At 41.1% G+C, this 112832-nt stretch overlaps 2 protein-coding genes across 5 annotated transcripts; one reads left to right on the forward strand and one right to left on the reverse strand.

The window, feature by feature from the left end:
* Positions 1-11719: 11719 nt before the first annotated feature.
* On the reverse strand, positions 11720-57768 carry rpap3 (RNA polymerase II associated protein 3). Its single transcript, XM_052030454.1, has 16 exons — positions 57459-57768; positions 55819-55959; positions 53734-53832; positions 51658-51785; positions 47958-48079; positions 47711-47781; positions 40120-40245; positions 39539-39666; positions 38672-38793; positions 37101-37171; positions 35309-35413; positions 21653-21846; positions 20593-20794; positions 18992-19089; positions 14118-14218; positions 11720-12431 (listed from the first exon to the last, which is right to left on the reverse strand). The coding sequence occupies exons 1-16, from the start codon at positions 57618-57620 to the stop codon at positions 12346-12348; spliced, it is 1956 nt and encodes a 651-aa protein (XP_051886414.1). The 5' UTR covers positions 57621-57768; the 3' UTR covers positions 11720-12345.
* A 418-nt stretch (positions 57769-58186) lies between these two features.
* On the forward strand, positions 58187-81199 carry atp23 (ATP23 metallopeptidase and ATP synthase assembly factor homolog). 4 transcript variants are annotated; one of them, XM_052030778.1, is made up of 8 exons: positions 58187-58461; positions 60655-60771; positions 65556-65601; positions 66833-66914; positions 71386-71523; positions 73748-73831; positions 76410-76632; positions 78223-81199. In XM_052030778.1, exons 1-7 carry the CDS (start codon positions 58383-58385, stop codon positions 76611-76613), a joined length of 750 nt encoding a protein of 249 aa, XP_051886738.1. In that variant the 5' UTR covers positions 58187-58382; the 3' UTR covers positions 76614-76632; positions 78223-81199. The 4 variants fall into 4 exon arrangements, with proteins under 4 accessions (XP_051886738.1, XP_051886737.1, XP_051886736.1 ...); XM_052030777.1 differs by having other exon boundaries at positions 58188-58461; positions 78220-81199; XM_052030776.1 differs by lacking the exon at positions 78223-81199 and having other exon boundaries at positions 58188-58461; positions 76410-76685.
* Positions 81200-112832: the final 31633 nt, after the last annotated feature.

Here is a 112832-nt window from a genome sequence, read left to right on the forward strand (position 1 = left end):
CTGTAGCTGTGACACTTTATACTGTTATTGTTTTTACCTGTACTACCTCAATGCACTCTGTACTAACTCAATGTAACTACACTGTGTAATGAATTGACCTGTACGATCGGTATGCAAGACAAGTTTTTCACTGTACCTCGGTACAAGTGACAATAATAAACCAATACCAATACCAATACCAAAGAATGCCTGTGCATTCACTTGACCTTGAGTACATTACGGAATTTCACACTGCAGTGAGAAACGACGGTGGTCTGGAACACTTGCTGTGTGTACTGGAACCAGCTGGCAGTTCTCCCTGGACCACGGGCTGGTATTCAGTCCAATGGTTAGTAGACCTTAGTACACTTAGGAATGTGTGAGTACATGGCTTAAGGTTCCCAAAGGATCTTACAAATTTAGGGAATTGTGAATGCAACATTATAAATGTCACTTACTGTAATTACAAAAAAAACGAATTATTCTCACTTAACTTTCAATGACTGAAACTTTGCTCACATGTTATTTTCTTGTGCCATCTGTCACAGCTGTATAACATAGCTTTGCTCCAACAATGATGACTGATACACACACTGGAGAGGTTTTAAATACCAATCAAAAACAATACAAACCTTACAGAATCAATGATTTAAGCCACTTCTGAGTAATTTTCATCAAACATGTTGCGAAACTTATGTTTTCAAGGATTGTATTTACCTAGCTGAGCTTTCAAAAGCTGATATTACCATCTTTTCAGATTAGTCTTCTTAAGTTTTTTTTACCACACCAAGGAAAGCCATGGTTATTTGCATGACCACTGCCCTTAGACCTCCAAGCAATGAAGAGTATTGGGGTGTAATGTTTTGTTACTCCTGCTAAAACTGAACACAATTCCTTGGTTGTCAGGCAGTGGTCACGGCTTAGTTGGTCCCAATGAGTCTGAAGGTTCAGGGTTCATAATCCCATGTCAGTAATTTAAATATAAAAATCTAAGTTGGCACTCTGGTGCAGCGCTGATGAAGTGTTGATTTATTGGCGTTGCTGACTTTTATATGTGATGTTAAACTGAGGCCTTGTCTACTTTATCAAGTGGCTGTAAAAGATCCATGGCACTGAGTTATCCTAGTGTCCTGGCTAATATTTACCCCTCAACAGTTGTCAGGTCTGTATTACCTTGCTGCTGTAGGAGATTGCTATGTACAAATTGGCTCTTGTATTTCCTGCATTGTGCGGTGCTGCATGAAGCTACTTTTCATTGGCATTTATACCCTGGGTATTATGCCTATGTCAACAAACTTGAAATTGAACTTGTAACAGTGACTATACTGCAAAAGTGGTAGTGCAGCACTATGGGTTGTGATATTTTGTCATGATAACGTGCTATATAATGACAATTCTTTGTTTTTCTTTGCACGCAGTGGGGATGTATGTTTGGGAACGTTCCTCTGAAGCATATGTCTTCTGTAGTTTAGGAAACAACTGTGCTGAGTTCAGTCAATAACTTCATCCAACAGAACTGAGTGTGAACTCCACTCACAGACACACAGTCGACCAGTTTGGGCGGGTGGAAAATTCTCTGTTTTCTGAATGGATGGGTTTCAAGTTCCAGTACTGAGCCAAGCCAGCTGGTTAATAATGAGTGACCAATGTGTCTGGCTAGAGAAGGGAAAGGGCATTAGCAGTGTGATGTATACAGTCTGAGAACGCATGGGACAATTTCACTTTAGAATTGATAGAATTTGCAATGAGTTTCATCCGCTCTCCCAATCTGCGTCTGCTTCAAAACGTTAGAGAAATCAGAACAATTCAAACTGACTTCGTACTCAATGCACCAAGGAAGTTACAAGACAGAGGCAGGCATTAATATGAGTTCATAACAGCACTGAAGGACGAGCCAATTGCGTCAAATGAAGTAATTTATTTCAACCATATTTACATACTCATTTGCATGGAACTTATGCTGCTTCTGATCTCAAAGTAATGAACTCTATAATCTATCTTAATTTGCCTTTGATTACCCAATTCATCAGAAATTGTTATCAGCTGGCACAACTATGCAAGTTTCAACGAAATTGAAAGTCATTTCCCAAACAGATTAACCTTTAATGTCCAAACCATGTACTTAAAGAAATCTGTAGCCACAGATATGAAGCAAATCTGGTATTTAATGGACCCCAACGTTTTAAGGATGAGGCAATGTAGGTGTAGAATTCAATTGCAAGGTGTTGACTTAAAGTCAGAATTACTATTGGAGAGTTCTTGGACTCTCAGTTGGCTCCCTCTCCTCAGCACGTTGAGCTTCTCTGTGCTTCCACATTAACTGTTCCCTTCACTAAGAGAACACGTACGTAGAAGTCACAACCGAAAACCTCCCTCCAACAGACGGACAATCCAATTCTAACCATTAATGCCTGAAGCCTCATACTGTGCAGTTCAGTGAGGACTTGTGACCAAGTCTCAAAAAATATATCTCTGTCAGATTTAGACATAGAATTTATTAAGCTGAATTACAATCCATTTTCTTCAGAAGGCAGAAAACTAATCAATATTCTAATATTCTGTGTGGGTAATGTCAGAGACAGGATGAACGGTAGTCCATGATGTAAAGGTGCTCCTACATACTTTAAGATATGGAGTTCCAGGATTTAGAACTGGGGGCATTGAATCTTTATCAGTTAACAACTGTATTGAAGATGTTTCGTAAAAGCTGGTTTCATTTCCAGAAGCAAGATGTATCATGAGGGTCTATGCCAAGATGCAAAAAAACATTTGTAGTCAGCATCCATGAGGAGAATGCATATGTTAACATTAAGAAGCATACCATGCAGAGTATAAAAGGTATTTCCATGGAATCAGAAACAGAGGAGTTAGTTAGAGCTGGGGAGAAACAAAGCTCTTGAAATTGATGTACACTACAAGGTATGCTATAGGGTTGCTCCCTGGTGTGGCAATGTTCATTTAATTGTGGGCCTCCTTTATAAACTTCCAGAGAGATCAAGGCCCTTGGGCAATTTAGAAGAAAGTAAACACAGTGTCTGAGACTTGAGGCCAGGTACAGATGATCAAAGCTGTGAGAGGACAGGCAGAGTCCAGAGGTGATAGGGATGGTGGTGAGACACCAGAGATCAATATCTCATGGGGGTTGAGGTGGAGATTGGGGCTTTGTTTGGGGGTAGTTGCAGTGGTTCTGGGCAGTTGAATGGAATTTTGGAAGTCAGGGACTGAGCGAATTGGGAATCAGAACTTGGAGAAGTTTTGGGGAACAGGTGAGACAATGACGATATTGGTATTGGTTTATTATTGTCATTTGTACAAAGGTACAGTGAAAAACTTGTCTTGCATACCATTAATACAGATCAATTCATTACACAGAGCATTGAGGTAGTACAAGGGAAAACAGTAACAGAATGCAAAGTAAAGTATTACAATTGTAGAGAAAGTGCAGCGCAAGCAGACAATAAGGTGCAGGGCCATAACGAGGTAGATTGTGAGGTTAAGAGTCCATCCTTTCCGTACTAGGGGATTGTTCAATAGTCTTATAACAGTGGGAGTGAAGCTGTCCTTGAGCCTGATGGTACGTGCTTTCGGGCTTTTTGCATTTTCTGCCCAAAGGGAGGGGGGAGGAGTGAGAATGTCCGAGGCGGGTGTAGTCTTTGAATATGTTGGCTGCTTTACCGAGGGAGCGAGACATTCATTGTGCCCTCTAACAGATATGTAGTCTTACAAAGCACCAATGCCACTCACTCTCCCTCTTTAGACAGTCCGCCCATGAAGAATCAGATGCAAAAGGGGAAATCTCAGCTGGAAGTGCCCATTCAAATGTCTTCAGAGGCAAGTTGGCCCAGGAGTGGTTGTAATCACATTCCACTCAACCGATGCATATATAAAGAAACAGAATAAGATAAGATTTCTTTATTAGCCACATGTACATCGAAACACACAGTGAAATGTATCTTTTGTGTAGAGTGTTCTGGGGGCAGCCCGCAAGTGTTGCCATGCTTCCGGTGCCAACATAGCATGCCCCCAGAACTTCCTAACCCGTACGTCTTTGGAATGTGGGAGGAAACTGGAGCACCTGGAGAAAACCCACGCAGACACGGGGAGAACGTAAAAACAGACAGTGTCCGGAATTGAACCCGGGTCGCTGGCACTGTACTAGCGTTATGCTAACCGCTACACTACCATGCCTGTATGCCTCTGTATTTCTAGGTCAAGATGTTCATCCATTAGAGACAAAATAGGGAGAAATCATAAATGTAAAGCTCCAAAAATATCTTTGTGATGGATAGAATCTCTAATGAAATCAAAAATGAATTAACTGTCAAGGAAAGGAATCAAATGACAAAATGCAAAATAAGATGGAAAATCTGGGTAATCTTCACACAGCTTCATCTCATTTTCCGGTCTAACAAAGTTCATTGCAAGCTTCAGACACAGTATTATATCTTTCCCCATCATACTCTTCAATCCTATATTGGAAAGAAAATTTACAGTTCCAAGTTCTTTCCATCTTATACCTATCAAATGGTCTTTACATTACATTAACCATGAACAGTAATTAGACAGATAAGAGCTGCTGCATTTGCACCAAAGAAGTTTATATTCTCATTCATATTTTGGGATCTTGGCATTGCTACCAAGGTCTGCATTTATTACCCATTCCTAATTCCCACTGAGAAGGTGGTATTAAGTTGCCTTCTTGACTCTCCACAGTGCTTCTGCTGAAGGTCCTCCTCCCACATTGCTGATGTGGGAGGAGTTCCGGGAATTCTAGGATTTAGAACCAGTGGCAATGGAGGAATGGTGATAAATTTCCAAGTCAGAATTGTGTGCAACCTGGAAAGGGAAATTCAGGTGGTGGTGTTCTCATGTGCCTGGTGGTAGGGACCATATGCTTAGTAGGTGCTGTAGAAATAGTCTGGGTGCAACATCTTCTGACCTCTATAAAATGCCATTTCGGATGGCATAGAAGTCACCAATCAAAAATAAATTAATAGGATTGCACTCCTTTTAAACTGATAATAATCTTCAAATTATCAGTTAAAGAGGAAAGATTTCAAAAGAAGTTAACATCTTGTTCTGGATGTTGATTATGCACTGCAACTTTCCCAGTCCTGCTAGTCGTGGGAAGCCTCAAGGTTACACTCAGATACAGCAACAACACCCAGACTTAGACATCATACTAAGTTGTACACTGCCAACTCCTCTAACAGGCCAACGAAGATATAATTCTCCATTACAATGCTATGGTGCCACCCTGTGGCATTTAGAATTCCTCAAAAGAAGCTAAGAATCAGCCCACGATCAAAATATGAGGCAAGGCTAACCAAGAACTTCATTGTGTGCTATATATAGTCAGGAGATAAGATTCTTTTGTATTTTATCAACCTTATTATTCTGAATCATGTGCAATGAAGAACATATTTGCACAGTGGTGCATCTAGTAGAGCCTCTGCCTCACAGCACCAGAGACCCAGGTTCAATCCTGACCTCTGATGCTATGTGAAGTTTGCATATTCTCCAAAATTCCAAAGTTTATTTATTATTGTCACATGTACCAAGGTACAGTGAAAAATTTTGTTTTGCACGTCATCCATACAGATCATTTCATCACATCAGTGCATCAAGGTAGCACAAGGGAAAAGCAATAACAGAATACTGAATGAAGTGCTACAGTTACAGAGAAAGTGCAGTGCAGGCAGACAATAAGGTGCAAAGCCATGACAAGGTAAATTGTGAGGCCAAGAGTCCATCTTATCATACAAGGGGACTGTTCAGTAGTCTTATAACAGCGGGATAGAAGCTGTCCTTGGGCCTGGTGATACGTGCTTTCAGGCTTTTGTATTTTCTGCCCGATAGGATGGGGGAGAAGACAGAATGTCTGGGGTGGGTGAGGATTGCATGGACTTCCTCTAGTTGTCTCCCACATCCCAAGACACATGGCTTGGTAGGTTAATTGACCACTGTAAATTGACCCTTGTGTGTGGGTAAGTGGTAGAATCTGGGGGGAATTGAGAATGTCAGAAGGATAAAATTGGCATTAATGTAGGATTAGTGTACACGTGTGGCTGGTGATCAGCATGGCCTTGATGGGCTGAAGGGCATGTCCATGCTGTATCTCTCTCAATGACTCAAAGTACCGCAGAACCTCATCAAAATAAACAATAAGGAAAAGGTGGGAAAGCAGGGATAGAAAAGAAGGGTGACTTTACTCATCACCTTATCAAGAGTGAAGATTGTTGAAATAAAGGAAGGCTTCACAGTAGCTGTGTGTCTGAGTTATTGAGGGAAAAGAGGAAAAAAGGACATTTGGATGATGCTTAATTTCAACATGGTAAGGATGTGGAGAGCAGGGAAACTGAAGGAATAAAATGGGCAGCAGATAGAGGGGTGTGGAACATAACACTTCAGACAAAATCTGATATATACAAAAGGGTTTTAGATTATGGCAGTGGAAATTCTGACAAGTTTACTAATGTATTGAAGTATTGCTCCAGAAAAATCGGTGTTGTCTACATGAATTTCCATTATTGTGACCTGTTTAAGTTCAGCAGCAGAGAGCAGTAAGAACAAATTAGATAACAAGGCTTCTAGATTTGGAGAAATAGCATCTAATGTTAACTGGTTTTGAAGAGAATTTCACAAATCACATTGAAAGCTTCCAGTAAATACTCAGGGATATGGCAAAGGATTCATCTTAGCCCAAAAGCCATGGCCAGCACTATGATTTTGGCTGGCCCAAAGCTTTCAAAGAGAGCAGTGAGTTAAAAGCAACTTCTGTAATAGTTAAGGGCCCCAGTAGGAAGTATGATAGCACAAGTTACGATGAATGTAAAGGTAAATGTGAATGTAAAGATGTCAGAAAATATTAATACATACAATGTTCTGAAATAGATGGAATGTTGCCATTGCCTAAGATTGAGCTTCCTTTGAAGATAAAGATCTAGACTGGGAAAAGGGATCCCAGTAATCAATATACACCAACTAGGAGTTCCTACTTGCTTAACATAGTGTTTTTGGCAATTGAATGACAATTGTTGAAGCCTGCACAACACTAATCCTCCCTCAGCAATGGAACACTATGGACCACCTCTTACACTATCATGCACTTATCTCTGATTGTGTTTTTTTTGCACTGTCTTGTTTTGCAGTTTTTTCTTCATCGTATTGTATAATGTATAATTTATGTTCCATGTGTTGTCTGTACCTAAGTCCCTGTAATGCTGCTGCAAGCAAGTTTTTCATTGTGCTCATGACAATAGATTCGGCTTGATTTGACTTGAAGCTCATGTCAACTTGACTTGACCTTACAACTCTTACTTCTGTCCCACCATTACTCAACAATCTATTCTCAAAAAAAGATTGGCATTTAGATCAGTACCTGTCACATCCTCAAACTGCCTTAAATGCAACATTACCATCCTAATCCATCCCCACATTTCCTGCAACTCTACGTTTAAATCCTCTCCATCTGGCTTACTCCCCCAACACATCAAAGCAGCTCTTATTGAACTCAGTAAGAGAGGCAAACCATCCCTTCTTAACCTAACTGCAGTCTTTGATAAAGTTGACTACATCATCCTGGTCCAATTCGTGTTCATCGTTAATGAATGAATTAATAATATGTTTATGAAAGCAAAACAATAATTGAAAAGAGAACTAATGTTGCAATCTTAAAATTTATGCTGTTGATGAACCACAACAATTAGTGAACCACAATTAAGGTAAGTGGTCCATTAGCATATTTTGCCCTCAAAAAGCACAGAGGAAAACACCCCAAGCCACTCTTCACATAAGACAACTTGTTTGAGCAAATTGTGAATGAGAAAGCATGTATAGCACACTCCATGAAAAGTAACGCTTGCTCTTCATTAATATTAAATTGCCAGTATAAATACAAAATGAGGAACGGACTTGCCTCTCAAATAAAGTGGAGCAAGACTTCCTTGGAGGATAAAGCCATCAGTATTTGCCATCAGGATGAGTTCAAATGCAAACTGCTATTGAATTTCCTTTGCACTGTGCAAGGTGAGGATGGGATTTGGTGAGGGGACTGGGACATATTTGCAGTCCCTATGCATCTTTTAAACCTTTCTGTCCTCACTGAGTAGTTACAGGACTTGATCGTTCTACTTCAACTTATCAACATCAAGCTGTGTGTACACTTTTCATCTGGGCAGGATATTTCAGGCATTAATGAGTTTTAATTTCCTTTGCAATTTCCCCAAAGAGTTGCAGCAAAAAATCAGGGCATGATCTGGTGACAAACCTGGGAAATATCTTGATGTATTATTCATCATGAGCTCCATTGTAAAAATTTAACTGGCTGCAAAATGAAAAAGCAAATTACTGATTCATCCCTTGGAAGTCAGGAAAGATTGGCCTAGCTATAGTGATGAGAGCATGCTGATGCCCTGATGAAGTGGAGTCACATGATAATAAATCACCATGGTGTCACTTGATAAGGCAACTTTAAAAATTAGCTTTCTTCCCCCAATCGCCTGCACATCTGAGTGGTATTCAAAAAAAGGGAACAAAGTGTTTCCTGTTCAAATTTTGACAATTAAGGAATGCTGGCAAAGGCAGAGTTGAATGTAGACAGTACAAAAATCCACAGTACAAATGGGGAAAGGTACACCTGTAAAGAGTGCTCGTAGTTATATAATATAGCATTCGAAGTACTGCACACCAAGATACGTTACCACTTTTGATAACAAAACAGCTATACAAGCTGATTTTATTGAGGTCATTTCAATTCTGCCAACTTAAAGAGGCTACTGAATCAGCATGTCTGATACAGAAGTCACCTTATTCTAGTTTAACCTCAGTTCACCCAATGCTGCTTCAAGTTCAGGAAGGATGTTGTGGATTAGCAGTAGAGTCCTTTCGAATACATTGATTGCAATCATCACAATCATGATGTTCCATTCAGCATTTACACATTTTGTATGTACAACCACGGGGCAGCTGTGCAGACGAGTTCTGTAACCAACATTTGTAATGTAAACGGAACACATGACCTCAAACCAATGAGGACTGCAGAGAATTTGGGAATAATAGAGGCTCCAGAGGTTCTTATTGTGTGGATACAGAGTGACCAATCTCATAGCTAATTTCTTTGAATATTGGCAACACTGGTGTGGGGTGTGGGGGGAAGAATGTAGCTGGGTGATGGGTTCATTTTTGATTTCTTTGCCTCTTGAAGCCATTTAATAATGCAGTGAATTTAGGTAGTAGAGTAGATTACATGCCAAGTAGAACTAAGCAGCTGGAAGGCAGAATACTCATGACCATCTGCAACCAACCAAACTTCCACAGACAACAATCAGCCAGAAGAACTCAGCAGGTCAAGCAGTATCTGTGGGAGGAAAGGAATTGTCAACATTTCGGGTCGAAACTCTGCAGATGCTGCTTGACCTGCTGAGTTCTTCCAGCAGATTGTTTGTCGCTCCAGATTCCAGCAACTGCAGTCTCTTGTCTCTCCAAACTTCCATAGATATTGCACACCTTTCCCAAGGTACAAGATGTTGCCGATGTCCTGCAGATCTGGAACAAAGATGCCCTTCTTTGATATCCTTATAGCAGGAATGTCCCTGGCCAGGACCACCAAGACTGAAGCTCTTTCATTAAGCCTGCAAATTTTCACTTCCGTAACATCAGCAGAGTCAGCTCACCTGCTGGGAAAACCATACTTAAACCTTTGGTGCACTCCTGGTCAGCCCCCACTTTCTACCCTCTTTAAACCAAGTTTCTCATCTGCTGGCCATTTCCTAGGTCCAATCCCACTTCACTCTTGCCCAGTGATCACCAACCTACACTGGTTCCCTGTTAAACAACAGCTCAATTTCAAATCTCTTCTTAGACTCACCAGTATCCCCACAGTTTTATACAGCACACAACCAGAGATATCAGTATTTCTCTGATGGTAGCCTTGAGCATTGCTGAACAGAATCACTACATGGGAAGATGCCTTCAGCTACCAAGGACCCAAGCTCTAAAATTCCCTTTTTTGATCACTTCATCTGTTTCTCATTTCTTATGCACCTTCAAAACTAATTTTGACCAACCTGTTTTGGTTAGCTGCCTTTCACAGACTGAAGCTTGCATTGATTTTGTCTTTGATAGCACTCCTGTGAAGTGCTTTGAGGCACTGTTGCCAAGTTACAGGAGAAATATACATGAAGGTAGTTCAGTGAGGAACTGGAACCCAGACAAAACTTTGAATCTCTTCAGTTACTGCTTTAGCTTGCCAGCACCACTCCTGTCTTCAGGATGACCAGGACATTTCCCCACCAGCCTCCTGGACAGCGATCCCTTACTTGGCAGCTGTTTGGAAACTACCATGGAGAACTGGGCCAGGACCTTAAGACACTCCTCAGGTAAGGGATTTGGGGAAGGCAGGGCTGCAGTTACTCATCTGGCCAAAGGAGCCCAACTCCTTCCTTGGTTATTCCCTACTTACCATATTCAACATATGGTAGTGAAAGCCATGGCTCAGTTGCTAACACTCTCACCTGAGTCAGAAGACTGTGGGTTGAAGTCTCCTTGCAGAGACCAAAACACATCATCCAAACTGATGTTCCAGTATTAAGTATAGCATTATCAGAAAGTACTTTTGTTTGAGATGTCAGGATACATCTCAGCCAGAGATAAAATGGTACATTTTGAAGGCAAGGTTTATCCTTAATGGCCTTGTCAATACTTAACCCTCAAATCAATATTTCCAATTCAAAATAATCTGTGCATTACCACAAGAGCTATTTGCAAGAGCTTGTGTGCACAAATTGGCTGCCACATTCTTTACAACAGTGGCTTTACATTAAACTATTCCAATGGCTGCAAAACATGTTGGCATATCCTGAAAGAAATATGAATGCAAGTTTCTCGTATTGGTGTTGAGTCTTTAAACTGATTGGTTAAAGGGAAACATTTGTCTGTAAACATCTACTTACATTGGCAGACTGAGCAATCCTTCAGAAATCTCAATTAATCACAATACAAAATCCAATTCCTGATAACACTGCTTCCAAAATATATTCTCTTCTGGTTTTAGTATCTTTCAGGAATACTTAAGCATCTCGAGTGACAAAGAGAAATGCTTTGCTACGTAGATAAGCAATTCTAACACACAGCACATTAGTGCTGTTTATTACTCCCTAATCAGAGTGCTTTTAATTCTATCCAACTTGGTGAACCATACTATACTTGGCTATCTCCACAAAACTGCTGGGCAAAATGCTTGGTCAACAGAAGCTAGGTAGTTTTTCCTTTTATTTGCTTGGAACTACTCATTCAGTAGGTGGTTATTTTCTTTTTCACAAAAGTTTGAAATATTAGTCTCAAAGCTTCTGCTTTAGAAATATTACAGTTTATTCATTCAGGGTTTTTTAACATATTCTGTACTACCAGCAGCCAATCCTTGTTGGATCCTGACTTCCATGACTTTGTTATATTTAATATCAAAAGATTTCCTTTTAATATTGTATGAATGTTCATAATCATCTTGTGGAAAATTTGACAAAGCCATTATTGTATTTTGTCCTGGGGTATTCTTCCAACCTCTGCAGTCAGTTCTAGGAATCGAGAGATAATTCTACCATTGTGCCATCCATTTACTGAACTAAATGGCTTATATTATTACTGTACAGAATTGTTAATAAGTAACTTTTAATCATTTCAACTCTTTAATGACTGCAATGTGGAGCAAAGGCAATTACGAAGTAGAAAAGAGACCATGCATAAAGTACAAATAGAAATTTTTAATGTTTGTACATTTTAACTAAAGTTCAGGCTAACTAAATAACAGAGTTCATGACAAATTTCAGATTGATAATTTGTTGTATTTAAAATTTTACTTGGATCAAAAAATTGACAAGAGACTTGATAAATACTAGACAAAAATTCTTGGCCTACTTTATTAACAACATATTTAAATAAATCTTTCAAACACCTCGAAAAACGATGCGAGAACACACAAACAGAAAAATAAATCAAGTTTGGATTTAATTTGCCAAAGAAAGACTAAATCAAGTAAAATTGTGGGTGAAAGTTTTCTTACAGCAAAAAGTGACTCCTCAGCTCATGCACCCTATAATCCTACCATGAAGTCTCTCAAGTACCATAGTACTCCCCTTGGATAACGTTCCTCAGTCTCAGCCGAACTAGACATATGGCAAAAATTCCAAAAACCCACCTCCCAACGAATGCTCGGTGCCAGCATCTTTAGCAATATCAACCAAGAAGTGAGACTGACCATGTAAGAAATATTGCATACATACATGGGATAACATTGTTAAAGTAGATGTTAATGGGGGAAATAATGTACAAAAAGACAGTTCAGTAAATGTGGCTAAATCAAATAATCTTTCAAACACTGTATCTGCTCTTCAATGCTGTAAGCGATGCTTCTTCAACACCAGATTTCTGTAGATGATCAAATAGTTCTTTTACAACTAGGAAAACAACAAAGAAAATTAATCTTTGTTTTACAACGACAGTCATTAAACTTTTCTGCAACTCACGTCTAACAGCAATAACAAAATAATGCAGCATATGAACCAATGATAAATGTTAATCATAGAGAACATTTATAAAGTGCTTTCTATTCAACCAGCATATCTCATGACACATGGATTTTTAGACGTGGGCACTACTAGCAAGACCAGCATTTACTCTTGCCCTGGAGACGAAACACAAGTGAACTAGCTGAATTCCACTCAATTAGCTAGGGACCCATGGTTTCAGAATCATTTACAAATATATAGATATAATTCAGATTCTCTTCTTCACTAGTAAAGCTGCCTGTTTTTCTGTATTCAAGTTTAACTGAGATAGCTTAAAATAGGCCAGCAAAAGTTCCACCAGATATCACACGTGACTTATACAGCATCGTGTTTTGATTCAATGAAATTTCTATCAAAGCCTTTGACTTATCAACCTATCACTGTGATAATGAAGCTCCAGGAAGTAGTTTGAAATTATTGATAGTGTGAAAAGGTAGAACAGAGCAAGTAATAACTTGGCACAATGCAGAATCAAGAAGGGGGGGGGGGGGGGGGAGGGAGGTGGGGTGGAGGGAAATCAAAGGAATTGTCCCTGCATCTTTCCCAGTTCAGATATTAGGATTTCTTCCAATGTTTAGAGAACAAAGACATTTAGGACTTTACTTGTGCACAACTAACTACTTTAGATCAGTTGTGTAGACAAGTTGTAGCACAGAATACACCTGGTTGCGACTCACATTATCACAATGAGGGTGCTTTACACATGGCACTGAAAGAGATGGCTATTTTTGGACAGCACTGGTGACAATGCCTGCCTTTTCATAAAATTACAAATTTTACAAGGTGTTCAGTGGACTATTTTATTTTAAAAGCTAACATCGCACCATTCTGGATCCATGCATCATAAGCCATTTTTTTGTCTGTTCCACATCCATAATCCAAAATAAAACAATTGTGCTCTTTAAATTTAAGGAAGTGGCCCACATAAAATAACTATTACCTAGGTGGACAAAATCAAAGTTATTTTCTTGTTTTAACAAGCCTTCTATTTTTAAGGACAGAAAATGATCTTTTACAATAGCCCACCCCAAGCTTACGTTAATATTATACTTGGGAGAGATTCAGAAACTGGATGGCTGCAGGGATAACACCAAGTATGTCAGAAAATTATCAAAGGAGATGGAAAGAACTGTAGCTCTTGCAGCAGTGAAATGTAAATGCATCTATGTTACCATTTACTAGTAAATCAAATAAATCACAATGACTTCTCCTCAAAGTGCACAGAATGCTGGAAACACTTAGCAGGAAGAATCTATGGAAAGGGAAACGGTTAACACCTCAGGTTGAAGACCTTCTGAGAAAGAGGAAAAAACAAGTTAGTTTTAAACTGGAGAGAGGGTGATGGTGCAAGGGACAAAGGGAACATCCCTGATAGGGCAAGGCCAGTGCTGCCAAGGTGAGTCAGTGATTTACGGCATCATCTGGTTCGTAGATTAATGACGGCAATTAAAGAGAAAACAAAGGAACGTGTAAAAACTGACTGATGAGTGTTTTGAGCAATTCTGCTTTTATTTCAGGTGCCTACTATCGGTAATTTCTTGCTACTCAAACTGCAGTCGGCTAATTATAACTTACCTTTTCGTTCAGGATCTGACATGAACATCACTGCCATATCAAATCGCTTTACATTTGATAAGTTCTTCAGGACATCTAAAATTAGGGAAGGTTCTTCAAACCTAGAAAATGCAATACAATCACTGATTACTTTAAAACTTATCTGTAGTAACATTTGTGTTCTAAATTTACAAAGCAATCTAAAATGTCATTAGAATAGCAACAGAATCAAAATTATTTTGGGCAGTTGCAGGATTTATTTAGTATGTTGTAAAAGATATTGTTGCACCCACAATAAATTTGCATTCAATGCCCCTGTAAGTGATTACAAAGTTTCCATTCCCATCGTTCGAGTCTTCAGGAGCCATGAGTGGGGTTCTGTGTGGCGAGGTCATATCTTGTTTTAAAAGCCATTAATATTTTTCAGTTTTTATTTTTAGTTCAGTATGGAGTGATTTTGCAGTTATTTTCAGAGTTTGCCAAAATTGAGTATTTCCAGTTTATTTATTAGTTTATCAAAAAAAAATTGCACCTATAGGTGATGACATAATAATACCTGAAAAGTCATCCATTCCACCTGTTTTTTTAAAATCTATTCCAGGTTTTTTCTGTCATCCAACCCCATTACCCAAAGATATCCAGTCACTGACTAAGTGACTTGACTACATGTCACAAACAAGGTCTTGCACACAATAGCAGCATTTGAACCTACATCTGACATTTTTCCATCACCCCATGTAATTTAATCTCTCCTGCCTTCCACCCTATCAGACACTCCTCAAATAAAAATAGAGAATGTGGGAGATAGTCAGCAGGTCAGTTAGCATCTGCAGAGGAAACAAGTTAATGCTCCAGATCAATAACCTTCCAGGTGGCATTTCAGTTTTCCAGCATCTGCAGTTTCTTTTTGCTTTCAAGACTCTTCCTTGTTCGTTGTGGGCCGAAGGGCCTGAATTGTGCTGTAGGTTTTCTATGTTTCTATCTCCGCCTTCTCGCTTTCCTGTCTATGTACTTGCTGACAACCAGCAACATTCCTAGCTTCCAGTTCAAATGGAAGTTCACTGACCCAAAACATGAACTGCTTTTCTAAAAGTGTTTCATGACCTGGAGTACTTCCAGTATATTTTTGTTTCAGATTTTGGAAAGCTGTAAAAATAACAGGGTTGTTGTCATGGGAGACTTCAATTTCCCTAATATTGATTGGCAATTCCTTAGTGCTAAAGGTTTAGATGGAGCAGAGTTTGTTAGGTGTCCCCAGGAAGGATTCCTGACACAGTTTGTGGACAGGCCGACTAGAGGAGAGGTCATATTGGATCTAGTATTAGGCAATGAACCTGGTCAGGTGACAGACCCTCTTGGTGGGCGAGCATTTCGGAGATAGTGACCACAACTCCCTGATCTTTCGCATAGCCATGGACAGGGATAGGAGCAGACGATATGGGAAAGTTTTTAATTGGGGGAGGGCTAATTACCACAGTATTAGGCAGGATCTTGGGAGCGTAAATTGGTAACAGATGTTCTGAGGGAAATGTACAGAAAAAATGTGGAGGCTGTTTAGGGAACACTTGCATGGGGTTCTGGATAGGTTTGTCCCACTGAGACAGGGAAAGGATGGTAGGGTAAAGAACCATGGTTGATCAGAAAGGTGAAATATTTAGCCCAGAGGAAGGAGGAAGCATACTTAAGCTTAAGGAAGCAAAAATCAGGCAGGGCTCTTGAGAATTATAAGGTAGCCAGGAAGGAGCTTAAGAAGGGACTTAGGAGAGCTAGAAAGGGACATGAGAAGGCCTTGGTAAGTAGAATTAAGGAAAACCCCAAGGCATTCTACATGTATGTGAGGAACAGGAGGATGACTAGAGTGAGGGTAGGACTGCTCAAGGATAAAGGGGGAAACATATCTGCCTGGAGGTGGAGGAGGTAGGGGTGGTCCTTAATGAATACTTTGCTTCAGTTTTCACCAGGGAGAGGGACTTTGATGAATGTGAAGTCAGCGTAGAACAGGCTAATGTGCTGGAGCATCTTGAGGTTAAGAAAGAGGTAGCGTTGGAGCTCCTAAGAAACATTAGGATAGATAAGTTCCTGGGACTGGGCGGGATATACCCCAGGTTACTACGGGAGGCGAGGGAAGAGATTGCTGGGAGGCTGACGATGATATTTGCATCCTCCCTGGCCACAGGAGTGGTACCAGTGGATTGGAAGATGGCTAATATTGTTCCCTTGTTCAAGAAAGGTAATAGGGATAATCTTAGGAATTATAGACCAATGAGTTTTACGTCAGTGGTGGGCAAGCTATTGGAGAAGATTCTTATGGACAGGACTTATGAGCATTGAGAAGCATAGTCTTATTAGGGATAGTCAGCATGGCTTTGTGAGGGGCATGAGTTTTTCAAGGAGGTGACAAAACAAATAGATGGTGGATATGGTGTATAGGAACTTTAGTAAAGCATTTAACAAAGTTCCGCATGGTAGGCTCATCCAGAAAGTCATGAGGCATGGGATCCATGGAGACTTGGCTGCACAGATTCGGAAATGGCTTGCCCACAGAAGGCAGAGGGTGGTAGTAGGTGGGGAATATTCTGCCTGGAGGTCAGTGACTCGTGGTGTTCCACAGGGATCTGTTCTGGGACCCCTGCTCTTTGTGATTTTTATAAATGACTTGGATGAGGAAGTGGACAGATGGGTTTGTAAGTTTGCGGATGTCACGAAGGTTGGAGGGGTTATGGATAGTGTAGAAGGTCGTTGTAGGTTATAGCAGGATATAGACAGGATGCAGAATTGGGTGGAGAAGTGGCAGATGGAGTTCAATCTGGATAAGTGTGCAGTGATACGCTTTGGAAGACCGAACTTAAAGGTAGAGTACAGGGTTAATGGCAGGATTCTCAACAGTGTGCAGGAACAGAGGGATCTTGGGGTCCAAGTCCATAGATCCCTCAACACTGCCACGCAAGTTGACAGGGTCGTTAAGGCAGCTTATGGTGTGTTGGCCTTCATTAGTCGGGGGATTGAGTTCAAGAGCCGCAAGGTAATGCTGCGGCTCTATAAAACTCTGGTTAGACCACACTTGGAGTATTGTATTCAGTTCTGGTCAACTCATTATGGGAAGGATGTGGAAGCTTTAGATAAACAGATGTCCTCTGGTATTGGCTAAGGTCAGAGGAGGAACATTCAGGGGAGACATCAGAGGCCTCTTTACACAGAGAGTGGTGGGTGCCTGGAACGCACAGTCGGGGGTGGTTGTCGAGGCTGATACAATAGGGACCTTTAAAAGGCTCTTAGGTAGAGACATGGAAGAAGGAAAAATGGAGGGATATGGGCTGTGCAGGGGGAAGGGTTAGATTGATCATGCAGGAGGTGTTCATATAGTTCGGCACAACATCGTGGGCCGAAGGGCCCGTACTGTGCTGTACTATGTTCTAGATTTCCAACATTCATAGTACTTTACTTTTGCTGTGGCCTCTGTTTTGATAATGGCCAAAGCCATTTTATTAAAGGCAGCTGGATAAAGCAAGTGTCCCTTTTGAAGTACTGACAAAAATGAAGTTTAAAAAAAAATGTTGATGTCATACCTTCATGCCTGAAATGCTGCTTACAATTTACCAGTCAAAATGGCTCACTGTTTTTAAGTCATCCAAATAACCACAGCATACCATTAACATCAACATTCTCCTTTCACTATTAAAACTACTCTTCCTCACTACCTCAACTATCAATCTTTACAAAGAATTAACGTTTATCTGGAGTGGGTATTTGTAGTATTTCCGGTAGTGTAGCAGTTAGCGTAACGCTATTACAGCAGCAGTGACCCGGGTTCAATTCCGGCCGCTGTCTGTAAGGAGTACGTTCTCCGTGTCTGCGTGGGTTTCCTCTGGGTGTTCTGGTTTCCTCCCACATTCCAAAGACGTACAGGTTAAGAAGTTGTGGGCATGCTACGTTGCCGCTGGAAGCGTGGCGACAGTTATGGGCTGCCCCCAGAACACTCGACGCAAAAGATGCATTTCACTGTGTGTTTCCATGTACATGTGACTAATAAATATATCTTATTTTACCAATAAAATGCCAATTGGTATAAAACTGCTGCATCCTAACTACCTAACCAGCACCCCATATAATCTGGTGAAAAGCATCCAATTACAGGTAATGACCAAATGCTCGCAAGACTCTGAAGTTAAAAATAAGGGACAACACGTAGTGCTAGGTTTTGTATGTTTCCCGATGATTCCATGGCAAGAATTCCAATAGCTGGACTGTATACTTCAGGAATGAAGGATCTACTGACAAGCTTATTTTGAATTCAGCAGATAACTAGGAGCAAACTGTATGTGGGTTCTCAAAATGCTTTATTGATTTAGCCCCTGCAAATTAATCATTAGTTGAAAAGTTTTACCTCAAAACCACTGAGAGAATGTTTCTTCTCACGAGGAGATTGGAAAGGTTAAACTCAATTTCTTTTTCCTGAATATGCTGTGTGATCTGCTGAGTGTTTCCAGTATGAATAAGTATAGGCCCAAGAAGCACTAATACTGTTTACTCCAGAGCTCATGAAAATTTTAGATTACCTCAAACTTAAGGCCTTGAAATCATGTAAATATTTGGGAGCCACAAGAGAGCACTGGATAAACTTGCATTTATTTAATGTCACTAATGAAGCAAATACTGCAAGAAGTGCTTCAAATGGATTTTCTACAAGTGAAGTGTTACGAGGCATGGCCAAAAACTTGGTAAAAGGAGTGGCATTCAACAAGAATCACAGTGAGATAACATTGCAACACGTGGGAAAGGAAAACATTTGGATGATTTGCGCTTTACCTGGAAAATCTTGCTTTCATTTATCATCATCATTCACACTTTGCTGCACTATTCAGACAGGGTGGAATTTAAAGCTAAATATTGCTTACCTGATGTACAAATCATGAAGGATCCTTAAAATGTGATTCATAATGTCAGGTTCCAAAGACTTTTGAAACAGTTGTGGATAAGAGGAGGGCTCAATTTGCTGTTCAAAAGGCACAATAATATAACCAAAATCAGAACAATTCACTGAACGGGTGAATATTTGCATCAGTCTAAAGTTAATTCTACTGGAAGTTGCTGAATGTTAAAGGTACCTACTGGCATTATAAAGAAATCTGACAACTTTATCTGAAGTTCAGTCTTATGGACAAGGTAGTCTAACATTTAATTCTAAATCCCTTGACAAGGAGGGGAAGGAACCTGTGAACTTGTTTGATTGTTGTTCAATAACCGCTTCTGGAAGTGCACATGGTGCACACTAAGGGAAATTTGGGTTGGGCTATAATTGCATCAACCACTTTCTCTTCCCTCCATGTACTCCAGATAATTGTGGCCAACACCCACATTCCAAACTTCTGAGTTGCCTAGATATACAAAACATACAAAATAAATTTACATGTAGACAATGGCCTGTTGATATAATAATAAGGGATAATTATTTTTGTAAGGACCCAGTGAATTTGGAAAGCAGAGAAATAAACTGAAATTTATGGATTATTCATTCAGGAAAGATTAGGGGTTAGTTCCTTCAACCTACTCAAATTAACTCACCTAAGAAATCATTACGGAGAGCTTGAGTAGATTAGTTGGCCACTGTAAATTGTCCTTAGTGTGTAGGTCAGTGGCAGACTCTTGGGGGGAGGGGGAAGCTGATGGGAATGTGGGGAGAATAAAATGGTATTGGCATATGATTAGAGAAGGGTGCTTGCTAGCTGGCATGGACTCAGTGGGTTGAAAGGCCTATTTCCATGCTCTTTCACTGTGAATTCTATAAGCTTTCAAACTCAATTAAATGAGAGTTTGCTGTATTTGTCAACCAAAACTGATACTGGATTCACAATTTCTAATGAAGGTTTCAACCATGCTAACTCAAAAGCAGCAAATTTCCAATGATAAGAATTAGTTTAAATGTGTATTTAAATACGTGCAACCTGCAGGTCAATGTTACTGTCCATTGACAATATTAGTTTTATGTGGCAGCCCTAAATTTATACATTTTGCAGGGGAAAGGAAACTAAACAAGCACTTTAAAGATCAGCATACCTTGCCACTTACATTGTCTTAACAAGCTGAAGCAGCAGACTTTCTTACCCAGATAGCAACCATATCCATTCCAACTGCCACATTCACATTCTCCTGCAGTTTTTCTGCACCTCCTAACATTTTGTTCCAAATTTTGAATCAAACCTGTTAGATAAATTAGCTTCAGCAGCTGCTTGTGGTTATGTACTCTAAAAAAACTCAAATTAAAAGATAATTTGCTTTATGCTTCAGGTACAAATTCCAAATAATTGTGCTCTGCTGATCATAAAATGAAATTATAATCCTGTAATTTTGACATAATATCACTTGGTTATAGTTGGTCTCCCCTGACATTGATCAGTTTTCCAAATCTAGCTAAGTTTCTTTCTATAATTACCGTCGGAAAACATTTTACTATACAAAGAAGTTTCACAAACATGGACTAAGCACTACTAATGCTTACCTTTAAATACTTATGGACCATCTCTGGATAATTTTTCAACTTGCGGAGGTCTGCTTCGAGCTGAAAGGAGTTGGCAGGGGCTAGAGGAATAGTTACATTATGTGGAAGCAAAGAGGCTTCAGGTTTCTTCACCTGGGCCGAGTTCACTGCAGCAACAGCTTCACCTTTATCTGGCTGCTTGTCTGGCGCACCTGAATGTCCACTGAAAAACGACAGTTTTCAAGTTAATCTATTTGGAAAGGAATACAATTTATTCAATATACATAAACAATTAAAAAACGTTGTACAAAGTTTCATATCTGTCAATTTAGTTTTTTTTAAATATATACTTTTCCAGCAGAACATTAAAATGGCAATGAAACTTAAAACCACTCAAAAGGTCAGGTCAGAAATTCCATCAATGTGTCTACGTAGGAATACTTGTGATTTGGTTTACACAATCATCAGGATAGTGAATGAAAGAAAGCACGTCCCCAAGAGGCAGAAATTTAAATACAAGGTTTAAGGTGTTGCTTCAAACGTCAGTCTAGATTACATGCTCGAATATCTTTATTGGGACTTGAACTCACTCAGGGATTTCTGACTGAGACAGTGGAGCTACCAGTAAACTGATTGCTTTGCACAATATTCCCAGAGTCACACTTGTTGGCTGGAACTCTACATTCAGATTTGAGTTTTAACAAAATAACCTGCTTCATCTCTCTGAAACTTCAGTGGTAAGTGCACTGAACCATGTAGGCCAAGATTACGACTTCTCGTTCATTGTTAATGGGCTGATTTCATCAGCGTTGCAGATGCAGTGCGTACAGTATGAGAGCTCTGCATCTACAAGTCGAAAATGGGGAGAAAAGTAACCACAAGAGCTCTCACAACCCCAGGATTTTTACAGATATCAACAAGTACAAAATATTGTTCAGTACCAATAGTTAGCAAAACAAATACTTCTTAGCACTCATTCAGGGTTGTTAACAAAGACCACTTGAATTAGGAACTGGAAAGAAGACACCAGCAGCTTTGTTAGAATAGCCTCAGAAGCTTTGTTACAATAAACACAACATACCTCCCGCTAGAAATTAATGGAGAGCCCTCACATTCTTCAATTTTAAGGATTTTGGCACTGGGTGCTTCAGGAGCTAGTAATGCAGATGTTTGCTTTACAGGAAGATCAGAAGAACAAGATACTGCAGCTGGCGTGTCCTTAACATTACTCATTTTATCCCCAACTTCTTCAATTGCAATCCTGATAAGAGGTTTCTTGAAGGGAATAAAAATATTTAAAGGCAGATTAATTGTATGATATTACGGTTAAATTCAGGCAGTAAATTCAACCTAAACAGTGAAAATAATTTTCCCCACAATCTGCAAAAAAAAAAATTCATTTAACAAAGTGGATACTGGATGCTTCAGTCACTACCAGAAAGTCCCATCCTTTGTCAGGATAAATTACATAATTACATTTCATGAAGTTATAATACAGTAATTACAATCATCCAACCACTAACCCAAATATATCCTTGACGAATTTCTAAAGTCTCTTCTTGTATTATCCAAACGTAGATTCTAAAATATCATTGCACTGTCTGCGAACTGCCATGAAAATAGTTTTTGTAAGCCCCAAACTGCACCCTCTTCACTTGCTAATTTAGTGGATACTTGTAAAGAAGCTGCTGGGAGACCAAGAGTGAAAATGGAAAAGGCCATTTTCCAGTTTCCCTCATTTGCCTCTGGAAACGTTGCCGACACCAATGTCAATACCTCAACAGTGTAAGCAAATTACAATTTGCACATCACTCTGAAACAGACTTTCGGGTTCCACAGAGGAAAACAGGCAGATTAGTTCCTCAGTGAATAGCACCTTCAGCTGAATCGGAAGATTATGGGTTCATTTGACTATAAAAAAATCTAGGCTGACATTCCACTCTAACGATGTGGGAGTGCCACACAAATGGAAGTGAAATCTTTTGAAAGAAGCTTTATACCAAGGCCTGGTCTGTGTTCTCATGTGGACATTAAGAATTCCATAGGAGATTTCTGTAGTGCACCAGGGGAGTAAACCTAAATGACGTGACATTATATACTGTATCTCTTAGTATTAAAACAAAATTATCAACTACATTCAAATTATAATTTATGGGAGCATTCTGCACTTGCTATATCACAAAAGTGATTACACTTGAAAAGAACTGCGCTAGATGTAAAATAATTTGGGATGCTTTGACGAGCAAGACTTTATACAAGGACAACTCCTTTTTCAAAGCCTGGGTCTATGACTTACATAAATTTAAGAGGCTTGGAACATACCAAAAATGCACATAGTGATAGAATCAGGACTAAAGAGCATTCATCTGTAGTACAGAAAACTGGGCACAAATTAAATTGGTGGTGGGGCTTTTGGCACTGAAAATAACTTCAACATATAGCAAATACAGAAAAATAATTAGGGTTAAAGAACTACATAGCACTATTTATAAGCATATATTTAAATACTCAATTAATTTTGCTCCTATGGTACAAACATTTGAGATATTTGGTAAAACAAAAGTGTTAATATCAGGAAAGGAAGGAAGAAAGGAAACGGATGATTTCACAATCTCAGGACACTGCAAGGAGCTTTATACTTAATCGAATATTTTTAAAATTTAGTAATCTGGCACGTCACCAGTTAATTTGTTACATTTTGTTCCCATAAAGAGCAAAGGGGACGAGTCCTAGATGCTGTTTGAGAGACAGATGTTGGCTAGGAAGCCAGAGCTATACTGTTCCCCTTAGAAGAATTGTGGGATCTTTTATGGCACCCGAGATGGCAAGTGGTGTTTTGGTTTAATGTCCCACCTGAAAAACAGCATTTCTATAGCAATGCACAAGTATATGCACTGGAGGCCAAAACCTACAACCTATTGACTCAGAGCAAGTGCCCACATTAACTTTTTTAGTTTAACTGCATATTTAACTGACAGGTCTGCTAAACGGGTCAATTATTACTAATAAATAACTGGAGAATAGTGATATCAGGATCTGTGTCCTGTGATATTCAATGTTTGACAACCAATGACAACTCTCAACCTCCATCACTTGCCAAAAGCTGCAAAATTAAAGCAGGCTGTTGGCAGCAAGGAATGCAATTGTTCAGTACCACAAGCCCTGGCCAGACAAAATGAGCTGGATTGTTTTGATCTTCAATTAAATTGTGCAGTGTTTGCATTTCTAACATGGATGTCAGAAATGAGCTGGAGACCAGCTGTCACAACGTCTGACCCCCTGCTCTGCTGCTGCAATGGGCTGGCATATTTATTGTGACCCCATGAATAGGGGCAATTTTTTAAGGGTACGAAGTGCAGACAGTTAGCTTGCTTGTCTTATTTTACATAAATAGTAGAAATTCATAAAACACCAAGGGTTTAAGTTTATTGCTTTAAAAAATTTTTAAATCTATTTGAAGCAACACACAAAGGTGCTGTAGGAACTCTGTGGGTCAGGCAGCATCTATGAAGAGAAATGGACAGTCAACGTTTCGGGTCGAGACCCTTCATCTGGACTGAGTCTCTTGTGTCTCCATTAGATCTATTTGAACAGTTTTTAAACATCTCTGATCAGAAGGCCATCAAGGCAGAATGCCGGCAAGCCTCAGGGATCCACCACCCAAGGTTAAATCGTTGCCCGTCCCACTTCAGCCAGACGTCAGTTTTGTCAGCCAAGCCTCCAGGACAACTGGACCCAAAGGGATGCAAAAAACACAGCTACAGGAACAGGACAGGAGTTATGGGTGAGCGCAAGCCATGGGTTGGATTGAATCACCAACTAGCATAGCCAAGCATAAAAGTGCTATTATCAGATGTTGGTTATGTATTTTTCAGATGTTTTGGAGGGGATGTGTCCCTGTATTAGGGCTTGCCATCCCTCAGCAGCAATAGGCTTCAGATGTGCAGGGTTCAAGTCAACTATCACAGCTTGCCCTTTATAAATGTCAGCCGAATTTCGACAATTGCGCACAGTACAGCTAGAAAGAAAAATTAATTTCTTAACTCTTTCCTACTATTACCAAAATGTTATCACAGCAGTATTATAACTGCAGATTAGAACAAGAAAACAGGATCTAGAATCATGTGCACATTTGCAATGACATCTATATTAAACTGCATTTACCAGCAGTAATGAGAAATGCTGTTAGTTGGCCTTTCTTCCCCCATTAACTACACTTGGAGGTTAGTGAAATGGATATTTTATAACAAATATTAAAAAGGACCTTGAGGTTTTGATTTCAGTAAGTTGGGTGCAAAGTGGTTCTAATTTAAGGTAATTTAAATACAGGAAGTAGGTTGCACTCTTACGAGAGGGAAATGCAATTTGATTTCATGGACTCCATTTTATCTGCTAACATAAAGATCAATGTTTTATGCCTTTTATACTGAAAGCAGCCACATAGCAAGGTGAAAGGCACTATTTTGACAAAAGAACTGTGTGATTCCAATTACTTCAGTGACGGAGAAGCTCTGTAAAAACCTTTGACCTCACAACACAGAGAGGCCGATACAATATCCACTAATACACTGATTTATACTATGCCAAACTCTGCTGCTGCAGCTCTACTGGTCCTGGGTACATACCGGAGAAATCCCTGGATGTCATTCACTGACAATCCAGTAGGTATTCCCAGCTGCACTTTATAGGTGTCATAGGAGAGCAAATAACTTGCTCTGTACTGAATTCAGTCTTACAAGTGGGAACTTCCAATATTGTACTAAATCGGCAATGCTCGTCGGTGGCCTGGAGTTCAATAGGGAAAGATGCAGTGTCAGGAGGAGCATCAGAGCAGTTAAAATGACCATGAACTCAGCAGAGGTGGAGAGAATGAGCTGCTGAGCTCCTGAATGGCTGACAGGAAAAAGTGAAATGTGAGAGACTGATCTTTGGAAATGATAGCTGGAGGGAGAGATTGAATTTGAAAATTGGAGGGGAAAAGCAGTCATCAGGCATCTTTTAGGGATGTAGTAGTGTATTCGAATTAGACAAATACTTTCATGGAAAACATCCAAGGAAAAAGGGATGTAGTAGTGTATTCGAATTAGACAAATACTTTCATGGAAAACATCCAAGGAAAAATTGTTCAAGTCATCATCTGCTGAGTAGTGAAAAAAGGTTTAGGTTACTGAACTGAACTGAAATGAAATTACTGAAACATAAGTGTGTAGTTGAAAAAAAATTAGAAGTCTAATATTCAAACATTTTCTCAAAAATGCACCATTAGTGGGTCCTGAGAAGCAGAAACAACACTGTATGCAAGTTTGCTGTTTGGATCCCTAGCATGAAATCAGCCTATTAAAAGAACAATAAAGACCATTTTTACATATCGTTCTCGTGCAACTGATAGCAAGGGCGGACCTTGGAATAATCAGAAATTCAAGTATTTTCAGAGACACAAGAAATTCTGCAGATGCTGGAATCTGGAGCCATACACAAAAAGTGCTGGAGGAACTCAGCAGGTCAGGCTGCATCTATGGAGGGAAATAAACAGTCCGACGTTTCGGGCCGAGACCCTTCATCAGGACTGGTATTCAAGTATTTTCAAATTAGACACAAAATTGGCTGAAAGCAGCAAGGTGGGATTGGGTGTGGTGGGGGAAGGAAGAATTTTTTTAAAATCAGAAATAAAAGCTTGCTGGAAACTAATTAAATTACTACTTTGCATTGTAACACATGTTAATTTATGCATGAAATTTTCTCTATTTGCAGTGAAGCCTTTAGTTCAAGGCCTTAAACAAAAAGCTGCCAAGGTAAAGGTATAACTTGAAGGCCAATTTAAAGAATCTTCTGATAGTAGGCATATTTTCCCCACATTGAATTGGAATAATAGTGCTATGAAGCAAAGCCTATTTTATGTTTAAAAATTACTGATAGCAAATTCCAAATGTAAACCTTCATGCTGATTTGTAAGCAACCTACAAATGTCAGAAAGTAATGCAGTCACTGCAGCATCGCAGATAGTTTGGGCTGCCTACCCGATGTGATCAGTTTATTATGGCAAAAATGAACATTAAAAGACAGAAATAAAGCAATCATTTAATTTACATTTCAGTCTATGTTCAATCACAAACACTTTCATCTCTCATTTTTGTTGGTGTTAACTCATTTTTGCAGTGCCTTAATCAAATACTGATGCCTTTTTAAAAAAAAATTAAATGAACCATCATTCATGCTGCCCAAGGCATAGCCCTTTGTGGGTGAAAAATTTAAATCAACTCTTAACTAGTTTCCTTTTTTTTGTGTTTAAACCTTTGAGGCACTCCTGTAATCTAACAGTTCTGAGTTAGCACATCACCTTTCACTTTCAAGAAGCTACCTTCAAAAGCAATGTAGACTGATAGGTGAGTCTTTCTTCTGTTACGGACTCAGTGAAAGTCCCTTTAAGATAGAGAGTGTGTGTGTATGTGTGTGTGGGGCGTGCTTACGTCAATAGAAGATAAAGGACGTAATGACGTTGTTGAAGTCAGAAGAAGAAGAAAGAGAGAGAGAGAAGGGAGAGAGACACCAGCCTGCTTGTTTTCTCTATCGATGGATGAGAAACAATAACTGTGTTTGCCACTGAAATCCATGTATGGAAGTTGGAAGTAATCCGGTGGAGTTCACTTTGTTGCTGACCTGTAGAAGGAAACAGGTATTTGTATGTGGACGACCACGGTTCGGATGCTTTTCGGGGTGAGGAAGTCACTACCGAGTAAACACTGAAGTGTCTTTTGGGTTCCATCGTGGAACATTTGGATTTCGTATGTACTCTCTCTATGTTTTTCTACATCTACATCTTATCTTCAGACAACGGTGGTTGTTGAAGAAGCCCTTGCTCATGTTTCACCTTATGGCTTGCGGAACTGAACTTTAAGAACCATTCAGGAACTGGGAGTTTTGGACTTTGTCACACACACACACGACGAGTTTAGTTTTGGGGTTAACGTTCGAGGTTTAACATTCTTGAATTCTAACATACTAACATTTTTACTTTTATTTTACGTATTATCATAAGTAGTGATTAATAAAATAGTTTTTAACACTGAATCATGCTCAGTGTGTTTCTTTTGTTGCTGGTTCATGACAAAATTGGGGGCTCGTCCGGGATAGTTCCCAAGGTTAATGAGTGTCGTCTGGGATTGTACCCCAGATTGACGAGATTTGTTCGGGATTCAATCCAAAGATTTTGAGGGAGGTCTGATAAATTCTTTTTAATTGGCTTGTGTGTGTGGAAACCAGCAGCGATGGATATTAAGGCATTTTTGGAGTCACCAACCCAAAAGGGATTGGAGATGGCGAAAAAGGATGATCTGATAAAGATTGCTACAAGGCTAAACCTTACAGAAGTAAAGCAGTCTATGAGAAAGGCAGATATTCAGAGACTGATAGCTGGCCATTATGTGGAAAAGAAGGTGTTTGAGAAGGAAGTGTTAAAACAGTTTCCTGGCAGTGAAATAGCAATTTCTGAGGCACAGGTGCAGCTGGCAAAGATAGAGGCTGAACGAGAACAAACCCAGTTAAAGATAGAAGCTGAACGAGAGCAAACCCAGTTAAAGATAGAAGCTGAACGCGAGCAAACCCAGTTAAAGATAGAAGCTGAACGCGAGGAAAAGAGATTAGAGGCCGAACAAAAGAAATTAGAGACTGAACAAAAGCTAACTCAGATGAAGATAGAGGCTGATCTAGCAATGAAGCAGATGGAATTGAAGAGGATGGAGCTGGATAGTGAGGAGAAGGAGAAACAGAGGCAGCATGAGTTACAAATGAAGCGTAGGAGTTCGGAATCTGATTCTGATGATGGTTTTTCAGCCAGCAGGGAGGTTCGATTAGTCCCTCCGTTTGAAGAAGATCAGGTTGATCAGTATTTCCAACATTTTGAAAAGGTTGCTGTGAGTTCAAACTGGCCAAGGAAAGGATGGGCTCTTATGGTACAGAGTGTGATTAAAGGTAAAGCTCAAAAAGCTTATTCTGCTTTGTCTGTTGAGGATGCAGCTGATTATACCAAGGTAAAACAAGCTATTTTGAAGGCCTATGAATTGGTCCCTGAGGCTTATAGACAAAAATTCAGAGACTTGAGGAAATCTGCAGATCAGACTTATATGGAATTTGCCAATGGAAAGAGAATATGTTTTGAACGATGGTGCCTGGCTAAAAATGTAGATGGGGATTACGATAAATTGACAGAATTGATACTGGTGGAAGACTTTAAAAGATGTGTTCCAGCTGAATTAACAACATATTTAAATGAAAAGGCAGTGGAAACTTTACAAGAAACTGCTAGGTTGGCAGATGATTATGCTTTAACCCATAAATCCAAATGGGGACAACCTAAAACCTTTCAAAAGAGTTACAAAGACAATCCAGGTAAACCGGAGATTAAATTGGGAGGTAATCAAAAAGGAAAAGATGAAAAGAAGCCAGGGCTGGAGAAACCTGTTGAGCGTACTTGTTATTACTGTAGGAAACCTGGCCACGTGATATCTAATTGTGCCCTTTTGAAGAAAAAGAAGGAAGCTGGGCCCAATGCTTGCTTTCAGGCAATTAAAAATCAAAAAGGTTTAGGAGATGCTGTTAAAGATCAGTCCTTGCAAGAGGGAAAAGCGGAAAAGTTGGAGGAGGTGAGAAAGGAATTCCGTTCGTATGTATCAGAGGGTTTTGTTTCACTGAATGATGAGTCACCCCAGGTGCCAGTGAAAATTCTTAGAGATACTGGGGCTAGTCAATCTCTCTTGCTGGACAGTGTTTTAAATTTTGATGAAGAAAGTGACACTGGTGAAGTAAATCTAGTACGAGGCGTTACAGGTGAGACCATGTCTGTCCCTTTTCACAGGGTGATTTTAAAGTCAAAGTTCGTAGAAGGACCAGTCGAGATAGGGATAAGACCTAGTTTGCCAGTGGAAGGAGTTTCTTTGTTATTGGGAAATGACCTTGCAAATGGAGAAAGTGATCCTGTGGTACGGTTAACAACCAAACCAAGGATTGATGAGTCTGAGGATGATTCAGATGTTTACCCATCATGTGCGGTGACTCGAGCTAGAGCTAAAGAATTAGCCAAGACAGACAGTCCGGTGCAGTCTGATGTAGTTCCTTGTGACAGTCCTAAACAGGAAGAAAATTTTGATGCCTTATCTGAGACTTTTCTGTCTTCACTGGAGGATCAACATCCTTACAGTGAGCTTGAATTTAAAGATTTGTCTTTGTCGAGGAAGGATTTTATGGTGGAACAGACAAAGGACCCTGAGTTGACAGAATTGAAAGAAAAAGCACTCTCATGTGAGGAGATTGAAAAGGTGCCAACTGGATACTATGTCAAAAATGGAGTGTTAATGAGGAAATGGAGACCTCCTCATGTTCCTGTTACTGAGGAACGGGAAGTTATTCATCAGGTTGTTGTTCCAAAAGTTTATAGGGATGAGATTTTAAACCTGGCCCACAGTATGCCTTTGGGTGGTCATTTTGGTGTGAATAAAACTGTAGGGAAGATCTTGAAACAATTCTATTGGCCTGGTTTGAGAAAAGATGTGGTGATGTTTTGTCGAACCTGCCACACATGTCAGATGGTAGGTAAACCAAATCAAAAACCCCCTGTGGCTCCTTTGAAACCAATTCCTGCTTTTGGTGAACCCTTTTCGAAGGTGATTGTGGACTGTGTTGGCCCATTACCAAAGTCTAAGACTGGAAATCAGTATTTGTTAACCATCATGTGTGCCACTTCTAGATTTCCAGAGGCAATACCCCTTAGAAATATTAAGGCCAAGACGGTGTCAAAGGCTCTTGTAAAATTTTTTACCTTGTTTGGTTTGCCAAAAGAAATCCAATCTGATCAAGGTAGTAATTTTATGTCAAAAATTTTTCAACAAATAGTCTATGAGCTGGGAGCAAAGCAGATTGTATCACCTGCATATCACCCAGAATCTCAAGGAGCTCTGGAGAGATTTCATTCTACTCTCAAAAATATGCTGAAGACTTATTGCTTTGAAAACACAAAGGATTGGGACGAAGGTATCCATTTACTTTTGTTTGCCGTTAGAGAATCGATCCAGGAGTCAATCGGATTTAGTCCGTTTGAGCTTGTGTTTGGACATAGGGTGAGAGGACCTTTGGATTTGTTAAGAGAGCAATGGGTTAATGAGGAAGTTCACTTGAGTCTGTTGGACTATGTCCAAAAATTTAAAACTCGGTTGGAGAGAGTCTGCCAGCTAGCGAGAGAGAATCTGAAAACAAGCCAGATAAGAATGAAGACATATTTTGATAGACGTGCTCGGCCTAGGACATTCGCAGTGGGGCAAAAGGTATTGGTATTTTTCCCTAGCCAAAATAATCCCTTGCAAGCTCGTTTTTCTGGACCCTATGTTATTGAATCTCGAGTGACTGATCTAACATATATAATCAAAACACCAGATAGACGCAAGAAAACACAACTCTGTCATGTAAACATGCTAAAACCTTATTATGAGAGGGATTCAGTTGTGGCTTTGGTGGATGGTGAAAAGGTTGTTTCTAGAATGCCTGATGTTGATGTTGAGGAAGGCCAATTTAGACCAAATATTGTTCCATCGAAACTGAAAAACCAAAATATCCTGGAGAACCTTGAAACGAAGTTGGACCATTTACAAGTTTCACAAAAACAACAGATGAGAGAATTAATTTTAAAATTTAAAAATCTGTTCCCAGATGTTCCAAACAGAACATCGATAATTACCCATGATGTTGATGTTGGGGATGCAAAACCAATCAAACAACACCCATATCGAATGAATGTGGAAAAAAGTAAACTTGTTGATCAGGAAATCAAATACATGTTGGAAAATGATATTATTAGACATTCTACTTCAAATTGGAGTTCGCCCTGTGTTATTGTACCTAAACCTGATGGAACTGTTAGATTTTGCACAGATTACAGGAAAGTGAATGCTGTAACAAAGTCAGATGCTTACCCTATTCCTAGGGTGGATGATTGCATAGACAGAGTGGGAAAGGCAAAATTTCTTACAAAGATTGACCTATTAAAAGGATACTGGTGTGTTCCATTAACAGATAGAGGAAGGGAGATTTCAGCCTTTGTAACCCCTTCTGGATTGTATGAATACAATGTTTTGCCATTTGGAATGAAAAATGCTCCGGCAACATTTCAAAGAATGATTAATTCAGTGATTCATGGGTTAAAACATACAGATGCCTACATTGACGACTTAGTGACTGGGAATGATACTTGGGAAGATCACATCTCTGCGTTAGAAAGGTTGTTTGAAAGACTTTCCAAGGCTAACCTTACAGTTAACTTGGCTAAAAGTGAATTTGGCCATGCCACTGTGACGTATCTTGGTTATGTTGTAGGTCAAGGCAAGCAAGCTCCTGTTCAGGCAAAAGTTCAAGCAATATCTGAGTTCCCTATTCCCACAGGTACGAGGACTGTTAGAAGATTTTTGGGAATGGTTGGATATTATCGAAAATTTTGTAAAAATTTTGCTGATATTGCTCTTCCCCTAACTAATCTTCAGAAGAAGGGAGTAAAGTTTGTTTGGACAGATTCTTGTCAAGAAGCATTTGAGAAGCTGAAAGCCATTTTATGCTACCATCCTGTGCTCAGAACACCTGACTTTGAAAAGCCATTTTCATTAGCAGTAGATGCCAGTGATGAAGCTGCAGGAGCTGTGTTGTTGCAGAAGGGTGACCTTGATGATATTGACCATCCTGTAGCTTACTTTTCAAAGAAATTTAATGAGCATCAAAAGAATTATTCCACCATAGAGAAAGAATTACTGTCGCTTGTTTTAGCCTTGCAACATTTCAGTGTATATGTTTGCACCGCTCAGAAACCATTGACTGTGTATACAGATCATAACCCATTGGTGTTTCTGAGCCGAGTCAAAAACAAGAACAGAAGGCTGTTAAACTGGAGTTTAATTTTGCAAGAGTTTGATCTCATGATAACTCACATTAAAGGCAAAGATAATGTGATTGCTGATTGTCTTTCCCGATGTTAAATGGGAAACATGTATCTGTACTAATCTGATAGTCTGTAGTTGTGTAGCATGATAATTATTAACATTACTAACTATGCGCGGTTAAAATTTTCTTGGGAAAATTTTTTTTTTAGGTGGGAGGTGTTACGGACTCAGTGAAAGTCCCTTTAAGATAGAGAGTGTGTGTGTATGTGTGTGTGGGGCGTGCTTACGTCAATAGAAGATAAAGGACGTAATGACGTTGTTGAAGTCAGAAGAAGAAGAAAGAGAGAGAGAGAAGGGAGAGAGACACCAGCCTGCTTGTTTTCTCTATCGATGGATGAGAAACAATAACTGTGTTTGCCACTGAAATCCATGTATGGAAGTTGGAAGTAATCCGGTGGAGTTCACTTTGTTGCTGACCTGTAGAAGGAAACAGGTATTTGTATGTGGACGACCACGGTTCGGATGCTTTTCGGGGTGAGGAAGTCACTACCGAGTAAACACTGAAGTGTCTTTTGGGTTCCATCGTGGAACATTTGGATTTCGTATGTACTCTCTCTATGTTTTTCTACATCTACATCTTATCTTCAGACAACGGTGGTTGTTGAAGAAGCCCTTGCTCATGTTTCACCTTATGGCTTGCGGAACTGAACTTTAAGAACCATTCAGGAACTGGGAGTTTTGGACTTTGTCACACACACACACGACGAGTTTAGTTTTGGGGTTAACGTTCGAGGTTTAACATTCTTGAATTCTAACATACTAACATTTTTACTTTTATTTTACATATTATCATAAGTAGTGATTAATAAAATAGTTTTTAACACTGAATCATGCTCAGTGTGTTTCTTTTGTTGCTGGTTCATGACACTTCCCACTGCTGAACTTAAAACATGAAAATAACTGATGCTGGTTCATCTCTGTGGGTGTAAATGCACAGAGCGAAGCAGACCAGAATTCAATATATTTGACATATTGATTTCCTGGTCCTTGTTTAGTTCAGGTCGCGGGAAGAAGTTTTTAAAGAGTAAAATCATTGAAAGCAATTTCTGTCTAACATTGTTGAAAACTGGTTTCTTATTCTGGGGAAAAAGTCACAGACATCAAATTTTTAAGTAATGTGACAAATATTTATTAATGGGCTGTTGTGTATTCTAGAAATTCACCACCACCCTCAATGATCCAGCATTGCCTTTGGTCAACAACTCAAAGCTGGTATAAAATCAGTCTCCAAAGTAGCACTGATCCCTGCAGTCTTATGTGCTCCTGAGACCTGGACTACCTGTGGCATGCATCTCAAGGCAATGGAAAAGCACCATCAATGCCATCACTCCAAAATCTTCCAGATTCACTGGAAGGATGTGAACCAACATCCACATCCTTTCCCTGGCCAACATTCCCAGGATTCTGATCCTAGTTGTCTACACCACTCTGGCCATGGGATGCCCTTTCTTTACACTAGACTTCCCAAACACATACTCTATCATGGGAGGCAGTTAACAAGCAGACTGTGCAACATCCCCATTGACTCCAGGGAATCTCAGGGCCCGCGAGCACAAAGTGGAGAAGGAGAGTTCTGGATAGTAATGAGAGCCTCGAGCCCAGGCATCAGGTGTGCAAAGGATGTAAGCAGCAAAGGAGTGGATCATTTTGCAAACTACCCACCTGACTGTCCTGTCAGGCACCCCCTGTCCCATCCACAGAACAGTCTGTGATTCTCACACCAGCCTCACCAGTCACAAAACCAGAATGGCAGCAAGCCACCCAAAATACTGAGAGACTAATGCCTACTGGTTGAAAATTTGGCATTTTTTTATTTTTGATAATGCCATTCAGAAGTTAAAACATTAAATGGCTACTATTTTCATGAAACCTAATAGAAATTGGAATCCAAAATACAAAACTGTAATGGGTTTGAAAAGGAGTCAGGCACACCTAGTTTAAAGCATTGCTGTGAGTAACCTTGTTATAACTGTGCAATGTGTAGATTTGTGTCTAACAATATCAAAAAGATTTCCTATTAAGTAAAAATAGAAAGAAACTTAGAAATATGTTATGATCTTGATTCTGTATATTTTTATGAAAAATGATAGCAAATGTTGGAATGAGAAGTGTAATATAAGAATTGATTGCACAAAATAAAATTAACACTGTCAAACAACTATGACAACTTAAAAGAAATTTGCATTACTGTAAAAGAAATGCTGGAGGAACTCAGTGGGTCAGGCAGCACCTGTGCAGGGAAATGGACAGTCGACATTTCGGGTTGAGACCCTTCATCTGGACTGCATTACATTATCGCAACAGAGATCAGAAGTACTATTCACCTAATAACACAATTTTACAGTGAAAGACATTTTTCAATTTTCTTTCCTCAAATTATTATTTTAGAAATAATCCAAGAAAGGTTGCTGACAAGACAAAAATTATCAAAAGTAGACATTAAGCATTACCCTGCTTTATTGCCTTTACTTGCTATTATATTTCAACAGAGCTTTTCTGTTGTATAGGCAAGGAAGGAAACTTTCAGAATACAGTACTGCCTAACATTTTTCAAAAAGTCATCTAATAATAATTATTAACAAAATGTTCAGTAACTTTAAATTGATATTCTGGAAGTGTGGATCCTTCATATTCCTCATTTACAAAACCAGAAAAGCATTGAAGATAATTCAACATGGGATTATACTGATACACCCTAGTTGGTCCAGTTATTCTCAATTTCTACATATATAAACTACAATCACCTTAGATAATTCAAAACTTACTCTAGATCTTAGATGAGGTGGCTTATCAATTGCTTTGACTAGCCTTGGAGCAGCCCCTTTCTCTCCTGAAGATTTCTGAAGTGTGTCCCCTTGCAAAGCCAATTCCTTGAAAAAAAAATTGAAATTCATTTTATAAATTGGATGTAAACACCTAACCATCTGACATTTTTTGCTGCAGGCCTATGATTTATCGAATTTATTAAATTGTATTTCAAAACCTGCCCAACCATCTAGTTTGCTGGCCCAGAGTCATCATCATTAGATGATGCCAGAATTCTAAATTTTTTCTAATATATAATTCTGTCTCCCACCTCAACTTTGTGCACGTATAAACAATTCTGCAAAACAAACTTAAATACAAAACTATTCTTACCATTACAATATCAATTTACAACAACTGTCGACAATGAACTCTAAAGAAACTAGGTTGACTGTGCGCTTTTAAACTATTTCCAAAAAGCTTGATGCAGTGTCAGCCCTCAGAGCTTGAAAGCTGTCACTTACTTACTACTAATTTTTCTCCCATTTCCTACCAATTAAGTATCTTCTAAAATCATAGAAAAAATGATAATATTTCTTTTCAACAGAGCAGACAACCATTCAGCCCATCGAGTTCCATGCCAGCTCGCAAAACAATCCCATTCCTCCAAAAGCCACAGGTGCTATGATAAAGGTAGCTCAGCAGTTTTTCTTCACCATCCAATGCTAATGTCCTTCTTACATAAGGCAGTCATTTACATAGCAGCTCCAAAAGAACTATCCAATTAATCCCCGCCCTTTGGTCTTTCTCAAAAGCTCTGAGAAAATTTGTACCTTCAACTATCCATTGCCTTTTAAATGTTACTACTGAATCTGCTTCCATTGCTCTTTATGACAGAGTGTTCCAAATCACAGCAACCATTGCGTAAAAGAAAATATTCCTCACTTCACCTCTGGCTGTATCCTCTAGTTATCAATTGTTGACAATTTCTCACTCAAATCTATTCAGAGTTTTCATAACACCCTTATTAACATTATATCTTCACCTATACTGATAGCATAGAGCATAAAACAGTACAGCACAGGAACAGGCCCTTCAGCCCACGATGTTGCGCCAAACTAATTAAACTAGTAACTTAATGCCGAACTAAACTAATCCCTTCTGCCCACACAATGTCCATATCCCTCCATTCTCTGCACACTCATGTGCCTATCTAAGAGCCTCTTAAACACCGCTATCGTATTTGCCTCCACTACCTCCCCGGTAGTGCATTCCAGGCACCCACCACTCTGTGTAAAAAGACTTGCCCCGCACATCTTCTTTGAACTTACCCCCTCTCGCCTTAAATGCATGCCTTCTAGTATTAGACACTTTGACCCTGGGAAAAAGATATCAGCTGTCTACTCTGTCTATGCCTCTCATAATGTTATAAACTTCTATCAGGTCTCCCCTCAAGCTCTGTCACTCCAGAGAAAACAACCCAGATTTATCCAACCTCTCCTTATAGCACTTGCCCTCTAATCCAGGCAACTGGTAAACTTCTAAACATAACTTGAACATATTGCCGCTGGTGGTCCCATTGAAGGGACTCCCAGGGAACTACTTTTCAATATACTGAGAACATAGGCAGGAATATATACTTTTTCTCCCAAAAACACAAGCTCTACTATAATCTGCAAGTCAAATAGCTTTAAATTCCCCATTATTCTTTGCTCTTTGCACAATTTCAGCTGGTTGTTTCCAAAATACAATTATTACATGATTTAATTCTAAGTTCACTTAACACAAGTAATACAATATCTTCATGTTTACCTTATTTATTTTTCCAAGTTCAGTTAAAGCTTGCTTGTTTCCTGGTTCCAGCCTCAGGACCATTTCAAAATCTGACAAAATAATTAAAATGCAATTAAAAACTGTCTATGTTATCAATCTCAAATGAAGCATTTGTGCCACAGAAGTCCCAAGGCAATGACCATCACCGAGAGGATAAACACCTACCCTTGACATTCAACAGCATTAACATTGTTGAGACACCTGCCATCAATATCCTGGGTATCACCAAAGATCAGAAATTTAACTGGATCAGCCACATAAATACTGTGGCTACAAGAGCAGGTCAGAGGCTGGGTATCCTGCAGTGAGTGACTCATCTCCCAACACCAAGGACTTTCCACGACTGACAAGGTACCAATCAGGAGTACATTCCACTGACCTGGATTTGTCCAGAAGCAACACTCTTAAATCTCAACATCTCCCAGAACAAAGGAGTCCTCTTGATTGGCACCCGTCAACCACCCTAAATGTTCATGAGTTCATCACCGCCTTCTCAGGGGCACTTAGGACTGGGCAATAAATGCTGGTCTTGCCAGCAACACCCACATCTTGAAAATATACAAAATAAAAGGTTAAATAGTCCTTCAATGTTTAGGTTAGTGAAGAAATTATTAAGAGTATAAAGCAATTATTTGCATATTTTGTTATATTATAGGTGGCCATTTGGCCCATCAAATCTATGCTGGCTCTCAGAGCAATCTCTTCCCTTACTTCTCTGTAACCTATTCTCTCTCACGCACACTAACACCAAACTTGTGTTATAAACTGAACATCTGCCATTATGTCTCAAGAGGCAAACGGGATTGCACTACTTTTGATAAATAGCAGCATCTTAACAATCACCAAGATAAATGGGCCAAATGGTCAAAGCAACTGACAAAACCGGTAATGGTGACAAAGCGTGGATAGGCCAGGGCACTGAGCTACCCCTAAAACTGGAAAATGTCATTCGACTGTTGGTCCAGTAAACGTCAGCAACTGATCCAGCAAATCTGAACAGAAGTTATAAGTATTAATTGTCAAATCATGCGAGTGATTTGTCACTTTTCACATGTGCACACCTGGGTAGCTTTGCTGAATAAAATCCAAGCTTGAACCCAAATTGACTAAAAGTTGATGACATTCACACGCAAGAACTCAATGATAATTAACTGGGACAGGCGACCTCCATGTTACGGACGTTCGGGTAATAAAAATTTGCCCTTATAGAATTCACAAATCACTACCAAAAAAATCTGGGATATAGAGTTAAAATTTGCTCTTACAAAATTTATGTGAAAAAAATAAATAAACACCATCCCTTGATGCATGCCCAGATGACATGGCTTCATGCTACAGAAAACTGTGATACAGTCTGTTGTCTAGGAACACAACACACCCGTGACGCATGGGTCTCCTGTTATAAGTTCAGAGGATCCAACACACTCCGCTCATTAGCCTTCAATATAAAATACAACAGTAATCCCTTTTGATTTCTGTTCAAAATAAAAGATCCAAGAACAACTTCTTTAAAAAAAAAATCTGTTGTGCAAGCTCTAAACCAATCTCACCTTCTTTTGCTTCCTTTAACTTCCCAAGGCACAAACGGGCAGTTCCTCTTCGTGCAAATGCTTTCGAATAAGTATTATCCAACAAGATTGCTTGGCTACAGTCAGCTTCTGCCTCTGCAAACCTAAAATTTTATTAACTGGCTCAAAAGTGTCATTAACAATTGGTTCTGAAAGAACACATTTTCATTAGTGCTGCCTTAGTATTTCATGAGTAATTCAAATATTTTATTTCAATTTTTATCTATTTATGAATTAATAATCTCTCCACCTATTGCCAGGTTTTAAGAAGCTGAATATTAATTACAATAGATTTGAACCAAATGAGCATCCCAAATAAAATTTAGTACCAATGATACCTAAAAATAGGACGTTAATCTGCAAACTATAGTTCACCGCAATACACAACTAAAAAGCTGCATGTTTTTTTGACTGAAGTCAGTCTTGTTTGGCCAAGGATTCCAAAGTGTATGTCAGTGCCCATTTAACTTAACACATTTGTTTCTACAACTTTCCTCAATCCAATTGCAACCTAAAGAAAACAAAATAATCTCAGACATACACTGATGTGTGTGCATTTGTCATAAATCATCCCAAGAATAAACCTTGTAAATTTGATTAGATTACAAAAGTATCAAACTTAGGAAACCTTTGCCTGAATGGTTGCTACTTCAATAGTTATACTTAAAACTCATATCGATTTCGAAATACTTTTAAATTAAAATATTTAATTTACTATTACTACCAATTTCATTTGATTACAGAGTACTAAGGGAATATTAAATTATGGACATTTATCATGATAAATTTAATTTGATACTTATTTTTACTAAATTAAAATATATTTTGCATCTCTAAAACAAAACTTACTTTTCAAGCTTGAGAAAAGCCATGGCCCGATTAGCTGGTAAAAGTGCATTGGTGCCATCTGCTGTCATCCCTCTGGTGTAGCATTCAATTGCTTCTAAATACTTGCCTTGTTTAAAGTAATCATTGCCCTGTAATGAAACCATTGACATTTTTGACTTAAATGATAAGACCAGTACCCAGCAGTGGATATGAATAGAATATACACCAGATCAAAAATTCACAACTCTAAACATGCTGTTAAATGTCATCTTTTGTACTGGGGATCTCTACAATTTCAATTACCACATGCCACAGGTGGAGGGCACACCCGTGCTAATAATTTGGATAGAATCTATGCATGCATTCAGATTGCTGAGTTGGAATTACATAGCACACTCTTAGTATTTCAGATTGGTGTCTACCTAAAGCGGGTACAATTAATGCATTTCTTCCGATACAACATATTCAACAGCATGAATCAACACTTTATGTTAAACCAGGGATCAAACTGGATAATCCAGGTATTTTAGTTGCCTGACCAGTTGAACCCAGCCATTCTGAAAGGCATTTTAAAACTTTCTCATCTTTGGTCATTAACATACCAAGTCTTTCTCAAAAATGGCTTGTTGCTTTGCTTGTGCTTCAGTCACTTTCTTTTCTTCACTGGCATCCATTTTTTCATTGTTTGACTGATTCTCATCTTTATTAGACTGCTTTGGTGCTAAAGCCTAGCAAGAAAGACAAGTACATTAATTAAAATGCATGAAGGGGCCCATCAGGCAAGTTTACTCATGTTCTAGAACACTTGTGCTTGTTTCATATATCAGTGAGTCTGCCCTTGTACTTATTTTGTATAGCAAATCCAGTTTGTACATTCCCAAAGATCATCACATTTTCCTGTGCTTTAGGTAACATGAGTAATTAGAACCATTCTTCAATTTTAAGCAGGCTGACAGGGATGCATCCCAGGGATGCACAGGGATAACAAAGTACTTTGATAGTACTCAGAATATCATTATAAGGATTCCCTGAGAAATGTCTAGGCTACCAAGCAATGTTCTGACACAAGAGAGACTGCAGATGCTGTAACGTGGTGCAAAAAATAACTACTGGAGGAATTCAGTGGGTCAATTGTCTTCCAACAGTTGCCACAAAGTTTTCATTCCTTTCAGAGCTTACATTTGCTCCGGTGTCAGATCTACCTCAGTGGCTGTGAACAGCAAGAAAAAGGCTAAGAGCAAGATTCTTCAATCGATCAGATTGAAGAATCTTCATAGAATCAAAATCAGGAACAAGAAAATACAATTCAGATTTAGATCTTGTACCAATAGCAAAATAACAAACAGATGATGCAGTTGGGATTAATAACACACATTTGCCTTTTTAAGCTCAATGCTGTCTCTCATTCCCACAGAAAGAATTTTTCAGGGCCAGGAAGATTATTCATTAGTTATCATTTTTCACACAATCAAAAATTCAGCATGTATTTCTGAATGCACCAACCCTAATTTTTCCTCGAGCCCTTAGTTCAGAGCTAGCAGGGAAGTACCTCAAATTCATGCCATGCATTCACTTCAGCGCAGAGCTCTGTGACAAGGACTGCAACAACACCCTATGTAGAAGGTGTCACGAACCAGCAACAAAAGAAACACACTGAGCATGATTCAGTGTTAAAAACTATTTTATTAATCACTACTTATGATAATACGTAAAATAAAAGTAAAAATGTTAGTATGTTAGAATTCAAAAATGTTAAACCTCGAACGTTAACCCCAAAACTAAACTCGTCGTGTGTGTGTGTGGCAAAGTCCAAAACTCCCAGTTCAGGAATGGTTCTTAAAGTTCAGTTCCGCAAGCCATAAGGTGAAACATGAGCAAGGGCTTCTTCAACAACCACCGTTGTCTGAAGATAAGACGTAGACATAGAGAAACATAGAGAGAGTAAATACGAAATCCAAATGTTCCACGATGGAACCCCAGCGACACTTCAGTGTTTACTCGGTAGTGACTTCCTCACCCCGAAAAGCATCCGAATCATGGTCGTCCACACACACAAATACCTGTTTCCTTCTACAGGTCAGCAACAAAGTGAACTCCACCAGATTACTTCCAACTTCCATAAATGGATTTCAGTGGCAGACACAGTTATTGTTTCTCATCCATCGATAGAGAAAACTAGCAGGCTGGTGTCTCTCTCCCTTCTCTCTCTCTTTCTCCTTCTTCTAACTTCTTCAACAACGTCATTACGTCCTTTATCTTCAATTGACGTTAAGCACGCCCCCCACACACACACTCTCTATCTTAAAAGGACTTCCACTGAGTCCGTAACACCTCCCACCTAAAAAAAAATTTCCCAAGAAAAATTTAACCGCGTATACAGTTAGTAATGTTAATAATTATCATGCTACACAACTACAGACTATCAGATTAGTACAGATACATGTTTCCCATTTAACATCGGGAAAGATAATCAGCAATCACATTATCTTTGCCTTTAATGTGAGTTATCATGAGATCAAACTCTTGCAAAATTAAACTCCAGTTTAACAGCCTTCTGTTCTTGTTTTTGACTCGGCTCAGAAACACCAATGGGTTATGATCTGTATACACAGTCAATGGTTTCTGAGCGGCGCAAACATATACACTGAAATGTTGCAAGGCTAAAACAAGCAACAGTAATTCTTTCTCTATGGTGGAATAATTCTTTTGATGCTCATTAAATTTCTTTGAAAAGTAAGCTACAGGATGGTCAATATCATCAAGGTCACCCTTCTGCAACAACACAGCTCCTGCAGCTTCATCACTGGCATCTACTGCTAATGAAAATGGCTTTTCAAAGTCAGGTGTTTTGAGCACAGGATGGTAGCATAAAATGGCTTTCAGCTTCTCAAATGCTTCTTGACAAGAATCTGTCCAAACAAACTTTACTCCCTTCTTCAGAAGATTAGTTAGGGGAAGAGCAATATCAGCAAAATTTTTACAAAATTTTCGATAATATCCAACCATTCCCAAAAATCTTCTAACAGTCCTCGTACCTGTGGGAATAGGGAACTCAGATATTGCTTGAACTTTTGCCTGAACAGAAGCTTGCTTGCCTTGACCTACAACATAACCAAGATACGTCACAGTGGCATGGCCAAATTCACTTTTAGCCAAGTTAACTGTAAGGTTAGCCTTGGAAAGTCTTTCAAACAACCTTTCTAACGCAGATATGTGATCTTCCCAAGTATCATTCCCAGTCACTAAGTCGTCAATGTAGGCATCTGTATGTTTTAACCCATGAATCACTGAATTAATCATTCTTTGAAATGTTGCCGGAGCATTTTTCATTCCAAATGGCAAAACATTGTAACCCCTTCTGGATTGTATGAATACAAAGGCTGAAATCTCCCTTCCTCTATCTGTTAATGGAACACACCAATACCCTTTTAATAGGTCAATCTTTGTAAGAAATTTTGCCTTTCCCACTCTATCTATGCAATCATCCACCCTAGGAATAGGGTAAGCTTCTGACTTTGTTACAGCATTCACTTTCCTGTAATCTGTGCAAAATCTAACAGTTCCATCAGGTTTAGGTACAATAACACAGGGTGAACTCCAATTTGAAGTAGAATGTCTAATAATATCATTTTCCAACATGTATTTGATCTCCTGATCAACAAGTTTACTTTTTTCCACATTCATCCGATATGGGTGTTGTTTGATTGGTTTTGCATCCCCAACATCAACATCATGGGTAATTATCGATGTTCTGTTTGGAACATCTGGGAACAGATTTTTAAATTTTAAAATTAATTCTCTCATCTGTTGTTTTTGTGAAACTTTTAAATGGTCCAACTTCGTTTCAAGGTTCTCCATGATATTTTGGTTCTTTTAGTTTTGATGGAACAATATTTGGTCTAAATTGGCCTTCCTCAACATCAACATCAGGCATTCTAGAAACAACGTTTACATCATCCACCAAGACCACAACTGAATCCCTCTCATAATAAGGTTTTAGCATGCTTACATGACAGAGTTGTGTTTTCTTGCGTCTATCTGGTGTTTTGTTTATATATGTTAAATCAGTCACTCGAGATTCAATAACATAGGGTCCAGAAAAACGAGATTGCAAGGGATTATTTTGGCTAGGGAAAAATACCAACACCTTTTGCCCCACTGCAAATGTCCTAGGCCGAGCACGTCTATCAAAATATGTCTTCATTCTTATCTGGCTAGTTTTCAAATTCTCGCTCGCTAGCTGGCAGACTCTCTCCAACCGAGTTTTAAATTTTTGGACATAGTCCAACATACTCAAGTGCACTTCTTCAATCCCCTCACATGAGAGTGCTTTTTCTTTCAATTCTGTCAACTCAGGGTCCTTTGTCTGTTCCACCTTAAAATCCTTCCTCGACAAAGACAAATCTTTAAATTCAGGCTCACTATAAGGATGTTGATCCTCCAGTGAAGACAGAAAAGTCTCAGATAAGGCATCATAATTTTCTTCCTGTTTAGGACGGTCACAAGGAACCACATCAGACTGCACCGGACTGTCTGTCTTGGCTAATTCTTTAGCTCTAGCTCGAGTCACCGCACATGATGGGTAAACATCTGGATCATTCTCAGACTCATCAATCCTTGGTTTGGTCGTTAACCGTACCACAGGAACAATTTCTCCATCTGCAAGGTCATTTCCCAATAACAAAGAAACTCCTTCCACTGGCAACCTAGGTCTTATCCCTATCTCGACAGGTCCTTCTACGAACTTTGACTTTAAAATCACCCTGTGTAAAGGGACAGATATGGTGTCATCTGTAACGCCTCGTACTAGATTTACCTCACCAGTGTCACTTTCTTCACCAAAATTTAAAACACTGTCCAGCAAGAGAGATTGGCAAGCCCCAGTATCTCTAAGAATTTTCACTGGCACCTGGGGTGACTCATCATTCAGTGAAACAAAACCCTCTGATACATAAGAACGGAATTCCTTTCTCACCTCCTCCAACTTTTCCGCTTTTACCTCTTGCAAGGACTGATCTTTAACAGCATCTCCTAAACCTTTTTGATTTTTAATTGCCTGAAAGCAAGCATTGGGCACAGCTTCCTTCCTTTTCTTCAAAAGGGCACAATTAGATATCACATGGCCAGGTTTCTTACAGTAATAACAAGTACGCTCAACAGGTTTCTCCAGCCCTGGCTTCTTTTCATCCTTTTTGATTACCTCCCAATTTAATCTCCGGTTTACCTGGATTGTCCTTGTAACTCTTTTGAAAGGTTTTAGGTTGTCCCCATTTGGAATTATGGGTTAAAGCATAATCATCTGCCAACCTAGCAGTTTCTTGTAAAGTTTCCACTCCCTTTTCATTTAAATATGTTGTTAATTCAGCTGGAACACATCTTTTAAAGTCCCCCACTAATATCAATTCTTTCAATTTATCAAAATCCCCATCTACATTTTTAGCCATGTACCATCGTTCAAAACATATTCTCTTTCCATTGGCAAATTCCATATGTCTGATCTGCAGATTTCCTCAAGTCTCTGAATTTTTGTCTATAAGCTTCAGGTACCAATTCATAGGCCTTCAATATAACTTGTTTTACCTTGGTATAATCAGCTGCATCCTCAGCAGACAAAGCAGAATAATCACACTCTGTACCATAAGAGCCCATCCTTCCTTTGGCCAGTTTGAACTCACAGCAACCTTTTCAAAATGTTGGAAATACTGATCAACCTGATCTTCCTCAAAAGGAGGGACTAATCGAACCTCCCTGCTGGCTGAAAAACCATCATCAGAACCAGATTCCAAACTCTTACGCTTCATTTGTAACTCATGCTGCCTCTGTTTCTCCTTCTCCTCACTAACCAGCTCCATCCTCTTCAATTCCATCTGCTTCATTGCTAGATCAGCCTCTATCTTCATCTGTTATCTCTCGTTCAGCCTCTAATTTCTTTTGTTCGGCCTCTAATCTCTCTCGTTCAGCCTCTATCTTTGCCAGCTGCACCTGTGCCTCAGAAATTGCTATTTCACTGCCAGGAAACTGTTTTAACACTTCCTTCTCAAACACCTTCTTTTCCACATAATGGCCAGCTATCAGTCTCTGAATATCTGCCTTTCTCATAGACTGCTTTACTTCTGTAAGGTTTAGCTTTGTAGCAATCTTTATCAGATCATCCTTTTTCGCCATCTCCAATCCCTGTAGGGTTGGTGACTCCAAAAATGCCTTAATATCCATTGCTGCTGGTTTCCACACACACAAGCCAATTAAAAAGAATTTATCAGACCTCCCTCAAAAATCTTTGGATTGAATCCCGAACAAATCTCGTCAATCTGGGGAACGATCCCAGACGACACTCGTTAATCTTTGGATTGGATCCCGGACGAATCTCGTTAACCTTGGGAACTATCCTGGACGAGCCCCCAATTTTGTCACGAACCAGCAACAAAAGAAACACACTGAGCATGATTCAGTGTTAAAAACTATTTTATTAATCACTACTTATGATAATACGTAAAATAAAAGTAAAAATGTTAGTATGTTAGAATTCAAAAATGTTAAACCTCGAACGTTAACCCCAAAACTAAACTCGTCGTGTGTGTGTGTGTGGCAAAGTCCAAAACTCCCAGTTCAGGAATGGTTCTTAAAGTTCAGTTCCGCAAGCCATAAGGTGAAACATGAGCAAGGGCTTCTTCAACAACCACCGTTGTCTGAAGATAAGACGTAGACATAGAGAAACATAGAGAGAGTAAATACGAAATCCAAATGTTCCACGATGGAACCCCAGCGACACTTCAGTGTTTACTCGGTAGTGACTTCCTCACCCCGAAAAGCATCCGAATCGTGGTCGTCCACACACACAAATACCTGTTTCCTTCTACAGGTCAGCAATAAAGTGAACTCCACCAGATTACTTCCAACTTCCATAAATGGATTTCAGTGGCAGACACAGTTATTGTTTCTCATCCATCGATAGAGAAAACTAGCAGGCTGGTGTCTCTCTCCCTTCTCTCTCTCTCTCCTTCTTCTAACTTCTTCAACAACGTCATTACGTCCTTTATCTTCTATTGACGTAAGCACGCCCCACACACACACACACACACACACACACACACACACACACACTCTCTATCTTAAAAGGACTTCCACTGAGTCCGTAACAAAGGACAAGATAAGTTCTCAATTTCCATTGTAAATTGTAAACTGTGTAAATTGAGAAGTTGCTGTCCAACTGGCTCAATTGAACAGCAAAAGACATTAGCCTCATCATTCTTAAATGAAAAACAATGCCCACTGTTAATTAAAAAAGTAGAAATTTCAAAATGGGTCAGAAATGCTTCTAAAAGTACCCAAGGACAGTTGAGAACATTGGGCCCATATATACTACAATGGTAATCACCTCTCATCTTCCATTGCCAGAGCCACTGTAACAGTGAATTAATTCCTCATATTCCACAGCCATTGGTGGCTCAGATTCACTTGAAAATGTTTTCTTTTGCTGAGATGATAGCAACACTGGTCAGATTTCAACTTTCAACATGGATGAGAATAGCAAACATTCTTCATGAATGAATGAATAGCTTGGTTGACACTAATTAATTTTTAAAAACACATACGCAGTAGACCACAAGATACAGGAACAGAATTAGGCCATTCAGCCTGTCAAGTCATAGAACATAGAAAAACTACAGCACAATTCAGGCCCTTCGGCCCACAAAGCTGTGCTGAACATGTCCCTACCCTAGAAATTACTAGGCTTACCCATTCCCCTCTATTTTACTCAGCTCCACCATTCAATCGTGGCTGTTTTTTATTCCATCCCCATTCTCCCGCTTTCTCCCTGTAACCCTTATCCCTTTACCATTCAAGAACCTATCAATCTCTGCCTTAAATACACCCAATGACTTTGCCGGCACACCCTTCTGTGGCAATGAATTCCACAGGTTTACCACCCTCTGGCTGAAGAAATTCCTCATCTCAGGTTTTTAAGGAATGTTCCTTTATTCTGAGGCTATGCCCTTGGATCCTAGACACTCCTAGTGATGGAAATATCCTCTCCAAGTCCACTCTATCCAGGCCTTTTAGTACCTGGTAGGTTTCAATGAGATCTCCCCTCATTCTTCTGAACTCCATTGAGCACAGGCCAGAGACTTCAAATGCTCCTCAGAAGAATCCTTTTTAAAATTATGTACAGTTTTTGAAGGTTTCATATTTTACCTCATTTACTTTTCTGAGTTCATTGGAAGCTTCAAAGTTTTCTGCATCCAAGCTCAGCACCATTTCAAAATCTGAAGCATTGGGAAGAAAATAAATAACTAATCAATAGAAACATAAAAATACAATAAAGATTTGCATCTGTTTAAATTCAAATCTATTAATTTTGGACTAATTAATTTTAGATTAAATGCTAATAATACTTTATAGACAGCAATTTCAATTGTTCAACAAACTTAAAATTACTAACCTTCTTTTGCACCCTGCAAGTTATTCAGTTTAAAACGAGCAGCACCTCTTCGAAGGTAGGCTTTCAAGAAGGACTTGTCTAGTGCAATTGCCAAATTACAGTCCGATTCTGCTACAGCATACCTATATGGGAAACAAACTAGTTAACACAATAAGTCATTCACAATATATATTTTTATTCAAAGGGTTAACAAAGATGTGGTGTACAGCTCCAGAATGTTTCCACAATAAATTCATTACAGAGCAAAAGTAAGATGAACTGAGTGGGCACAGAATTATCATGGACAGTGTCACAGATGTAGAAAGGGAGGATGTCCTGGAGGGATCATCTACTGAGTCAGTGTGGGAGGAAGCCAGAAACAGGAAGGGAGCGATCACTCTATTGGGAGTATTCTACAGAACCCCACTGCCTGCACCCCCGCCCCCCCCCCCCCCCCCCCCCCCCAAATAGCAGCAGAGATGCTGAGGAGCAGATCGAGAGGCAGATTTTGAAGAGGTGCAAAAATAACAGGGTTGTCATCATGGGTGATTTCAACTTCTCTAATATTGATTGGCACCTCCTTGGTGTAAAGGGGATAGATGGGACAGAGTTTGTTCGGTGTGTCCAGGAAGGATTCCTGACACAGTGTGTGGACAGGCCGACTAGAGAAGAGACCATTCTGGACCTGGTACAAGGCAATGAGCCTGATCAGGTTTTGGGTCTCTCTGTGAGAGAGCATTTTGCAGATAGTGATCATAACTCCTTGACCTTTACCATAGCCTTGGAGAGGGATAGGAGCAGATGATATGGGAAAGTATTTAACTGGGAGAGGGGGAATTATGATGCTATTAGGCAGGAACTTGGAAGTGCACAGTGGAAGTGTGGAGGTTTAAGGAACACTTGCATGGGGCTCTGGATAGGTTTGTCCCATTGAGGCAGGGTAAGGATGGTAAAGTGAAGGAACCGTGGTTGACAAGAGATGTAGAACATCTTGTCAAGAGGAAGAAAGAAGCTTACCCAAGGTCTAGAAAGCATGGATCAGACAGAGTTACGAGGTAGCCAAGAGGGAGCTTAAGAATGGATTTAGGAGAGCTAGAAGGGGGCATGAGAAGTCCTTGGCAATTAGGATCAAGGCATTCTACACATATGCAAAGAATAGGAGGATGACTAGAGTGAGGGTAGGACTGATCAGGGATACAAGAGGAAACGTGTGCCTGGAGTTGGAAGAGGTAGGGGAGGTCCTAAATGAATACTTTGCTTCGGTATTCACCGAAGAGAGAGACCTTGACATTTGTGAAGATGGTGTACGACAGGCTGATACGCTCGGGCATGTCGACATGAGGAAAGAGGATGTGCTGGAACTTTTGAAAAACATTAGGATAGATAAGTCACCGGGACTGGACGGGATATATCCAAGGTTATTACAGAAAGCGAGGGAAGAGATTGCTGCACCTTTGACGATGATATTTACAACCTCACTGGCCACAGGAATAGTGCGAGATGGTTGTAGGGTGGCAAATGTTGTTTCTTTGTTTAAGAAAGGGAGTAGAATATTTCTGGGAATTACAGACCAATTAGTCTTACTTCAGTGGTGAACAAATTACTGGAGAAGATTCTTAGAGACAGGATTTATGGGCATTTGGAGAAGCATAGGCTGATTAGGGACAGTCAGCATGGCTTTGTGAGGGGCAGCTCGTGCCTCACGAGCCTGATTGAATTCATTGAGGATGTGATAAAGCACATTGATGAAGGTAGAGCAGTGGACGTGGTGTACATGGATTTTAGTAAGGTGTTTGATAAGGTTCCTCATGGAAGGCTCATTCAGATGGCATGGGATCCAGGGAAATTTGGCTGTGTGGATTCAGAATTGGCTCGCTCATAGAAGACAGTGGGTGGTGGTAGATGGAGCACATTCTGCCTGGAGGTTGGTGACCAGTGGCGTTCTGCAGGGATCTGTTCTGGGACCCCTACTCTTTGTGATTTTCTTATAAGTGATGGGATGAGGATGTGGAAGGGTGGGTTAGTAAGTTTGCTGATGATACAAAGGTTGGTGGTGTTGTGGCTAGTGTAGAAGGTTGCTGTAGATTACAACAGGATATTGATAGAATGCAGACCTGGGCTGAGAAGTGGCAGATGGAGTTCAACCCAGAAAAGTGTGAAGTGATACACTTTGGGAGATCGAATTTGAAGGCAGAATACAAGATTAATGGCAGGACTCTTAGCGCTGTGGAGGAACAGAGGGATCTTGGGGTCCACATCCATAGATCCCTCAAGGCTGCCGCACAGATCGATAGGGTTGTTAAGAAGGCATATGGTGTGTTGGCCTTCATTAGTCGGGGTATTGAGTTCAAGAGCCACGAGGTAATGCTGCAGCTCTATAAAACTCTGGTTAGACCACACTTGGAGTATTGTGTTCAGTTCTGGTCGCTTCATTATAGGAAGGATGTGGAAGCTTTAGAGAGGGTGCAGAGGAGATTTACCACGATGTTGCCTGGATTGGTGAGCATGTCTTATGAGGATAGGTTGAGTGAGCTTTTCTCTTTGGAGAGGAGGAGGATGAGAGGTGACTTGACAGAGGTGCACAAGATGATAAGAGGCATAGATCAAGTGGACAGTCAGAGACTTTTTCCCGGGGTGACAATGGCTAACACGAGGGTGATTGGAGGAAGGTATAAGGGGGATGTCAGGGGTAAGTTTTTTTTTTAAACACGGTGATGGGAATGTGGAACGCACTGCTGGCAGAGGTTGTGGGGGCAGTTACATTAGGGACATTTAAGAGACTCTTAGATAGCCACATGAATGATAGAGAAATGGAGGGCTATGTGGGAGGGAAGGGTTAGATAGATCTTAGAGCAGGGTAAAATGTCGGCACAACATTGTGGGCCAAAGGGTCTGTGGTGTGATGTTCTATAACCAATTAAACAATGGCTTTTAGTGTAATAAAAATTCTTTAAAATGTCTTAAGTGAAAAATCAACAAGAATTGCAGGGAATGTGGCAGACATTTTCTAATTCTTTGGTTTCCCAAACACACAGTCGTACTTGACAAGGAAGCAGGCCAAGAAGTTATCAACATGCACTAAAGCAGTGTAGAAAAATGGCAAGTCTTAAAGACTGCAGAAAGTTTTAGTCCGTATGGTGCTGACAATCGAGAAGCAAAAATCTGTATGGTGCTGACTAAAGAGGCAAGAATGATGACTGCATACTGACACAGAGGAGGACATAATATTTGAGGCAAGAATATGGATTGATTTATGGGGTAAAAATTTTACATTTGTGGTTAGGAATGGGGATCAAATAGAGTTAGCAAATCCAAAAGTGAAGGAAACTGGAATTATTCAGGGAAAGACCAGAGCTGGACAGCGAAAGCTAAAAACAAAAGTCTAGATGGAAGTTTCACAGAAACCAGCCAAGGATACAAGCAGGCTTTTAACATTAATTTTTGAGTGATAAGGATTTCAGCACTAGGGTTCAATGCATATTTTCTTTCACCACAATGAAAAGTTAAACTGTATAGTTTGCAGAGACGTGTATACACTGGAAAAACACCAGAGGAAAATATACTGCAAATGTACCTTGTATTCAAACCAGTTTTGAACTAATATAACCCGAGTTGCACTTTAGCCCAACAAGAAACCATTTTTAAATTGGAGAATAAAAGTGCAAAACACTATCAGAAGTGACCAATCCTTTTTAAAGGAATATCTTCTTGCTATACTTACTTTTTCATCTTTATGAAAGTTGCTGCACGATTTGTAGGGAATACTGGATTATATGGATCCATTGTCATGGCTCTGGTGTAACATTCCATTGCTTCATCGTATTTTCCCTCTTTGAAGTAATTATTGCCCTGGCATGAATAAAAACAAGTATACCCATCAGGTCCCAATGCCCTTACTCTGACAAACAGAGCCTTGATCCAAAGATGCAAAAGTACAGGATAATTATAATGAGACCAGAGATCAAATTGCCATAAGTAAGAATAGAAATATTTATTTTAGATACCAAGAAACATAAAGTTACCTTAACTTGCAATTCTTAGCTAAAACTTTCTGGTGCCATGAAGAACTATATGGACATAATAGAAAACATTCTGGAGATAACACTTTAAAGCAAAATGCAGGCAAAACATGTTGGTTTATTTAAAATGTTTTCCAAATATTCCTAACAACATATTGCATGATGCCTCAGCAAAATAGATATTGTAATTGAGAGTCTCCATTAAAATGTGCTTAACAGTGACAATCATAATCCACAATACATTTAAAAAAAGGTGAGAAATTTGAAGATTCTACTGCCATGGGTGAAATTACGATTGTTACAGATGATTTATTTAACATAATAGAACAGCAATACATCCTGACCAGTATTTAATCAACTAACAATAATACAAAAACAGATTCTAATTGTTATTATCACATTGCTGTTTCAGTCTATGTACAAATTGACTGCTGTGTTTACTACATTACAGCATTGACTATACTTTGACGAAACATACTTAATTGACTATAAACTGTTTTGGGTCATAAAAGGCACTAAACAAACTAACTTTTCTTTAGCACTTTACATAATGGCACCTTATTGATCACTGAGTAATCCAAATTAAAACTGTTGTTCAAAGTATTTTGAGATGCTCAGCCTTTCTTGTTGACAAGAAACTGGAGAGAACTCCATAACAACTCTTAGTTGATGCAGCGCCCACTACAAGCAACACAGAAAGAATCAATCCTAAACTTCTCCTGCCAGCGGCCCCTCACGAGTGCAATCATATCCTACAGAAAGTATTAAAGGTCACCTTCTGTTGGAAGTCAATCTAGCAGATTGACTAAATGGGGGAAAAAGCCTATTGATCTGTTTAATAGATCGATCTCTGGCCTTGGTTCAGTTGTGGCAGTGTTATCTCAACCTCAAGTCCCGTCCAAATACTTTCTCTCGGCTAGAGGAGGGTTGACTTTCAGCAACACCACCTTTCAAATGACATATTAAACACAAGACTCCGTGCACTTTCCCAGCTGGATATGTGGCACAAATCTGAAGAATTCTCCCTGGTGTCTACATTATTGTTTATTCCGAATCAAAACAATTACCTGCTTTTTTTTGTTGTTGGTTACACAGTTTTGCTGTGGTCAAATTAGCTGCCTCATTTCCCACTTTGCAACTGTGATTATATTTCTAAAGAACCTGACTAGCCGTGAAACATTGGGATATCCTGAGATTGGAAAAAAGGCTATATGTAAATAAAGTTATTTCTTTTCCTCCATTTTTCAAGCTGGCTTGTCTGGAATAAGTAATTGTCCTGCAAAAAATCCTATTGAGAACCCTACCAGCATCCAAACTTCTAAAGAATGTTTACCAAGTGACTGAAGATAGACCTGCCAAGGAATAAGGGGCAAGTTGGGGTTCAGAGAGTCCCTCAAGAAATACTACCAAAAAGGAGAGCAAGTTGGGAATGAGGAAGCAGATAATGTAATAATTCCTGCCTATTTTTCTAGCCTGTCCTCTCTATGACCCCACTGCTTAATTGGTTGTCTCAAAATTGTTTTGTTAATAATACATTATTTTATGTTATATAAATTGTCTACTTGCAAGTGGTTTTGTTAACATTAAACTGCAGAGAAGTAGTTTTAAAAATGAATGAGCTGTGTTGAGCCCATGAAAAGACCAACCTATGTTGATTTACAATCCTGTTCACAAACTTCAGACTATTACAACCAAGTATTACTTTAAATCATTCAACCAGCAAATTTCACAACTCTCTTTGGATATTCCCGGTTGGTTGAGAGATGTTTGTAACATACCTTTTCTTTCTCAGCAAGAGCTTTCTCTGCATCTATTTCCTCTTCTGTATCGGGCTCTGGAGTGCTGTCATTTTTATCCAGATCTTGCAGTACTTTGTCCTAATGCAAAAGATGAAATGCAAGATTAATATAGTCTCCAATAGTGAGTAATATTTGTACCTGAAGTTTTAACTTAAAAACTGAAATTGGCAAATATTAATCATCTTTTAGCAAGATGAATATCAGTAATGGTAATAGACCGTCACAAAATTCCCCCTGGTTCACAATTGTCCTTTAGAGAAAGAATTCTGTCATCTTTACATAGTCTTACATATGCAACTCCAACATTATAGTTGATTTACAACCTTCTGAAATGGACCACTAAGCCACTCAGTAGTAATGGGGAGTACATGCTGGCCTTGCTTTCAACACCCATTGTTACGGGCTCGGTGAATCTCCCTTTAAGATAGAGCTAGGTGTGTGTGTGTGTGTGTGTGTGTGTGTGTGTGTGTGTGTGTGTGTGTGTGTGTGTGTGTGTGTGTGTGTGTGTGTGTGTGTGTGTGTGTGTGTGTGTGTGTGTGTGTGTGTGTGTGTGTGTGTGTGTGTGTGGCGTGCTTATGTCAACAGAAGATAAAGGACGTAATGATATTGTTGAAGAAGTCAGTCAGAGAAGAGAGAGAGAGAGAGAGAGAAAAAAAAAAAGGGAGAGACACACCAGCCTGCTAGCTTTCTCTATTGATGGATGAGCAACAATAACTGTATCTGTTACTACAATCCACATATGGAAATTGGGAGTAATCCGGTGGAGTTCACTTTGTTGCTGACCTGTAGAGGGAAACAGGTATTTGTGTGGACGACCACAATTTGGATGCTTTTCGGGGTGAGGAAGTCACTACCGAGTAAACACTGAGGTGTCGTTTGGGTTCCAGCGTGGAACATTTGGATTTTGTAATTACTCTCTCTATGTTCTCTACATCTACGTCTTATCTTCAGACAACGGTGGTTGTTGAAGAAGCCTTTGCTCATGTTTCACCTTATGGCTTGCTGAACTGAACTTTAAGAACCATTCCTGGACTTGGAGTTTGGGACTTTGCCACATACACACGACGAGTTTAGTTTTGGGGTTAATGTTCAAGGTTTAACATTTTTACTTCTAACATTTTTACTTTTATTTTTCTTATTATCATAAATAATTATTAATAAAGTTTTTTAACACTGAATCATGACTCAGTGTGTTTCTTTTGTTGCTGGTTCATAACACCATAAATGAATTAAAAATTAATCACCATATGGTTTTAGAATGGAATTCAGTAGTTTATTGGAATTAAGTTTTAGGGGCACTGTAGCGGCTAGCTACACACCACGAAATGAAGACACAGAGTCGCTGGTTTCGAAATCAGAGGTCGAATGCAGACCCGGGGCGTGGTGCGCCTTCAATAGCCGAAAACTTCCCGTGCTACAGTTCCCGTGCTGACGGAACGCGCGGGTCGCCTGACCTTCCTGCGTGCAGGCTTTCCCAGCCCAACGCTGGGGAAGAAGGAGGGCCCCGCACCATCTTGGATTGGGGCCTCCGACGACGTCGCGATCCGGTTCGATGCCGGTGCAGTGAGTCGCTACAGCACTATAATTGGAAGAGATGGAAAATGGGGTGGAGATGGTGGGTGGAAACAAGGTCACATTACAGTCTGTGGAGAGCTATTTTAGGGAAGGCATCATAACAAATATAGATTTTAGAGTGCATAGTACTCATCTGTTATTCACTCCCTCAACACAACTGGCAGGTACAAAACACAAAGACCCTGAACACCAATTTACTTCACAACATATATCGAGGTAATACTCCAAAGCACCTGAAGGATCCAGCAAACATACAAGAGTTATGGTCTGAACAGTTTCAGTATTGGAAAAAATTCAGCCTGTTATTTTTAAACCTATAACTGTGATTTAAAGATACTGGTTTAAAGAAAGGTCCAAGTTACTTGTTACTTTCATATTCCATACCATGCTAGTTTTACAGCCTGAACCAACCTAAAAAATGTTGCCACAAAACCTGAGGCAATAACTTAAATTATGCTAAAATGTGTCAAATACACAATGAATACTTACCACATCAAATTTTTCCCAAGATTTATAATCATAAGATTTTATTCTAGTAGCTTTCTTTTCTTCATTCTTCCTATTGTTCTGAGAGACAGGCTTTTTATTTGTTTTTTTCTTGTAATCTTGATTTCTTACAGGTGGCAAAGCCTGTAAATTTTCAAAAGAACAATGACCCACTTTCAACTAAGTCATTACATGTCCTATTGCACTCACCATACTTTACCATATTTTGACCATAACTAGTTTAATATTTATTTTGTTTTAAACAAGAATATTAATTAAAAACTAAAGCAGTCTTAAAGCTTTCAGAGTGCAAATATTTCCTTCTGCCCTAGGAGGCGATTCAGCATATCAGATCTATGCTGGCTCTCACAGCATCCCCATCAATCCCATTCCACCACTGATTTCCCTATTCTCTTTCACATACTTATCAACTCACCAGTGATTTTCCTGCCACGCATCTACAGTAGCGGCAATTTTCAGTGGCCAATTAACCTGCTGGTACGTTTTGGTATGTGGGAGGAAACCCCATGCAGAGAAAACGTGCAAACTCCACATAGACATTAGCCAAGGTCAGGATTGAACCTGTGGTGCTGCGGTACTGCTCCAGCAACAACTGCTACGTGACTGCACGGTAGTGTAGCGGTTTCTGTAACGCCATTACAGCGCCAGCAACCTGGGTTCAATTCCGGCCACTGTCTGTAAGGAGTTTGTACGTTCTCCCCGTGTCTGCATTGGTCTCCTCCGGGTGCTCCGGTTTCCTCCCACGGTCCAAAGACGTACGGGTTAGCTATGCTATGTTGGCACTGGAAGTGTGGCGACACTTGCGGGATGCCCCCAGAACACCCTACATAAAAGATGCATTTCACTGTGTGTTTCGATATACATGTGACTAATAAAGATCTTAATCTACTGTTAAACTAGATTTGTGCCACACACTCCCCCACCACCCCCCCCCCGGATCTGTTCCCCCACCCCCAGTGTCCCCACACACTCCTCCACACCCTCCCCGGATCTGTCCCCCCACCCCCAGTGTTCTCCCCCCACCCACGTATTTTCCCCCCACTCCCGGTCCCCCCACCCCCCGGTGCCCAGCCTCACACTCCCCCACCCCACTGGATCTGTTCCCCCACACCTCAGTGTTCCCCCCTCCACACCCCCAGTGTTCTCCACCCCCCAATGTTTTCCCCCACCCCATCCCTCCCCCGGTGTTCTTACCCCCCCCATCTCGGTGTTCCCCCCCGCCCCCGGTGTTCTCCCAAACCCCATCCCACCCCCGGTGTTCCCCCCCCCGCCCCCGGTGTTCTCCCCAACCCCATCCCACCCCCGGTGTTCCCCTCCCATCCCGGTGTACCCCGTCCCCCGTGTTCCCCACCCCCGGTGTCCCCCCCCCCCCGACCATCCCGGTGTTCCCTGTCCCCTGTGTTCCCCACCTCTGGTATTCCCCCAACCCCATCCCGGCGTCCCCCCCCCCCCCGGTGTTCCCCCCACCCCCATCCCGGCGTCCCCCCCCCCCCGGTGTTCCCCCCACCCCCATCCCGGCGTCCCCCCCCCGGTGTTCCCCCCACCCCCATCCCGGCGTTCCCCACCCCCGGTGTTCCCCGCCCCCACCCCCGGTGTTCTCCCCACGTTCCCACCCCCCGCACCGGGTCCGCCGCCGGCACCGCGCCGCTCTGTCGCCGGAGATCCTCGTCTTTCTTCTTGATGTCCTTCTCCCAGCCGTCCAGCTCCCGCATGAAGTCGCGCAGCTCCTCGGCCTGGTGCCGCACCTGCAGCTGCAGCTCCACCGACTTGTTGAGGCTCGACATGGCGAGAGGCCCGGTCCGTCCGCCCGTCACCGGGACGCCTCACCACGGCGCCATGACACCCACCTCCCGGCCTGCACCGCGCCGCACCGGCGTTACGTCAGGACAAGAGGCGCCACTTTGGTGCAGGAGGAGTCTGGTGGCCAGACCCCTCCCGCCGCCGCCGCCGCCGCCACCCCCCACCCCCGGGCCTCCCCCTCCCCACCCGCCGGGCTCCATCCCCCCGCCTCGCCTCACCTCACCCTCCCGCAGACCCCCCGCACCGCTGGGCCTCTCCCTCCCCCCCGTCTCTCCCCCTCCCGCAGACCCCTCCCCCTCCCCCCCGTCTCTCCCCCTCCCGCAGACCCCCCGCACCACCTCTCCCCCTTCACCCACTTCTCCCGCAGACCCCCCGCACCGCCGGGCCTCTCCCTCCCGCAGACCCCTCCCCGCCGGGCTTCATCCCCTCGCACGCCTCTCTCTGCCGGGCTTCATCCCCCCCCCCCCGCAGAAACCCTCTCCCCCCCCCCGCAGAAACCCTCCCCCCCCGCAGAAACCCTCCCCGCCGGGCTTCATCCCCTCGCACGCCTCTCTCTGCCGGGCTTCATCCCCCCGCCGAAACCCTCCCCGCCGGGCTTCATCCCCCCGCAGAAACCCTCTCCGCCGGGCTTCCTCCTCCCGCAGAAACCCTCCCCGCCGGGCTTCCTCCTCAAATTTTGTTTAACAATATATTGACCTTGGTTTTGTAATCACTAGTGAAGTAATGACTGAGAATGAATGTGGTAGATGATGTGGCAATCACTGGGCAGTTTTGGCCTGGATGGTATTTATCTTCTTGAGGATTGTTGGAGCTGCCCTCATCCAGGCAAGTGGAGAGTATTGTATCTTGGCATGTACCTTCTAAATGGTTGATAAACGTCAGGGTGCGAGTCGTGCACGGCAGGATACCCAACCTTTTTGTGACTGGTCCAGTTGCATTTCTGGTCAGTGGTGATGCCCAGTATATTGATGGATGTGGCTAAGGTAATGCAATTAAATATCTAAGTTAGATGGTTAAGCTCTCCCTTATTGGAGATGGTCATTGCTGAGCATGAATATTACTTGCCATTTATCAGCTCACGTTATCTAGGTCCTACTCTGTAGAGGCTGAAGAGTTGCAAATGGAATTGAACATTGTGCAGTCATCAGCGTACATCCCCACTTCTAACTTTATGATGAAAGGCAGGTCCTTGAAGCAGTTGAAGATAGTTTGGGTTTAGGACACCGTCCTGAGGAACTGCTGCAATGGTATTTGGGGGTGGGATAATTGACTTCCAACAACCACTAACAATTTCCTTTGCATGAGGTATGACTCCAACCACAGGAGTATTTTCCCTTTGATGCTCATGACTTAAGGTGCCAGACTCGGTCAAATGCTATCTTGACGTCAGGAGCAGTCACTCTCACTCTTCCAGCTCTGGAATTCAGATTGTTGGTCCATGTTTGGGCCAAGTCTGTGATGAGGTCTGGAATGAATTGGTTTTAGCAAAACCCACACTGGGTGTTGGAGAGTAGGTGCTGCTTGAGAGCACTGTTGATGACAGTTTCCATCACTTTGCTGATGATTGAATGTAGCCTAATCTGATTTGCCCTTCTCTTTGTGAATAGAGCAGAGCTGGGCAATTTTCCACATTTTCGGTATACACCATCATAACTATACTTGAACAGCTTGTCCCTATGCATAGCTAGTCCTGGAGCATATGTCTGGGATATTTTGTGGTTCCATAGCCTTTGCAGCTTCTAGTGTTCCAAATCATTTCTGGGCATCACATGGAATTAATCAAATTGACTGAACACTGGCTTCTGTGACGCAAGAACACAAGATAGGAGCGATCGGGGTTCGATTCCTGTCGCTGTCTGTAAGGAGTTTGTACGTTCTCCCGTGTCTGCGTGGGTTTCCTCCAGGTGCTCCGGTTTCCTCCCACATTGCAAAGACGTACGGGTAGGTTAATTTGGGTTTAAAATGGGCGGTGTGGACTCATTGGGCCGAAAGGGCCTGTTACCACACTGTAAATAAAATTTTAAAATATAATTTAAAAAAAGTAGGCCACCAGGCCTCTCGAGCTTGCTCTACCATTCAATATGATTATGGCTGATCTACGCTGGCTTCAACCCAACTCCTCTACCAGTGCCCCATAACCCTCAATTCCTCAATCTTTCAAATATTCGTCGCTCTCCACCTTAATGATCTGGCCTCCACCACCCTAAGAGACAGAGAATTTCCAGAGATACAACGGGAAAATCTGCCATTACATTTTTGTACACATCAGAATAAGATTTATTATTGCTGACTTAAATAACATGAAATTAAGTTCCTCCAAAACGCTGAAAAATATACAGTGTCAAAAAGTACCTTTTTCAGCAGTGGAGGAATTTATACACTAGCCATTTCTAGCGACAAAGTGTGCCGTATGACACCTTTCAAAAATGCTTCTTCACTACTGCTCATCGGCAGATAGAAATTGACGCAAAACAAAAAAACCCAACAAGATGCTGGAGGAACTCAGCAGGCCAGGCAGCATCCATGGAGGAAAGCAGGCGGTCAACGTTTCGGGTCAGGACCCTTCTTCAGGACTTTATTTCTCTAGAAATTGACACAGGCTTCTTGGGCTCTTTCTTTGCGACATAAATTAATGACTGATGTAACATTGCAGCTATATCTCTGCAGAGGATCGATCATCAGTTGATAATGCCGAAAAATAAATAACAAAAGAAAAAAAATTCGGAAAGCGAGCGCTCCGATGACGGGGGGAGAGGCTTCAACTTCCGCCCATCCCGGCGGAAGGCGTCATCCAGAAACCGCTCTATCTTGCCTGAGCGGCTGACGGAAGAGAGCCGCTCTCCTGAATACGCAAGCGCATTGGACAAACTCCAATTTCAAACTAAGCTCTTTTAGAAAGAAAGTATTTTAAAATATATCACACTAGCGCGGGTTTGTTATAACAAATAAAGGGATGAGTATTGGAATTGTTTTTATAAATACTTGGACCAGTTTGACCTCTTACCCCTTCCATTGCAGCGCAGTGTTTGACCTCCAGGGACAGCCCGGGAGCTCCAGGTCCCGTCTCCGTCCACAGCACCGGAGCTCGATGGAGAAAGGCCGGCAGCAGGAACAGGAGGAGGATTACGGCTACAGGTTATTCCCCGAGCGCAAAAGTGGGAAAGAGAAGAAGGGCCTATTAGGGGAAAGCCTCTTCACCTTCAACCACAAGTGTCAGCTGATGCTGAAGGTGGCTCTAGACACGAGTGAGTGAGTCAGTGGGGGAGAGGAGGGGGAGAGGAGGGGTGAGTGGGGGAGAGGAGGGGTGAGTGGGGGAGAGGAGGGGGGAGTGGGGGAGAGGAGGGGGGAGAGGAGGGGGGAGTGGGGGAGAGGAGGGGGGAGTGGGGGAGAGGAGGGGTGAGGAGGGGGGAGAAGAGGGGGGAGTGGGGGAGAGGAGGGGGGAGTGGGGGAGAGGAGGGGGGAGAGGAGGGGTGAGTGGGGGAGAGGAGGGGGGAGAGGAGGGGGGAGTGGGGGAGAGGAGGGGGGAGAGGAGGGGGGAGTGGGGGAGAGGAGGGGGGAGTGGGGGAGAGGAGGGGTGAGTGGGGGAGAGGAGGGGGGAGTGGGGGTGAGTGGGGGAGAGGAGGGGGGAGTGGGGGAGAGGAGGGGGGAGTGGGGGAGAGGAGGGGGGAGAGGAGGGGTGAGTGGGAGAGAGGAGGGGGGAGTGGGGGGGAGAGGAGGGGTGAGTGGGGGAGAGGAGGGGTGAGTGGGGGAGAGGAGGGGGGAGTGGGGGGGAGAGGAGGGGTGAGTGGGGGAGAGGAGGGGGGAGTGGGGGGGGAGGGGTGGGTGGGGGGAGTGGGGGAGGGGTGGGGGGAGTGGGGGAGAGGAGGGGGGAGGGGTGGGGGGAGTGGGGGAGAGGAGGGGGGAGGGGTGGGGGGAGTGGGGGAGAGGAGGGGGGAGGGGTGGGGGGAGTGGGGGAGAGGAGGGGTGGGGGGAGTGGGGGAGAGGAGGGGGAGTGGGGGGGAGGGGTGGGTGGGGGGAGAGGAGGGGGAGTGGGGGGGAGGGGTGGGTGGGGGGAGAGGAGGGGGGAGTGGGGGGGAGGGGTGGGTGGGGGGGAGGAGGGGTGGGAGGGGGGAGTGGGGGGGAGGGGTGGGTGGGGGGGAGGAGGGGTGGGAGGGGGGAGTGGAGGGAGTGGGGGAGGGGGTGGGGGGGAGTGGGGGGAGGAGGGGTGGGTGAGGGGGGAGTGGGGGAGGAGGGGTGGGTGGGGGGGAGTGGGGGGAGGGAGTGGGGGAGGAGGGGTGGGTGAGGGGGGAGTGGGGGAGGAGGGGTGGGTGGGGGGGAGTGGGGGGGAGGGAGTGGGGGAGGAGGGGTGGGTGGTGGATGGGGGGAGTGGAGGGGTGGTGGGGGAGTGGAGGGAGTGGGGGAGGACGGGTGGGTGGGGGAGTGGAGGGAGTGGGGGAGGACGGGTGGGTGGGGGAGTGGAGGGAGTGGGGGAGGAGGGGTGGGTGGGGGAGAGTGGGAGTTGGGAGGTGGAGTGGGGGAGGAGGAGTGGGGCAGGGGGGAGGAGGGGAGTGGAGGGGGGAAGGGAGGAGAGGAGGGGAGTGGAGGGAGGAGGGGAGTGGTGTGCAGGAAAGTGAGGGGAGTGGGGAATGGTAGGAATGGGAATAAGGAGGGGGGAGGATCAGAATCAGTAACTTATTGTCATATACACCAGGGTGCAATGAAATCCCTTGCTTGTGTGAAGCTCACAGAGTAAATAGTATACACAGTAATAGTGAATAGGACAATAAATTACAGCGATGAGTGCAAAAATAACAGAATGGTGCAAAGATATTAGTGCAAAAAGAAATGATGAAGTGACAATAATGGAGTAACCGCGTGATGAAGTGGAAGTAAAAGGCAACTGAGGAAAAGGGAGGGAGAATGGGAGGTTTGGGGAAGGAGAATATTAAATAACCAAAAGGTATTGGGGCAAATTAAGAAGGAAGATCTAGTGGAGGTACGAATAGGAAAAACTGAATCTTTACCAGCAGCCACAGTCTGGGGGGGGAAAAAAGTTGTGATTTTGAACTGAAATTGTGATAGTTATTGAGTCTTGGAAGACATAAATTTCTTAAATTAAGGTACTGTTTTCAGATTACTTTGACTCGATATGCTTCATTGAAACAGCTTTGAAACAGGTTGAACTACATTTCAATGGTTTTTTTCAAACTATAACATGTTTAAACTTAGAAAAAATTAGGAGTGGTACTGTTGATCCTTAAATTTGAGGAAGTTTGGAATCCATTTATTCAATATTTCCATACGATATGAACAGACCTTTTTCAAATCCCCTTCAATAACCTTTGAATATAGAGGAGCGGAGCTGATGACGTAAGAGTGTTTTTTTTGTCCCTTTTCAATAACTTTCCAATTTAGAGGAATGGAATTGACAACATAATATTGCTCTGTTTCTATTGAGAAATTTCAGTACAGTCTTTTTTTCTTTTTTTTGTCTTTTTTAATTTTTCTTTTTAGTTTGGTTTGATATATAATGTCTATAATTCTTATCGATTTGGGGATTTTTTCTTTTCTTTTATATACATAAGAGAAAGGAAAGAAAAAGATTTATATTATATTCATTTACTAAGAGATTGTGGGATCTACATTTTTTTTATATTTTATTCTTTATGATTATCTATGCCTTGATTGTTCTCCTGATCTCTTTGTATTACATGTACAAATGTCGCTGTTATATATTAATCTGTATTAATTTGGAAACTAATAAAAAGATTGAAAAAGAAAGAAAAGAATGTTTTTTTAATCGAAGATATATCAGTCCAGTTTTTTTTTTGAAGTTTTTGGTTTGCTTTTGTTTAATATTATACTTTTTATTTGATTTGGGGGGGTTTTCTCTTCATATAATTAAACTTTTTTCCCATCATGTACACTTAGCAAGAGGGCAGGAGGTCTAGATTACATATTTTACTCCTTGTGAGTATATATGTTAACTGTTATTATAGTTATCCTGATCTCTTTGCATCATATGTATAATCATTAATGTTACGTACATCAATTGAATTCATTTGAAATTCAATAAAAAGATTGAAAAAGAAAGAAAAGGGTTAAATACAAAGAATGGTGTGGGAAGTTAAAATGATGGACAGCTGGTTGCCTGAGGTCACACTTGAAAACACAATGGAGGTGTTCACAAATTTCTGCATTTGACTACCAGTAGAGACTGAATCACGAGGAGTCTTAAACCAATAACTCTTACTACTAACTCTTATACTGAACTAGTTACTCTCAATAATGGTTTCTGATCTTGGTACCAATCCACAGTAATCCTAATCTTAACCACTATGCCCAAATCATTGACTCCAAGTCCGAATCCTAAAACTTGCCATCAAATCGTACACTGTGAACAGTTATAACGTTCTCATTTATGCAGGCCAAATGTGTTGTCAGCATTCACCCTGTATTTTCAACAAAAAAAACTTTTCAAGAAATCATAATTTATTCTGAAAGTAACTCATCTGGATCCTGTTTTATTACTTCAGGTTTAAATAGATTGTAATGCAATCTGTGGAGAAACACCTTGTACTAATTACTAAACACGGTAATTAGAAGTCAAATTAATGTCTTTCATTACATTTGCATGATGACTAACTCCCCTTGGTTATCTTAAATGGTCTATAAGATCATTGTTAACAAGTTCTATTTTATAATGTTAAATTGATCACTATTTTATTAGAATTATTTTGTAGTGCAGTAATGTTGGTCTGCACGTGATCAAACAATCTGTGTTTGAGGCTGTTGCCATAGCGAGGAATAGAATGCGAGGAGGGCACCATAGTTTTCTGTAAAATATTGCATCATTAATGCTTTGCCCTCAAGTAGCAAAGTTCATGGGACCTTTGTTTAAAAGCCTATTCAAGTGGCCTTGTACAATGCAGCCTTTTGCAGTGCCACATTATTGCCATTTTTGGAAAATATGAATTATCTGCTTTGATGTGCTGATGTTATGGTAACAAATAATGTGAAGGAACAGCCATCTATGTGATCTTACCCACTCTCGACACCTATAAATACTCTAATTGCTCCTTGGCTGCATTTGCATGTAGCATAGGAAGTATTCTGGAGATGCCATCTTCGAGGACTCGTTTCTTAATCTCTCCTCACTCAAAATTTGACTGTGGAACCTCGTCACTTTTTATACCAATGTGATTAAGACCAATATGGACCATAAGCTCTTGCTGTTCACCCTCCCTCTCGCATCATACCGTCTTGGGATCACATCTATAACCATAGAGGGCAAGTCTTGGCTGCTTCCATAACTTCCCAATCATGGCTTTGAATTTTCTCCTACTCCATGTACTATTGAGCCATCCATAGCTATGGCTACACTTCGCAGGAGAACCTGAACTGACTACTGGTTAGAGAGCAAGATGTCCTTGGAGTGGAGGAGGAGCAATGGGTGATCTCATGAAATACCAAATTGCCTTTTTTATGGTCTTTCTGGCAGTCACCAATTTCCTCTTTGCTGCATTCTCTTGAGTTTGAGGTAGCTATCTGCTGAAATGTGGGATCTGCATAATACTCAGCCTCGTGGACCAGAGTAACGTCAGATGATGCTCAAACTAGAAAATCTATCACTCTCAATATTGAAATTTTTTAATTAATTTTTCTGCCAGAACCCACTTTGAGGAGTTGTAAAGAGTTATATTTCTCTACCACCGAGGTTCTGAAGTATTGTTTTCTCATAACATTTTTGATTGGCCAAGCTCCAATTTTAAGGTAGAGCAATGGGCCCAGCTGTTTTTTAAAAAAAAATTGAGCATTTGCAAACATTTGTACTTTTCAGAATTGGCTGAATGTTTAATCAATTTGCATTTTAAGTCTCTGATTTCAAGTTCATTGTTATTTTGAACACATTTTTGACATCTGTAATTTTTTTTTTGCAGGCCCTTTTGCAAAATTACTTATGGATGCCATGAAAAGTTCAGGATGGTAAGTTTAACAAGTTGATTTTTAGCAGCCATCAAACTCTTGTCCAAATACATACAAAAATTTGCTTCAACCAACTTTACTGATTACTTTTATTCCGATGCATTTAATATACAAAAAGTTCAGAATTGCAGAGGAAAGTTTAACTGTAAAGTGAATAGCATAACAGAACCAAATGGAAACTAGGGTACACATTAGCAGAAGTACTTGAATAACATTTGTTAACTCCTAATTACACAGGTGGATTCCTTATCCTTCCCCCACCCAACTAAAGGGAGACTGCTGTGTATTCATCGCTTTGTGTCTGGTTAGCTGACTTCAATAGGCATTTAGGAACATTTTAAAATGCAAAATGGATGACTGCAATGTTTGTTTTATGGCTAAGATGAGATATCTTTATTAGTTACACGTACATTGAAACACAGTGAAATGCATCTTTTGGGGGCAGCCTGCAAGCGTCACCATGTTTCCGGCGCCAACATAGCAGACCCACAGCTTCCTAACTCAGAGCACCCAGAGGAAAGCCACCCAGACACTGGGAGAACATACAACATTTCTATCCTCTTCTTAGCACTTATGGCCAATATTTGCAGTGTACTCAATGTCTGCATAAACGGTTGTTGCTGATTTTCTTATTCAGATAAGAAGGTCAAGGAACCTTCAGCCCAAACCACTAACTCAGCTTCTCTTCCCAGAAATGTTTCTTGACCTGCGAAGTGTTTGCGGAATTTTCAGTTTTAATTTCAGATTTCCAGCATCTGCAGTTTATTTTTTTATTTTCTATCATTATATTTGTTTACTTTAGGCAGGAATGATAGATGGTGTAAGAAAAAGAGTGATTATAGGACACGGTAGTGTAGCGGTTAGCGTAATGCTTTACAGCGCCAATGACCTGGGTTCAATTCCAGCCACTCTCTGTAAGGAGTTTGTACGTTCTCCCCGTGTCTACGTGGGTTTCCTCCGGGTGCTCCGGTTTCGTCCCACATTCCAAAGACATACAGGTTAGGAAGTTGTGGGCATGCTATGTTGGCGCCGGAAGCATGCCGACACTTGTGGGCTGCCCCCAGAACACTCTACGCAAAAGATGCATTTCACTGTGTGTTTAAATGTACGTGTGACTAATAAAGATCTTATCTAAGTAAAGAAAAGATAGAGATTTGCAGTCATAGTGTTATATTTTATATGACTATAGCAAAAGCAGCCAAATGATATCTACAATATTCTTTGTCTTCAGCACAGTTAATAAGGATCGTCACTTTTCCTGTGAAGACTGTGATGGAACAGTCAGCGGAGGTTTTGATGCTGAAATATCACAGGTGAGTAATATACCGAGAATGAGCACAGGAGGGAGCCATTTGGTCTATTGTCCTTGTGTTGGTTCCTTGAAGTTAATCCCACTACTCTGCTCTTTCCTTGTTGCTTTATAAATATATTCCCCTTGAAGTATTTATCAAATTCCCTTTTGAAATTCACTATTAAATCAATTTTCAGTGCTGATTTAGGTAGTACATTTCAGACTTTCACAATTTGGTGCGTATTAAAATGAAAAGTTTTCTCATTGTGCCTGGGTTCTTTGGCATATTATCAAAGTTAGTTCTCTGGTTTCTAACCCTGTCACTGAAGGCAGTTTCTCTTTATTTAAATATTTTTTAAAAAGTTTGAGATTTTGAACATCTGTCAGATTTGTTCATTACCTTCTTTGCTCTGCAAAGAACAACTCCAACTTTTGTGCTCTTTCCACATAACACATTACTGGTACCATTCCAGTAAATGAATCGGTGGTTAACTTTCAGACTAGTAACCCAGAGATCAGGACTATCAACCCAGAGAACTGAGTTCAAAATCCCACCATAGCAGGTATTTTTAAAAAGAACATTCATCAGTAATAATGACTATGAAATCACTGGATTGTCATAAAATTCACCTGGTTTATTAATGTTCCTTGATTGAGGAACCTGCCATCTCCATCTGGTCTGATTTTACATGTGATTCCAGATCCACAGCAATATGGTTGACTCCTAAATATTCTCTGAGGTGCCCTAGCAATCCAGGAGCAATCAGGGCCGGGCAATAAGTGCTGGCTCTGTCAGTGATGCCCACATCCAGAAAAATAATACATTTCTTCTGCTGAATCATTTCTTAAGCCTTGCTATCCTCTTAAAAGGAAAATGATGACATATATTTGAAATATATTTAAATGCTGTGAAAAATGTAGATGAACTTAAAAATGTGTAACAGGAGTGGAAAATTGTTGAGAGGCTGCTATCCCAATTCAATCATCTTTTGTATTTTGATCAATCATTTGATGTGACATGCAGTGAACCAACCAAACTTGGTGCCACTTAGGTTACAGTTATGCACACCAGAAAATACTTTGAAGCATTATGGTTTAACTTAGTTGCAATGTAGTTAATAAACACCTGGCAATCTGTGAAATATATATCCTGTAAATAGTTAAGACAAAAATTTATTTTAAAATGGGCAGGATAGGGTAGACCCTTTATCTTCGCAGTGTATAATAGCATCTTGTCTGACAACCTTCTCTCAAGTACTGTTTATAATTATGTTTCTAAACATGGTTGTGTGGAATCTGGACAGTTGCTCAGAATGGCCCCTTAATTAGCATAATATTGTCAATCCCTTGTTGTAAACACTGGACTGTGGATATTCTTCAGTGTATGATTTCTGATAAATTGATCAAGCATTTTAAGGGAAAATCACTGACCCAACAGCATGGATAGCAAGGTTTGGACTTCTATGTTTAAGTATTCATGTAAAGACATTGCAGATGGATTCACAGTGCAATGACGGCATATGCCAACAGTTCTGCTGTTGTTAAAACTGCTGAAGTTGGACGAGGAATGAGTTGGATAAATTGGATGCAATTCACCTACTGCTGAAACAGGTCTAAGTGGATGCCATCTCCCTGGCCCTACAGTCGTCTCTGGAGCACCTGGACAGTAAAAACACCTACATTAGATTATTGTTTATTGACTACGGCTCAGCGTTCAATACTATAATGCCAAGCAAACTCATCACCAAACTTCGAGACCTAGGACTCAACACCTGCTTTTGCGACTAGATCCTTGACTTCCTGACCACAACCAGTAAGGATCAGCAGCAACACCTCCGGCATGATTATTCTCAACACTGGTGCCGCACAAGGCTGCATCCTCAGCCCTCTACTCTACTCCCTATACACTCATGACTGCGTGGCCAGATTCTGCTCTAACTCCATCTACAAGTTTGCAGATGATATCACTATAGTGGGCCGTATCTCAAATAACGATGAGTTGGAGTACAGGAAGGAGATGGTAACTTGATGTCATGACAACTACCTTTCCCCCAATGTCAGCAAAACAAAAGAGCTGATCATTGACTTCAGGAAGGAGGTGTGCACATGCACCTGTCTACATCAGTGGTGCTGAGATCAAGAGGGTTGAGAGCTTCAAGTTCCTTGGAGTGAACATCACCAATAGCCTGTCCAGGTACAACTACGTAGACGCCACAGCCAAGAAAGCTCACCAGCAGCTCTACTTCCTCAGCAGGCTAAAGAAATTTGGCATGTCCCCTTTGACCTTCACCAATTTTTTATTGAGGCACTATAGAAAGCATTCTATCTGGATGCATCACGGCTTGGTATGGCAACTGCCCTGCCCGTGACCGCAAGAAACTGCAGAGAGTTGTGGACACAGCCCAGCGCATCGCAGGATAGCACCCTCCATGGACTCTGTTTACACTTCCGGCTGCATCGGTAAAGCAGCCAACATAATCAAAGACCTCACTCACCTCGGACATTCTCTCTTCTCCCCTCTCCCATCAGGCAAAAGATATAAAAGCCTGAAAGTACATACCACCAGGCTCAAGGACAGCTTCTATCCCACTGTTTTAAGACTATTGAACAGTTTCCTCGTACGATAATATGAACTCTTGACCTCACAATCTGCCTCATTATGACCTTGCACCTTATTACCTACTTGCACTGCACTTTGTCTGTAGCTGTTACACTTTATTCTACATTCTGTTATTGTTTTACCTTGTGCTACTTCAATGCACTGTGTAATGAATTGATCTGTATGAACGGTATGTAAGACAAGTTTTTCACTGTACTTCAGTACGTGTGACAATAATAATCCAATTCCAGTAACTGGACTTCATATAGAATTGAAGCACATCAAAGCAATAATAAATCATCCTGTCACTCAGATAAAGATTTAATTTTATTTCCTTTGCATAAAATTGCAAAATCATGGAGTACATTACATGGAATTGACTTTACCTGCTTCATAATGTTACTAGTTCATTATTTTTATAAACCATCCAGACTTAAATTCCCATTTTATTTCACTTCACACCACCTTTACTATCTTACAGACTAACTCAACTGATTTCCCAGATCCTGGGTTTTTTTTTCCTGTGAGCCTGGGGGGAATTGGTTGCTTTTGACATTTTTAACAGCACAAAATGTGCCCTAAGCAAAAACACAGCATTTTTTTCTCATTTCCAGACCAATGCAATTCCGACTTAAAATAAATGTCAAATTTAAATAAACTGAGGAAAGAAATAACACCAGAACAAAGAATTTTTCTGTATTGAGAAGTGGATCTTGAAATTAATGTGGTTGGCTATTGGAATATGCTAATTAATGCCACCATTATAAAAGCAAAGGAATTTTGTATGAATGTAATGAACTTGCAGTCATTTCAAGCCAAAGTAAATGGGTGTGGAATCACTATTAATAGCACTAAATTTCTTTTGAATGTAGTGGCAGATTTTCAATATTTAAAATTTTTACAGGAAAATTGCAATAATTAAAAACAAAATGTTCTATTTTTTGAGGCGGGTGGTAGCCTCCATCTTGTGCGTCGGTAAAGAATGGCAGCAGGTGTGGTAGGCTGCTTTGTTGAAAGAGTTGTTTTGCTTTAAATGCCGTTCAAGGAAGGAAACGTCATCTACCTGGTTTGGTTAATATGTGATTCCACATTTATGTAATCAGGTTCACTCTTAATTTCACTGTAAAATGGCTGAGCAAACATCTCAGTTCCAGTACCCCATTATAGGAATATGTGATGAGTGCTGACTTGGCTGCTAATACCTACATCCGAGAAAAATCATTGTGTTATACTTATCACATTTTAAAAATACTAAAGGTGTTTCCTTGCATAGTGCTTTTAAAGTCTTGATTTTTTATATCCCATGTATTATAGGAAAATTTTGTACATGTTATATTCTGGTTGCCCCATTACAGGAAGGATGTGGAGGTTTTGGAAAGGGTACAGAATACTGCCTGGCTTAGAGGGCATGAGCTATAAGGAGAGGTTGAACAAACTTGGGTTGTTCTCTCTGGAGTGTCGGAGGCTGAGGGCAGACCTGATAGAAGTTTATAAAATTGTGAGAGGCATAGATGGGGTGGACAGTCAGAAACCTTCTCTCAGGGTAGAATTGTCAAATACTAAAGAACATGCATTTAAGGTGAGAGGGAAAAAGTTTAAAGGAGATGTGTGGGGCATGTTTTTTTCGCAGAGAGTGGTAGGTGCCTGGAACGGGCAGCCAGGGATAGTGGTGGAAGCAGATGCAATAGTGGTGTTTAAGAGACTTTTGGACACATGAATACGCACGGAATGGAAGGATATGGATCACATACAGACAGAAGAGATTTAGTTTAATTTGGCAATGTGTTCAGCGCCGAAGGACCTGTTCCTGTGCTCTACTATTCTATATAAGTAGCTAAGATATCCAACTATTTCCCAGTACTGGTGTTGATGTCATATCTTTGTGTTTTTTTAGATCGTCTTATGCCAGAATAATATCCACCAGCAACAGCACATGAACCGGGTGGTGACCCATGAATTAATCCATACGTTTGATCACTGTCGTGCTCATGTAGATTGGTTCCACAATATAAAACACCTGGCCTGCTCAGAGGTAAGATATAACTTGGGGAAGGTCAAAATCTCCAGGTCTCTACAGGCAGTGCCCGGAGATTCCGTTCCTGAGAACTGTTCCTAATCTGAACTATTCGTGGGTCAGAGATGAACAGAAGTGGCTGTGACAGGAGAGTGAGCAGGTACAGGAAGAGGGGCCACCAACCGACCTCAGTGAGTGAGCGAGTCTGATCAACACTCTCGGCTCGGCTCTGCTCGACCCAGTTCCCAATTGTTGCGGAGGGGGGTTGTGGGGAGAAAAAGCATGTGGAAATGCCCCGTTCCCACCCAGCAGAAGATGCCTGCAGCCAGCAAATCCATCCCAAACACTCGTTCACGTGTACAGGCTGTCCATTAATCGGGCACTTGTAACCTGGGGAAGACCTGTATTATGAAAGGTAACTCCATGTTCCTGGATTTATCTGAATATCGGTTTCCTTATTTTTGAAATACATAATGAACGGGAGTGTTTTGCAATGAGTAACACAACTGTGAAATGGCAGTGATTCTAGGGATATTGGCTATGGAATGTACTGTGACATCTCTGGTGTTGGTGTTAGCTGGCCTTCTTTAGAACTGAGAAAATGGAGATGTCCATTTTCCCTTGCTGCCAAAATTTGCTATTGATGGCCAAAAATTGGTGTATATTCAGCCAGAGAGGTAATAAGCTCAGAAAACATACTTTTCCTAGGACAGTTATTGTTCAATGCTCTGTGCATACTTGGATGAATGCAGGAAGCAGTTAATGGCAGATGGCTCAGGTAATTGGTATTGGTTTATTATTGTCACTTGTACTGAGGTACAGTGAAAAATTTGTCTTGCATACCAATCATACAGGTCAATTCATTACACAGTGCAGTTACATTGAGTTAGTACAGAGTGCATTGAGGTAGTACAGGCAAAAACAATAACAGTACAGAGTAAAGTGTAACAGCTACAGAGGAAGTGCAGTACAGGTAGACCATAAGGTGCAAGGTCACAAGGTAGATTGAGGTCAAGAGTCCATCTCATTGTATAAGGGAACCATTCAATGGTCTTATCACAATGGGATAGAAGCTGTCCTTGAGCCTGGTGGTATGTGCCCTCAGCCAGCAAAAAGTGGTGCAGCATTTTCATTAGCAGTTGATTTCCCTGAATCTTTTAGCTGCATAAAACATGGAGGAGCAAAATACAATCTGCTGGAGGAACTCGGTGGGTGAGACAGCATCTGTGGAGGGAAATGGATAGCGACATTCCAGTTCGAGACCCTTCATCCAGACTGAAAGATTGGAGGGGAGATGGTCAGTAATAAGAGGTGATGGGAAGGGGTGGAGCAAGAACTGGCAAGTGCTAGTTGGATCCAGGTGAGGAGGGGTGATGGGCAGATGGAGGAGGGAAGAGTGCAAATGGCAAGAGGCTGGGAAGTGATAGGTGGAGGCAGCAAAAGGCTGCAGATGAAGGAGATAAAACGTCAAAATTTTTTAAGGGAAGAAGTTAGTGTGGAAGTTGTTTCTGTCGCTTGCATAAAGGTTAAAACATTTCCTTGTAGGTGCATTGCAGATATGAATCCACAAACATCCCTGTTCTTCACTAGGATATTTCAAGAATCTATAAACTTCAATTTTTGCACACGTCAGAAATCTATAGTGGCAGAGCCATAGAATTAGATTCAAACAGTTACAAAATAGAGAAATTTTTCTGTATTATAAGTTTTTGGTGTGTTCATTTCACTTTCAAGATTGCTCAGAGAAGGGTTTAGTTCTGTTCAATTGGAATAGTAATGTGATCTGTCTGTTTATATTGACAGCTCCTAACTAGTTCGGACAGAATTCTGATCTTTTGCCTGTGCAACCAATTCCACTTAGAAAATGCTATTAATGGGCACATCTTTCAGCTAATTAGAGGGTCAATACAATTGGTCAGGAATGGCTTGTTTTGTTTTAAATAAAATGTGACATTGCAGTGTCACCCTTCCTTGAGAAACAGAAGAACGGATTGATGGTTTAGATTGGCAACAACTTGTAATTACCAGGCTGTTTCTCTTAGAAAGGGAAGAGATCATCAAAGAGAAAACTAGCAAGAAAGGTCTTGCTCTTAGTTATTTTGAAATGTTACATGCTTCCCTGATGTTTTCAGTATTTTTTTTAATGGATATGTGAAATACACTTTGCATTGTGTGATATTTTGGGGGAAAAAAATCTTGCTGGAGTTCTATTACATAGACTGACCTTTGACATTTTCAACAGATTCGAGCTGCTAATCTCAGTGGTGAGTGCACGTTTGGGAATGAATTGAGCAGGTTCAATTTTGGTCTAAAGCAACATCATCAAGTAAGTATGATAATCATATTTATTTATCAGCCACATGTACATTGAAACACAGTGAAATGCGTGTTTTTGTGTTACTGAGAATGTGCTGGGGGCAGCCCGCAAGTGTCGCCACTCTTCCGGCGCCAACATAGCATGCCCACAGCTCCTAACCTGTACTTCTTTGGAATGTGGGAGGAAACTGGAGCACCCGGAGGAAACCCACACAAACACGGGGAGAACGTACAAACCCCTTACAGACAGCGTCGGAATTGAACCCAGATCGCTGGCAGTGTAATAGTGTTACGCTAACTGCTAGAATACCGCATGTCATAGAGCACTACAGCATAGTACAGGCCCTTCGGCCCACAATGTTGTGCCGACATTTTATCCTACTCTAAGATCTATCTAACCCTTCCCTCCCACATAGCCCTCCATTTCTCTATCATTCATGTGGGTATCTAGGAGTCTCTTAAATGTCCCTAATGTATCTGCCCCACAACCTCTGCCAGCAATTCACTCCATGCACCCACCACTCTCTTAAAAATAAAAGTACCTCTGATATCCCCCTTATACCTTCCTCCAATCACCTTAAAGTTATGCCCCCTCGTGTTAGTCATTTTCGCCTTGGGAAAAGTCTCTGACTGTCCACTCGATCTATGCCTCTTATCATCTTGTACGCCTCTATCAAGTCACCTCTCATCCTCTTTCTCTCCAAAGAGAAAAGCCCTAGCTCACTCAACCTATCCTCATAAGACATGCTCTCCAATCCAGGCAGCATCCTGGTAAATCTCCATTTTGCAAAAATCAGGAATTTCTTGAGGGATTTTTCAGATCAATAGACAATAGGAGCAGAAGTAGACCATTCAGCCCTTCGAGTCTGCACTGCCATTTTGAGATCATGGCTGATCCTCAACAATCAATATCCTGTTCCTGCCTTGTCCCCATATCCCTTGATTCCCCTATCTATAAGAAACCCATATAGCTCCTTCTTGAAAGTGCCCAGAGAATTGGCCTCCACTGCCCTCTGAGGCAGTGCATTCCACAAATTCACAACCTTCTGGGAGAAGAAGTTTTTCCTCACCTCTGTCCTAAATGGCCTAGCCCTTATTCTTAAATCATGCCCCCTGGTCCTGGACTTCCCCAACATCTGGAACATATTTCCTGTCTCTATCTTGTCCAATCCCTTAATAATCCTGTATGTTTCAATCAGATCCCCTCTCAATCTTCTCAATTCCAGCGTGTACAATCCCAGTCTCTCCAACCTCTCAGCATAAGACAGTCCCGACATCCCCGGAATTAACCTCGTAAACCTACGCTGCACGCCCTCTATAGCCAGGATATCCTTCCTTAACCCTGGAGACCAAAACTGTACACAATACTCGAGGAGTGGTCTCGCCAGGGCCCTGTACAAATGCAAAAGAATCTCTTTGCTTTTGTACTCAATTTCCCTTGTAATACAGGCCAACATTCCATTAGCCTTCATCACTGCCTGCTGCACTTGCTCATTCACTTTCAGTGACTGATGAACAAGGACTCCTAGATCCCTTTGTATTTCCCCCTTACCTAACTCCACACCATTCAGATAATAATCCGCCTTCCTGTTCCTGCTCCCAAAGTGGATAACCTCACACTTATCCACATTAAACTTCATCTGCCAAGTATCTGCCCACTTACCCAACCTATCTAAATCACCTTGAATTCTCCTAACTTCCTCTACACATGTCACACTGCCACCCAACTTTGTATCATCAGCAAACTTGCTAATCAACGTGGTTTTGGTAGAAATCTCCTTCATGCACCTTTCTCGGGTATCTGTTAAACATCTAGCAAGGTTATTTAGAAATTTGGGAAAATCCTGTGGAGGTTCCCAATGAAGATATTAAGATAATTGCAATAAAAGGTGTTCATACTCTAGAGATGTTTATAATTATATTTGTTCTTGTTCTAAGTACGGAATTCTAAATGTTAACCTAGTCATGCTTGGAATGTCTGTTCTTCCTCCTATATGTTTTGTCTTCTCAAGATTAAATGCCCACATATTTGGACCTGGTATCAAAAGTTTAAACCTTGATCCAAGCTAGCAAATTAAGCACTAATGATCCATTCTACAGTATTTGGAAAAGTTAAACCTTTTGCACTGCATTTATTCATGGTTGGTGTGAAAATAATACAGCCTGATTAGGAAAAGGTCATTGGACAGAGACTATATGTTATCTCTTTTTGACAGAGAGAAGGATGTCAGGCTCATCATTCCTGGCCACTTCTGCACATATCTGAGTGAACAGTTACAAAAGCAATGTGTGTGCAGATCAATTACTGTTGGACTCAAAGTTTTGTTCAGTAAAGGGATTATCATGAATCTCCAGTCATTACAGTTGTGTAAATTGCATTGTAGCTGGGAAAGGAGAAGTTACAAATCCACAATTTCTTTTAGCTGTTTAAAGTGCTGAGGTGTGTTCTAAGGCAACATGCAGAATGCTTTTGCTCTTGCACAGAGGAATTTCTTTACCAATTTGCTTGCGAGTAACATTTTGCTTGAACTGTGCTTTGTAATCGTTACACATTTTGACTCTGGTAATTTGTCTTTCTTTCCACTCAGAAATGTGTACGTGAGCGAGCCTGCCGCTCCATATTAGCTGTTCGCAAAGTCAGTCAAGAAACCGCAAAGAAAGCTGTTGATGATGTTTTTGATAGCTGTTTTAATGACCATGAACCTTTTGGAAGAATTCCACACAATAAAAAGGATGCAAAATACGCCTATAGGGATTTTCAGAACCGAAATAGATTTTACACAAATCTTTGAAAAAAATATCTGTGTCATGGTAATAGCATTTCAATTAATTTGTAATAAAAATCTATGAACACAATTACAAAATCCATTGCAACTAGAATCGATTATTGTTTTACAAGTATTTCATTTTCTTTGAACATGACTTTTTCAATCAGCTTGTTGATAAAAATAAGCAAAACTCTTGTGTTTGTCTGGGTGTACATAAGAACATAAGAAATAGGAGAAGGGGTAGGCCATCTGGCCTGTCGAGCCTGCTCTGCCATTCAATAAGATCATGGCTGATCTGGCCGTGGACTCAGATCCACCTACCTGCCTTTTCCCCCATAATCCTTAACTACTATGCAAAAATCTATCTAACTGTGTCTTAAATGTATTTAATGAGGTAGCCTCCACTGCTTCCCTGGGCAGAGAATTCTGTAGACTCACTAGTCTCTGGGGAAAAGCAGTTCCTCCTCATCTCCATCCTAAACCTATTTCCCCTGAATCCTGAGGCCATGTCCCCTAGTTCTAGTCTCACCTACCAGTGGAAGTAACCTTCCTGCCTCTCTTTTCTATCCCTTCCATAATTTTATATGTTTCTATAAGATCCCCTTTCATTCTTCTGAATTCCAGCAAATATAGTCGCAGGTGACTCAATCTCTCCTCATAGGCTAACTCCCTCCTCTCCGGAATCAACCTGGTGAACCTCCTCTGCACCGCCTCCAAAGCCAGTATATCTTTCCTCAAATAAGGAGACCAGAATTGCATGCAGTCCTCCAGGTGCGGCCTCACCAGTACCCCGTACAGTTGAAGCATAACCTCCCTGCTCTTAAATTCAATTCCTCTAGTAATGAAGGCTAACATTCCATTTGCCGCCTTGATAACCTGTTGCACCTGCAAATCAACCTTTTGTGATTCATGCACAAGCACTCCCTAGTCCTGCACAACAGCATGCTACATTCTTTCACCATTTAAATAATAATCTGATCTTCTACTTTTCCTTCCAAAGTGGATGACCTCACATTTACCAGCATCGTACTCCATCTGCCAGACCCTTGCCCACTCACTTAACCTATCTATATCTCTCTGCAGACTCTCCACATCCTCTGCACAATTTGCTTTTCCACTCAATTTAGTGTCATCAGCAAACTTAGATACACTACACTTAGTCACCTCTTCCAAATCGTTCATGTATATTGTGAACAGTTGCGGGCCCAGCACTGACCCCTGCGGCACCCCGCTCCCCACTGATTACCAACCAGAGAAACACCCATTTATCCCAACTTTCTGCCTTCTGTTGGTTAACTAATCCTCTATCCATGCTAATATGTTACCCCCCAACTCCATGCATCCTTATGGATAAGTCTTTTAAGTCTTTTATGTAGATCCTTTAAGAATTATATTTTTTTAATTTGTGTCTGTCTTTTCATTAGAGAAATTCCAGTTTGTGGTGGTCATGTCACAGTTAAACACAATGACTATAATTAGCACAAAATAACTGTTATGTTGTACAAAGAGTATAATGTAATTAAAAGTAACTTTATAGCATTTGCCTTGCTAAAGTTGCCATTCTATGCAGACCAATATTTGCTTGTTCTTGTTATTATAAGATCACTCATTATGTTATTATATTTAAAAGCAGCTCTATCTGACGGGTCAAGTGAACTGACTTCACACATGATGAACAGGTCATCTATTTCCGTCAAGTGTGTCCCATTGTGTCTTCAAGAGAGGGGAACTAGTCCAAAAAAAACAACAACCTGTGTGAATTTATGTTAAGGGCATAAAGTGAAAAAATGGTTTATGGGATGCCAATGCCAATTTGGAGAAGACAGCTGTTATTCCTTCTTCCTTCGCCTAGTGTCAATGGTTTATATTTTACATTAAATCTGGCTGTTCTATTTTATATGACCAAGAATAAAAATGAAGCAAAGGAATATAACATGTCAGTGGATTTTTCCCTTTCATCTAATTTTGCAACTGGTATTACAGCTCCCGTAAATGTTATAAATATGTACATAAAATCATGTAATCATTGCTTATTTCATATGTTAAAACATTGACTATTGCATTTTTATAAAAGTAATGATAGATTGGCATTCATACCACCTTTTTGTTAATCCATTTCACTTTTATTGTTGGGCAGCAGAGTTTTCTTTCCGATAAAACATGGCCTATTCTAACTCCATTTCTTCAAATATGGAATTCTCTTTTATTCTCTGGTAATTTTTTAATATTCAAATGGCATAGGTAGAGGCACAGAGGTGGCTGTCATAGTAAATCCCAATGGGTGAAAACAACTGGGTTCACACCATGAGGAAATGCTCCTCCTCTGAGAAAAAGTACTGAAAAACTGACTCAGTTTGAGGATTTAGTTCTGTTTAGTCTTGGGATAGAAATGCACCCTTGGTTTCTGGCAGTGGTGAGTGTATCACTCACCTTGGACTTGCCTCCACACAATTGGTCCCTAGGGACTTCAATGGAACTGAATGTGAGAGTGTGAATACAGTTGAGCTGATGTTCTTGTGTCCATCAAGTGACCAAAGACCAATTTCTTCCTGAATTGTGCACAATACTACTTTATTACCATTTACCCCCTCTGATATCAATACTGTTTGTTGCTTGCTCGCTGACAAATGTTTTGTGACGCTTCATAGGATTCTGGACCAAAACATCCATTGGTGCTGATGATGGTGTGGTGGGTGTTGATGGTAAAACCAGGTCTTCTTGTATATGTAAGGAAGGTCACATTGGAGGGCCTTTGCAGCTTTCAGATTTAGTGGGATGTCATGAAGTGATGAAGTAGGAGTTGCAGCTGCAATTCAGCAGGTTGTTTAATCACTGAGTTAGCCCATGCAGTTGTGAGATGCATCTCCCCAGGAGGGGAAGAAGAAACTGCAGTGTGCCATCCTTAACAGTTCCTGAAAACAGGATTTTCTGCCGCCTTGGCTGCAGTTTGCACATGGGATAAGTGTAAGGTGGTTAAGTATAGAAAAGGAATACTACTTTGCTGTGTGGGTCACTATTTTAGCTCACAGGATATTTTTAGACTTTTTAATTTTCTTTATTTTCCAATTTAATTAAAAGACCAAATATCTACCTTTTGATCCTAGAACAGATTTATCTAATGACATATTTGATAATGGCCATATTAATATGAATGGCTAAGATTCCTGTATTGTGGTAAAGAGATATTTTATCTGTTCTGAAATTCATCATCTTTTGTGTTTTATATTTGCTTTTAATGTTTATTTGTAAATAAATTACATTTAAAACACTCAGGTTAAATATATCACTTGTTTCATATACAGTATATGCCTATTGAAAAGATGATGTAGATGCATGGAATACAGTAGCAGGGAAGTTGTACTGAATCTTTATAAAACACTGGTTAGGCCACAACCTAAGCATTGTGTCCATTTCTGGTCACCATACTTTAGGAGGGATGTAAAGGTCCTTTCTGTATATTCAAGACAGAGATAAATAGATTTTTAAATCTTAAAGGAAACAAGCAAAATGGAGTTAATGCAGGAAAGTGGTGTTGGGTGAAAAATCAGCTATGATCTCATTGAAAGGCGAAGCAGACACATGGGACCAAATAGCCCACTCCTGCTTCTGTTTCTTATGTTCTGCAATAAACCTCTCATCCCTGGAACAATTCTAGCTGAAGAGCTTAACTGGACTTGTTCCAGGGACGAGGATTTCCGTCAAAATTGGGAAAGTTGGGATTGTTCTCCGAGCTAAAAAAAAGTTGAGTGAAGTTCCAGATAGAGATGTGCAAGAGGGTGATGGGTTTAGCGAGAGTAAGAAAAGCTGTTACTGTTGGCGAATGGTTCAAAGACCAATTGACTTGGAATTAAGGCTGAAGGTACAGAAAGGATGTAAAGATTTTTTTTACAAATACAGTGGGTATGATCTAGAATTTATAGCCTGTAAGGGTTGTTATTACAGGGTTTTCAAAAAAGAATTGGATAGGGACTTGATAGAAAATAACTTCCAGGGCTAGAGGAAAGTTGTAGAGGAATAGATTGCTCCTAGTAAGCTGGCATGTACGTAATGGGCCAATTAGTCTCCCGTGCTCTAACAGTTCTGATTTAGTCCAGTAAGATGATTATCATTTCAATTGTGCAAGAGTAAATTGAAAAGGGCTATTCATAATTTTTTTTAATGTTCCACAAGTCATTGAGAAATTCTTGACATTGTAGAGCATATTGTGATTATGCTGGACAACAATATTCCAGGTTGTAAGTCAGTCCATCAGGGACAACCATAATTTAGCATCATCCAATGGTTTCATGAACTTTTATTCCAAACCTTGTGACTTCAGAACTATTTTGCTCCTCTATAGATCCTTCTATAAAAAAAACACTTTAAAAATTTGTCTTTTTTAATCTTAGGGATCATATGCTAATCACTCCTGTCTGTGCCACTCACATAGTCCTTTACCATCATCTTTGTGGTTCACGGTTAGGGACAAAGTTGCCAGCATCTGTGATCCCAAACCACTTGTTTCTCCCAGCTTAAATTGACTTTTCCTTTGTTCACCTCCTGCCTCTGTCGATCCCAGATAACTTTGTGAAGCACAAGATTGACGATATGATTTAAGTGTCCTGTGGGTTTTCATTGGTACCAAGACAGCTGTTGCTTGTAGACTGTAATCAGTTTTTAATGGATATTGATAGAAATAAATGATTATATGTTGCCTTAGTGTCTGCTGTGTTGACTTCGCCTGCATCATGTGACAAGCAACGTTAGTGGAATTTCAGGATTTTAAAAAGCTTTCTGATGTGCTCAGTCAAAGATAATACCATCACGTAACTGACTGAAATGTGATCCAGGGTTTCTTCTGTAATATTATATTAAATTCCATGTAGTTCTCATGTATTTCCATTCATTCCTTGGAGAATAGAGTGAAGGAGAAAGAAGGATTTTTATACTGAAGACAGGATACAAAATGACTTATCCTTCCATTGGCTGTAGCCATCTAAATGTTGTTCACATTGGTAAATCCAGAATAGCTCAAGGGTTACTCAAAGTCAAAGTCGAAATTATTATCATATGCACAAGTACACGTATGCACAGGTGCAGTGAAAAACTTCCTTGCAGCAGCATCGCAGGCACATAGCATCAGAGACACAACATTCACGAGACAAGCATAAATTATACAAAATTAACCAAGAAAGAACACAATTAGAACAAAAAAAAACAAAGTCCATTGTAGTGCAAAGTGGTCATAGTGTTGCTATACCGAGGTAGTGGTTACGGTTATACAGGTTTGTTCAAGAACAAAATAGTTGAAGGGCAGTAGCTGTTCTTGAACCTGGTAGTGTGGGACTAAAACCTTCTGCACCTCCTGCCCAATGGTAGCTGTGAGAAGGTGGTATGGCCCAGACGGGGGGGATTTTAATGATAGATATTTTATGAGATGGTACGTTTTGATTTTTTTATTGTTCTCTATTTTTTGCTTACTAAAGATACTTTTCCCAAGGGCCAAGGTCACTATAAGGGAGCACCACTTTGAGGAGTAGGACTAAATGGAGTACAAATGTGCCATGTACAAATGGAGGATAGACGTGCACAAATCTATTTGGAGGTGTTCTCATTAGTGGATGAAATGAAAGGCAAAGAAAGAAAGTTAACACTTACCCAGGGTTTAGTTATCTACTCAGTAGCAGGATCGGCGAGAAGGTGGTTGTTTTATATCTCTAGGAATTGATGTCCATCTGGGCGAATGAGAGCAGGTAGGTTCGATGGCCCACAACTTGACTTCCCCAACAATGGAAATGAAATCATTTTGAGCTTATAACTCACTGCCCATGAACTACTGCTGCTTTTCCCCTGGGGAGGTGCATCTCACAACAGTATGAGCTAATTCAGGGATTAAACAACCTGCTGAATTATGGCTGCAAACCCTACCTCATCACTTCATGGCACCCCACTAAATCTGCAAAAGCCCCCCAATGTGACCTTCCTTACATACAGTATATAAAAGACCTGGTTTTACCCTCAACACCCACCACCCCATCATCAGCACCAGCTATAAATAACAATGGATGTTTTAGTCCAGAACCCTATGAAGCTTCACAAAACAAAACATTTGTCAACGTCACTATCTGTTACTGGTGGATACCGCCACTCTCCGTCCAAATTTTTAACAGAGGTGGAAAAGTAGAAATAAGGTCAACAATGATCTTTAAAAATTCCACCAAAACAGGAGAGGTCCCAAGAAAATTGTTGATGTAAATCTTCCGAAAGAGCAGACGATTGTTGGGGGTCTCACATTTGTTATTAAAGTGCTGACTGGTTGGGTCACAAGTGGAATAATTAACATTTCAGTTTAGAGGCACAAGTCACCATAGACGCTGGAATCTGGAGCAACAAGCGATCTGCTGGAGGAATTCAGAGGGCGGAGCATCATCTGTGGGGGAGGAAGGAATTGTCGACGTTTCGGGTCAAAACCCTGCATCAGGACTGAGAGTGGAGAGGGGAGATGGCCGGTATAAAGAGGAAAAGGGGAGCGGTGAGACAGGAGTCTGAGGTGATTGGTGGACTGAGGAGGGGTAGAAGTTGACAGGCAGATAGTGCCAGGTAGGGGAGGGGAGCAGGGGTGGAGTTGGGAGACAGTGGCAGGTGAATGATAGATGGAGGCAGACAAAAAAGGGGATGTGAAGATGGAGACAGCTGCTGGAGGGAGATAAGCAGGAACACAAAGGGCTGCAAGTGCTGGACTCTAAGTAAAGGAGGTGGTAATGGGATCCATTAGGAGAACAGCACCACATATTCCGCCTGGGTTGTCTACAACCCAATGACATGAGCATAGTTTTCCAATTTTATGTAATCCTCTCCGCCGGTGGGTTTTCTCCCCCTTTCTTTCCTTCCCCTCACCCCTCAACCTCTCCTTTCTATCTTTCTCCGGTCCTCCCATTTTTGTCCCCTTTCCCACCCCAGCCCCATCCAGCCCTCCATCACCAATCTTCGTCCCTCTCCTCCTCCTGGTTCCATCCACCCACAGTTCACCCACAGGTTCCCCCACCCTCCCACCCCCAAATCTGGTTCTGGGTCCATCTGTTGTTCACCTCTCCCCTAATAGTTCCCATTCGCACCTCCTTTACTTTGCTGTTCCTTAACCTTAGGCTGAGTTTTTTTGGAACAGCGGAGGAAACTGATGACAGAGAGGTCAGATTAGGGATTAGCATCAAGCATTAAAATGACAGGTGACCAGATCACTATGTTTGTGGACTGAATGGAATTGCTCTGCAACTGCTATTTGGTCCGCCCTGTGTCGAGGAGGCAGGGTTGTTTGCTGAGCAGCATTCTGGCATTGTAAAATGAAAGAAGTGCAAGTAAATCACTCTTTTTGTTTGCGAAGGATTCATTTATCTAAGTGGTGCAGAATGCAAAAGTCAGGAGCATCAGAGGTCTGATGTGAGCAAACCTGAGCTCTTGGCCCAGCCCTGGGCTCACCATAGATTGGGTAGGTCGCTGAGGAGACGGGTCCTCTTCATACTTACACCTGCTGTAGGTGGCGCATAAAGTATTTCATTCAGCCACAGGACTAGAGAGTGACTGCAGAGCATGGGTTGGGATCAGTGCAGTCCAGCACAACTATCCAGATATTTAACACTGTAAGTGCCAGGCATTTAGACAGTGTAAATGCCAATCAATGTACAATTTTGGCTGCTCAATCCAAAACCCACAGGATTCAGGTCAGGTCAGGTTGGAATGTGTTGTCTTGGCTCAGTACTCTAAACAGTTTAATTTGACTTACTGTCAGCAGGTGATGGTTCTGTTGACAGACATTCATTTTGGATGTGAATAACATAAGGTAAGATATCCTTATTAGTCACATGTACATTGAAACGCACGGTGAAATACATCTTTTGCATAGAGTGTTCTGGGGGCAGCCCACAAGTGTCACCACACTTCCGGCACCAACATAGCATGCCCACAACTTCCTAACCTGTACGTCTTTGGAATGTGGGATGAGACCGGAGCACCCGGAGGAAAAACATGCAGAGACACGGAGAACATACATATTCCTTACAGACAGCAGCCGGAATTGAACCTGGGTCGCTGGTGCTGTAATAGCATTATGCTAACCGCTGCACTACCGTGCCTGTATTAAACATCTTAACCCAGGATGGGAAGGTGACTTGCATCTATGTCATGACCAGGCAAAGGGCTTCACTTGGGCATGTGATGCCCTGTTGAACTGGGATGTCAAGTTTGATTTGGGGTCAGGTGTCTGGGCACTAATCCCTCAGCTCAGGTTTGAAATGATCATGTCAGGCCAGGTTTTAGTACTATATCCAAGCAGATCTGCACTGTATACAAGTAATGATACTTAAAAATATGGTTTCTTATTAGAAAACAGGGTATAGGAAATTTCTTTGCAGGTTAAGAAAGAATGTTTTAAATAATCAGCATATATTAAGATAAAACAGGGAGATCAAATGTGTTTTGCCCAGTCGACGTATACTATCAAAGCTGAGTTTGTTGTCATATGCACAAATACAGGTGCAATGAAAAACTTACTTGAAGCAGCATCACAGGCACGTAGCATCATATAAGCAGCATACCCAAGAAAAACATAACTTATACACAATTTTTATAAGATAGAACACAATTAGAACAAAAAGAAACAAAGTCCATCTTAGTGCAATGTGATCCAAGTGGTCATAGTGTTGCTAAACTGTAGTGATTTAGGGATGTGCCAGTTGGTTCAAGAACTGAATGGTTGAAGGGAAGTAGCTGTTCTTGAACCTAGTGGTGTGGGACTTTAGGCTTCTGTAAGTCTTGCCCAATGGTAGCTGCGAGAAGATGGCAGGGCCCGGGTGGTGGGGATCTATGATGGCAGATGTTGCCTCCCTGAGGCAGCGCCTCCTGTAGATACTATGGTGGGGAACCGTCAGCCAGTAATACTATATTCCATATTCCATGCATTTGTCCTCCTCATGCAAATACCTGTTGCTTGATTTGCTCAAATTCTGCAAGAGAGTAATAAATCACGATTGAATGAGTTTAACAATCACAAGCAAGCAAAGCAGGTGTATGAACATTTGGATCAATGACCAGCAGTCAGCAAAACTAACCAATAAAAATATAACGAGACCTTGCAAGAAAAGCTGCTGTCTTGCATTCTCACAGATGTTTAACACAGTAATAAATATAAGATTTGTAACACTGTTACAATCATTACTAAATGTACCCATATAAAGTAGTTCTTTTTCCGTGGTCAGAACACCTGGACTTTTTAATTCATACATACAAGGTTGGTGTTGCTGGCTGGGCCAGGATTTATTGGCCATCCCTAATTATGGTAATCTGATCATTTCCTGCTCACCATTACTGCCATTAACTTTTTATTCCAAGAGTAATTAATTAAATGAATGTAAGTACCATTTGAATTGATATCACCCAGTTCTTAGTTTAGGCCTTTGGATTACTACACAGGTAACTTTCCCACTGTGCCACCATTCCCCAACAGTTTGTTTATGGTGGGGTTCCCAAATTCTTTGTTAAAGATTCTCAAAGGTAGGAAGCCTTGGTATTGCCAGCTCCTGGTTATTATATAATAAAAAAAATTTAAAAAGAAATTTAAAAAAATTAAAAAATTTAAAAAAATAAGAAGAAAATATATATGATTAATGGCAAGACTGTTTATTCACAGAATTAATTTACTATCCTCACAATATACTTTGATAGAAACACAAATGCTGGTAATTTTATATAAGTGCCTTAATGAAAAGGACAGAACATATGATAATAATGGGATATATTGGCCTCGGAGTATTTTGTATATTTACTAGAAAAATAACTGGACTCTGAGAGCTAACTACAAAGGTTACAAGAAGAGAATGCACATTGTTCCACATGGAACTTAGAAAATTAAGAGAAAACTGGAATGAAGTTTTTAAGGTATTAAAGGGAGATGGTAGAGTGGATAGAGGGAAACTATTTCCACCGGGATGTGGAATCCAGGGCCAGAGAATATGATTTAAAAACTAGGCCAGTGTCTTTCTGGAATGAAATTAGGAACCGTTTCTTCACACAATGAGTCTAAGAAACTCACTGCCACAAACGCCAGTTGATGCTAGCCCACGATTTTAAATCTGAGCTTGATAGATTTTTGTAAACCAAAGTTATTAAAGGATATGGGGAAAGGCAGGTATAGTTAGGACACAAATCAATCAAGACCTCACTGAATGGAACAATAGGCTCCAGGGTCAAAATGGTCTGCTGCTTTTCTTATGTTTTATATCCCCTGGTTTAGAGGCTGATAAATAACTTCCCCTGCAGTATATGTAGCCAAACTGCAGGGGGAGCTTTAATACCACTATGTTCAAAGTAGAGGATAAAATTTTGATCAATGGTGCAAAGCTTCCTCTCAAAGAGAACCCACCAGCCCACTGTCTATACTGGCAAATCAGTTGTTATGGAAAACCTATTTTGGCAGTAAATAAAACTGTATTCAGTAAAGGAATCAACACCATAATCTCACAACTAGTCCATCAGACATACATTATATCAAACAGTCTTAAATCATAGAATTATAATACTTTACAGCAGAAACCATTCAGAAAACACTGCTTGTGCTAGTTCTTTGAAAGAGCAGTCAGTCCCACACCGCTTCTTCAGTAATCCTGTGATTTCTTCTATTGTATCTGTATCTCTTCTAATCCAGCATGGTAATGTAGCGGTTAGCATAACGCTTTACAGCGCCAGAAACCCAGGTTCAATTCCAGCCACTGTCTGGAAGGAGTTTGTACGTTCTCCCCGTGTCTGCGTGGGTTTTCCTCCGGGTGCTCCGGTTTCCTCCCACTTTCCAAAGACGTACGGGTTAGGAAGTTGTGGGCATGCTATGTTGGCGCCGGAAGCGTGGCAACACTTGCGGGCTGCCCCCAGAACACTTTACCCAAAAGATGTATTTCACTGTGTGTTTCGATGTACATTTGACTAATAAAGATCTTATCTTATCTTATCTAAACAAATGGAACACCCATCACCATCTTTTCATTCAGCGCATTTCTGATCTTGGTAATATTGGGTGTAAAAAGGTCACCTTATATGGAATCATAGAAATTTGCAATAGTGGAGGCAGTTAGGACCATCATCCCATGCAAGCCAAAAATGGGGTACTTAGACTAATCCGACTTTCCAGCTTTCGATCCACAGCCTTGCAGGTTAATGGTATTCAATGCTAACTGCATATCTTTTAACTGTTGTAACATTTCCTGTCTCCACCACTTAGTGGTGTCATGTCCTGTCAAAGTGAAATATTTACCTATCTTGCTCAAAATAGGTTTCAATTTAAGACTCTGCAATCCAGTCAATTGTCTGGATTTATTTGAGCATCTTTAACTCTCCTCCGAAAGGCCCTTGCTTTTCTTGCCTCATGAAGCAGTTTGCTTTTACTTTAAAGGCACTTTATTACTGCTTTACAATAAGCCATTAGAATTAACATAGTATCTTTCGGTAAGTAGTTATGAGGGTTAAACTGAGTTTGAATTTATTTTAAAAATTTACCTTCCAATGGTCATTTTAAAAAATCTTTCTTTTTCTTTCCTTTGGGTGGCACAGTGATGCAGGAGGAAGTTCTGCTGCCTCACAGCTCCAGTGACCCAGGTTCAAACCTGACCTCCAGTACTGTTAGTGTGGTGTTTGCAAGTTCTCCCTGTGATCACGTGGGTTTCCTCTAGGTGCCCTGGTTTCCTGTCACATCCCACAGAACTGCAGATTGGTAGGTTAATTGGTCACTGTACTTTTCATCTAGCCTGCACATGAGTGTAGAACCTGGGGGGTGGAGTTTGATAGGAATGTGAAAAGAATAAAATGGGATTAATGTAAATGGGTGCTTGATGGTCAGCGTGGACTTGGTGGACTGAATGGCCTCCTTCCATTCTTTATGACTCTATCACACTCTAAGGTAAACATATGTCTATGTTTCATTATAGCTCAGATGTCGCAGCAATAACCCTGTACATTAATATGAATCTGCAGTGGCTAATTCATTGCTGACCTTGGTTTAGCAAGCAATAACTCACCTTTATATTTTCAGCCACCAAAGCATGAGACTCCTGAGTAATGTTAGGTCTCTGACAGCCAGGAACTTCCCACCAGTCAACGACTGTACATTAAAACCTTGTTAAGTGCTGACACAGACACTGGACCTTACATATGAATCCAACACCCGCGTTCCTTCAGGGTCTTGCAACCAGCTGGTTTCTACTGATTTCACAAACTGACATCAAGAGAAACAAAAGGCCATTATGTGCCTGTTTCTCCTTTCTCATGACAATAGCCATTTGACCTTTGCTTTGTTCAATGAATCATTTGTGAGATCTGGCATCCTCAATTGCTTTTGAAGTGATTGAATTTTGAGGCCATTATGAGTTAACCAGGTTGCTGTGACTTTGGAATCACGATCAGGCACACATCAGAGGGAAACTTCCACCCCAAATGGCATTAGTAAAGCAGAATGGTCATTACAGCAATATAGAAAACATTGCTATTTCTGAAACTAGCTTTCCGATTCGGGATCTATAGAGCTGTATAAAATCATAAGGGTTATAGATAGGGTGAATGAACACAGTCTTTTTCCCAGAGAAATGGAATCAAAATCCAGAGAGCGTAGGTTTAAGGTGAGAGCAGAAAGATTTAAAAGGGACCTGAGGGGCAACTTCTTCACGCAGAGGGTGGTGCGTATACGGAATGAGCTGCCAGAGGAAGTGGTTGAAGCAGGTACAATAACAACATGTAAAAGACATTTGGACAGGGACATGAATAGGAAAGATTTAGAGGGACATGGACCAAACACAGGCATATGGGACTAGCTTGGATGGGCACATTGTTCAGCATGGATGAGTTGGACCGAAGGGCCTGTTTCCCTGCTGTGTTACTCTATGACTCTATGATTTAATGAGTTAAATTTTAATTCCTCAGCTGCTGTGATGGGATTACTTGAGGGCTCTTGATGACCAGTTCAATTATGTAAGCACTGTGCTAAGTAAAACCATTCAACAAGCATAAAGGAAAACATTGCACTTTATGAAAGACAAAGAACTGACACCTTGACTTCATTCTCATTAGGTGGGAAAAGGGGCTTGGAAGTTGATAGTTGAACAAGAAGCAGCTTATCTTCACACCTGCAAGATCTTGGTATCCAGTTGATGCTGTGTTCAGTTTGCAGACATAGATTTGGTAAATTGAATGAGTATGCATTGCACGCCTTTGGTGGAAGACCTATCATTCTTGGACACATGAATGATAGAAAAATAGGGGGATATGTGGGAGGGAAGGGTTAGATAGATCTTAGAGCAGGATAAATTGTCGGCACAACATTGTGGGCTGAAGGGCCTGCACTGTGCTATAGTGTTTTATGTTCTATGTTCTATATAAGAACATCACTCAACAATTTGGTCGAGCCTTCTCAGCAGAGATCCAAAAACTATGTGTTAATTTTTTTAAAATCTCATACAGGACCAGGGAAGGAACTGCTCTTCCACAATGGCTATATAATATAAATTAAATGGTTTTGCAATCGCACTTCTGAAACTAAGAGATGAGATGTAAGATCATAATGATACTTATGTTCTTCTATGTAAATTCTATACAGGAAATGTACTCTATTTAGAATTCAAATGTTAAAACTTTTGACACATAAAATTGATGTTTGTACCCACATACAGTGTCAGAATAGGTTTACTAATCTCACTTGGTTATTAATAGAGTCAGCAGATGAATAATAATTTTGTAATGTATCTCCTCCACTTCCACACCTACAACCTTTAGTTGGTGTGTGTCCTGCAGTGAATCAGTTCCTGCCCTCCCCCAGGCACACACCTTCCCCCCTACACACACACACACACACACACACACACACACACACACACACACACACTCTCTCTCTCTCTCTCTCTCTCTCTCTCTCTCTCTCTCTCTCTCTCTCTCTCTCCCTCCCCCCTCTCTCCCCCCCCCCCCCCCCCCCCCCCCATCTCTCTCCCTCTCTCCCTCTCAGGGCTGCTGGGAGCAGGCAAGGTACTTAATAATGAGAGTGATTCTTTACTGGTTTTACAGGCTCTGTAAGGTCTTCCACTTAAACAAGAGTCTTCACTGTCACACAAGGGCTGGTGATGCTGGCGGTGAACTGAGGCATACAGTGGCTGCAGCATCCGAGTGCAAGCAACCAATTTCCTACCCCAAAAGTTCCTACATCTCCATTTGGAATTGCCGGGTCGAAGTGAAATCCTTTGATTTCCCCTTTCCTTCTCCATGCGGATGCTGGAACACCTTTTTCCAATGGGTGGTGTTCGCCGGCACTGCGTTCCATCTTCTGAATGAGAAATCTGTGGTGTTAACTGACTGCTGTCTTCAGATCTGGCAGTTAAAAAATTGGTCAGAATTCATGAAATGGATGACAACAGTGGTGGGTTTCAGTGAATTACCAGTTAGCATAATGTTATTACAGCGCCAGCGACTGGGTTCAATCCCGGCCACTGTCTGTAAGGAATTTGTATGTTCTCCTCAGGTCTGCATGGGTTTCCTTTGGGTGCTCCAGTTTCATCCCACATTTCAAAGACGTATGGGTTAGGAAGTTGTGGGCATGCTATGTTGGCGCCAGAAGCGTGGCGACACTTGCGGGCTGCTCCCAGAACACTCTACGCAAAAATGCATTTCACTGTGTGTTTCGATGTACATTTGACTAATAAAGGTATCTTATCTTATAGTATGCTGGGATACTGAACATGACTGCTGTGAAGTGTGATGCCTTAACAAATGCCTTAATGGACAGTATATTGCAAGGCATAATGCAACCTACATACATGTTGAGTCTTCAAGCTCCTGCTTGTTTTAGACAGTGTTACACCACTACAAACAGGAAACCACATGGTTCTGCTGCCCCACAGGATCGGGATAGTGCACACACACCCAGCTGTGTAGAGTACAATACAGCAAGGCATAGATAAAATATAAAAGATGATTCAACTTCTAGTCCAAGGGGAAAATAATATTTTAAAAGGCAATACATGATTGTTGTTTGAGCAAAAGCCTTATTCAGTGTCTTGTTCGGTTATCTGCTTTGCTACTGAACTGCTGGCTCTATTAATAACCAAGTGAGATTAGTAAACCTATTCTGACACTGCATGTGGGTACAAACATCAATTTTATCTGACAAAATTTTTAATATTTGAATTCTAAATATGGTACATTTGCAGTACAGAATTTACATAGAAAAGTATCATTATGATCTTACAATTAATCTCTTAGTTTCTAAAGTGCGATTGCAAAACCCTTGAAATTTATATCAGAGAGCCTTAGTATCTGAGTAGTCTGAGAGCTCAAGGGAAGTAATCTTACTTAATGTGGAAGCAAGATGGATAAAAATAATACAGCAACAATATAGACACAGCACAATGTGTACTGGAGCAAATACTTATGTTGATCTCCCAAAGGAGCAATTGACGATCAACAACTGAGGAATATTACATGAACTGCAAACCCCTCCAATTTTTATCATATCGGGATAGTTGTGTCCTCTAAAATATTGCAATTAAACTAGAAATACATCACTCAATATAATCTAGTTTATAATGAGCACAATCATAGATAATTTGCAGTTCGTTCGTAAGCTCAGACATGTGGCATAATATCAATATTGCAAGTACCAAAGTTCAATATGAGGGCAGTAAAGTTGAATTAACAAGCATGGTTTTCTCTTTTTTCTCTTTGGATAAAGTTTAAAGAATATATTTTTATTTAGAAGGATTCCAACATAAGGAGAATGTGAGGATCTTGGCTTCAAGTCAATCAATCAGAACTGTGAGATAACTGCAATTTGAATGTTTGTCTGTTGTCCTCTGAGACAATGATGGCATTTTGTACATGAAAATATGAAAAGTCAAGCTGTTCTTTCATAAAGAGAGCACTAAAGCAGTGAATGTAGTTCTGAACAATGAATAAGATTGAAGTTTCCCACAGGTTTTTTTTTAATATGTGAGGCTGTACAGCTTTAAGGATAATAGGAAATATGCAAGTTGGAATTGAGCACAGAAAACTTGATTGAAGGATGACATTTCAATTTTAAATACAGCAGTGGCTGATATTTGATCATTCCGTGGATGTGATTGCATTTCAAGTATAATTTTATATGTACCTTTTCCTCCAAAATATGGTGACATTTACTTGTCTTCTCCACTATTTTAGTTTAATACAAGATACGAATATTGTGTTAACATTGTTGTGCCTTCAGTCAAGCTGTGCTATTAGCAATAAGCAATTACAATGGAGTACTCAAATGGGCTGAATTAAACCAATGGGGAACATAATCAAGGCAGTCAAATCTTCAGCAAATTTCTCTGTTTGTAATTACAACCTTCTGGCCAACCACACATCCTTGAGACGGAATGCTTTCAAGAACAGTGCACATCATTATGGGAAGAAGGTTAAATCAGAACTAGAATCAGGTTTCTTATCACTGACATATGTCATGAAATTTGTTGTTTTGCAGCAGCAGTACAGTGCAAGACATATAAATTACTATAAGTTACAAACATAAATAAATAGTGCAAAAGAGGAATAACAAGGTAGTGTTCATGGGTTCGTGAACCATTGAGAAATCTGACGGTGGAGGGGAAGAAGCTGTTCCTGAATCATTGAGTGTGGGTCTTCAGGCTCCTGTACCTCATCCCTGATCGTAGTATCATGAAGACGGCATGTCCTGGATGGTGAGGGTTCTTAATGATGGATGCCACCTTCCTGAGGCACCACCTCTTGAAGATGTCCTCGATGGTGGGGAGGGTTGTGCCTGTGATGGAGCTGGCTGAGTCTACAACCCCCTGCAGCCTCTTTCAATCCTGTGCATTGGAGCCTCCAGACCAGGCGGTGATGCAACCAATCAGAATGCTCTCCACCATACATCTATAGAAATTTGCAAGAGCCTTTGGTGACATACCAAATCTCCCCAAACTCCTAATGAAGTAGAGCTGCTAGTGTGCCTTCTTTGTGATTGCATCAATGTGTTAGGCCCAAGATAGATCCTCTGAGATGTTGACGCCCAGGAACTTGAAGCTGCTCACCCTTTCCACCGCTGACCTCTCAATGAGGAGTGGTGGGTGTTCTCCCCATTTCCCCTTCCTGAAGTCCACAATCAACTCCTTGGTCTTGCTGACCTTAAGTGTGAGCCATAGGAGATTCCATCATCTCTAGTAGATACTTTAGCCATCCAAAAATTGAGGTATCACAATAATCAGTGTCACCTGTAGTAACCCAAATGTTTCTTTTTTCAACACTTTATTTTACTTCGGCCGTGAAATTGATTGGGAAAAATTGAGGGATTGTAGTGGGCTGATGTTCAGTCTCTCTCCTCTCAGTAAATAACATTGCAAGTGTGCAGAAGGTAAATCAAAGTGCACTACAGTCTATACAAACTTTGATTCTTATCTGTCATTGCCCAAAGTTGGTGACTTATGTCAGAGTATATTTTCATGAATGCTGAAGATCTGTGAAGAATCCAAGTGTGCTACATGATATGCAGTTCTGGCTAACGGCACTTGTGATCCTGTAGACCAGCACAGCCATTCCGGATCCTGCCTTCTCCTTAGAATGATTCAAGGAATAGAAACGCTGACCTGTGCTTTTTTCATGGTAACTCAAAGAATTATTATAATGGCTTCAGGGCCAGCAAACACTGATGAACACACTTCTGGTGAGCTGGTAACCCATTTTCTTTAACAGCACATTAATCCTCTAAAACTGTAGTTCCTGAAAATCTGAAATAACCGAAAATGCTGGAAATACTCAGCAGGTCAGGCAGCATCTGTGAAAACAAATATGTTAAGACCATAAGACCATAAAATATAGGAGCAGAATTCGGCCATTCAGCACATCAAGTACTGCTCCGCCATTTTTTTGCATGGCTGATTTCTTTAACCCCATTCTCTCGCCTTCTCCCCGTAAACCTCAACGTCCTTTCCAATGAAGATCCCATCAATCTCTGTTAACTCTGTTTTTCTTTTCACAGATAATGCCTGACCTGCTGTGTGTTTCCCTCATTTATAGTTTTTATTTCATCCACTAAGATCTTGATTATATTTATAATCATAAGTACAAAATGTTATAGTTGACAATTTTGCCTGGTGCATTGAATTCTTGAATTTCAGTTTTTAATGATACCAACGATAGTCCATCCAAACTTGCTCTATTTATTTTAGGTAATCCCCACCCCCCTCCCCACAAACCCCCACCCCCCACCACGCTTCTTCTCTTCTTCCCTTTCCTAGCCTCTTTTGTTCTACCTTTTTTCTCTCTCTCTCTGCTTACCTTTGACCCATCCCCCAGTGGGTCTGCTCTCCCCTCCTCCCCCGCACCTGCCTATCACTATCTCTTACCTGCATCTACCTATCACTACCCTGTGCCCACCCCACCTCCCCTCTTTTGTCCACCTATCACTGCTCTGCTTTTCCCTCCTTCGGCTTACCCTTTTCCTATCTTCAGTCCTGAAGAAGGGTCCTGACCCGAAATGTTGACCGCCTGCTTTTCTCCACGGATGCTGCCTGGCCTGCTGAGTTCCTCCAGCATCATCGTGTTTTTCATCTTTCTCTATTATCTTTTACTTTAGATGCTTAAGGACAAAATCCAAAATAAGGTCACCAGCAGTAAAGGCAGGAGAGTAACTAAGTGGACAGACATTTAAATCGGCAAAGCATAGAAGGATATGGTCCCAATGTGGACAAATGAGATTAATGTAGATGGGCAAAAAGGTCAGCATGGACAAGGGTCTGCTTCTGTGACAAACAGAAATTATAGAATTGGCTTCCTAGGAGAAAAATATGTGGGATTTACCAACCAATCTAATGATCCTGTGCCATACAGGTAGTCCCCAGGTTATGACAGGTTTCTGTTCCTGGGAACTGTTCATAACCCAAACTGTTCATAGGTCGAAAATGAACAACAATGTGCGGGAAATGATCACAGAAATGGCTGTGACTGGGGAGCGAGCAGGCACGGGAAGAGCGGCTGCCAGCTGGCCTCACTGGCTCAGTGAATGGGTGGGTGAGTCCGCTCAGCGCTCCCAGCCCTGCTTGTCTTGACCCAGTTCCCGATTGCTCGAGGGAGTGAGGGGTTGGGGAGCGTGGGGGGGGGGGGGGGGTGGGAGGGAAGGCCGGCAGGAATGCCCTATTCTGTTCCCACTTGGAGGAAGATGCCCACAGCCCCGTAACAGCCAGCAACTCCATCCCGCCGATTTTCCCAAGCGCTGTCCATATGTCGGGCATTTGTAACTGGGGAGGACCTGCAGTTCATTTCAAGGAACCTGATCTGTTTGAGATCATGTAATTAGACAGTTTCTTTATTAAGTTAGGTCTGTCTTTTTAAAAAATTCCCTTGCTTGAGTCCAGGAAGCATGAGCAGATCACTTGCTCCTGGAGTTTTACCAGTCTCTGTGCGAACTTATGAGAAGAAAATCACCATTATGAATTGCAAACTGCTTTGTTTTCATTTTCACTTAAAACATCAGACAGTGGCTTCTAATCAATAGATCACAACTCAGACTGGTTTTGTTCATTGACTTAAAATGTTAATGGTGTCATTGATGTAACTCACAATAGTTCCTTCAATTTGCATAAGTTATGGCTTTATCTGCTGGGGGGCGGGTTATTGAAAACTCGTTTCAAGTGGTTTCTGGCTGTTTCAAATACTGGTTGGATTGTGACTGGAAAAGAATTAAGACTAAAATTTGAAAAGCTTTTCCATTTCGTGGTTCACTGTTTTTTCACCAGGAGGGCTTTATCATATTCGGTTACATATGTGATAATGAAATTTAAATTAGAGTCATAGAGATATAAAGCATAGAAACAGGCCCTTCTGCCCAACTTGTCCATGCTGACCCAAGTGCCTTTCTGAGCTAGTCCCATTTGCCTGCACTTGGCCCGTATCCCTCTAAATCTTTCTTATCCATGAACCTACCCAAATGTCTTCTAAATGTTGTAATTTACTTCCTCTGGCAGCTCATTCCATATACCCACCACCCTCTGTGTGAAATACCTACCCCTCAGGTGCTTTTTAAATCTTTCCCCTCTCACCTTAAATTTATGTCCTCTAGTTTTAGACTCCCTATGCTTGGAAAAAGACTGTGTCCATCCATCTTATCTATTCCCCTCATGATTTTATAAACTCTATTAGGTCACCCCTCAGCCTCCTTCGCTCCAGGGAAAACTGCCTGTCCATTTTCTCCTTGTGCTCCAGTCCCAGCAACATCCTTGTGAATATTTTCTGCACCCTCTCTAGCTTAATCACATCCTTCCTGTAGTAAGGTGACCAGAACTGCACACAGAGGAAGTGGTAGAGGCGCGTACAATTACTACTACCTACATTCTACTCCAAATTATGAATATACGTGACAAACAACAGTGTACCCAGCACCAGTCCCTGTGGCACACCACTGGTCACAGGTCTCCAATCTGAAATACGGCCCTCCACTGCCACTCTCCAAATCCTTCTTCCAAGCCGATTTTGTATCAGATTGGCTAGCTTACCCTGGATCCCATGTGATCTCATCTTCCAGACCAGTCGACCATTGTAAGACCTTGTCAAAAGCCTTGTCAATCAACTACTCACATTTATATAGCACTTGAAAGATTGCATCATCGAAAAAAAAAGTCGCATTTTACGGCTTTTGGAGACATTAAGACAGGACCTCTAATTTGGTCAAAAGGGTAAGTTCTGAAGGGAATGTTATAGGAGGAGAAACTTATGGCGTTGGAGCCCAGCCAACTGAAGGCACAGGTACCAAGGGTGAATCCATTAAATTCAATATTGAATTAACTATCATTAGTACACGTTTGCATTTCATAACCCTTCTTTAGTATTGAAATAATGATTTTAGCTGGGGAGGAGTGACTACACAAGGATAAATGCTACTTGGGAGGTGAAAGAACTCCAGTCATTTTGAGTGGCAAATGCTAATGAAAGTAAATAGCTCTTATTCACATGCTGTTTGGTAATGCAGTCTGTAAATGATAGTGCATTCAGATATGTTCTCAAAAGTCCTATGTAAATATTTATTACGTTTTCCTTAATGTTACATATTTTATTATTATTTACTGAAGGGTATTGCTCACTAATGAGCAATATTACACATCACACACAATGGTTGCAAAATAACATGGTTTACTTATTATCTGCTGCAGTTTTACATTTGTGCCATGTCTTATGGACAGACCGGCTGTCAGCCTACCAGAGATTAATTGCATTTTCCATTAAATAAAAATGCACTCAAAAGTCAAAGTGCCATTTCTCTGCCAAGTATTCCGAAAGATTTCAGAGAACAGGTCTGCATTAATAAAGTGCTGGGTGAAGGGATCTATGAATTTCTGCCACTATATTAGACACAAAGCTCGTTGTAATTATCCACCTATCACAACATTATTACTCAGCCTTCTCTCACTGGCTTGATGTCAGACAGAATCTCATTAACATGGTCTGTCAGACCGACGATAGTTAATTCTGTATTATGATTTAACATACAGGGCCACTGTGTTTTCGGTAGCTATATTTTTATGGAAGGTAAGCTTTTACGTATTGAATCTTTGTAACGTTTCTGCTGTGACATGCAGTAAAAACATTGCTATCTATCCAACTCTCTTCTCTCACATCTCAATATCAATAGAGATTGTGCACCCACTGCATGCAAGGTCTACAACGATGTGAAATGCCAGAGCATGGACTTCCATAGAGGAAGCATAATTGGAACCCTGATCTCATGTTCATACTTGGTGTTCTTGTTGTACAGTTTCAGGGATTTCATGAATATATGTATCTGTGAACCCATGAATATTATTCCTTCTATTTGCACTATTTATTTATTTTCATAATTTATAGCAACTTTATGAGTTTGCCACAAAACAACAAATTTCACGTCACATAAGTCAGTGATAATAAATCTGATCCTGATTCTGATTCTGATTCTGATCTGTGATCTCTGAGCCAGCCAAATGTAGTTGAGATCATGGATGGTTGAACCAAATCCCTGGCAATTGTCTCAAACTGAAACAGACTGTTATCAGACTTGGCATTTTACTTAAATCCAGATTAAACTAAAGACCACATATTATGCCATCAATAAAACAGCCTATTTGCACCTTGCCTGACTCCACTCCCGGTTCAGTTTATCTGTTGCCTACTCCTAGCCTTTGTTGCCAATAGATTTGTCTGTTGTAATATATATCATTTTCCCATATCCCATGTATAATTTTAAAAATTTAAAATGGGTGATGGTGGTCAGTATATTCCATTTCAAATTGCCTGATTCTGCACAGGCAGCTATTTGACACAACTGATTTATGAATTGTCTACTGGGAGATGAAGTTTTGCACTCTGCAACTCAAAAGGCTTTTGCAAAAAAAAAACACAGAAATAGCAGCCTTAAGATTGTGAAAGTCAAAGTTTAGTTATTGGATTTTTATAATAACATCTTTAGGTTCAATGTATGCAAACAGTGAGTAAAAATAACATCATGATTCAGTGGTTTTCATTATGGGGTTCTCTTGGTGTGAAATCACACATCTTGTGTCATCATCCAACCACTAGAGGGCATTGATAACCACAGAATGAAAGGAACCTCTCCCAAAGATAAGCAAATCTCTTGCCCTTTAAAGTGGATGAAAACATAAACAGTTTAAAAAAAAGTCTAAAACATACAATGATACAAGAAATCTGTGACTAACATTCTCATATTTACAAATTCAATTATGTTGTAATATCCCCAGTAGATATTTTTTGAGGTGTGTTCTTCACAATCTCAGTTTTGAAACAGGTGAGGAAACTTCTTTCTAAAAATCCTCATCTGTTTCACTTGATGACTGTGCCGTACAATGACTTAACTGGTCTTGATGACATCTCATCATTGGACCATTATTCAGAGGAGTGACTAACTAAACTAATCCCATGCAATCAATGATGCTTCCCCGTGTGACCCCCTCATAGTTATACAGTGTCATCTACTTCAGCAGTCACAAACTTCGGCGTGGTGTTCCATCTGCTTTGCGTGTTGGCGACCCACAGTAACACCAAGTTCTGGTTTCATCAAATGGAAGTGCATTCGGACACTTCTGCCCATCACAAATTCCTGTCCTGTAGACTGTGTCCTTCATTCTCATTCACCAAACAAAACTATTGGCAACATGGCACTGAGAGATATCCATGGACCACCTCCAAACAACTGCATCAGCATAACACTCTTTTGGAGGAATGATTCTAGATCCCTATCAAATTATATCATCTGGATGCTTAACTTGTACCTTTTCCTGTAATATGGTCATAATGTGTTATCTTCACATGCTCCTTTTCGTCCATGCTGGGTGTACTTGTACTCCTGTGAGAGAATAGGGGGGTGGCTCATGATGGTGGCAAGCTGTTGATTATAGATGGGAAACTGTTCATTCATTCCAGTAATGACACACCCTCATCTGGTACTGCTGTCTCATTATTCAGCCAATGTTACGGCCTACCTGTGCACGCAAACTCTATGAATTGGAAAGTTTGGATCATAGAATCATAGAGTCATAGAGTTATACAGCAGGGAAACAGGCCCTTTAGCCCAACTCGTCCATGCTGACCCAGATGTCTGTCTAAGCTAGTTCCACCTGCCTGCGTTTGACCCAGATCAAATAAGCACCAGTGGAACTTTGTCTTTTCATAGAGAATAGGTGTATGTTTTTTGTCTAGTTGTATCTTTTCTCTGCTTTGGAAAAAGGATCTTGATGCAAAACCAATAAGCTTCTCATCTTCATTCTCTATTTTTTTATTTTTGTGATCAGAGCATCATGGACAAGGCTAGCATTTGTTGTCCATTCCTAATTGCCCTCAGTGGTGGTGAGTCACATCCTTTAACTGCTGCAGTCCTGCTGGAGAAGGTGCTCCCATAGTGCTGTTGGGTAGGGATTCCAGGATCTAGATCCAGCAACGATGAAGGATCGACTACGTGTATCCAGATCGGCCTGATGTCAGACTTGGAGAAGAACCTGCAGCTGATGGTGTTTTCATGCATCTGTTTCCCTCATCCTTCTCGGTAGTAGATGCGGTGGGTTTGGGAGAAGCTGTTGGAGTAGACTGAGTAACTGCAGTGCACACACAGGCAGAACTGGCACAAGGAACATGAGAGGTGGTTCCGGAGATATGAGAAAAGACTCTTGGCTGGTAGAGGACCTTTGTTAAGTGTAAGGCCCATTCTCTAGTATGTTTCAGTCGTGAAGTTGAGGGTGACTTTAATTCTTGGTTCTCGGGTGGAGGTGACATATGTGGGAAAACTTCCCATATGTCCTGCAGATCAGCTCCATTCCAGTGTGAAGATGTTGGAGGTGAGGTGCAGCGTTGAGGCAAGAAAGATTGAGAAGTGTTGGCGTGATGCCATGTGCCTGCTTGACACCAGTCTGCATTGAGATTGTGCCTGTTGTGGACCCTTCTCAAGTTTGTCAAGATTACTGGAGAATCAAAGGACTGCAGATGCTGGAATCTAGATGAAAAACACAGTGATGCTGGAGGAACTCAGCAGGCCAGGCAGCATCTGTGGAGAAAAGCAGGCGGTCAATGTTTTGGGTCAGGACCCTTCTTCAGCACTGAAGGTAGGAAAAGGAGAAGCCCAATATATAGGAGGGAAAAGTAGAGCAGTGATAGGTGGACAAAAGAGGGGAGGCGGGGTGGGCACAAGGTGGTGATAGGTAGATGCAGGTAAGAGGTAGTGATAGGCATGTGCGGGGGAGGAGGTGTTCCGTTTCGCAGAACACCTGTGCTCTGTCCGTAACCGCAACCTGCACCTCCCCATTGCCAGTCACGTCAACTTCCACTCCCACACTATCACAGATTATGTCAGTCCTCGGCCTCCTCCACTACCAGGAGAATTCCAGACACAAACTGGAGGAACAGCACCTCATTTTCCATCTTGGAACCTTGCGGCTCAACGACATGAACACTGAATTCTCCCACTTTAGGTAATCCCCACCCCCTTCCCCACAAAAACCACCCCCCACCATGCTTCTTCTCTTCTTCCCCTTCCTAACCTCTTTTTATCTACCCTTTTATTTTCCTTTCTCTCCTTATCTTTGACCCATCCCCCTGTGGATCTGCTCTCCCCTCCTCCCCTGCACCTGCCTATCACTATCTCTTACCTGCATCTACCTAATACCTCCCTGCGCCCACCCCACCTCCCCTCTTTTGTCCACCTATCACTGCTCTGTTTTTCCCTCCTATATATCGGGTTTTCCCTTTTTCTACCTTCAGTCCTGAAGAAGGGTCCTGACCCGAAATGTTGACCACTTGCTTTTCTCCACGGATGCTGCCTGGCCTGCTGAGTTCCTCCAGCATCATCGTGTTTCTGTCAAGATTACTGCTTGTATGCCACCATGAAGCAGAAGGAAGATGGAGACAAATTTCCATAAGCAGACATATTTGAGAAGGATGATTCAGAGCCCCTTTCAATTGATGGAATCAAATGAGTTAGTGAGGACAAAAGAGGCCATTTTGATGCTAGTTCTTGTATTTCTCTTGGACTTGACATGCAGTGAATGTCCGTCCCACCTCCAGATGTACAGAATCCACAGTACAGATTGGAGGGCAGCTGTTCAGCCACTGGGAAGAAATGGTTGACTAGGGCCCTAGCAATGACTTTCCATGTGATAGACAGCAGGGAGACCCCTCTGCAGCTATCACAATTGCGTTTGTCTCAGTACTTGAAACTGGTGATGATTCTGGCATCTCTGAAGCTCCTGGCCTTACCCTTATGGGAGGTGAGACTGCGAATTTGCGACCGATATTCCTTTCCGCTAACTTTTGGAAATTCAGCAGGAATACCGTCCATTCCCAAAGAAGTTGAAGATCAAAGCCATATCTTGTCAATTCTCTAAGCCTTTGCTGGGTGATGTGGCAAATCCTATGTTCATTGTTCAATCTTCGTTGCCTGGCCAATATCAAATCCCTGCTTGAAATTATTTTTTGAGAATGTACATCATGGATTCCACAAGCAATGTGATCCCACATTTTTTCTCCAGACTTTTCCATTCTTGCAGTATTTAACAGGTTGTCTCAAATCTGCCATAATGTCCACAACTGCTTTATCTGGGTGCTGATATCAGCAGGTAAACGTGTACTGTTGCTCTGTGGGATGGGATATGCTGCACTCATACTGGTCGGCTAGTTTAGCCAACCCTTCAAAGGCCTTGCCCCCAGTTTAGCTGGAGTCAACATAGCTTTTATCGACTTGAATGTTTCAACACTTGCAGATGTAGGCAAAATGGACTTTTTCCCCCTTGCAGCAAAGCAAGTGTCCCATCCTTCCCACATTTTCAATCTATGACTTGATGGAAGCATTGATAGAATCTGAAGTTGTCTTGTGGCTTGTTTGTTGCCTCATCGTAACCATGCAAGTACAACTCTGAATCGGCAAAATCCAAATGGGTCTCAGTAAATCATACTGCTCAATTGCTCCAGAAAAAGAACCCCCCCCACCACATTACATGCAAGGCCAGCAGCACTTCTATAATCAACCTTATTAATCTTCTTTCATCCTTGGTACAAATTGCTAAATTGGCACTATTCAGAGTATCCAAGCATCAAGTTAGAACAACCCTCGTAGGTTAGCAGATTTCACCATTTCTCTGCGGAAGGCTGCTTTATTTTGTGCTATCGTGGACCACTAGAAGGAATTGATAACAGAGGCTTTGCATTCTCATCCTGGAACACATGCCTTCTCCTGACTTTCTTCCATTCCCACCCCTCTCCACCAAACCCAGCTGAGTGCATCTTCAAGTTCAAGTTCAAGTTCAAGTTCAAGTTACTTTATTGTCATTCACCCATATGCTATAAAAACACATGGAGGAATGAAATGTCATTTCCCCCAGACTCACATAATGAAGGACATACATAAAACAGAAGACATACAATAAACACAGACAAAAAAATCTGAGACTGTGCCCATCCTCTGTAGCAGGACCTCTCCCACCCTGGCTTGCCAGCACCCATTCCCTACCCCCTCACCGAGATGTGTAATTAAGTTAGTGGAGTTACATCTAGACTCAAGCAGTGAGTTTGAATCCTGTTATGGTAGCTGGGATTTTGTTCAAGGGATCAGTGTTTGGAATAAAAGCTGGTTTCAGTGATGGTGAAGCTGAAATGTCTGACAGGGGTCAAAGTCTGCTACCCTTATCCTACCTGACCTGTATATGTGACTCCACTCACACAGCATCTGGTTGACTTTTAATTGCCTAGCAAACCATTCAGTTTAAGGGCAATCAGGAAAGGGCAGTAAATGTTGATCTTGCAAGGTGCATGCACTTATAAACAAGTGAAAAACCAATTTCCTCCCCGATGCTAAGTTGGTTTACCTGCTCCCTCTTTCCATTGAGAACTTTCTACACTGTAGGCAGGCATGGTAGCGTAGTGGTTAGCGTAACACTCTACAGTGCCAGCAACCTGGGTTCAAATCTGGCCACTGTCAGTAAGGAGTTTGTACGTTCTCCTCGTGTCTGCGTGGGTTTCCTCCGGGTGCTCCGGTTTCCTCCCACATTCCAAAGACGTACGGGTTAGGAAGTTATGGGCATGCTATGTTGGCGCCGGAAGTGTGGTGACACTTGCAGGCTGCCACCAGAACACTACACAAGAAGATTGTATTTCACTGTGTGTTTTGATGTACATGTGACTAATAAAGATATCTTAAATCACTGCTTCATCTGTTGGTCAAGTTGGTCTAGATTCTATGGGATGGCCTCTGACTTCTTGGTAACAGTGACCTGGTACATCTCTCTCCATTCTTATTTTCATTGACTTTGATGGAAGTAATAACCAACCAGGATACACTGTCACACAAATACATGATATACCCCACTGTGTTCAACACCTACTGAATATTTTGTAAGAATAATTTGGATTTATATTTTTGCCATCCACTGCAATTCCTATGTAGAAATCAGAAGCGCTTTTAAATAGAAAATCTGTGAACTGAATCGTTGTAGCCGAGGAGATCCCACTGAGGCACCTGGAGGGAAGTCATTGTAAATGTATCGAGCAGAAGGGAATATGTTTAAAATAAGACAGAGCAACTTGAAGTGAGAAGCACGCACTTCTAATGACTAAGATGCATTGGAGTAGAATGTAAGCACTTTCAAACAGTCTGCGCATTGCTTCCAGTCCTGAACACCAATACTGCATCCCGCTATAATGAGTCAAAAGCTTCACAAGGTGCCAAACAAATCTCAATTTGCACGCATTGTCAACACAATCCATGAAAAGATTTTATTTATTCATAGACAGACAAGCAGGAGTCAAAGAGGTCGCCTGAGCATCTGGTTCATTTAATGGAATTCCCATCAGGTAAATCCATCGATTGTGGAGAAATGGGTGAAAAAGCTCTTCGAATCCTCACAGTCAGCAAGTGTGCTTTTTACCTAATGTAGCTTAATTGTTTTTTGAGGGTTGCAGGTACATATTCCAACGTATCCATAAGTGGCATTCTTTTGGAATTCACTCATGCCAAACCATTGCATAGAAACAAAGGTAAATCTTTTAAGATGCATATATTATTTGCGAGACAAGCATTGTGAATATCGTCAGAATACAATGCCTTAGCTCCTGTCAAGGGAAGATGTGTATCTGAAGGGTTTAAAAGGTTCATTATTCAAATGACTGCAGCAACTCAAAGCAAGTTTATTACAAGCCTCATAAGACATTTATCGTGAAATATGAACTCATCCAGAGACAAGAATAGAAACCAGAATAAGGACAGCACAAAACAAATATGCGCAAACTGACTGTACAGAGGTACAGAGGGAATGGAAATTAAACGCGTCCACTCACGTCAAACCTCTGGACAACCTAAGCTTTAGATCTGACTTGATAGGCTGTCACTCTGTGAATTTTTTCAACTTGGTTCATCTTGAACAGTATTCGGTGAGGTAACACAGTGTGTTGAACAAAAACACATTACAGAAACTGTTGAATTTTGAAATACATAAAATATCAAGCTGTTGTATCATGAGATTCCAAGATGAAATTGCAAAAATGGGAGGGAATAAAATAAGGTTAACACAGGAGAGGAAGCTGTTCAGTTGTATACAGATCCTATACCTCTGGATATTGGCGAACAAGTAAGTTTCAATGTATTATCCTCCACTTCCCCACCATTGTCATACCTTAAATTCCAACTTTAGCAAATGTTGGTTCGAATGGATGTCCCAATTGTGTTGTTTCATTCCAGAAATTTAAGAACAATAATATTACAAGGATCAGTGCTGGGACCTTCGATGTTTTTGATATACATTAGTGACTCAGATATGAATGTAGGAGGTACGATAAGATTGCAGAAGACACGAGAAGATGGTGTTGTAGATAATGAACAAAGTTGCCTAAGGCTACAGCAAGATAGAGATTGGCTAGAAAGTTGGGCAGGGCAATGGCAAATGTAAGTTACTCTTGACAAATGTAAAGTGATGCATGGGTGGGGGGTGAGACTTGGGTAGGATGTACACAGGAAATGGTAGGGGGTGTTGATGAACAGAGGGATCTTGGGGTACAAGTCCATAGTTCTCTGAAGGTGGCAGCACAGGTGGATCAGGTGGTGAAGGAAGCCTTCACTGGCCATGGCATGGAGTATAAGAGCTGGGGTGTCATGTAGTAAGTTTATAAAGCAGTGGTTAGGCCACATCTGGAGTATTGTACGCAGTTCTGGTTGTCGCATGATAGCAAGGATGCTATTGTGGTGGAGAGAGTACAGAGAAGATTCATCAGAATGATGCCTGGATCGGAGCACTTCAATGATAAAGACAGACTGGATAGGCTGGGCTTGTTTTCCCTGGAGCGCAGGAGGATATGTGACCTGATAGAGTTATATAATATTATGAGGGGGATAGATGGGGAAAATCTTTTTGTGCGGGTGTCAAAGACGAGTTTGTGAGAGATACAGGGGTTTAGGGGGAATCTGAGAGGGGTTTTTTTTCACACAGAGGGTGGTTGGAGTCTAGAAAACATAGAAGCTTACAGACCGATTGCAGGTAAATGGGATTAGTGTAGCTAGGTATAATGGGTGATATGGATATAGTGAGCCAAAGGGGCTGTTTCTGTGCTGTACAACTCTATCACTCTAATTATGCTTATACTCCAGTGTATAGTCCAAAGGAATTGGTATTAAATAAAGGCTCTGCTGCTTTCTGACATGGATGTAAAAGATCCTGTGGCACTACAAGTGGAGAATGGACTCAGTGGCTGCAGTAAATCTGTGTACTCAATCTGTGCAGTAAAGTAAGGATCTTCTGGAGTTATCTATGGTGTCCTGGCCAATTTTATCCCCTCACAATATTTGTTAATAAGATTATCTAGCTATTCTCACATTTCGGTTGTGGGAGCTCGCTGTGTTCAATTGGCCGCTGCCTTTCCCACATTACAACAATGACTGCAATTCAAAAATTGGCAGTAAATTGCTTCTGTCATCTTGAAAGGAATATGAAAGAAGCTTTTTTTAAATTCTTTTAGCTCCATACACAATCCTATTCTGATTTGGGTTTCTGTGGTTGTTTTGTTTTACATATGGGAAAGATGTAGAAGTAGCTATTGGCTTTAAGTATTATCATTGAAAGAATCTGGCAGGAGGTGTTATAAAATGCATTCTGTCAAAATTTCATGTCAAAACATCCATGTCTGAGATCTCCTGCACAGAAGCCTGGGACTTGAATATAGACTGGAGGTTCCAATCAGAATCACCAGCAATAGTTGGTAAGATCCAGCTGCAAGTTACACTAGTGTTTCCAACTGGTGCACTCTGGATACATGCCAGTGAGACTTGATTGCTAAAAATAAGACAGCAAGCACATGCCCTAGGGAACAGATAGCACTCCTGAATACAAGTAAATATGTAACGTGAATTCTTTCAACAAAATTACTACCTGTGAAAAGCAAGATTTAGAAAGCCTTTTGTATGATAAAAAAATTAACGGCCAAATAATACAAAATAAAAATCATTTCAAAAGTTCATGGTACAAAGCCAACTATTAAAACAAATACTAAAGAAAAAATCCATTTGAGATTTTTTATGAAGGTATTATTGATAAAAGACTTTTGCAGATATTTTAAAATTGCTTTGAAATTATCAAGCCCTGTATCCCTCGTTTGGTGATTGAGTTCTAGAAGGAGAAACCACGAGCTGTGTATATGTCCATGTGATGCAGATTTCGGAGTCAATTTGTCGTGCAAAGTGACCAGGATGCCATTTAGCTGCTGAACTCAATGATCATTTCAGTGGCAGAGTGTAATGAAAGAATTTCCAGCAAGGAGCAGTCAAGAGTATTAGGATCTTTGCATTCACGTGATCTCAAATGTGCCGGTATTAATGCAATGAAATGTTGATGTGCCAGTACAAAGGTGCCAGGATTTTCCAGCTAGTTCTGATCCTTATCGTGCACAGAACAGCTCGAAGTTGTTGGTTGCTATAGTTTGCCCAGTCCAGAAAAAAAGCGAGACAAATCCAATCTGATAATTGCTGCCTCATTGATTAACACTTAATCATCAGCAACGTGATAGAAGGAGTTATCAACAGTGCTCCCCTGTTCACCAATGTCCGGTTTGTGAAAAGTGGCGACACAGGTAGATAGGGTAGTGAAGAAGGTGTTTGGCAGGCTTACATTCATTGGCCAGGACACTGATTACAAGTTGGTGAGACCACACTTGGAGTATTTTGTGCATTTCTGGTTGCCTGGCTATAGAAAGGATGATCTATGAACACCTGGAGAATGATGGACTGATTAGGGACAGCCAGCATGGATTTGTGAAGGGAAGATCTTGCCTCACAAGCTTGATAGAGTTCTTTCAGGAGGTGACGAGGAAGATGGATGAGGGTAGTGCAGTGGATGTGGTCTATATGGATTTTAGTAAGGCATTTGATAAGGTACCTCGTGGTAGGCTTCTTCAGAAGGTCATAGGCCAAGGGATCTTGGGAAGCTTGGCTGTGTGGATTAGGAATTGGCTTGCCTGTAGAAAGCAGAAGGTTGTGGTGGAAGGAGTGCCCTCGGGTTGGAGGGCAGTGACTAGTGATGTCCCGCAGGGATCGGTTCTGGGACCTCTTTTGTGTAATTTATAGATGACTTAGATGAGGGGGTGGAAGGCTGGGTTAGTAAGTTTGCGGATGACACTAAGATCAGCGGTGTTGTGGATAGTGTGGAGGGCTATCGGAACTTACAGAGGGATATTGATAGGATGCAGAGCTGGGCTGACAAGTGGCAGATGGAGTTCAATCCGGAGAAGTGTGAGGTGGTACACTTTGGAAGGACAAACTCCAGGGCAGAGTACAAGGTAAATGGCAAGGTACTTGGCAGTGTAGAGGAGCAGAGGGATCTGGGGGTTCATATTCACAGTTCACTGAAAGTTGCCTCACAGGTGGATAGAGCAGTTAAGAAAGCCTATGGGATGTTAGCTTTCGTAAATCGTGGGATTGAGTTTAAGAGCCGTGAAGTGATGATGCAGCTTCACAAAACTCTAGTTAGACCACACTTAAGAGTACTGTGTTCAGTTTTGGTCGCCGCATTATAGGAAGGATGTGGAGGCGTTGGAGAGGGTGCAGAGGAGATTTACCAGGATGCTGCCTGGATTAGAGCGTATGGAATATGAGCACAGGCTTAAGGTGCTAGGGCTTTATTCACTGGGAAGGAGGAGGATGAGAGGAGACATGATAGAGGTATATAAAATATTGAGAGGAATAGATAGAGTAGACAGCCAGCGCCTCCTTTCCAGGGCACCAATGCTCAAGACGAGAGGGCATGGCTTTAAGGTTATGGGTGGGAGGTTCAGGGGAGATGTCAGGGGGAGATATTTCACCCAGAGAGTGGTTGGTGCATGGAATGCACTTCCTGGGGTGGTGCTGGAGGCAGATACATTGGACAGGTTCAAGAGTTTGTTGGATAGGCACATGGAGGAATGTGAGATAGAGGGATATGCGGGAGGAAAGGGTTAGATAGTATGAGGGTGGTTTGATGGACGGCACAACATGGTGGGCCAAAGGGCCTGTTTTCTGCTGTATGGTTCTATGGTTCTATGGTTCATTAAGCTGGAAAAGGTGAAGAAAAGATTCAAATAGATGTCACCGAGACTGGAGGGCTTGAGTTATAAGGAGAAACTGGATAGGCTGGGCTTTATTCCCTGAAGTGTAGGAGGCTGCGGGATGACCTTTACATTGGTATATAAAATCATGAAGGGCTCAGATAAGGTGAATGGTCATAGTCTTTCTCCCAGAATAGGAGAGTCTAAAACTAGAGGGTATAAGTTTAAGGTGAGAAGGGAAATTTAAAGGGAACCTAAGGGGAAAGATTTTCACACAGAAGGCAGTGGATATATGGAACGAGCTACCAGAGGAAGTGGTAGAGGCAGGTACAACTACAATGTTTAAAAGACATTCAGGCAGTTCATGGATAGGAAAGGTTTAGAGGGATATGGGCCAAACGCAGGCAAATTGGACTAGCAAGTGTGAATTCAGACAAAGGGCCTGTTTCCATGCTGTATAACTCTATAGCTTTATGTAAATTGGTAAGTTGGTTTATTATTGTCACATGTACCAAGGTACAGTGAAAAACTTTGTTTTGCATGCCATCCATACAGATCATTTCATAACAGCAGTGCATTAACGGAAAGCAATAACAGAATGCAGAATAAAATGTTACAGAGCAAGTACAGTGCAGGCAGACAATAAGGTGCAAAGCCAAGACGAGGTAGATTGTGAGGTCAAAAGTCCATCCCACTGCACAAGGGGTCCGTTCAATAGTCTTATAACAGTGGGATAGAAGCTGTCCTTGAGCCTGGTGGTACGTGCTTTCAGGCTTTTGTATCTTCTCCTGATGGGAGCAAGGGAGAAGAGAGAATTTCTGGGGTGGGAGGGGTCTTTGATTATGTTTGCTGTTTGTCTGTATGGACTAGCCACTACAAAAGCTTTACACTGCAGTTTTGTTTGTTGAGTGTGTTCATTCAGCTTTGCAAAACAATGATATCCTTTTTGTGATGTACTTGAAAACTCATAAAACTGCCTGAAGATATTAAACTAAGAACTGAATGAAAAACTCAGTGTCATCCTCTTTTGTTTCTATATTTCTGTGTTTGTCTTGGCATGAAAGCAATGCATGTACCCAGATTGGAAGTGTTCTTAGCAATATGAGACCAGTAATGAAATGGTTATTGCTAGAAAAGTACAAAAACTACCCTTGACATTTCCCTGTGTTTTGTTGCTATGCTGTTGACATTTTGTTTTTTTTCAACCTTTCTTTGTAATGGATGAGTTTATAGGTAGGAACTTGTATTTCTGATTCAAATAAAAGGACATTCAAAATCAGATCCAATTAAACACACTTACATCTGTATTTTGCAACAAAATTAATTTTGTATTTTATTCACAGCTTTAGGATTAAAAAAAATTAATGAGACAATCATTTCATTTTAATGGTCTTCTTATGAAGAACTGCATATTTTCAGAATGACTTTATTTTTAATTTAGTAATCCTATCAAAGACTTTTCCAGCATAGAACCATAGAACCATAGAATAGAACCATAGAACACTACAGCACAGAAAACAGGCCATTCGACCCTTCTAGTCTGTGCCGAAATGTTATTCTGCTAGTCCCATTTACCTGCACCCAGTCCATAACCCTCCAGACCTCTCCCATTCATGTATCTATCCAATTTATTCTTAAAACTTAAGAGTGAGCCCACATTTACGACATCAGATGGCAGCCTGTTCCACATTCCCACCACTCTTTGAGTGAAGAAGTTCCCCCTAATGTTCCCCCTAAACCTTTCCCCTTTCACCCTAAAACCATGTCGTCTCGTAATTATCTCTCCTAATCAAGGTGGAAAGAGTCTACTCGCGTTAACTCTGTCTATGCCCCTCATAATTTTGTAAACCTCTATCAAATCTCCCCTCATTCTTCTATTCTCCAATTCATGTGACAAAGCAATTCATTTACTTTCAATTTGCAATGATATAAACATAATTAAGAATAAACCATCTGCCTGCACATGCTGTATTCTTGGGCCTGCAAACACCATTACAAAAGTGTTTTCTAGGGAGATACAATGAGAGACCATAGATTATAAATTACAATGTGGCAAGTATTAATGAATAGAACCCTTGAGAAAGGACAAGAATGCAGGAATTCACAGCTTGCATTATCATAATTGTGGCACTATGAACACTATTATAATGTTGGTGAACAGAAAGCTGTTGACTGTATTGGATCTTGACTTTGGCTTTAATTACTTGTGTGGGTGCCTCTTTGCAACTTAAAACTAACTTGCCTTCTCACTTTCCCAGTTGGGATGAAGTCTTTGACTGGAATCATTAACTCTGCCTCCATTTCCACTGATGCTGCCTGATGCGTTAGCTCACAAGTACTGTTCTTGTGCTAGTAGGCTTCATTTTTGAAGCCCTGTACCCATTAGTACATAGTGGTATTCAAAGGTCATGGACTTTGTAAGTATGTGCAATTTGCAGGAGCTAGAGGAAAATCCATGGGGTAAAACACAAACATTGGGTGAACCAGGTTTTTAGCTACTTGCTGGAGGTTAACAATGTTGTGGTGGTATACTGGGGTCAGAGAAGTCTGATTCGGGAAAGCACAGCTCCCTTGGAATGGAGAACAGCAAAGATGTCTCAGAAATTGCTCTGAGTGTCTAGTTTAGATCAATTAGATGAAGTTACCAGGTAAGTTCACTACATAAGTGAAGCACTACATTTAACAATGGGGACTATGAAGAGCAATTGCATGTTTATGGATGGATAGAACAGGGATGTCAGAATTGATGGATATAATCTACTTCAGCGATAAAGTATCAACATTGCAGAATCTGACCTGAGTTTAACATATGAAGAACGACTGCTCGCAATGAACAATAGGAAAAGCTGTTTAAGAATATTGAGCTTGGAAATGAATACATTTTTTGTACCTGCATTAAAAACAACAGCAGCAATTTGCTTTTATGAAATAAACACAGAAAGCATTGGAAACACTCAACAGTTCGGGAAGCAGCTGTGGAAAGAGAAATGTTTCAGGTTGAAGACCCGTTATCAGAACTGCAAAAGAGAGAAACCAAGTTAGTTTATAGTCGCAGAGGTTGGGAGACCTGAAATGTTGACTCTGTTTCTCCCTCCACAGATGTTGCCTCACCTCCTGAGTGTTTTCCAGCATTTTGTGTTTTGGTTTCAGAACTCAAGGATCTGCAGTCTTTCAATTTTCATTTCC

This window comes from Pristis pectinata, chromosome 15 (assembly GCF_009764475.1).
Source record: "Pristis pectinata isolate sPriPec2 chromosome 15, sPriPec2.1.pri, whole genome shotgun sequence".
NCBI lineage: Eukaryota > Metazoa > Chordata > Chondrichthyes > Rhinopristiformes > Pristidae > Pristis > Pristis pectinata.

Bases quoted from the DNA above. Each gene is read 5' to 3' on its own strand.
- rpap3 (XM_052030454.1), bottom strand. From the start codon at position 57,620: ATGTCGAGCCTCAACAAGTCGGTGGAGCTGCAGCTGCAGGTGCGGCAC. The intron at 19,090-20,592 runs GTAAGCATTAGT...CCTTTTGAACAG, and splicing joins TGGTCCATAAGTATTTAAAG to CAAATTGAGCCCTCCTCTTA. The intron at 14,219-18,991 runs GTAAGCAATATT...TGCATTTTCTAG, and splicing joins CTTCATGATTTGTACATCAG to GTTTGAAGAACCTTCCCTAA.
- atp23 (XM_052030778.1), top strand. From the start codon at position 58,383: ATGATGTGGCAATCACTGGGCAGTTTTGGCCTGGATGGTATTTATCTT. The intron at 58,462-60,654 runs GCAAGTGGAGAG...CTTCCATTGCAG, and splicing joins TTGGAGCTGCCCTCATCCAG to CGCAGTGTTTGACCTCCAGG. The intron at 60,772-65,555 runs GTTATTCCCCGA...TTTTTTTTGCAG, and splicing joins GAGGAGGATTACGGCTACAG to GCCCTTTTGCAAAATTACTT.